Source organism: Taudactylus pleione, unplaced genomic scaffold, assembly GCF_031769625.1.
Source record: "Taudactylus pleione unplaced genomic scaffold, aTauple2 ptg000116l, whole genome shotgun sequence".
NCBI classification, from domain to species: Eukaryota; Metazoa; Chordata; class Amphibia; order Anura; family Myobatrachidae; genus Taudactylus; species Taudactylus pleione.
Window position 1 is genome coordinate 12,813,454 of NW_028284518.1, and position 144,179 is coordinate 12,957,632.

Below are 144,179 nucleotides of genomic sequence, written 5' to 3' on the forward strand. Positions count from 1 at the left end.
GTTTCTTAGGTATAGAGAGAGGAAGCAACAGACCTGAAGGGGCTGTCCAAGGCATTTTATTTTGGGGACAAACCTCACATGCTAGGACAAACTCATGGACATCTTGGTAAGAGAAGGCCACCAAGCTGAGCGAGAGAGTAATTGCAGAGTCTTGATAGTGCTGGGATGACCAAAAGCTTGTCGAGAGTGGAAATCCAACAAAACTGATTTTCTGAATCTCTCTGGAACAAACAAAAGATCAGGAGGTTTGTCCGAAGGTGTTTCTTACTGACAGGCCTGAATGAGTTCAGCCAAATTCTGGGTGAGAGCAAAATGGATGCAAGAAATGGGAACAATAGGTTCCTCAGAAATTGTAGTCTGTTGAACTGGTATAAAGATTCTGGAAAGTACATCAGCCTTAATGTTTTTTGAGCCAGGATGGTAAGAAATTATGTAATTAAAACGGGTAAAAAATAATGCTCAATGTGCATGTCTTGAATTCAGTCTTTTAGCAGACTCAATGTATGATAAATTCTTATGGTCAGTAAGAACAGTAATTTGGTGCTTGGATCCCTCCAACCAGTGCCTTCAGTCCTCAAAAGTCATTCCTTCAGCTACTCATATAAGCTACTCATATAAGTGGTCACACTCTTAATCTTATCTTCCAGATTGGATTAGAAGTTTCTGACCTAAATATAAACCCAGTCACGTGGTCAGACCACCACTCAATTCACTTCTCAGTTACAACCCCTCAAAATAGAACTTTACCCATGGAGCTGACAAGGTATCGTCCAAGGAGGGGCATGACCCCCAAGGCTCTTGCAGCAATCCTTCATCTTTCTGCTGTAATGGGGGCCTGTGAAGATCCTTGTTCTCTAGTTCATTACTATAACAGAGTTGTGACAGCTGGAATGGATATCATTGCCCCTATGCATATACGACCCCGCATGTCACACCGTCAAGCCCCTTGGTTTGACAATGGTGTTAGTGAACTCAAGAAAAGGGGCTGTAGACTTGAATGACGATGGAGGAAGACTAACCTGGTAAAGGATAAGTTAACACTAATCAATCATATAGGAGAATATCAATCAACAATCACCCATAAGAAAACAGAGTTCCTTTCAAATGAGATCAAGGCAGGAAACAATTGGCCAGCTCAGCTTTTCCGTACAGTGGAGATGATTTGCAAACCAGCATGCCTGCAGCTTGATGAAACCCTCTCCCAGTCAAGATGCAATGAGTTTGCAAAATTCTTTGCAGATAAAGTATCCTCCATCTGGGCTGGAATCCCCACAGTGCCATCAAAGGATTGCCAAACTGCCAAACTACCAAGCCTGCCAAGGTAAGCCACCTGTCTCTCTGGAACAGCTTTGACATAATGGATGTAAAAGACATTGCCAAAATTACCAGAATGTTGCGACCCACCACCTGTGATCTGGACCCTGCCTCAACCAAGTGTCTCATAGGGTGTATGGACATGATTGGCCCTGTAATTGCAAAAATAGTTCAATGCTCTTTGCAAACAGGCATTTTTCCAGAACCACTAAAGGAAGCAATTGTTAGACCATTTCTTAAAAAACCTAATTTAGACCCTGACTGCATGACCACCTATAGTATAGACCAGTATCAAACCTTCAGTTTCTAGGAAAGGTCATTGAGAAAGTGGTGGCAATGCAACTGGAAACTGTCTACCCATGATATTTATGATCCATTCCAATCAGGATTCAGGAGAAGACATAGCACTGAAACAGCTCTAGTATCTGTGCTTAATGATTTCTGATCACAAGAGACAGAGGTAATTGTTCAATCTTAATCCTTCTGGATCTCTCAGCAGCATTTGATACTGTGGACCACAGGATTCTAATTGAGCACCTGAAAAATTTCTGTGGACTGGATGGCACAGTCCTTAGCTGGTTCAAATAATTTCTGACTGGCAGAGAGTTTCTTCTGGAGTAAACTCTTCATCACCAGTGCCACATCGGATGAAATAATCAGACATCATGGCCTGGTCTACCACTGCTATGCAGATGATACACAACACAACTGTACCTGTCCTTTGCTCCAGGTACAAAGGACCACATAACAACCCTAAATGGCTGCCTAGCTGAGCTTCAGGAGTGGATAAGTGCCAGTTGGCTGCGACTGAACACTGATAAATCAAAGGTCCTTATGATAGGTCACAAGTCAGGGCTACAGCATAGCCAACCAACAGGACTTACGCTTGGGGGATCAGTATTACAAAACACTGAACATGTACAGAATCTTGGTGTTGTCCTGGATATTGGCTTGACACTTAAACATCAGGTATCAGCCACAATGTTTCATCTGAGGAACATTTCCAGAATCAATTCCCTCAGAAGATCTGCCTAAAGACATACATGCATTTACATCATCACACATAGACTACTGCAATGCCCTCTACCTTGGACTCCCAGCAAAAGAATTGCACCGCTTGTAGATGGTACAAAATGCAGCTGCCAGACTATTAACCAACCAGCCCCGTTCCAGCCACATAACACCCACTCTCTACTCCCTTCACTGGCTGCCTGTCAGATGGCAAATTGTTTTCAAGATTGGCTTACTAACTTACAAAGCCCTACATGACCATGGTGCAAGGTACCTAAAGCAGCTTCTGATTCCTTACTGTCCCACTCTACTGCGATCCGTTGATGAAGGACTATTAATAGTACCTAGAATCTCCCGGAAATCGTCTGGGGGTCGAGCTTTCAGTTTTGGGGCTCCAACCTTATGGAACTCACTTCCCCGCACAGTTCGAGAGGCCTCCACTCTAGAATCCTTAAAAAATAGACTCAAGACTTACCTCTTCACCCAAGCATTTCATAAATGTCCCTTGTAGCTTATTTTGTATTTTGTACTGTAAAGGCAAATGTAAAGCACTTTGAGTCCTTTAGGAGAAAAACGCTATATAAATAAAATTATTATTATTATTTTTACTAATTATTAAAAGCCCATTTGATAGCGAGTAACTTCCGATTACACACATTGTAATTATGTTCCGCAGTGGTGAACTTGCAGGAGAAAAAAGCACAGGGGTGCAATTTATTGTATAGAGCAGGGATGGGGAACCTCCTGCCCGGGGGGCCATATAAGGCCCTCAGAATCATTTGGTCTGGCCCTCGGAGCTTTTTTCTGCTAGCCTCATCTGGCTAGCAGGGTGCCTAGAATGGCACACTGCAGCCAGAATCTATGCATTGCTACCTGGAGTATCTTTAGGGTGCTTAAAATGGTCACACCAATGCCCTTACAGCTCCCAGGAGCATCCTGAGGATTTTGACCCCACCCCCATGTGAAGTCACATGGAGGGGACGTGGCCTGCACCAGACCCGCAAATAATGTTTTATATATCAAAATGGCCCTCGGCAGAAAAAAGGTTCCCCTCCCCTGGTATAAAGGAACCCTCTGGGACAAAACTGCTCTTGCTCCTATCTCAGAGGCATCAACGTCCAGGATGAACGGCAGATCCGGATTAGGATGCCGGAAAACAGGAGCATGTGTAAAAGCGGCCTTGGCTGACCAGTTGAAAGTGTCAGTTCCCTTTTTAGTCACTTCCACTATGGGTGCCACAATAGTAGAGAACTAATTGATGAACTTTCGGTAGTAATTAGCAAAACCGAGGAAGTGCTGAATAGCTTTAAGGGTAGTTGGTTGGACCCACTACAGAAAAGCTTTAAGCTTATTAGGATCTATGGAAAAACCCTGGGAAGATATGGTATAGCCTAAGAAAGAAATCTAAGTGACGTCAAAATCGCACTTCTCCAATTTAGCGAAAAGATGGTTTTCTCGCAGTTTTTGCAGTACCAGACGAACATGTTGATTCAGTGACTGTGGCAAATGAGAATGTCATCAAGGTATACTACCATGAAGACTCCCAGAAATTCATGAAGAACATCATTAGAAAAATCTTGATAAACCGCTAGGGCATTGGCTAGCCCAAATGGCATGATCAAATACTCGTAGTGTCCTGAGTGAGTATTAAATGCCATTTTCCATTTGTCACCACACTTAATCCGGATCAGATTGTATGCTCTCCGAAGGTCGATTTTTGAGAAGAAAGTAGCTAGTCAAAGAGGACTGAAATGAGCGGTAGCGGGTAGGAATTCTTGATGGTTATACTATTGAGACCCCTGAAGTCGATGCAAGGACGGAGGGATCCATCCTTCTTCTCTACAAAGAAGAAACCAGCCCCAAACTGAGAAGAGTGGATGAATCCTTTAGCAAGAGCATCCTCAATGTATTCCTCCATAGCTTTGTTTTCAGGAATTGATCAAGAATATAACCGACCTTTAGGTAACTTAGTGCCAGGGACCAAGTTGATGGCACAGTTATATGGACGATGAGGTGGAAGGGCATCAGCCATTTGTTTAGAGAAGACATTAGAGAAATCATGATACTGGACAGGTATAGCTGGAGGAATTTCAGGAACATAATTTACCTTATAAAAGTATCACTTTTGCACTGATCTCACTGATTTTTCCCTCACTGGGGTTTTGTGAAGGTGGAGACAGATTACAGAGTGTGTGGTGTGTTTGGTTTGTTGCTGGATGGCTACTAGGAAGAGGATAGCGGGTCAGGAGAGCAGTGAGGAGGAGGATAATGTTCATTTTGATCCCCCAGAGTTAATGGAGGAGGTTGAAGAGGAGGAGGAGGTTAAAAGAGAGGTTGGAGTGTGTGCCCCAGGCAAGGCTAAAACTGGGCGCAATGTGCTCTTCTCTTATGAAGAAAACTGTGCACTGGTGCATGCAATTGTGCCAGTGTGTGGCAGACTGCTAGGGGCAGAGGCATATCTTGCATCCCTGGCCCACAAGAAGGCTTTATGGCAGGGGGTCTGTGAGGCACTGAATGCTTGGAGTTCCTGCAAGCGGCGTGTAGACAACTGTAAGAAATGCTTCTCTAATGTCAAAAGGATTTTGAAAGTTAAAATGGCAGAGGAGCTACTTGAAAGCAGGAAGACAGGGGGTGCCCCAGCAGTTTGCTTCCACTTCACTTTGAGGAGAATATGAAGCAAGTCATCCCACCTCAAATCCTCTCAGGGACACATATTGAGTACACGGACAGGCCATCCACCCAAACAGCAGCTGGTGAGTAAGGATAAATAAATAATATTTAAAGCCTACATGCCTACTCTCCCGTTTTTAGTGGGAGTCTCCCACTCTCTAACTCAGACTCCCACTGCCCCGCAAACCTTAGCGCTACTCCCGGTTCTCCACTGACCCCCCTTAAAATATGGACTGCGCATGCGCGAGTCTGGAGATGACGTGGGGATGCGTAATGTGAAGGCCGCCCACTGCGGGGTTATGGACATCGTTGTTTGGACTGTGCCTCTGGCGGCTTCAGTCGCAGCAACAGACATGGTGGACGCGGTAATGGTGGTCTCTTCTCCCCCCAAGCACGCTGGCCCCCAAAGCATCCTCCTCCCAGTGGTCCTCTTCAGGGCCTGGCAATTCTTCTACCTGCAGCTGTCAGGTTCTCCCTCCGGTGTACTTGGTGGGGTCTTTTTCATTACAGGGATCCCTCTGGTCAGCAGCAGTGTGAAATCCTTTGTGATGGTGGCTCTTCCCTCCAGTCCTAACAGCAGGTTCCTTAGTGGAAGTCTTGTGGTCTGCAGGCACTCCTCTGGGCAGCCGGCAGCCGATGGGGTCCATCTGCTCTCCCAGCAGTTCCCGGCTACTGCAGATCAGTCTCAGCAGGGTCCAGTAGACAGGGCTCCTCTTCTGGTCTCCGGCAGGATGGCAGATGAGACACCGTAGAGAAGGTGTCAGTGTACCAGCTGACAGAGGAGGGGAGCTCTGGCGGTGGCACGCAGTGTCTTCTGGTGAGGTCCTTCTCCCCGCGCTCCACAGTGAGGCAGTTTAATGTCGCTTCAGTGTTAAGCTCATCTCTTAAGGTGGCAAGTCCAGCATTCACCCTCTGGCTCCATCCAGCGATTAATTCTCTGCTGGCCCCCCCAGAGTGCAGCTTCTTATACTGCAATTCCCTCTTTAGCACGCATACAGTGTCCGGTCCGGCTCTCCAGGGACAGGGCCGGATTTCCCGCTAGGCATCCGAGGTGCTCGCCTAGGGCCCGGCGGGACCTAAGGGGCCCATGGACGGGCCCCTTTGCCCATAGAAATTACCCGATCATAGTGTCCAGAGGAGCACTGCGCGAGTACCGCATGATGTCATGATGTCACGCGGTCCCCTCTCCTCCTCTCCCAGAGAGTCCAGCTCGGCTGTCTCTCTGTTAAGGAGAGAGAGACAGTACGCGGCCCGGCCGCCTGCCTGCTATATATATAATTATTATTTATTTATTTATTTCTCATCTAGTGACATTGTAAAAACTGCATATATTCAGTAGGTGTCACTAGGTCAAGACTTGACCTGGTGACACCTACTGGATTTATGCACAGTTTTTACAATGTCACTAGATTGTATATTATATATAACTTACTGCGTTACTATCTATTGTGAAGGTCTCCCTCTGTTCTTCCCCCTTTCTTCCCGTCTCACACTATTTTCCTCCTGTCTTCCTCTGTTCATTTGACCCCCATTCTTACCGTCTCACCTATCACACTCTGTATGTATGTATGTATATACACACATACATGCACACACACATACATGCACACTCCTTTCATGTATATATTTGTTACAGGATGGTATATTATATATATATATATATATATATATATAATCTATGTATATATAATGTGATCTAGAAAGACTCTAGTAACTGTTCATATAGTACAGTAGGTGTCACTGGAGCAAGATAAGGAACACCTGGCCCTCCCCGTGTGGAAAAGAATTGGCAGCATTCTTTTGTCTCCAAAAAAAACATGTATTGATCACCGATGGATTAAATACATAGTCACGTTTCAGGGTCCTAAGACCTTTTCATCAGGATTCAAGAGTGCCGCCTATTCCTTTCCACAGATCGGACAGGTTTCCTTTGGAGAAATAAAACTGTATATATATATATATATATATTGATGTGTGTATATAATATGATGTGTGTGTCTTGCTCCAGTGACACCTACTGCAATATATGCACAGGATTGTTTGAAGGAGGGGGACCCTAAACAATGTCTTGCCTAGGACCCCGTGAGATCTAAATCTTTCTCTGTCCAGGGGCATTGGTGACAGACAGCCCCGGGGGATACCACACAGGCTACCAATGGGTGAGGTCAAGGACAAACTCTCCCCTGGGCTGCACATGCTCTGTAGGCACCAGGGAGAGCAGGGGTCAGTCAATGTTTAGCACAGCCTGCCTATAAGGTGCTGTAGGGCTGCCTTTACACTGAAATAAAAAAAACAAGAACTGGGGGTGGAACTGCATAAACCCCCCATTATGTCAATATATCTCTGCCAGATATATATATATATATATATATATTTCCATCCCTAACCTGTGTACTATTTGATGAGGCAAGGGACCCTAATAAGTAACTAAGGAGACACCCAAACTTAGGGGTATCACACTAGCACTCACTCGCACTGTTACAGGGCCTTCCCCAAATCCCGATCCCAATGCGACAGACACGACATTTGAGCGGAGCATGGCACACCCCCTCGATGGCACATACTATCACCAACTATAAGCGCCCTGAAACTAATTTTCAATAGTAGGCAAGTATGATTTATAGTGCTCTTTACTAAATAATTCTGAACGTATTGTATTCTTTTGCTATGAATTTCATAAAATGTTACTGTAACTGTAATAGTACTACGCAATCTTAGAGCAACACCCTGATGAGTGTGACCAAAACATCCATGTGCAAATGTGTTTTTTTATTTAAAAAATACTGCTTTGTGTTTTTTTGTAAAGGCAAAGTAATCAACAATTAAGGTTGCCTGTTTCTTCAAGGAAAGTACAGAAAACCCTAGCCGGGTTAAAGCCTGTGTTTATGTGTGAAAGGGGTATAAGTGTATACAAAGAAACAGCATTTTAACCATTTTTCCCTTTCCTTAGCTGATGCACAAGGTAAAAAGGCACCTTCCAAAAGGCGATGCACCTAAGCTGCTGACGATGATAATACTGGTGAGTGCTAAAAAAAAGTGTATAGAACAAAAAAAATCAGCCCATGATTTAGCATGCATGGCCAATTCTGCAATATTGTCACGTAACAGTTCACACATTAATAGTGTGACATTTTTAAGGGCAAACATTCTGCAATGTAAAGATAGAGTGGAGAGAGAAGGGGGCCAGGGATGGCAGAGAAACTAGCTATACATCGCTGGCAGTATTTCAACTATTAGGCACCGCAGCCGACCGTAAGCCAGCCTGAGCTTGCGGAACGGCATCCAATCAGGAGCGGCCGTGCCATAGTTGAAATGCAGTCATCAATGTATAGCTAGTCTCTCTGCCATTCCTGGCTGCTACTGCCACCTGAGCCCCCATGTCTCCTACCTGTGCCAGCTGAAGAAAGAAAGGTACCCCTTGACCTTGCCATGGGCTCCCCCCTAGTCCAGCCTCTCCTTACCTGCCCCCGTTCCAGCCAGCCTTCTCTGCCCTATGCCAGCCAGCCTGCCAAGTTTCTCCATAGTACAGCCAGCCTTCCCCACAGTACAGCAAGCCCCCCCCAGTCCAGCCAGCCTTCTCTGCCCTGTGCCTTCTCCCCCTAGTACAGCCAGCCTCCACCCCCCCCCAAGTCCAGCCAGTGTTCCCTGTCCCCCCCCAAGTCCAGGCAGCGCTCCTTGACTTGGGGGGACATTCCCTGTCCCCCCCAATCCAGCCTGCCTTTCCTGTCCCCCCAGTCCATCTAGCCTTCCATGCCCTGTCCCCCCTCCCCCCTGGACCAGCCAGCCTTCTCAGCCCTGTGCCTCCCCCCACCCCCCTAGTCCAGCCAGCCAGCCTTTTTCTGCCCTGTGTCCTGCACTTCCCTTCCTTTTGGCTTTTTATGTGGATCCCTCTTTTTCAGTGTATTTTAGGTGAATCCAGCTTTTTCAAAGTTGATTTCCCTATATTTTAGATTTTTTGAGAATTTTTAAACTGGTTTATAAACCAATTGATGTCCCACCCCCGGTGTAGCTCCACCCACCTCTACCCCATCCCTGCTGGGGGGCCCTGCCTATTTTGACAGCACCGGGCCCTACAATTTCTGATGGCAGCCCTGCCTGTGGACTACATGACAGAAAACACTATTGAGCACACAGACCAATGCCAGCAGCCCACACCCACAACCCCACCCATCCCAACTCTGGAAGAGATGTCACAGTCCTTGAATATCTTCCAGAATTTGCAGATAAAATTCATGAAGGTGCAAACCACACAACTAAGCAGCATTTCATCACAATTATGTAAAATTCCACATACTAATAGAGTTGCACAAGGTACTAGAACCAGAATGGCAGCTAATCTAGATTGCTGTATGTCAGACATGACCCAGGCAATTAGGGCTCAAACAGAGGCTCTACTCAGCTGCTCTTACAACATCCACTGCTAGCAACCAAACCAACAACCTCACCAGGCTCTGCTCATAACAGGTCAAGGGATTTAAGATAGACATCGAAACACCGACGCCTATCTTAATCCTGATGCAGAAATGCCGAAGGACGCCTGGTCTGAATGAGGTAAATCCGGGCACCCTTAGCGTTAGCTTCGTAGGAGAGGGTTAGCTTTAGGGAGCGTAGCAGGGTTAGGTTTTCTTGGGGGGGAGGTTTGGTTTAGGCACCCCTAGGGGGGCAGGTTAGGGCTAGGCACCCCTGGGGGAAGGGTAGAGTTAGGCACCCCCCACCTTTGGGAAGGTTAGGTTTAGGGTGCGGTAAGGGGGGGTTAGGATTAGGCACCCCCGAGGGGAGGTTAGGGTAAGGCACTAGGCGGGAGGTTAGGGTTAGGCACCACTAAGGGAGGGTTAGGGGGGGGGGGAGAGGGGTGAGGATAGAGTACTTACCTGCCCTGTCGGAATATTTTTTTCCCTTTGGGCCTGCCGGAGTCGGCTATTCAATCGCCGGCTCTTCATACCCATTCCGCTCCTAACACTCCCCCTAGGGCCAGTGAACATTTTGCTAATCACAATTGTCTGTTTAGTAATTTTTTTTGGCTTAAGTAAATTTTGTCTGTTTTTATTATTAAAATTAACTAACACTGTGTGTATATATTTGACAAAAAAATACTAATTACTAAAACATGGATTGTATTTTATTTATTGTCCACAGGAAAAAAATCATTATGGAAATGCTGTACTCTAATTTTATACAAAAAAAAAACTATACCTATTTTGTCAAGTGTACAATTTACCCAAACTTACCATATGCATTTTTATAACAATTATATGCCAGCACATCACATGGGAAGATGTAAGTACCCTCTGTAATGACCAGGGCTGGCTCCAGGGTTCGGCGCACCCTGTGCCGGCCCTTGAGAAGGTGCCCTAACATTGCGCGCAGCAAAGCCACGAGCGGGCACATTTGGGGGTGTGGCCTACTTACCATGGGCCACGCCCCTGTGTAATGTTATTTTGAGTCATGCCCGCATGGCACGCCTCCAAATAACATCAGGCTGGGGGTAAAGCTCAGCACTCCGTCACTGGCTGGGCTTCCCCCAGCCCTCTCCCATCAGTGAATGGTTGCGGCATGCATTCACACTCTGGGGGTCCTGCACCGCCACACAGCTGCAGCGGTGGGGGTCCCCAACCTCCCGATTTGACCACCCGCGGGCCACTTTGGCCCGCGGGTGGAACAGTGGGACAGTACTGTCCCGCTGAAATCGGGTGGCACCCCTGTGCGACTGCACTGGTCGAACACCCCTAGAGCCGGCCCTAGTAATGACAACAAATACAAAAATATATACTACAACCATACCTGGGTAACATATCACCATTTACAGATTTACAATATCACAAACACACATGTGAAATGCTGGCATATGATCCTTTCATGAACCTCGTTCCCGCTGTGTATTCACAACATCCTGAGATGGTGATGGGTCAGAAGTCTCCTCACTTTATGCCTCTATGTCCCCAAGATCAGTCCTATCTTGTCCAAGGGCATTATTGTGCAGCATACACTAGTCAGTAATGATGTCACCAGCTTTCTGTGGGGCATATAGAAGAATTCCCCCCAACCTATCCAAACAGCAGAACCAGTTGTTCAAAAGTCCAAAGGTGTGCTATATAACGTTGCTTGTAGCAATGTGAGCAACATTGTATTTTTGTTGAGCCAGACAACGTGGATTAGAAAGAGGAGTCATGAGCTAGATTTGACACCCATATCCCGAATCACCTGGGGAATTTAAAGAGGGGGATAACATTACAAAATTAACTGTGTAGCCTTTACATTGAATCAGTGGCGGAACTGCCGGAGACAATGGAGTCAATTGCCGCCAGGCGCCAGCCCTGAAGGGGGCAACTACTCCATTGTCACCCATTCCGTGTCCTGCAGTGCTGTGCCTGTGCTGAAACAGGGAAGCCGCCGAGCTGAGCCCCGATCATCATCAGCTGCACTCCTCCTCTGTGACCTGTCTGGACTGCTCTAGAGGCGAACGTCACATAACATATGACTCCGACCCTCCCTGAGGCTGAGTCTGCCAAACTGAGGAGCCGGGAGGAAAACAGTGCGGCCGGCACGGGCATGTAAGGGCTGCACGGCAGCTGTCACGGTGGGGACACTGGAGAGTGGACGGGAGTCAGTGCAGCCGGCGGCTGTCACTGGGGAGCGGACGGGAGTTTGGAGAGGCTGAGCATTGGCTACTGTAGCTGAAAAACAAAGTAAGTACAAGCCCTATGGTATGGGGAGAGCGGAAGGTGCTGGAGAAAGTTATATATTTAAAGAGCATTTTTTTTTACACTATGTCATGTCATGTTAAACTCATGATAGCTTTAAAGTGCAAGAAGCTGTGTGGGGGAATCTGAGAAGGGAGAGCTGTATGTGTATGTGGGGTCTGTGTGAGATGCGGGATGTGTGCATTTTTACGGCGCTGACACCAGCACTGACGTGGGATTCCAGAGAGGTAAGTATAATTATGGGTCCAGGGTGTGCGGTATGGGCCCCCCTTCGGCCTTTGTGCATCGGACACCCTGTACCCATTATAAATACGCCCTGGGGTGGAGTGCTGTGTGTGTGTGTGAGCTGGGAGCTAAGTGAGGGGGTAGAAGGCTGTATAGGGAGATCTGAGTCAGCTGTGTGTGTATGTGTTGCGGGGGGGGATCTGAGTGAAGGGGGAGAGCTGTGTGAAGGATATATAAACTGAATGTATATATATATATATATATATATAAATTAATATGGGGCCCCAAAGTGGCATATTATATTAATAATAATTTTTTATCGCCACTATTCGCATGCGCGTGTATATATATCGATACATATATATGCACCTTTCTCTCGGGGGGCGCACGACTTTAACTTGCCTCCGGGCGACTGGGATGAACTTACGCCACTGCATTGACTAGATAACGAAATGACTGTATAGGAGTGGAGTGGGTTAAACCTCGTAGGCTGGGGGCGGACCTGTGTGGGGAATCATCATGTGATAATCAGGGTCCTATGGGTTTTTAGAGTTGTAGGTTTTAGCAAGGATATTAGAGTTTGTTGGAGGCGGAGTCAGCCTCTTTTGTTCCTATCTTCCCATCCTCCCTCCCTAAATTTTACTTTATTTGCTCTCTTTGATTTGGGTTTGGTGATTTCTTCATTGGCTATTTTAGGCGGGAAAGAACGGCAGGTTACCTATTAGCGCTGTGAATATTGCTTTACTCTTTGTTTCGCTCACCTCTGTTGACTGTTTATGTCTGCTGGACCACCCTGCCGGGGGCAGCATCATCACCTGGTCGGGTGGGTAGTCAAGGTAGAAGGCTTGAGTGTATGTGTTGTGGTTAGAGTGTTTATAGTGTTAGGCTTGGGCTGTTGTTAGCCGTTCTGTCTTTGCCACCATATTTAAATTAATTTAACTAATTTTAGTAACTAATTTCATTATCTGTTATTTAAATAAAATAGCTAACAAATTCTGCCAAATACAAGTCTGTGTCTTTATTTCAATTGAGTATGTTTTATTGTCACTGATTCACACGCGGGTCAATCCTCAGAGGATGGGAGGTATACATAAAACACCAGCCTAGTTTAAGGTTGCAATTAAACAAACACAAAGTTAATAATAATCTATTTCAAGAAACGTCACAGGAAGAGTATTTAGGTGGACAAACATTAATTCCAACACACATTCAACAAATATAAACATAAAGTATATGTAAGGCAGAATATCTGTTTCACTTTAAATACATACTCATAAAGGGGCCATGCAGTTGCTGCAGATAAAAATTGTATTATGAAAAGCTAGTATTACATACCTACTACCAGCCCTCGGGCATGTCTCCACCTTCAAACTTTTCCCATAGGGCTGACTGGCGAAGGATATAGACATCATGACAAGATCCTGGATAACCTGAAACTACACTGAGAATTTGCAGGTGAACATCACAGACCACCTGCACATTCAAGGAGTGGTAGTGATGCCTATTGACATACACTTTCCCCCTCAAGTGTGGTGCTCTGAGCCCAGTGTGGGTACAATCTATGACTCCAAGGACATTTGGGAATCCTGCGAGGAGAAGTTGATCTTCAAGTCCTGCCACTCTGACTTGGAACTGGGGAATGAGATATGTGTATGCAATTTTCTACAAGGAACATAATAATTGAGTTAAATGTTTGGAAAAAGTGGCCTGTGTAATCCCCAACACCATATAGCTCACACACTGAAAGGAGACTGTTTCAAAAAAGTACAGGGCACACAATAATTTATGAAGGCCAGACACTGCATAGTTACTGCCAGGGGCGTATCTATAATGGGTGCAGGGTGTACGGGGAACACGGGCCCCTGGGTCCAGGGGGGCCCTGCACCGCACACCCTGCACCCATAATTTTACTTACCTCTCCGGAGTCCCACGTCGGCGTGGTGGCCCGGCACTGTAAAACTACTGGAAAATGGCTGCGATGGCCATTTTCCCGTCATTTCCGCATGCGCAGTACAGGGAAAATGGCCGCCACGGCCATTTTCCCGGTGATCTGTGCATACACTATAGACTCTGGGCACACTCTAGTGCCCAGAGTCTATAACTCCGGCGGGCAGAGAGGAGGGGGCCCGTGTCGGAGACTGCACATGGACCCCCTCCTCTCTAGAAACAACCCTGGTTACTGCCAAAGGTTCTAAATCATCTCTCACCTGCTCATATAAGTTTTGGAGGTTAGTGCGGTTCAGCCTGAAAAGCTGCACCACCTTCTTATCTAAGTTGGAGTCCAAGCCCATATAAAATCTAAGGGCGGAATTCAATTGTTTCCAGCCCCCTTTGCACCCGATGGAGCTATTCAATTATTGCTCCTGTCGGGCGCGATCAGCTGCCAGTGCTCCATTTCAACTTGCAGCCCCAGGGGGGTTCGAGCTGAAATGGGCAAAAAGTGACCTGTTTGGGCGTCCAAACGGCACTTTTCGCGATCGCGCCGAGCACTTTGGTTGGGGTTAACCGATCCACGTGGCTAAACCTGACCACTTTGGGCGCGATCAGCGCGAAAAGCAGGAACAATTGAATAGCAGCCCGCGATCTCCCGTCAATTTTGACGGGAGATCCGGACCGCAAAAACAATTGAATACCGCCCTAAAGGTTCACCTGGCATGTGCCCTAATGGGTCGCTGGATCTGGTGATGCTCCTTCGCCCTACTACTGCGTTGCTCCTCAATAGTCAGAAGCCCAAACATGTACAGCTTATAGGAGTTCAGAAAATTTGCCATTACTACATCCACATAGGTGAAATGGAGGTAAGTGTGGTTTATGTAGGGGATTGATTAATGTTAATGGCCATTTTCTCTGTTAACAGGACTCAGATGTTGAGTTACAGTAAAGTCGCACATTAAACTGGATGTCCTGGGATTAGTCTATTATTTCATGAGTTTATTTTTATGAGTTCTGCATGAGTTTATGACTCGCAGTCTATTACATCCAGACAGTTGAATGTTTTACATGGGCGACATCTGGATAGCATGTTTTGCCGGTGTGAGAATGGTTGTTGCAATTTTGATGCACGTTTACATGCTCTCTATGCCTATTGCATGTTTTTTGCTGAATAATGACATGTTTTAAGAAATTACAACCTATTAAATTTACCCCTATCTGTCCAAAAAATACTTGTGTCTAAGCTGTACCCCAAGACCTCTTTGTTTTGTGTCTTTTCCTGTTCTAAAAGAATAATAATTGCAAAACTCTTTGAAAAGCTTCCATTGGAGGGAGCGAAACTGGTCAGAGGACTTCAGAAGACTGTTCTTATTTGATCTGCTACTTGGTGGGACTTTGGGCCTGATTTAGACCCGCTCGCTAGATGCGGTCGCTCGCTCCCAGCTAATGCAAATTCAGCTAAGTGACGTAAAGGCAGGCGATCGTACAGAAAGGCATAATCAAGCCCACTATATCTTGGCGAGCGATCGCTTTGGGTATGCAGATGCCCACCAGCCTGTCTTAAGATGCCCACTTGCGCACGTCATCTCCAGGAAGTGTATGCAACCATCGGTACATTGGGGTCATCGGAACTGACCACAGCACTTGCGGTAGACTGTACCCTACCACAAGCACTGTGAGCACTTCAGTGTATAATTCAACAGGTGACATGTACTATGACGCTGCCTGTTAATTATGCACGCCTCTGAAACGCTCAGGCACGCCTGCGTTCGCAACTCCACTCCCCCGTTTCCAGTGGCCTGCCCCTGTTACCACCCACAAACGGCCTCTCCTGTCACTCATTTCACTGGGCTGTCTTTGCAAGGCGAGTGAGCGCATCCCGATCGCTCGTACTAGTTTGCGCACGTGCACTGCGAAGTATACGCATGCGCACATTAGCAAACATCGCCAGCAATGAGCGATCGCTTGCTAGCAAACGGGTCTGAATCATGTCCTTTGTGCAGTCGGTCCCTGTCTCTTCAGCACTCACCTTAAAGAGGAGAGAAAACGGAGATGTAGTCTGGCCTATTCTGCAAGCCAGGAGAGTGCTTTCTCTGCAGTGTGGTGAAGGGCTGTCACAGGCTGACAAAATTACTGCCCAGGAGAACCGCTTACACACCTTTGCCCGATGAGGCTCCAAATACACCTGAACAGGAGCTTATTAAACAGAGGAGTGGACACTCAAACGACGTTACCTTTACAGTCTAATGTGGTGAGATCTTAAAGTGACATACTTTGCTCCATTAACATTCTATTGAGGAAAAAGAAACAGCTATTGGATGCACCCACCTCTACATATAATTGGGCAGATTTATAGCATGTTATAGTGTATATACACCTGAATATGTATGCTTTTTATGAATTAGATTATTAAATATAAATATATTTAAAACTATTCTGGCGTCTTGATCATATTTGGTTCTGCCTTATTTGGTAATAGTATTGAATAGCACTATTATATAATTTTTATATACATCAAATTAGCGCAAAACCCGTTCATTTTCTAGTGATTGGCTTTGTAGTTTTTTTTTAACTTACACAGGTTCACATGTGTGTTTGCAGCTTCATCAAATTAATTTGTGCACTAAATATATTGGTATACATTATTTTAAGCTTTAGCACCCTGCTAATTAGTGTGTTAGTATGAGTTTTTTTTTGTGAGTTCTGCGTGAGTTTATGACTCACAGTCTATTACATCCGTACAGTTGTATGTTTTACATGGACTACATCTGGATAGCATGTTTTGCTGGTGCGAAAATGGTTGTTGCAAGTTTGATGCACGTTTACATGCTCTCTATGCCTGTTATATATGACGAATGCAAACTTACATGTTTTTTGTTGAAAAATCGCATGTTTTAAGATATTACAAACTATTAAATTTACCCCTATCTGTTAAAAAAATACTGTTGTCTGAGCTGCACCCCAAAGGGGCCTATCTATTACATGACTTTTTGAACGATCCGACCAAAACCATGAGGTTTTGGTAGCATTGTTCACAAAGTCACGTAATGGATAGCCGGCAAGGATCAGCGATGTGCGTGCACGCTGGGTCCTTGCCGACCCAGACTATCTACGGAACATGCTGGTCAACTTGATGATAATCGTCAGGTTCCCCATGTTCCGGATCTTGCACTGAAAGACGTTCAGTGAACGCCGTTCAGTGCAGGCACCTGAAGGACTGAACGCTAGATGTTCAGTTTTTCGGGTTGCCTAATGGATAAACCCCTCAAGACCTCTATGTTTTGTGTCTTTTCCTGTTGTAAAAAAATAAAAGTTGCAAAAGCAATGTTTTTTTTCCAGTTGTCTTAAAAAAATCCTGCAGTCTTTTCTAATTCGATTAAAAAATATTGTATATTTCAAGAAGTGTGTGTTGAGAGTGATTCAGCTTATATAATACTGTTCTGTGTGAGGTGGTAACCCTCCTCCATCATATGCAATTCTCACAAAGGAGACCTGGGGTATATTTACTAAAGTGAGAGTTTTCGGTTGCTATGGGCAACATCTCCACTTCTAAAAACTCTCACCTCTCACTTTAGTAAATATACCCCCTGTTCTGTTCCTGACACATAAAAAAAAATTGCCAGTGTTTTGTAAAGGAATTTTTAAAAATTAGCATTGTGTGTTTTCCAGTGGCAGCTACTGTGTGTGGTGATATCCCCCCATTATCTGCTCCCTAAAACAATTCTCACAAAGGAGACTTATTCTGTGCAAAAAAATTGCCAGTGTTTTGTAAAGGATTTTTTTTTAAATTGCATAGTGTGTTTTCCAGTGAAAGCTACTGTGAGCGGTGGTATCCCCCATCATCTGCACCACAAAACAATTCTCACAAAGGGGATCTGTTCTATTCTTAGCACATAAAAAAATTACTGGTGTTTTGTACTGGAATTTAAAAAAATTGCATTGTGTGTTTTCTAGTGGTAGCTACTGTGTGTGGTGATATCCTCCATCATCTGCACCCCAAAACAATTCTCACAAAGGAGACTGTTCCAGGCGCTTAAAAATGTACAGTGTTTTGTAAAGGATTTTTCTTAAAAAATTGGATATTGTGTTTTCCTGTAGCAGCTACTATGTGCAGTGGTATGCCCCATTATCTGCACCCCAAAAATCATAATTGGAAAGAATTTTTTTCTTGCTGGTGTCAAAAAAAATAAATCTCCAGGTGTTTAATAAAACTTCATGGTAAAGGTAACAGTCTCTCCTTTTCCTATCTCATTGTTGAACATTCACTTGGTGTGCTGACAGTTACGTTGAACACTGGGAGCATTAGTCCTGCCCTGGTGTAAAAAATAAAACCAATCATGGATAAGTCGATAGAAATGCAGGGGCAACTCAGTACTAGTGCTGCAGCTGCTCCCAGTCATAGTACTTCTTGAAAATCTGCTAATGGTGGTCAAGGGGAAAGAAGGTTTAAGTGCACCTTCTTAATAGGCAAATTAGTGCACAAAGAGAACACTAAGGCTGAAGAACAAACTGTGTGTTCACAAACTTCACATATCCCTGAGAAGAGTCTAAGGGAGAGTCTAAGGCTATGTGTAAATTTGACAATTCTGATACTTTAATCCTAGAGAAACCTCCTTCCACCATTTCTGCACCCTCTGCCTCTGCAAATGTGAGAATGAGTAGCAGTAAAAGTAATGATGATAACATAGAAATTGAGGATGCTACTGTGCAAGTGCAACAGAATGAGGGGAATATTTGTGTATCTGATGCCAATGAGGATGTTGATGATGAATGTGTTCGACAAGAAGAAGTTGATAAAATTCAGGAGGAGGATGTTGTTTGTATCAAAGTAACTCAGCCACCAGTGGCATCAGTTCTTGTCAGTGATAAGAAAAAGGGAATTGTCATGCCTGGGTATAAGAACAAAAAAGCCATCTCTTTCACGTGAAATAATTTTTTTCCTAAATCCTGACAACATTTGTCAAGTGACCAGCAGCATCAAAGGGAAGAGATTGGATCACAAGCAGATCCATCTATGTAAAATTGAGAGCAATTATCACTGCATAAATACAGATATAAACTTTCAATGTAACTTCATTATATAATACAGCTGTTTATGCTTCAGAATTATTGATATTTGTACAATACATTTACGGCTTAATGTTGTCAATAATGCAAAAACTGGAAAGCAAAATGTGAAAAACTTTTTCAGTTTAATAAACAGCGGCAATAAAACAAACATGAGTCTCAAAGGTAAAAGGAGACATGATATGCAAGTTAATCTGATTGTGGCAAATTAATCAAAGCCTTATATTGTGGTTATCAAAAAAGAATTTGCAATAAAAAATACATAAAACCTTCACAACTGAATATATGCTATGTAACAAAGCAAGTTTTCCAGTTAGCTTAAAATAAACTTTAAATGAAGCCAAGACTTGTAACTAGAGAAATCTTGATGATTTTGTATTGAACCTGATGATATTATTGTGATTTTTTTTAAAATAGAGAAATGGGAGGGAGGATGGGAATATACCAAATAAAAGACGCTATTAAAATGTAATGTTCAGAATAAGGGGGTTAGTTAGGGTTTTAATATAAAGGTTAAGGGGTTAATGCATTTAATGGAGTTAGTTAGCATTAAAGGTGCGTACACACACACAATGATGTAGGTAATGAACGATTTTCGTTGAACGATTTTCGTTCAGTTTTTCCCTTGAAAAAGTGAACGAAAATCGTTTTACAAAGTAGTTGGTTTTACTTTACATAATAAACGATTTTCTGTGTGTTGAAAGAAAAATGTTGCAACTTTTATTGAAAATCGTTCAATTGGCCAGTCTGACTGAACTACAAACTACAATCGACAAACATGAATGCGCATGAACGATAACCGTTCATCGTTTATCATTTTACACTGAACGACGTCGTTATAGTTAAATCGTTCAAAAAATCGTGGTGTGTCTACCCACCTTAAGGAGCTCTTTCAAAGACAAGAGGATAAGGAATGATTATAACGGGGTTAAATATGTTGAATGTGGTTGTTATAATGCAGCTGAAGAAGTTAATACTTTTTGAGAAGTGGTAATTAATGATTAGGGTAAGATATTGTGTTGTGGCAACAAAAATACTTTCATATATGCAGATATCTAGGATGGTCTCTGAATTTTAGGGCGATTACTAGAATACTCTCTGTATTGTATGGTCGTATTTAGGATGCACTCTCTATTGTATGGAGGCCGGAGGGCAATACAATTCTCCCTGTATTATATGGCTAGTTTTTATTTTAATATATGGAGGTAGCTAGGATGCTCTCTGTATTGTATGGAAGTCAATGGATGCTTTCTGAATTATATAACAGTCACTAGGATGGTCTCTGCATTGAATGGTGGTAATTAGATGCTTTATGTTCTGTATGGCGCTCACTAATATGCTCTGCATTGTATGGTGGATACTAAAATATTCTTTGTATTGTATGGCAGTCACTAGTATGCTCTATGTATTGTATGTAAAAAGCCTGCCAATGTTGTTCTCCATCTAACATTTTGTATTGTATTGTATTGCCCTTATCTACCACCAATGTGACTAGACATAATAATGTACTAACCCTTTTAACTTTTGTGTTGGCCTCACCTAAAGTTGATTTGATCTTGCCTTCATGAGACCACTTTCAGAATTTTTTCCAGGGCCACTTTAAGTATTCAATCTTCCACTGTATGTAGTGTTCTGCCCCTGAGCCCTACCGTCATAAATCCATTCACATTCCTTTTTATATTAAACATATTGAATACTTTGTTGTTTTCTGCGAATTACGCAGTCCTTTAAATACGTGGATGACTATATACAGTGATGTTTGTACATGCCATTTGATAATTATCTTCATTCCTCAGTTCGAATAAAACAATGTAATCTCCCTAAAAAAATGGAAAAAAAAGGAATTAACATCTAACACAATAATATTTTTATAAACATATTACAGTAGCAAATTAAGAAAAATAAACTAATATCCTCCCCCCAAAAAAACTTTACTGAGGAACAATAATACTGTACATCACAAGACTATGCCTCACACACTGCATTTACTAATAGTTTGGACAAAAAAAACGTTAGAATAATATTGAATATCTAAGCTTCTGTGTTTCCAACAATATAAACATTTTGGAGACAAGATTTAAAACTTAAGGAATGCAAAATGTTACAGCATTACTAAAATAAATAAGCGACCACTTAATGATACCAAGATACAGAGGCTGATTCTGAGCTGCACGTTGCTGCGATCGCTTTTGCATCTTTTGTCATAATCGCATCTGTGACTTTATGGTAATGCTAGTAAAAGCCCGTCCACTGGTGTACATTGTGCTTCTAACTGTGCGAGGACTGAGACATCCACATTGAGAGTCTTTTAGATGCTGTAATACCGCTTTGTGCATCTTTAAATGCAACTATCTAGCTCTAGAGTAGGTGCAGATTTTTTATCTGATTTTTAATCTGAGTAAGGCCTCCAGTGTAAGAATCTAAGCATCTGAGTGTGCAACCACTCCCACGCAGAGGAGTAGCGTGGAACCATGGCGCCCAGAGAAAGTGAAATGTCATAGCGCCACCCCTCTTCCCCTTCACTCCCTGTACTAAACTGTGCCAGTGGGGTATGGTCAGCTTGCGGGGGAATATTAAAGGGAAGAGAAAACAGCAAACAATGGCAGTATCACGCTGGCCATTGAGGTGCCATTGGGGGAATAGAATGCCTTGGTGATGCACTATCTAACATTAAGGGGAGGCACCTTTGGTACTGCTTGATTTATGTATAGCACCTAGGATCTGACATTTGCTCCTTTGAATCATTGTTATTAGTCAATAAAGGAGATTGTATTATATATTCTGATCATTTAACTTAAATTGACGGAGTACATGTGCAAGAGCGAGATTCCAGAGGGTGCACAGCTTATTACTGCAATTACTGCCCCAAACAGCTTTCACTGGAGTTGGGACACCTATGAGAAGCTCCTTCTCAGCTATGTTCCTACTTGGCATATATACAAGCACCTACAGTATATTAATGTGAGTACAACTAACCATGTCATGTTCTGTCTACCACCATTAAAATAATGTCAGGAGTCCTAATATTTTTAAAAGAACCATTCAAATAATACTTTGTGGTCATGCATGGGAACACCATCGTTACTTTAAATAGCAAAGCAGTGAATTTTTCAATCTCATACCTTATAATTGAAGTTTTCATATAGTTTAAGACTTTACCTCAGATGTTTCACTTCTAAGTCCATCGAGGCACAATGAATGAATGAGGAGAGAAGGAGGGGGGAGATCAAAGACAAGAGGGGAGAGGAAAGTACCATCAGAGAGGGGAGGTGACAGAAGCCAATAAGAAAGGAGAGGAAAGGGGCAAAGAGCCAATCACAGGGTAGAGAGGAGAGGTAATGAAAGAAGTGAGTGTAATCAATAAAGAGGTGACAGATGTTTTCAGTGGGGAGGTAATCTGGGCAAGTTGAGGGAGCACGAAATGTAGAAACGGATCTTATGTGCGATATAGAGCAAACAAACTGAGATCAAACTAAGAGGTGGCAGACATACTGTGTAGCGCCCCATTAATTTCGGTACCCTGGATAGCACCCTCTGTCCTTCTGGTGCCCGGAGCTCATGCTCCACCAGAACCACCCTCACTACTTTCTTGCTTCCACGTCTGCAACACTCCCATAAAACGGGCCATCTCCATGCGTCTGATTGGCCACCTCCCTTCACCACCCAGTCACCACCCAAGAATTCCCAATACATTTTCAATACAGTTCTGTGTACAAGCATCTAAAGTCATTACTGTGGCTCTCTAAGAACACCATTGGAATGCATGTGTGGTGTGACTTTCACGCATGTGCAGTAAAAAATAAATCCTTTAACTGTGTCCATTCATCATCATGGCGTGCTACTAAGAATCAGGCAGACAGTTTGGAAGTCTTATACATCCAAACAATGATTATGGATTAGCTATAATTTTTTAAAGACAATTCTACCCAACTTTCTTCTTTTAAACACTTTGGGCCTGATTCAGAGGTGCACGCTAACGGCAAGCAATGTTGGAAGTGCTGTGCATGCGATTGAATCACAGTGCATGCAACACCATGGTTACTGCATGGAAACGCAGAATAAATTTGTACACAAGAGCTGTGGATTTCAGCGGGCATTCCTGGGAAGTAACAGGGGGTGGCCAGGCAGAATCGGGCGTGTAGCAGGCATGTCGTTGACTGTGGCTGCCTCAAAAGACGCAATAATACTGGCACAAGATGCACCTGCATAGGGTAGGTTCAAGCTTCGATGGAGCATCGATGGTGAGACTAAAGACGCACAGAGATGTATTAGCAATGCTGCCCTGTGCATCTCAGTCGTAAGAACATCAGTCATGGCATTAGCATAAAGACGAATGAAGACCTTTATCTTTTAAATTCTACTGGACTAAATAAAAGTTGCAAACGTTTGGAGACACAGAACATTTTTTTTTTTATTTGGGTGTAGATGCTTCTATGTTTCAGCAATTCACATACTGTAGGACCAGGTGCTCTAAACTAAGGACCATTAAGTAAGAGCCTTTAGGGAAAGCTTAGATAACTAAGTAAGAGACATTAAAAAATGTAAATGGTAAGAAGCTGTGTAGTATGCAAATTAGCTATCCTAAGTAAATGCTGTTACTTAGCAACTGTACACATACTCAGAACTGATTCATTAAGTAGTATTCTGGCTTTAATTAAGCATTTAGTTCTGCAGCATATGTAGAACTGTTTAAGTAACAGTAGTGTGTAGCTCTGAATGGGAAGAGCTGTGATGAGTCAGGGTGGCAGTGAGATCAGTATATAAGGGTTGTGATGGCAGAAATCTCATGTCTTTTGGGCACCTTAAAAATGCTTCTAAATCACATTCTGATATGAAAAATACAAAAGTGCTCTATATCATTGACCCCACTCAGAGGGGACTGATGTGTGTTCTACTCTCTATTAACTTTTCCTTCTCAGAGGTGATTAATCAGTTCCTCTGAGCAGGATGTCACATACTGAGTGCTGTGAATATGTGGGGGAGGTCTAATGACAAGAGATGTATGGGCTCTCCGAGCGGCCATTCAGGCGATTCGTACTGAAAAGTAGCACAAAACTATGTCTATCAAAGTGCTTCTCAACTTCAGTCCTCAGAGAACCCTATCAGTGCATGTTTTTCACTTCTCTTTACTGGAGTGCAGGTGTACTCATTACTGACTGACTACATTTTAAAAGAATACAAGTGATACTAATTATGTAACTTGTGATTTTCTGATTATTATTTGCCATGTTTGTACATGGCAAATAATAACTGACCATTTTTGTGTCGACCATTTTCATGTTGAACTTTTGACCCTATTGACCTTTTGTACCTGTCGATCTTTTTACATGTCTAACTTTAGTGTGTCTGACTTTTGTCCCTGTCTAACTATTGACTGTCTAACATCTGGTGTCTATTTAGACATTGCTTTGATCCACCCAGATACTTCAGTCACTGCTGCATTCACTGCCATCTTCATGTGCTAGACCATGACCTTAAACATAGAAATTGGGAGCATGGAATTCATGATGATATGTGTGTACTATCTGATGGTGGTAAGCAGGGGAGTAGCGAGAGTGGTTCCAGTGGAGCATGAGCTCCGGGCGCCAAAGTGGACAGAAGGCGCCATCCAGGATTCCGGAATTCGTAGGGCGCTGCACAGTGTGACGGCCGCCTGTTAGTTTTATCTCGGTTTGTTTGCTCTATATCCTAAATAAGTTACGGATCTGAGATCTGTTTCTACATTTCATGCTCATTCAAGCTGCCCAGATTACCTCCCCTCCGGCCCTCCCTCCTCCGTGATCATCTTCTGTCACCTCCCCTTTCCTGTCAGATTGCTTACATTCACTTCTCACCTCTTTAATTCCAACCCTTCTCTATTCTGTGATTGGCTCTTTGCCCCGTCCACTCCTTTCTTATTGGCTTCTGTCACCACCTCTCTTCTTTTCTTATTGGCTTCTGTCACCTAGCCTTTCTGATCGGCACTTTCCTCTCCCCTCTCCTCTTTGATCCCCTCTCTCCTTCTCTCCTCATTCATTCATTGTGCTTCAATTGACTTAAAAGTGACACATCTGAGGTAAAGTCCTAAACTTCAATTATAAGGTATTAGATTAAACAAAGTCACTGCTTTGCTATTTAAAGTAATGGTGGTGTTCCCAGGCATGACCACACAGTGTTATTTGAAAGGTCTTTTAAAACACATTAGGAGACCTGAAATAATAATGGTGGTAGACAGAACAAGATTAGTAGTACTCACATTAATATAGGTGCAATGTATATTTGTGTAATAGGAGTATAGCTAAGTAGGGAGCTTCCCATAGGTGTCCCCACTCCAGTGAAAGCTCCTTGGTGCAGTAATAAGCTGTGCACCCTGTGGAATCTCACTCTAGCACATATATTTTCTCAATTTAAGTAAAATGATCAGAATATATAATACAATCTCCTCTATTGACTAATAACAATGATTTTAATGAGATAAAAGTCAGATCCTAGGTGCTATACATACATAAGCAGTGCCAAAAGGAGCTACCCATTATTGTCAGATCACTGAAGCATTCTATTCCCCTAATGGTACCCCAATGCCAAGTGTCATACTGCCACTGTTTGCTCTTTTTCTCTTCACTTCATTATTCCCCCGAAGGCTGGCCATACCCCACTGGCACAGTCCAGTACAGGGAGGGGGGGGGGGGTGGTATAACGTGCACTTTCTCCGGGCGCCATGGTTCCACGCTACTCCTCTGGTGGTAAGCAAAGTAAATAGTATACACCAACAGAATTTCCAAATGCACTAAATAGTAGAGATGAGCGGGTTCGGTTCCCTGAGAACCAAATCCACCCGAACATCGGGGATCCAAGTCAGATCCGAGGTGGCTTGGGTTTACCTGCCTGGCTTGGATCTGAAAACGAGGCAAACCGTCATCATCCTGCTGTCAGATTCTCGCGGGTTTTGGATTCTATAAAAGGTCCCGTGATCGCCGCCATTTTTCATTCCGGCTGTGGAGCATGCACAGGGAGGGAGATGGGATCTGTTGCTGACACTGACCATAGGGGCTGGCTGGCTACTGTTGTTATTATAGAGGCTGGATGGCTACTGTTGTCCATATAGGGGCTGCCTGGCTACTGTTGTCCATATAGGGGTTGGCTGGCTACTTTTGTCCATATAGGGGCTGGCTACTGTTGTCCATATAGGGGCTGGCTGGCTACTGTTGTCTATATAGGGGCTGGCTGGCTACTGTTGTCAATATAGGGGCTGGCTGGCTACTGTTGTCAATATAGGGGCTGGCTTGCTACTGTTGTCCATATAGGGGCTGGCTGTTGTGCTGTGTTGTCCAGGGGGAGCTATGTCCTTCAGGAGTGCTCATCTTTGCCAACCCCCAGGTGTGAAAAAAATATATATATTTTTTGTGTGCGTGTTAGCCACACCTGTCACTGTCAGCGGTGTAGCTGCACAGGGGTGCTGTGCTGCTGTCTGTCAAGGGCTGCTGCCCCCCCAAAATTAAAAAAGTAAATACCAACAATTTTTTTTTGTGCGTGTTAACCACACTTGTCACTGTCATTGGCGTAACTGTGCAGGGGTGCTGTGCTACTGTCTGTCAAGGGCTGCTGCCCAAAAAAAATAAAAAAGTCAAAACCAACAATTTTTTTGTGTGCGTGTCAGCCACACCTGTCACTGTCATCGGCATAGCTGCGCAGGGGTGCTGTGCTGCTGTCTGTCAAGGGCTGCTGCCCACAAAAAAAAAATTTTTTGTGTGTGGTTGTGTGCGTAGTGAGTAATGAGGTGGAGGACAGTCACATGACCAGAGAGCAAGATCCACATACCAGTCTTGTAGTTGCTGGCAGCAGTCATGAAGACAATGCAAGGCCGTTAATGTCATCTATGAAGGCCGATGTACCAGGGCTTAAGTCAGGCCAAAAAGTCAGGCTAAAAACATCAACTTTTACCCTGTTAAAGCAAAAAAAAATTAAAGCTAAGTCAGCTTTAGAGAAACCAAAAATTGGCAATATGCCATTCACTACACAGAGTGGCAAGGAAAGGATAAGGCCTTGGCCTTTATTATTTATGACTGGTTCTGTTCTAGTGATGATAATTTAAGCCCCTCTGCTTGTAGGAGAGGTACAAAAAAAATAAAAATTGTTAAGACGAGTAAGACACCAGAACCAACTGTGTGCTCTGAAAAATCACAAATCCTAGAGGAGAGTCCAAGTGTGTTCGCTGTTGCCATGTGTGAGCCTGACCTTTCTAGTAATATTGTACTTGAAGAGGATCCTCCTTCCACCATTTGTGAGCCTTCTGACGTAGAAATTGAGGATGCTTCTGTGGAATTGCACGAGGAGGATGAGAAGGATATTTATCTAGTTGGCGATAACAACAAGGACGATGAGGATATTGATGGCGAGGATGTTTGTGTAAAAACTGTAAATCAGGCAACAGTTGTTGCCCATGGTGGGAAAAATCCCATTGTTGCCATGCCTGGATAAAAGAACCAAAAAATCCACATCTCATGTGTGGAATCATTTCCACTCAAATCCGGACAACCTTTTCCAAGCCATTTGTAACCATTGCCAAGTAACAGGGAGTAGAGGTAAGGACCGTAACCATCTTGGAACCTCCTCCCTGTTACGTCACTTGCAGCGTATTCATCAAATTGAAAAAGGTATTTCAAATTCAGAAACTTTGGGGACAAAATAATGAACAATCAGTCCAGTGTTACCTAGCTGCTCCCTTCTATCTGGATCCAAGCGCCTGCAATCTCCACCACCAACACCTGCATCATCATCAACATCCTCAATCATGATCAGAAGTAGTCCTGCATCCAATTTCAAAAGCATGACAGACTCCTCTCCTATCCGCGATTCCTCAGAAGGATCATTGAGTGCTACGGCTGTTGCTGCTGCTGGGGGTGGATCTTCATCCCAGAAGGGGACCAAGAAGTCTACTACTAGTAGTAAGTTAAAAAAACAATTGACTATTAAACAGTCCTTTGATAGAGGAAGTAAGTATAACAGCTGTCACCCAGTTTCACAGCGGATCACTGATGCCATGGCGGCTGTACTAGTATTAGATGGTGAAATAATAGAAAATGAGGATGATAGTGTGAAGGAAGAGCAAAAGGAGGATGAGGGGGAAATTTGTGTCCTATTTGACGCTAATGAGGATGTTGATGATGAGGATGTTTGCGTAACACAGCCACCAGTGGCAGCAGTTCTTGCTCATGATAAAAAGAAAGCCAGATAAGCCACGTCTTGGGTGTGGAATTATTTTAATTTAAACTCTGACAACAGTTGTGAAGGCATCTGTTCCATTTGTAAAACCAAAGTTAGCACAGGAAGGGACGTTAACCATCTAGGCACCTCCTCCCTCTTACGTCATTTGCAGCGAGTTCATGCAATTTGTTTAACAAAATAATAATAATGTGTAAATTAATAACAAGCAGTTCAGTATCAGCTACCAGCAATTTGGACAAGAACATGCAATTTCCACCACCAACACCCTCATCATCAACCTCCTCCTTAATAATTGAAGGTAGTCCTTCCAAAAAATATTTTGTGGGTGCCCAAACAAACCAAAGAGTTCAGCCACGAAAGTGTCAGTCCTAGTGGCTAAAGTGCTTCATTTGTTAAACTGTGCATGTCCTTTTTAATATCCCATATAAGAGTGGGTGGGAGGGACAATTCCATCTTGCATCTTTTTTCTTTACATTTTGCCCAATTTGGGGCATTGCCGACTGACATTATTATAGTTTATTAAACTGCCATCCTGTCTGCCACTGCTGTGTGGCAATGTTTCATAGATGTTCTATAGTTTTATAAACTGCCGTGCATTTGTGCTGCTGCTCTATTGCTTACTTTAGCCAGCTAGCTCGCTGCAGCCTTTGGCCTATATTGGTGAAAAATAGTGAAATCAATATTGTGAGTTGTGAGGTGGTTACAAATGCATGGAAATGCCTGAAAACGATTGTTATTAAGGTTAATAATACTATAGAAACAAAAACAGCCCCAAATTATGTGGTTTTAGCTGTTTATATAATTTGGGGGAAAAAATACAGATCCAAAACCAAAACCAAAAAACAAACCACCAAGGAAAAAAATCTAAAACCAGATTCAGATCCAAAACCAGGGGAGATCCAGATCCAAAACCAAAACACAGGGGTCAGTGCACATCTCTACTAAATAGCTCAGGACTTAACCAGTGTTATGGTTTATTGGGCAGCTGTGTGTCTGTACAGCCATACTCACAGTTACACACACTCTTTATCTGGATGGTGCAAAGCTTGAGTGGAACATAATAGTTACCAGTCGGTGATGTATGTGGGTAGCGTTGCATTACGTATATATATGGTAGTGGTATACTCTAAAAGCAGGTATCTCTGGGGATATTGCATGGTGTCTCAGGAGCTAAGTGTAACAAAGTCTGTGTTCCACTCTTACACAGTGACAAGATGGTGCCGCACATATACAGAAGACCAACTGGTGGCCATCTTGGTAAAGTTCAGGTGCTTCCTTAAAGGAGCATCGTGGAGATAGCGCAGCAGCACAGTCCATATTTCAAAAGTTCACACAATTGAATTTGCTCTGTCGAGCTGCAATTTTGTGAATTACCTTCAAGGTTGTATGTATCTTACTATTAAACCAATATGTAACAACCAAGCACCATGAGTGTGTATGACTCTTGATGTGGGAGGAGTTGTGAGTTCTACAATAGAAGTTTGGGGCTGCATATTGAGGTGAAGTCGGAGAATATTGAACATCACTGCCAAATCCAGAGATTACTTGAGTCAAGAATATGAAATGACCAGGAGTGCTGAGAGAGTCAGTGATACTGCAGGAGTCACAGAAAGGGGCATATTTATCAAAGGATATTAGGATATAAAATAAGGTGATGACTTTTGCAAACACTTTACTTTTACACTGTTATGATCTCCTGATAAATCACACAGTAGGATCAGTCCCATGAGACCAGGAATAGCAACAGTCGTGTTGGCATACAGTTAAGGATCCAGAATAAAATTTACGTGATTCAGAATTCAAGATTAAAGCAATAATGCTGTGGATTATATGAAGCGATGGCATCAACTCAAAAGGAAGTCCTTGTCTATGGCTGGCCTAGTGGCCTAGTTGCAGCCTTGTGGGCTGGTAAGTACTTGGCTGGTTGCAGCCTAGTGGGCTGACATGAACTAGGCTGGTTGCAGCCTTGTGGGGTGATTTGAACTTGGCAAATTGCAGCCTTGTGGGCTGGTAAGAATTTGGCTGGTTGTAGCCTTGTGGGCCGATATGAACTCGACTGGTTGCAGCCTTGTGGGCTGATATGAACTTGGCAAATTGCAGCCTTGTGGGTTGCTATGAACTTGGCAAGTTGCAACCTGGTGGGTTGATATGAGCTTGGCTGGTTGCAACCTTGTGGGCTGAAGTGCAGCAGAGACTGCTCTGATGCTATTAGCAAAAAGTCCACACAGACGCTGAGATGCGGCAAAGACAGATATGGTGTTATAAGCAAGTTGTCCACACAGAAGCTGAGATGCGGCAAAGACCGCTATGGTGTTACAAGTTGTGCACACAGACACCGATGTGCAGCAAAGACTGCTACGGTGTTATAAGCAGGTTGTCCACAGAGACATTGAAATGCAGCAGAGATAGCTGAGATACACACTGGACTCGAAGGGCTGGAACTAGGGATGAGCGGGTTCGGATTTCTGAAATCCGAACCCCCCCCAGACCCCACGATCCGAGTGGTATCCGAGTCAGGCTCGACTTTTCCTGCCTGACTCGGATCTGAAATCGAGGCAAAACGTCATCATCCCGCCTTCCGGATCTCGCGGGTTTTGGATTCTATAAAAGGTGCCCGCATCGGTGCCATTTCTCACTCCAGCTGTGGACAGTGAAGAGGGAGGGTGGGAGCTAGGGCTGGCTGGACTGTGTTGTGCTGCTGTTGTCCATACAAGCTGTGACCACTCAGTCCAAAGGGGCTGACTGGGCTGTGTTGTGCTGCTGTTGTCCATAGGGGCTGGCTGGGCTGTGTTGTGCTGCTGTCATAGGGGCTTGCTGGGCTGTGTTGTGCAGTCAGTTGTCCATAGGGGCTGTGTCCACTCCAAAGTCTATAGGGGCTGGCTGCACTGTGTTATGCAGTGTCTCATAAAGGCTGTAGTCCTAGAGGGGTGCTGTAGTGTTGTCCAGATGGTGATCTGTGCAGCAGAGGTGCTCCCCCAAAGTGCACTCCAAATTTTTTTTTTTCTGTGTTTGTGAATTGTGTGGGCAGTAGCTGCACGTGCATCAACAAAGTAGCGCCAAGCGTGCGCCTGTGTCATAAGTAAAGGGCCAGCTGGCTTGACCGTTAAAGGGTGCTGTAACCCCCAAAGTGCACTCCAAACAAAATAAAAAAATATTTTCTGTGTTTGTGAGTTGTGTGCAGTGTGGCGGCACGTACATCAACAAAGGAGCAGCACCAAGAGTGCGCCTGTGTCATAAGTAAAGGGCCCGGCTGACTTGTCCGTTAAAGGGTGCTGTAACCCCCAAAGTGCACTCCAAAAAAAATTTTTTGTTTGTGTTTGTGAATTGTGTGCGCAGTAGCCGCACGTGCATCAACAAAGTAGCGCCAAGCGTGCGCCTGTGTCATAAGTAAAGGGCCGGCTAGCTCGTCTGTTAAAGGGTGGTGTAACACCCAAAGTGCACTCCAAACAAAATAAAAAAATATTTTCTGTGTTTGTGAATTGTGTGCACTGTGGCTGCACGTGCATCAACAAAGGAGCAGCGCCAAGCGTGCGCCTGTGTCCCATAAGTCTGTTAAAGGGTGGTATAACCTTCAAAGTGCACTCCACAAAAAATAAACAATTCTTTTTTTTCTGTGTTTGTGTGTGAAATGTATGCGCAGTAGCCACACGTGCATCAAAACAGCAGCAGCGCCAAGCATGCGCCTGTGTCATAAGTCAAGGGCCAGTTTGGACATCTGGTCCGGACTGAAGGACGTGCCAACAATTTCTGACATGTCTACTGTCACTGCATATGATACTGTCACCACTGACAGAATGGTGGAGGATTACATTGGTGATAGCATCCAAGTAGGGATGTCAGACAGTCCATACCTGTACTGGCAGGAAAAAGAGGCAATTTGGAGGCCCCTGTACAACTGGCTCTATTTAACCTGAGTTGCCCCCCCTCCAGTGTGTACTCCGAAAGAGTGTTTAGTGCAGCCGGGAACCTTGTCAGCGAAAGGCATAGGAGGTTGCTTCCACAAAATATGGAGAAGATGATGTTCATAAAAATGAATTATCAACTCTTCCAGGGAGACCAGCCTCCAGAACGTACAGAGGGACCTGTGGTGGTGGATTCCAGTGGGGATAAATTAATACTCTGTGAGGATGAGGATGTACACAACACTGAAGAGGGTGAAGAATCAGTGGATGAGGAGGATGAGGACGTCATCTTGCCTCCGTAGAGCCAGTTTGTGCAGGGACAGATTAATTGCCAGCTTGTTTTGTGGGGGCCCAAATGAACCAATCATTTCAGCCACAGTCGTGTGGCAGACCCTGGCGCTGAAATGATTGGCTTGTTAAAGTGTGCATGTCTTGTTTATACAACATAAGGGAGGGTGGGAGGGCCCAAGGACAATTCCATCTTGCACCTCTTTTCTTTGCATTATGTACTGTTTGGGGCCTAGTTTTTCAAACTGCCATCCTGTCTGCCACTGCAATGTCACTCCTAGATGGGCCACGTGTTTGTGCCGCTCACTCGTGTCACTTAGCATAGTCATCCAGCTACCTCGGTGCAACCTTTTGGACATAAAAACACTATTGTGAGGTGTGAGGTGTTCAGAATAGACTGGAAATGAGTGGAAAGTAATGTTACTGAGGTTAATAATAGCATAGGAGCCGAAAAACCCACAAATTATGTAATTTAAAAAAAAAAAAAAATACAGATCCAAAGCACAAAACCCAGAACCCAAAACACGGAAGGGTAGTTTTGGCAAAACCAATCCAGATCCAAAACACGAAGAAAAATCCAGATCCAAAACCAGAACCCAAAAACGAAAAGTGCCCGGTGCACACCCCTAGCTGGAACACACAGGAGCATGAATTCACTCACAGGAAACCAGAAGTTACATCCCCAGCCGGGTCTGCCCGGGTGTCAGACGGCTGCTGTCCTACTGCCCGGCTGGGAGGGAAGGCAGCTTTCTTGGTGCAACCACGGAGGCCCCTTGCCGGTTATTGCTGCAGCCTTGGATGCTCGTAGCCCCCCGCCAGGTCTGCCTGGCTGTCAGACAGCTGCTGTCCTTCTGTCTGGCTGGGAGGGAAGGCAGCTGCTGAGTCGTCATCACCACCCCCTAACATCGTGGGTGTCCAATCCTTCCCCCACCGCCAAATACACCGGCCGCTGCCGCATCCTCTACCCCCGACACACTGTTACTGCAGTGTCTCAGAGCTCTCTGTTCCAGGGCTCTGCAGAGCAGACACAGCAGGGAGGGATCTTAATAGATCCCTCTGTTGTGGCTGGATGGTATTACTTCATAGGCTGCCGTGTAAACAGCAGCCTGTGAAGACTATCGGGGGCTGTACGCCACCTCAGAGTGAAGTTCAGATTCTCAGTCAAGTTCCGAAAAAAAGCTTTTTCGGAACTTGATGAATTTCATAATTATTGAGGCACAATTGTAACCAGGAGATATCTGTGATATCTCCTGCGTTACATGATTGATGAATGGGGCTGACAATTTATACAAAATTAGGTGAAAATTTAATTTTTCACCTGCTTTTGTATAAATTAAGTGCTGATGAATAGGCCCCATTACCTGATATATATCTAAGTACCACATGGGAGCATGGGTGCTTGGGGGCCTATTAATCATCAATTAATTTTTACAAAAGCAGGTAAAAAAGAAAATTTTCACCTGCAATTGTAAAAATTAAATTATTGGGCCATTCATCAATCAGATAAAGCAGGAGATATCACAGATATATCTCCTACTTACCCTCCTTTTGCAGAATGGCCGCTATCCCCATACACTAGTATGGGGATAGAATTAATCAAGCTCCGAAAATACAATATTTTCGGAGCTTGACTGCGGGAGCATTCGCCATCTTCAGATGGTGTATACTCCCACTTGTGGATCACAACCTGCTCCTTCCCTATGGAAAGTAGGTCCCCGATAATTAACATCATGAATAGGCACCTTGGTGATAGAGATACCCACAAGGCTTTTAGATTTCATTTATCCGTACATTAATTGTAGATGGGACCATGTAAGTGATGATCAAAATCCGATGACATGTACGATATGATTATAAAAATTGTAAAATGTTCATTAGGAGAATGCAGTGGCGGATTTTACCTAGGGAAAATACCCAGGAAAATCTGCAGCTAATTATTATTATTACTGCAGGAGATGGTCCCGAACTCTGAATAGGGCGGAGTGCACTACTAGTGGTTTACCAATGGAAGCTGTTAGTGCTAAACAAATGCCGGACTGGCAGTCAGAAACACCTCCCCCCGGGACTGCCAGTCTGGCGTGCGAGTAGCAGAAAGAGCCCACATTGCTAATTCACCATTGCTTCTAGGCGCTGCAGACTATGCGAGTATGATTTGAAATGCAACGGATTGCTAACTGCAGTCCGGGCAACGCCCTCATTGGAAAAAGGTGGGAGCCGTCACCAGGACAAAGGCAAGATTCTGTAAATAAAAGACTGTATATTAATAGATCTTGATTGTTTATTTATCAGACTAAAGAAGCGCACCCACTAGACAATATGCTCCCTGAGCGATATCGTCTAGTGTGTCCCTGGCAGGGGGTGCTCAATGTCGTTCATGACATTGAGCACACCCGCTGAACAATATCATTAACGATATCATTTAGCGCCAGGCTCTCTCCCCCATTCCATAACATGCAGCAACCTGACGACATCGTCAGGTTGGCCTGCATGTTAACCCGATGAACGATAATGACAAACGACCCGAGGTAACGCGCGTCGTAGTTATCGTTCATCGTTTTTGTGTTCAAAATGGACGATAAAGTGGATGATTGAATGATAACGATATCGTTATCATTTAGTCGTCCACTTTAATCGCCCAGTGTGTACGCACCTTAATATGACCCGATGTTCATTGTTTACAACTAAAACACTTGCTTCACTTGCAAACCTTGCATCTCAATCGACACCTGTTTGTTAACTTATACCCCATGATATTAAGGAGGGACATGAGTCTACAACTGGGTGGTTGGCCCCAGGGAACTACAAGATAGAAATTAAGTCTAAAATATCATAACCTAACCAATCATCGAAGGGGCTTCGGTATATCTGACTGGCTCTTTTTTACCTCACATGGAAGTCTTTAATACATTTGGTACTGTTATAGAGCTACACTTAAAACATATATTTATCTTGCAACTGCTTAATATTACATTTGAAGACAGTCTCTACTTAAGTATGTCTAGTACAAAGAGATGCTTTCCGCTCTTATAGATTTTGAGCAAAGTTCTCATTATCTTCAATTCTTTGTCTGCTGTCTGCGTACTTTGGACTTCTATATGTAACCCCCCTTTTTACCACTAAAGGGTCACCAGGTTACTAACACCTCTATTACTCCTAATGTACCCACCCTTAACCTCTCTCTAAGTGGTGTACCATTATTTTATCAGTGCCTCCACCCAAGTATTGGTTGTCGGTATAGGTCTACTTGGGAAAACCCATAGAATATATATAGGACTTGCCTATGTAAGCCCAAGGATACACTCAAGTATTAATATTACTCCCTATAGTGTAGTGTGTAGAAGGGGCATGTTAGTTGAAAACAATATTATAACACAAAGACATCTGTTCCTTATACTTTTTGGATGCTTGCATCACACCTCCAGGTAAGTAAACACAATTACATATAGATATAACATTCTTTATATTGACGAAATTCCAAGTAAATAAGAACATACATTCATCTCATTATATGACATAACAGTGTACTGTGTTGTATATTGACATACATATGTTTATCTGAACAATGCAGTAACATCATGCATAAATAATAACAATATATCAATATAGATTTCCTCCTAAATACTAAGTTCTGAAAGTCCGGTTGCAGTTCCTGTGGATCTCTGCTATCAGAAGCCAAAACTGAATAGTTACTTTACTGTGTGATCAAATGTCAATATACCAGTTTTCAGCTTTGTCTGAATAAGTGCAGTAAACTGTTCTCTCCCCCACCTCTTTAGTCAGTCTGGTATTAATGAGAGAGTATTAGAGATATAGTACATGAGGCTAGTAACTGCAGGTAACACGGCCTGCTATTTGTGTGACTGCACAGCTTTTTCTGCATCCTGTAAGGGCACAAGTTATGGTTACTCACAGCCGATGACTGGTGCTTTCCAGGGAGATAGACAGCTTTATGACCACGTCAGCGTTTAGTGCCTGCCCCGGCAGGACACTAGTCTGCTTCACTGACAGGGGCTGTGTGCACACAGGCTCTCCAGCTGCTTGTGCAGGGATGACTGCTGATAGCCTCACCCCATCAGCTGCAGTGTCTCCCTCTCCCCCGGCTCTGTCATAGCCTGCCACCAAGCAGGCAGCCCTCCTGTCACTGGACAGTAGCCAGAACTTCCGGAGCTGCCTCCCCGCTGATGTGGCGGCTGACGCCGGGACTTCCTGCGTGGCTCCTAGCCACTTCCACTCATGCTGCCTAGTCCACGTCCCACAACGCTGCCTCTCTGGCATCATCAGGTAGGCAGGGTGGGTGCCACTGTTCCACCTTCTTCCCCAGCTCCGGCTGGGCTCCATCTCTGGCTCTGCCCCCCTGCGCCCGGCAGCATATAGCCGCTCACTGGCTGCCCGGGTCACAGGAGGGCAGGCACTGGAGGGAGGAATCAGCAGACTGCCTCTCAACTGCTGCTAACCACTGTTATATCTCCTCCCTCTCACCGGATCCTATTTTCCTGACAGGAACCAATTCACTCCCATCTATATTACTCCACCCCCTTCAGCAACTATCACCAATGTCTGTGAAATGTATATCTGCAGCATGAAGCACCAAAGTCCACTGACATCATAGATATCTTACATGCACAGGGTACATACATTTCCACATATTTACTTATATTTATATCACATCACATCTATCCCTACAGTATATATAACATTTACCTCATAAATGGCATTTTTCTGTAAATAGATGAATGAAAATATATACCTGTTTCAATTGTATATATGAATTATCTCCGTAACCCTAACCAGGGTTACACACTCCCCCTGATAATCTGTGAATGATACATGGTTATCATCCAGATTATCACTCAAACTACCTCTATTGGCCACTGCCATTACTACCGGGGGATTCTTCCTCTCTCTATTTCCTGTCACATATGTGGCATCCTCTACTACCCTCTCATTCTGTTAGTGAGTCTCCTCACATTTCTAATTTTATTCTAGAGAAGCAGAACTCCATTCTGCTCCCCCTACCTTTCCCTTACACCTAAGGGTGGACCTCCTCATCTGGCCCCCCTTCTGTCTCCTCCTCAGGGTCAGCCCCCATGGCTCCCGGCTATAATCTTCTCCCCCGACTCACTGTGAAAGCACGGTTGCATCCATCTTTCACTATATTTATATACCGGTCTTGACTACTTCCCCGTATTCTCCTACTCTCTATGAGAGCATGGCTATTTCCATCTCTCAATATAAATACCGGTCACTCTACTCCTACTCTCCCATACCATGCTATAGCTGGTCCCCATAACTCCTCTATTACATTCCCTATCTCCCTGAGGATTAATCCCTCGTCCTCACCTGTAACCACAGAGGGTGCTCTGCTGGTACAGGATTGGACATCATCTACTCAAATTCTTCACCCTGCATCTTCATCCCTTATCTCTATAGGGTCTGTAAGATCCCCATATAATACTCAACTCCTCTCTGGAGCAACTCCATCCTCCTGCCTTCCCAGGCCCCCTTTCTCACAAATTGAGCCATATTGGCTAATAAGCTAAATCTGCACCTGCCCTGCACCTGAGTTTATTACTCACATCTCAGCAGTGCCTCCAAATGTAACCCCCCTTTTTACCACTAAAGGGTCACCAGGTTACTAACACCTCTATTACTCCTAATGTACCCACCCTTAACCTCTCTCTAAGTGGTGTACCATTATTTTATCAGTGCCTCCACCCAAGTATTGGTTGTCGGTATGGGTCTACTTGGGAAAACCCATAGAATATATATAGGACTTGCCTATGTAAGCCCAAGGATACACTCAAGTATTAATATTACTCCCTATAGTGTAGTGTGTAGAAGGGGCATGTTAGTTGAAAACAATATTATAACACAAAGACATCTGTTCCTTATACTTTTTGTATGCTTGCATCACACCTCCAGGTAAGTAAACACAATTACATATAGATATAACATTCTTTATATTGACGAAATTCCAAGTAAATAAGAACATACATTCATCTCATTATATGACATAACAGTGTACTGTGTTGTATATTGACATACATATGTTTATCTGAACAATGCAGTAACATCATGCATAAATAATAACAATATATCAATATAGATTTCCTCCTAAATACTAAGTTCTAAAAGTCCGGTTGCAGTTCCTGTGGATCTCTGCTATCAGAAGCCAAAACTGAATAATTACTTTACTGTGTGATCAAATGTCAATATACCAGTTTTCAGCTTTGTCTGAATAAGTGCAGTAAACTGTTCTCTCCCCCACCTCTTTAGTCAGTCTGGTATTAATGAGAGAGTATTAGAGATATAGTACATGAGGCTAGTAACTGCAGGTAACACGGCCTGCTATTTGTGTGACTGCACAGCTTTTTCTGCATCCTGTAAGGGCACAAGTTATGGTTACTCACAGCCGATGACTGCTGCTTTCCAGGGAGATAGACAGCTTTATGACCACGTCAGCGTTTAGTGCCTGCCCCGGCAGGACACTAGTCTGCTTCACTGACAGGGGCTGTGTGCACACAGGCTCTCCAGCTGCTTGTGCAGGGATGACTGCTGATAGCCTCACCCCATCAGCTGCAGTGTCTCCCTCTCCCCCGGCTCTGTCATAGCCTGCCACCAAGCAGGCAGCCCTCCTGTCACTGGACAGTAGCCAGAACTTACGGAGCTGCCTCCCCGCTGATGTGGCGGCTGACGCTGGGACTTCCTGCGTGGCTCCTAGCCACTTCCACTCATGCTGCCTAGTCCACGTCCCACAACGCTGCCTCTCTGGCATCATCAGGTAGGCAGGGTGGGTGCCACTGTTCCACCTTCTTCCCCAGCTCCGGCTGGGCTCCATCTCCGGCTCTGCCCCCCTGCGCCCGGCAGCATATAGCCGCTCACTGGCTGCCCGGGTCACAGGAGGGCAGGCACTGGAGGGAGGGATCAGCAGACTGCCTCTCAACTGCTGCTAACCACTGTTATATCTCCTCCCTCTCACCGGATCCTATTTTCCTGACAGGAACCAATTCACTCCCATCTATATTACTCCACCCCCTTCAGCAACTATCACCAATGTCTGTGAAATGTATATCTGCAGCATGAAGCACCAAAGTCCACTGACATCATAGATATCTTACATGCACAGGGTACATACATTTCCCCATATTTACTTATATTTTTATCATATCACATCTATCCCTACAGTATATATAACATTTACCTCATAAATGGCATTTTTCTGTAAATAGATGAATGAAAATATATACCTGTTTCAATTGTATATATGAATTATCTCCGTAACCCTAACCAGGGTTACATATAGATATGTCCACGAGCACGTATGCTCAAAACGCCAACCCCCTTCCTCACTGGCGCATCACAGACTTGTGACTCAGCTGTGCCAAGCATGCCACCAGAGACTTTTTCTCACAACATGCGTTTTAGTCGCATTGCTAATGTGACAAATGCATGGGTACACAGACTACTAGTGCTGGCATGTCATGTACTTTGGTGTTCAAATAAGCCACTAATCTGGGTAAAAAAAGAGGCAAAATACAGAGCTCCGATACAAGCGACCGTGCCATGCCTCGTGTCACATATTATTATGCTTAATCTGTAATTCTATACCAATTCCCTTGCAACAAAAGTACTAATCTACTGTGCCGAAGCTGGATAATTGGCTGAGACAGGATCGGTTTAAAATTAGATCGGGACAACGCCATTTTGTGAATGGCAATGAGACGCCATTTTGCGACTGGCCGCCCAGCGCCATTTTAGTGAAACTCGCCATTATAAGTATATAAGGCAATGCTATTATTTAGCATCGTGTGATTCCCACGCAATAGAAAGAAGTTAAAAGTCCTCACCATGTAAATACAGACAGTCATTAAAACATATAAAATGATTATCCCTGCAAAACACGTACCATGGTGTACTCCACAAAACACATAGTCACACAACGCTAACTAGCGTCTTTTCCCAATTCCCCAATACTTACACACTGCACACTTACATAAAAGGTTCCCTAGCATTAAAGTGTAATATCCAAGATTTATGCTGTAATTATTAATGTTGTGTAATAAAGGATATTTGATATCTAAGGTTTAGTACATGGTAAGCAGACCGTGTTTGGTGTTGTACAGATCCACTGTGTCTCCACAGATTTCCGGTATCATCGGTGAGAAGATCACAACATGCGTCTGCAAACTATGGACTATAGAGAGTTAAAACATTAAAATGTACTCTGTAATGTTAGCAGCTTAGATTAGCATGCAGCGGGAAAAAGGAGACAAACGGTTGTTAGAGGCTGTTTGTGTCCATTCGAATTGACCTATGAACTATCCTGTAACAGAAGCACCTTTAAGAAGAACCCATGGAATCATGTCAAACTTGTCTATTGTATTGCCTATCCCTGTAAGAGTATATATGTGCGCTCTCTGACCCCTGTCTTGAGTCTTCTTGCTTTGCTGTTGACAGAGGTTTCTTGACGGAGGTTTCTGATGCTGATGCCGGTATCTGGGCCCAGAGCGCGTGCGTATATAACAACTGTACCTTGGGTCTGTATGACTTATTTGCGCTAATTGTCTTTAGATCACAGCGTGTAACCATCTGTTTTTATATTGAATAATAACTTTTGGTGCTTTGGAACCACATTCAAAGTCTGAAAGCATTTATTTACTGTGCAACTCATTACGCTAAATAGCGACAATTTTAGAAGTTATATGCAGGATTTTAGAAGGTATAGACAGGATTGCATAGAAGTTTTAATTAGGTATTGATAACTGTGTCTGGTACACTGTGATTGATTTTGCATGTGGCTACAATCCAAACCAGATTTAAAATTTAGGAAAAAGTATAACTCACTAGTTCTGCAGAAGCATCTAAGTTGCTCCGAGCATCTTGCGCCATATGGCGCAAAAGCACTAAGAAAATGGGGACACATCTGTACTCTGGCAATGATTCAGAGCCGGACGCTCTGACAGAGCGCTCGCTCTGAATCAGGGTCGTCCCTGCTCCTTTTTAGAGCGGCCCCCTGGCCGCTCGCATAGCTGTGGGTGACCACCCACAGCTATAGCGAGCGGCCAAAATGATGGTCGCGATGGTCAAGACCATCGCGACCATCGGGCTTGCAATGAGACCCTGCGGTAGGGTCTCGCTGCCGCAAGCCCAGGAGTGCTTTTGGCTCTATCAGAGCCAAAAGCACTCCCACTGACATCACTAGTGATGTTAGTGGGGCCGGACCCAGACGGTAGGCGTTCCCATGGGAACGCCTCCGTCTGGGCAGCCATGCCCCGGCACGCCCACCAAAGGGGGCGTGCTGTCAATCACCATCGACAGCACACCCCCTTTGGTGCGAGACCCTTAACGAAGGCTTGGCCATCGTTATTCGGGTCTCACGCATGCGCACGACGGAGGCGCCTCCGTCGTGCGCATGCGCACTTGGGCACCATCAACCCGCTTGCGAGTGCTCACCGCTCGCGAGCGGGTCAGAATCAGGCCCTCTGGCCATACCCCAATACCAAAGTTCAGGCGTTTATGGAAGTTTTAAAATAACTTCCTTCAAATCTTCTCTTGAATTATAATACTACTAAAGCATATGGTATCCTTTATTTTTATTTAACAATCAACAATAACAAAGTTTAAACAGTATTTTAGTGATACACTGCATTTGTCACCTCTCAATAGCACAGAACTTGAAATTCCCAAAATAAACATATTCACAAGAAAAAGAACTTACTTTGGGTAAAACAGAAAATCCAAGTCTGACAATATGTTCATAAAATATTGATTCTGGAATGGAAATGAAAAGTAATATCAATTTATAATGACAGTAAAGTTGAGCTTCCTTCATACAGCTGTATTCCTTCAGCTCTTACCTTCACAACGACAGCTACGTTTGAATATTTTACATTTTATTGTTTTAACAAACCCAAATTAAAAAAAAAAAAAATCTGTGTGCTCCCACCACACAAATAAAATCAACCAGTTAAGGAATTGTGAAAAAAAAACAAGAAAATGAAAAAAAAAAAAACTTAGATCTGTTTTGGACATACCACCCAGGATGATAGAATTGTTGGTGTTATAGTGTTTTTGCTTGCTGGGGTATATTTAATAAAGTGCGGGTTTTTAAAAGTGGAGATGTTGCCCATAGCAGCCAATCAGATTCTACTTAACCTTTATCTAGTACCTTCTAGAAGATAATAGCTAGAATCTGATTGGTTGCTATGGGCAACATCTCCACTTTTAAAAACCCGCCCTTTAGTAAATTTAACCCTTAATGTTTATCGAGGTCCTTACCTGTATTCTATCGTTTATAATTCATCATTTTATGTTATTCATTTTTTTTAATGAAATCTCACGTGTATCTGTTGGCCTGCTGAGTCTGAATTAATAAAGTGTTTTGAAATCAATAATAAATAATAATGGAAGTTCAAAAATGTTTATAGTATACAATTTTTAAACATACTTTTGAAATAAAATGTGTTTTTGTAGGATATAGCTCATAGATTTATAAACAACATTTTTTTCTGTTACATATGGAAACACGTTCTAGTATTTCCCAATACTCTGTAAGTATAATATAAAGCTGTAATTGGCGTTCTCATATTTTGCACTGTAAAAAGACCAATTAAAAAAATTATTACATTTTTTATGTGGATTTTTTCTTAAAAAGTTAGTATCTAAAATGCATTTTACGTCTAAAAATATTACAATTCCGATGTGTGTAATAGTGTATTTTTTAATCTCCCTTTTTCAAATATTTCAGTTGTACCAGTAAAACATTTTTGGGGAAGGTTCTAAAATACTAAAAGATTTTAGTTAATACAATTGGTTAATCCATTTGTATTCTACTCATCCTTGACAGACCAATATGATGCTATGTTAAAGGCAATATAAAGGTGCAAAGTTTTATATATCAAGGGAGCCACAATTCAATATCAATGCCAATGGAGATATATGTAATATGGCAGAAATTGGAATTAAATATTGAATTGGTCTATGTTCAAGGATATTGCCATTGACTGGTAGAATACTGGATAATTAATAACACAGCATATGATCCAAAGCACATTGTTTTGCTGTTGTTAACTTTGTCCAATACTCCAGTAAATATGATGATTTCCATTACCAGTAGTACAAGTATGTATAAATAATCTTTGTTTTTTAACATTAGTAGGCATTTATAAGAAAATGTGATAACATGATGAATTCAGGGGGCTTCTTGCCTATTTGATTCCATAAATCCTTCATATTTTGTATTTGCTGTGGAGGCCCTGTCATTATATGGCATAAGGTCGCCATACACGGTGCGATCCACCGTGTAGGGCGACTGCCGATCCGTCGGCAGACGGATCGTGCTGTCACCGCCGGCAATCGTGCGGTCCCCACAGACCGCACGATATGCCAGCTTCCCCCTTCTTCATCTGAATGGGATCGTACATCGCATCCCAGATCAGATGGTTTTGCAGGAAGACCTGTGGATGCGATGTACGACCCCGTGGAAGCGCGCAGCACGATATCAGGTACTATATCGTGCCCATACACGGCACGATATAGCACCTATATCGTGCCAATCCGTCGGATCGGCACATATATCGTGCCGTGTATGGGGGTCTTTACTCATAAGGTGTGAAAAAGAAATCGCCTAAAGTGTCTTCTTGGGTGGTTCTATTTAAAGACATGTGAGCATTGCTGTCATACCAAAATCATCTAGTCCCATCTTCGGTCTTAGAGATACAAGTTTTGAAACAACTGGACATGATAATGGTGATCAGATACCACCTCATTCTTCCCTTCTTTATTCTGGTTGTAACCCTACCTGTATTTTATCGTTTATAATTCATAAGTTTATGTTATTAATTTATTTTCCTGAAATCTCACGTGTATCTGTTGGCCTGCTGGGTCTGAATTAATAAAGTGTTTTGAAATCAATAATAAATAATAAGGAGTAATCCACCATCAATGTGACTTTGTTCTTTTAAATGCTAACATTTGTCCTGAATAATTCCACTTAATTTTTCAAATAAACAATTGTTAATTACTTATGAAGTAAGACACAACATAAAACTGATTTGCTCCATGATTGCCCAGAACCTAATAATGCAGTCTCCAGATTAGGAGTTTAGACAAGGAGTCCGGCTTGGGTTGAATCACCTTATTTTGGATTCTCCTGCTGCCAATGCTAATTTGCTTCTTTCATGGATTGCCAGTGCCTTTAAATCTGACCCAATTTTTAGCTTTAGGGCATTACAGTGTTTACTACAATAATGGCTAACAATACTAAATAATACAAAAGGATGTATGGGTTTCTGAATTCAGGTAGGTTGGGGATTCAACAAACTGCTTCTAAACTCCACATCTTGCATTGAATATTAAGCTTTGTGTGTCAGACATTGGGAAATCCTTTTGACTTAAATTAGAGAGGATCATTTTGTATTGTTCTTCTAAATTAATATTTGCTAGTTATAAATATTTTTTAAGGTGATGGTCAGCTTATGTACAGGAAAATGTCAAAATAATTATAGTGTTGATTACCAATTTGATATTTCATCATATACAGACTTATTGTGACTATTATTTGCCTATTGTTTAAGTCAGGGATATTTTTCCTATCATTATTATGTTGTTTTAAATGAACTAGTAGTTACCACGAAACACATGGTAGTTACTGTACTATTAACACTCCTTTTACACTGACACTTCGACTCGGGTCAGAGCTTAGTGTAAAAGGGCCCAAAAAAATAAACCCAGGTCCAGTGACCTGGGAATCCAACCCTGAAAGCTTGCATGTCGGTTAAGGGGGAAGCTTTTTTGACAGAGAGAGCTGGGGGCTCGTTTCTCTCAGCCAATGGGCAAAATTTACTAAGAGGTGAGTTCTAAACCCCGGCGGTTTGGTGGCGGTTTGACGACGGGTTCTATTCTGTTCTAAACCCCGGGGGTTTGGTGGCGGTTTTGCCACGGTTTCTAAATGACAGCCCTGTTCTATTCTAAAATGTGTTTTGACTACGGGTGGGCGGCAGTTTTGCTATCTGCAGATTTACTAAGGCCAAAACCGCTGCAAAACTGCTGCAAAACTGCCATCAAAGTATAGTTTCTTTCATGTACATTTAATTTCCGGTTTAAGAAGAAAATCGGGTGTTCTTCACCCTCTTTGCTTTGGGACAGGACCGCTCCGATGCCTACATCTGATGCATCGGTTTGTACAACAAACTCTCTGTCAAAATCTGGGGTCATCAGAACTGGTTGGGTAGATGATGCTATTTTTAACTCCTGGATAGCCTTCTCTGTTTCAGGACCCCATTCCATCATGACTTTGTTTGCCTTTGGTAAGGTCAGTCAGTGGGACTGCAATGGTGGCAAAATTGGGTATAAACCTCCTATAATACCCAGTGATCCCTAAGAAGGCTCTCCCCTGCTTTTTAATCAGGGGTCATGGCCAGTTTGGATTGCCTCAATCTTATTGAGCTGTGGCTTTATCAAACCTCTGCCAATGGTGTACCCAAGATATTTTACTTCTTCCATCCCCAGACAACACTTTTTTGGGTTGGCTGTCAAACCTGCCTTATAGATGAAGTATAACACTACTTGTACTCTGGGCAAGTGAGACTGCAAATCAGGACTATGAATGACAACATCATCCAGATAAGCAGCAGCATACTGTCTATAGGGCCTTAGAATCCTATCCATCATTCTATGAAAGGTAGCAGGTGCCCCATGTAGCCCAAAGGGCAACATTTTGTATTGAAACAACCCCTCTGGTGCAGAAAAGGCAGTCTTTCCTTTGGCGTTCTCAGTTAATGGCACTTGCCAATACCCTATGGTTAAGTCAAGAGTAGTTAAATATCTGGCTGTCCCCAGCCTTTCAATTAGTTCATCCACCCTAGGCATAGGGTAGGCATCGAACTTTGACACACTGTTCAATTTCTGGAAGTCATTGCAGAATCGCACACTCCTGTCGGGTTTTGGAATGAGCACAATGGGACTTGACCACTCACTATGTGATTCTTCAATTACACCCAACTCTAAAATTTTTTTAAATTCCTTCAACACTGATTCTCTTTGGGCTTCTGGTAACCTATAGGGTTTTAAGTTAACCTTAACCCCTGGGTTAGTGATTATGTCATGTTTGATGACCGCAGTTTTCGCTAGTAGGTCAGAAAACAGCACCCTATTTCTGATCAGAAATTCCTTAACTTTCTGCTGTTGACTGGCTGACAGGGTTTTTGCCACTGTCACTTCGGGTACCATGGGCCCTGGGTTTACTGGAGGGGCTCTGACTGCTGACAGTGCTGCTCTATCCTTCCAGGGTTTTATAAGATTTACATGGTATATCTGTTCTGGCTTTCTTTTCCCTGGCTGGTAAACTTTATAATTGACCTGCCCCACTTTTTATAAGATTTCAAAGGGTCCTTGCCATTTAGCCAAAAGTTTACTTTCTACTGTGGGAACCAACAGCAACACTCTGTCCCCAGGAGCAAAGTTGCATAAGTGAGCATTGTGGTTGTATACCCTCTGCTGTGCCTGTTGGGCCTGTTCCAAGTGCTCTCTTACTATCGGCACCACAGCAGCAATTCTTTCTTGCATTTGAGAAACATGATCAATAACTGTTTTATACAGACTGGACTGCCCCTCCCATGTCTCTTTGGCAATGTCAAGTAATCCCCTTGGATGTCTCCCGTACAACAAATCAAAAGGGGAGAAACCTGTGGAGAATTGGGGAACCTCTCTTATAGCCAACAGCAAATAAGGTAACAAGTAATCCCAATCTCTACTATCTTTGTCCACTACTTTCCTTAGCATGTGTTTTAAAGTTTTATTAAACCTCTCCACTAACCCATTGGTCTGGGGATGGTACACAGATGTTCTTAATTGGTCAATTTTAAACAGGCGGCATAACTCCTTCATGATTTTTGACATAAATGGGGTACCTTGGTCAGTCAGGATTTCCTTAGGTATTCCCAACCTGCTAAAGACATGGACTAATTCTCTAGCAATGGTCTTGGTTGACGTATTGCATAATGATATCGCTTCCGGGTACCTGGTAGCATAATCCATTATCACCAGAATATATTGATGGCCCCGGGCAGATTTCATTAATGGCCCAACCAAATCCATAGCTATTCTTTGAAATGGAACCTCAAAAATGGGTAACGGAACCAGGGGACTTTTGAAACGTGGCCTTGGAGCATGATACTGACATTCAGGGCAGGATGCACAATAGTCAGATACCTCTTTATGGACCCCGGGCCAAAAAAACCTCTGCAAAATTTGCTCAGTAGTTTTCTCTACCCCTAGTTGGCCTGTCGATATATGACCATGGGCCAGATCTAATACTGTTCTTCTGTATGCTTTGGGAACTATTAATTGTTCCACAATATCTTCCCCCTTCCTAGTCACCTGATACAACAAATCCTGACATACTGCCATGTGAGGATATGACAAAGGACTATCGGGGTCTATGGGTTTACCATTAATCACCTTGACATTCTCCCTGGCTTTTACCAGAGTAGGGTAATTCAACTGCTCCACGGCAAAGACCACTCTCCTGACCTAAAGATCAGGCAGGCGGTCCACAGGCTTAATAACACTCCCCACCTCAGTGGGAGGAACACCACTTGGCGAGCCACCATCACACTCTGCATTCTCTAGTTTGCCAATCATACTAGAAAAAGGGAACATCTTTGACTCTGCTACTACGTCAGTAACCCTCTCAAATGAGTCAGGGTGATTTACCTTATTGTGCAAAATCAGCTTTCCCACAACTTCCAGAAGTCTCTCCCCAATATTGCATCATACATTAAGCCCTGTACCAAACCCACAGAGATTATCGCGGAACCACATGGTGTTTCTATGTTCACTTCTGCAGTAACATAATACAGGGTATCCCCATGTATTCAGGTCACACCAACAGTTTTCCCCTTACGCTTCAAGGAGTTCATCAGTTCAGCTTTCATAAGTGTAACTAGGCTACCAGAATCTAACAAAGCCTCTACTTGGTTGCCTACAGTAAGTATACACATGTGCTTATCTGTCACAACCTGCCGGTCAGCAGTACAGGCTGGTTGTGCAAAGAAAGACATCCTGCGGTTGACATGTGCAGTATCACATTGCATAGGTTCAGAGGTAAGTGAACAATTAACCGCAATATGGCCAAAACCACCATATCGGAAACATTGAATTACATTAATATCTAGTCTTTTATGGGATAGGAACCTTCCTGGCTTGGCTGGCCCGACTCCAGGTTCCACACCCCCAGTCTTGAGTACCTTCTACCGCCCAGCACCCTTCTCCCCTGGAACAGTCTTACCAGTGTCAATGGGAGATTGATGATGCGCCATCGGGGCTTGGTGGGGCACACTCATCAGCTCCTCAGCCACCACGTACCTCTCCACCAGTTCCACCAGCTGGTCTGTGGACTTAGGATCTCCATGGCTCACCCACTTGTGCAGAGATGCAGGTAGCGATTGCAGATACTGGTCCATCATGACTCTTTCTACAATCTGTGGTCCTGTCAGCATCTCGGGCTGCAGCCATTTTGTGGTTAGATGGACGAGGTCATGCATCTGTGAGCGTGGAGGTTTTTCCATTTGGAACTCCCAGCGGTGGACTCGTTGGGTCCAAACAAATGAGGTGACTCCCAAGTAGGTTAGAATCTCCCGTTTTAACTTTACATAGTCCTTGGCATCATCCAGGCATAAATCATAGTAGGCCTTTTGTGGTTCTTCAGACAGGAAGGGTGCCACAAGACTTGCCCACTGCTCTTTAAGCCACTTCTCTCTTTTGGCGGTTCTTTCAAAGGCCGTAAGGTACGCCTCCACATCATCACTCAGGGTAATCTTTTGCAGAAAGTGACTGGCTCGTATGGTATGAGTGTTAGTTAGAAGAGCAGGGGAAGTATCTCCAGACCGGACTATAAGCTGTTGTACCACCTCTTTTATGTCCTGGCTGTTTTCCGCTATGGCCTGGAGGGTTTCCTCGATGGTGACTTGTTGTTGCATCTGGGCTGCCTCCAAGGCCAATAGTTGCACCTGAGTGGGTTCCTTCTGAGCCCTGGTAGCTTTCTGCTGAGCCCTGGTAGCTTCTTGCTGAACTTTCTTCATTTTCTGCTGAGCCCTGGTAGCTTTTTGCTGCAGTTTGTTAGTTTCCTGCTGAGCTGCCGTTACTTGGAGCAAGGCTTTAACAATGTCCTCCTTTTTGTCCTGGGGTGTAGGTTGGAAGCAGAATCGGATGCCACCTCTATGGACTTCAGAGGACACAACTTTAGATCCACACTGACGAATTGGTGTCTGTCCCTTTAAATTTTAAACAAAAAACTTCAAAGGACACAACTTCAAAGGACACAACTCAGTTTCCTGCTGAGCTGCCATTACTTGGAGCAAGGCTTTAACAATGTCCTCCATTTTGTCCTGGGGTGTAGGTTGGAAGCATCTGCGGATGCCACCTCTATGGACTTCAAAGGACACAACTTTAGATCCACACTGACGAATTGGTGTATGTCCCGTTAAATTTTAAACAAAAAATTTTCCTTGCTGCAATTTCAGTGTGTGATTGCCCACATTCTCCACCAAATGTAAAACAGTCAGGGAAGGGGTCCCTCTCCTGGTTGGTGCCAGTCTTTAGTGTGCCAAATGAATGTAATCATAAACAAAACATAAACATAAGTCCTAGCCCGGCTGGGCCCTAGCTACAAAGCAGATTCCCTCTATATAATAACGGTAGGGCCTATTGCCCTCACCATCAACAAAACATGTGCACAGTACTTACAAGGAAAGTAACCAAGTGTCTCTGAACAGGCTAGTCTGCCTGCTCTCCCACAAACAAACCCAGCTTATATTAGCCACTTCCAGCTGCAAACCCTAATGAGCCTGTTGCCAGGCTGAAAAGCCCAAAAGCTGGAGTGGCCTGTGGATGGAGCCCTCCCTCTCCTCACATCCACACAAAACAAGTAACAAATGCGTCACTCAGAGAATTCAATGATGTTCAAGACAGTTTTACTTCTGTGGTCAACATTTCAATTACTTAACATTTTCATCAGGACAGGTCCTGATGAAAATGTTAAGTTATTGAAACGTTGACCACAGGAGTAGATCTGACTTGAACATCATTGAATCCTCTGAGTGATGCATTTGTTACTATTTCCATTACAGCGGGTCTGGTCTGGACGCGTATATGCTGGCAACAGGGTGAAATTAACATTGCTGTATAATTGAGTGCCGGATTTTTTGGAATATATATATATATATATATATATATATATATATATATGTACACATACACGCACACACATGCTTTTAGTGCCTGTTGCCTATTACCAAAACACAAAAAAGTCTGCATATAATTATTTCTGTATCAAGTGTTAAGCAAGGCATTGTCATTCTATTTTTAAACAGACATGTTGTCAGTTACATTTATATTTATATATAAGAAGTATATGGTCAATAAAATCATTTTAGGGGAGACTGCTCTTCTTTTTTTCTCCCTTTCAGCAATAGCTATCCTCTATATTTGAATGCATACCTAACCAAAGTTACATTTTAAATACAGCAATCATTACAAAGACTGCCCACATAAAGGGGTTGTTGTTCTTTATTCTTTAATCTCTTCTGAAAAATAGCCTGTTTAGATGGGATGAATAACTCATCTCTCAAGCAGTTATTTGCAATGGCTGGCCAATCTGACTGGTTGGACACAGAGCCTGAATAATTACAGATCGCTATTGCGATCACGGCTGCGATTACGCTGTGAAAATATGCTAATGAATGCAATAGCAAAGCCTTGGCACAGCCAGCAAAGAGATGCCCACTACTGCTATCTCATACCTGTAATACCTTGCAGGCCTGCGTAGACATTGGGAATATCGAGTAACATCACCCCTTCATGCACAATTACAAACAACAGGTCTGACCTTACTCTGAAATTGCTAATCTCATCGCACGCAGTGAGTACACAAGCTGCGAGAATACAAAGAAAAAGGTAGCGCTATGTGAGTATTCTCAGATTCCCTATCTTTGAATGCCTCAGCTGCTGCAGGAAAACCAGGTAGTGTCCTGGTGAATATGGAATGTATAGCACAGAAAATTAAGCAGCGCTTGAGGTATTCAATCAATAGGAAAAAATATACATTTATTCACAAATAAATTAAAATATCGTGTAAATACAGATAAATCCTAAAACACATACATGCAGAGAAAAATTCCCCAAAATTAAGAAAAACAATAAAAATTCAAGGAAAAATCACAGCTTCTGTAGATACTTGTGACACTGAGGGATATATGCTGTTTCGAAAGATGCTTTCATTTGTTCAGTTCTAAGTATAAAGTAGTAATTTGTATCCAGGAAAAGTTCCAAAGTGATTGTATCAATCTCTAATAGTCAAGGGTTATGTTTGGTGTGATTTTGTAGAATGGCTTTACACAGATGTCACAATAGCAATGGGACCAGACGGAATAAATTGCAACCGATATGGTCACCGTGGTCCGTCACACACCAAATCACCAATGCGCAAATGGATATTATCTCACGTCCCGGTAGGGAGTGAACTCCTGAATAAATACCTGAATTATCCCTGGTAGGGTCACCGAGTGGAGCGGGTAGCTGAGAGGCCCCGGGGTGCTGCACGTACAATGGAGACAATCCTTACTGTGGGGGACAGTCTCTGGCAGTAGGAGACTCTGTCTTCCCCTGATCTCCGGGAACTAGCCGCGGCTATTACCTCCGGTGATGCCCAATCAGTGTCTTTCACGGTGCAATGGAGCCAGGTGTAAAATGGTGAACGGCAGCTGCAGTCTGCAGGACACCTGCCCGGATTCAGCTCAGTGAGATGTAGTAGGCCCATTGCACAGGCAGCAGCTTCCCCACTCCAGCTGCTCTGTGTGTCCTGTACACAGTGGCGTGTGCAATGTCCGCTGGTTGCCGACTGTCAAGGTGAACCAGCAGATAGTCCCAAAGTGAGAATGATATCTGGAACTGGTGGACAACTTGCAAGTGTCTCATAAACAACAGCCTATGCAGTGACTCGCCTAACTCGTTTCCCTGTGTAACACAGCTTCGTCAGAGACAACAAAAGTGGATAGACTCCATATGATCCTGGTTTAAATCCTGCTTTCATAATTGCTTAATTGAAAGGTTCTGGAGTTTAACTCTTTCCTAGTAATTATTCAGCTGTGAATGATTTTCACACATGGTCATACAATTAATCATGCTAGACAAATGCAATATTACTCTCAGCTTCATTATTGTATATGAAGAAACAGTCGGAAGAAATATGAAAATAAAAATATTTTACACACAAAAATATGCCTAAAAATCCTGAATAACAAAATCATATCTTTTTGTTTATTATTTCTCATCTTTTATTTTCTATATTTAATCTTCACTACTAGGTGATGCAGTAGTCCTTACTTATTTTCCAAATGAGATTTTATTTAAATATAAATTGATATCCACAACCAATATATTTATATATATATATATATATATATATATATATATATAGTCAAATGGCTGGCACTCCACATAAATGCAAAATAAATTACTTGCCTTGGTGCCTTCCTGGAAGTTCAATTGAACACCCACTTACATATGTAGAAAGGGAAAGGCGGCACTCACAGGTCTGATGAAATGAAAGAATCAAACTTGACAACTGTGTCTGCCTTGTTCAACGTTTCAGTCTCACATGACTTTTATCAAGAACACGTTCTTGATATAAGTCATGTGAGACTGAAATGTTGAACAAGGCAGACACAGTTGTCAAGTTTGATTCTGTCATTTTATCAGACCTGTGAGTGCCGCCTTTCCCTTTCTACACACACATATATATATATATATATATATATATATATATATAAAAACCCCAGGGTATTATTTTTGTATTTGCGTAACACATATCCCTCCTAACAATTTTACAAACACTCCTTAGATTCTAAATTGATGCCTATCTACCTCATAAGTAAAACAATGAATTCAAGTAGTGTATATTACCAAACACATAGAGTGACCAGGTAGGTAATAATTATAGCTATATTATAAAATGGGTAGGTTCTAGGACACAGGTTCTCAAACTCGGTCCTCAGGACCCCAAACAGTGCTTGTTTTCCATGTCTCCACACTGAAACAAGTTAAATAATTAGCTCCACCTGTGGACCTTTTAAAATGTGTCAGCGAGTAATGAATACACCTGTGCAGCTACTAGGGGACCTGCAAAACGTGAACTGTGTGGGGTCCTGAGGACCGAGTTTGAGAACCACTGCTCTAGGATATTTATACATATTTATACAGCACAAAGCCACTAGAAGCTTTAATTTAGAAACAATAGATAATTAATTAAATCCTCCAAACATTTCTTTTTGCTATAAGGATTTGATGATAGCATGGAAGGATATTAATATGGATACATAGACCTTATAAATATAAAGAGGGATAAATGATATATAATAAAGATAAAGTAGGACGAGGAATATATATAATCACATGTTAAAGTGTTCTAGGAATACTGAGGCTGTGTGTATCCCGAGGAGAGCGACGAGGCATGCAATGCAAGATGGTGGGACCGTATAGTCCCTAGAATTCTGCATATATACCCCCGTCCCCTCCCTAAAGGACACAATTCAATTCCACAGCCTCATTTACCCTCTGGAGAAATGGTGTTGAGCTTGAACATCCAGTATAGTTCCTGCTGGCATAACTGTCGGTAGCGATCCCCACCACGATCTGTACTCTTTATATGTTCTAGCCCCACGATTTTTAAGCAATCTTCCTTGTTACTATGGCATTCCATAAAATGTCTAGATACACTATGATTTGCTTTGCAATTTATGACATTACGTCTGTTTTCCAAGAACCTCTTTTTCAGAGGCCTTGTAGTGCGGTCCACATAATAGAGTGGACAAGTACAAAAAATTAAGTATACCACAAAATCCGTGTCACAATTTATAAACTGTTTCATATTAATTTGAATCTCTTTAGATAGGGGCGTAAAGTTGTAATGTACCCTATGGACATGTTTACAGGTAATGCACTGATTTTTCCCACATCTATAGAAGCCTTCTGGTCTGTTTGGTAACCATTGTTCCTTGATGGTATGCTGTTTTTTAGGCGTATTCCTAAAAAAAACTGGGTACTGGCATATTTTTTAGATTTTTATTCTTTTTATAGATTACCGTGGCTCTGTTGGGAATGTTATTTCTAAGGATGGGATCACACTTTAAAATAGAGTAGTTCTGTATGATGATGTTCTTAATCTGAGATGATTTACAGTTAAATTTAGAAACATACAATAATGTTTCCCCCTCTGCCTCATGCACAAGCTGCGCATGCTGTCGCAGTGGCTAATTTATGCATGCCAAAGCAACAGCTTTGACACAGACAGGCACGCCTATGTTTCTCTAACCACCCCCCCACATACTTGCCTACCCTCCCGAGCCTCCCGAAAATCGTGTGCCGCTCCCAACACCCCAGAAAGGCAGGCAAGCCTCCCGGCCTCAGCAAGCAGGCTGTATAAACCCCGGCAGCGAGGGGGGCGGTGAAGCGATTTGCGGTAAATTGCGTCATTGTAGCCCCATCCCCTGCCTCATAATGCCTTTAATCTCGACATTGTGAAGAGGGGGCGCATTGTTCTGAAGGCCACGCCCTCTTTTTTGCAATGACACGTCACCCCCCCCTTGTGTGGCTGCCCGACCGCTCCCTCCCGGAAGGAGGGAACCAAATGTCGGCAAACCTGCTCACCCATTACCACCCCAAAGCGCTGACGTCCCATCCCTCTGTCTGCGATGGCTTTGTATCTGCATAGGTGATCGCAATGCTAATTCACGCACATGCACTTCGAAGCATACTTATGCGCAGTACACACCATCAGCTGACCTGCGTATGCTGTTGTAGTGCAATCCATGATTAATCAGACCCACCGTTTTTATGGAACCGTTGTAAGATTCCTTGTGATGTCCTTCTTCTAATTTAACCTCAGATTCAACTTTGTGGTCATTCTATCTTGCTACACTGGGGTTACTTCTAGCATGTGCAGGATCTCTTACCACTGAAAGAGGTTGCAGGAGCAGCTAAAATGTTTGCTGTCCAAAAAGATTTAAAGACTAGGGTAGACATGACAGACCATTTTTCTCATTGGGTGATAAACTGTGCTTAAAACATTAGTCCATACTCAATTAGTTGGAAGATAACTCCAGTAGCATACTGGCTATGGCTACCCCATTCCTTCCGGACCCACCTGGTATTTAATGTCTCCTTTTTGATAAGACCCATTTCTCCATTGAGTAGTGGTTCCTCATCCAGCAGTTGAGTTAGAGGTCCAGCAAGAAAAGATCACCCTAGATGATCATTGTCCTTCACAGATCTGGGAGAAACATGACATTTCCTTGTACATTGGAAGGGCCACATTCCAAATGCTTTGGAAGAAGTCGGCTAATCTAAATATGCCAGCTCTGCTTGCCAAAGTCTTTAAGCAAAAACAGTTTCATCTGGAAACTGAAAAGGGCCAAGGCACTGTGAGGGTCCACCACAATCAGTTAGGAATGATAGGTGGCAATTCCCCATGAACACTGACAACTGCAGTATCATCATTTTACAAAACAAAAGCATTCTAGATGATACAACACAACATGACTACGGGGTAAATTTACTAAGAATCGAGTTTGGTTGAGATTGCAATGTCGGGTGTGTTTAGGCAGTTTTTATAAACTCGCAAATTTACTAAAGACAAATTCGAGTGGGTTTGGGAAAGATTTCTCTACGTACACTGAAAAACTCGGGTGAGATTGCAAAAACGATTAAATACACGCAGAGTATTTTCACTGAAAAGTATAGAACTCGGGAATTTACCAAGAATCGTGATTACAATCACAGGTGTAACTGTAGCAAACTCTGACATAAATAGAAGTTTTAAATAGACCACGTCCTGAGTGTTTTGCTGAAAAATACACAGATCAGTGTGATCTGTGTATCTTCTGCGTCTACAGATAGTTTGAAGTGTTCATTTTTTTTAAAAATGACGTAGAGTGCGGGTTCATCCCGCAGCGCCAGTTCTGCTTACCAAAAGTGGCCCACTGGGCACTCGCATTCAGCCCCGAGTAGGGTTCCCCCAAATTTTAGGAACAGCACTGGGCTGCTGAGCCAGTCCTGGTTTTAAAAATAGGGGAAAAATATTGCGTAGGGGTCCTCCTATTTTTAAAACCAGAACTGGGCTCAAATCTGGCCTGGCTATAATGCCACAGCCAGTAGACCCTTTCACTGGGTCACCCCGGCCAAAGCATTATCACCCTAAGCTGGTCAGCCCAAGCTGGGGTTCTCAGGGGAGGTAGGGACCCGCCAATAAGCTGTAGCCCGGGGCACTTCCCCACACCCCTGAAGCGGTGGGTGCAGGGGTAATAGTGTTGAAATAATACTGTAAACTATTGTTTATTACAGTGGAACTACAGGTGCCAACGTGCCTGCCCTTTGGCACCTTCTGCCCTTTATCCCCAGCATCTCCTGGCCTCCCCTATCTCTTCCCTGGCCCTTCCTCATGAGGCCATGGTCCTTTTTTCAGGTGCAAATCTTGGGTCCCTATTTAAAAAATGGGGGGGGGAGAGTTGGCACCAATGCTCTCTCTGGCACAGGGCACCAAAAAGTCTAGTTACAGCTCTGTACATGCGCAAAGCCGCTGTTGATGTATTGAGGATGTGGCGGAGGGATCCGCTCGGATCCCTCTTCACATCCCCGGAATTCCATCCCATAGGAAGGAGCGTGGATCAGAGAGCAAGCACCGTCTGAAGATGGCGCAAAAGATTGCTGAATATCAGGGGGTCCTATCGGTCCCTTGATGATGAATATCCCAGTAACCAGTAACTACATGGTTACCTGGCCATTTATCGTATGATGAATAGGCCCCTGCATCTGGCTGTCACGGTCAGTGCTCTACTCTTTGACTGGGAGAGTGTCAGTGTCATTCTGCAGGACCAAGATTTTCAGCTTGTGAGTGTTTAGTTCAACACAGCTCTGAAGGGGGCACCTGGCTCCATTGTCACCTGGCCGTTTTGGGCACTGCTGAGGAGGAGCCGCTGATCGGTGCTCATTCTCTCTGCTCCCCCCACTGGCGGCAGCGGCAGCCGGAGGACGGAGCTCACTCCTGAGCTCTGGCTTCCGGGTCCCGCAGTGACTTATGGGAGTGACATCATGACGTCACTCCCATAGTTCCAAGGAGCGGGCGCCGGACGGAAGTAGGCACTGGAGCGGGGTTTAAGGTAAGTGTTGGGTTTTTGGTGTGTGCACGTGCGTGCGTGCGGGGGCTTACTACTGGGGGCATTACAGGGGCCTTACTACTGGGGGCATCATATGGGGGTACTACAGGGGCCTTACTACTGGGAGCACTATTGGGAGCACTACAACTGGGGACACTACAGGGGCCCTTACTACTTGGAGCACATCAAGGGGCATTACTTCTGGGGCACTGCAGGGAGCAGTACTACTGGGGGAACTACAGGGGCCCTTACTAGTGGGGGCACTTCAGGGGGTATTACTACTGGTGGCACTACTACAGGGGGCATTATTACCAGGGGCATTACTACAGGGGGCATTATTACTACTGGGGGCACTGCATAGGGGGACCACTACTGGGGGCACTGTATAAGGGGAACTACTGGGGGCACTGCATAGGGGGACCACTACTGAGGGCACTGTATGTGGGGCACTGCATAGGGGGACCACTACTGGGGGCACTGTATAAGGGGAACTACTGGGGGCACTGCATAGGGGGACCACTACTGAGGCCACTGTATATGGGGCACTGCATAGGGGACCACTACTGGGGGCACTGTATAAGGGGCACTAATGGAGGCACTGCATAGGGGACCACTACTGGGAGCCCTGTGTAGGGCGACCACTACTGGGGGCACTGCATTTTGGGACCACTACTGGAGGTACTGCTTAGGGGGACCACTACTGGAGGCACTGCATAGGGGGACCATTACTGGGTGGCACTACATAGGCAGGCACTGCATAGGGGGACCTCTACCGAAGGCACTGCATAGGGGGGCACTCTATAAAAAGAACTGCATAGGGGGGCGGTGGCAGCTGGGGCTGGCACAGGTGCTGGGGGGTGGTAAATTTTAATTTGGGGGGTGTGGGGGGGCACCAACATTTATCTTGCCTCCGGCCACTGTCACTCACTATCAATGCTCACTAAGTTGTTGTCCCGCTATTAGGTAAACTGAAGCCCTGGTCAACATATTAAGATATGTTTTAGTGTCAGGTCTTAACTGGAATAAATGAGATTCTTTACATGAGTATAACAACCTATTGTAAAAATCAATAAATCCTGAGTTGTTCAGATGCAGGGAAATGTATTTGTAGTTATTGTGCTGTTGGCTTTGAGTATTCCTGTGCTGTAAATTCTGTTGAGATACAGGGAAATGTATGTTATTATGCAATTGAATGGTGGATTTAAGGTAACTCTTTTGGGTCCATATACTATATGTACTGCCTCACCAGCCACTGACCTCACTGCACACCACTGGACCCCTCTATACCTGCCACTACTTCACAGTCCAATCTATACTCGTGACTACATCACTGTCCTCTCTATACCCATGAATACATCACTGTCCCATCTATACCTGCGACTACAACACTCTCCCCTCTATAACCTATATTACATCACTTTATCGTATGATGAATAGGCCCCTGTATCTGGCTGTCACTGTCAGTGCTGTACTCTGTGACTGGGAGAGTGTCAGTGTCATCACTAAATCACCAACCCTCTATACCCTACACTACATTACTGATCTCTCTACACCGCTGTTACATTAATGACCACTCTATACCCACCACTACACCACTGTCCCCTCTTTACCCTTGACTACATCACTGTTCCCTTTATACCCATGACTACATCACTGACTCCTCTATACCCACCACTACATTAATGACCCCTCTATACCCACCACTACACTACTGATCCCTATATATATTATGCTACATTACTGACCCCTCTATATCCTACACTACATTACTGACCTCTCTATACCCTAGACTACTGACCCCTCTATACCCTACACTACTGACCCCTCTATACCCTGCACTACATCACTGTCCCATCTATACTCTACACTATATTACTGGGTGCTATATACCCTACACTACATTACTGACCCCATATATATCCTTTGCTACATTACTGGCCGCTCTATACCCAACACTACATTACTGACCCCTCTATACCCTACACTGCTGAACCCTCTATACACTACACTACATTACTGTCCCATCTATACTGTACAGTATATTACTGGCTGCTCTATACCCTACACTACATTACGGACCCCCTATATATCCTATGCTACATTACTGACCCCTCTATACCCTACACTACTGACCCCTTTTTACCCTACACTACTGACCCCTCTATACCCTACACTACATCACTGTCCCATCTATACCCTACACTATATTACTGGCCGCTCTATACTCTACACTACATTACTGACACCCTATATATCCTATGCTACATTACTGGCCGCTCTATACCCAACACTACATTACTGACTCCTCTATACCCTACACTACATTACTGATCCCTCTATACCCTACACTACATTACTGATCCCTCTATACCCTACACTACATTACTGACCGCTCTATACCCTACACTACTGACCCCTCTATGTTATGTTCTGGGTTGTTTGTGGACCCGGGGTGGTAGCAGGAGTGATCACAGGAGCAGATTTAAAGGTAAATGTGGAACTTTTAATGATTGGCTTAACAGACATGGGAATGGCAAGAAATAGTCTAGGTATAGCACTAAAGTGCACTTAATAACTGTAGTGGAGTAAATGGGAGAATGTCCAGAAAGTGACAGGCAGGAACAGTCCAGTATGCATGTATGGTGAGCTGTAACAAAATGCAGGCAGAGGTAACGAAGTCCAGCTGGGTGTAAATGGAGGTAAGGTGCAGGGAAACAGCAGGTTCAGGTTCTCAGGCAGGGGAAAAGGTAAATGGAGGGTGCAGGGTAAGTCTAGCCGACACAGGTGCTCAGGCAATAGGAAAGGAAATTGGAGGAGGCAGGGGAATCCAGCAGGGTTGGAGCAGGTCAGGTGAAGCAGGCTTAGGCAATGAAACCAGGTGAAAGCACAGGAACTCACTCTCTCAGCTCTCACTGAGAAACACGTTGCACTGGCAATGCATGGGAGCTCTGAACTCCCTCATATCCCCAGTGCACAGCCGTGACTGGTCAGAGAGGAGCATGTGACACAACAGGATAGGGCAACTAGGTCACCTGACTGGAGACAAGATGGCGGTGCCCATGTCAGAACGGAACAGAAGCACCACCAGGCCTAACCAGACCAGAGTGACAGTATGCCCACACGGAACCACGCACAGCCAATGCTCCCCACCAGGCACCAGTGCCACCGCCAGACGCCCCTGGCCATAGCGTCCTCACAGGTATTACCCGTCGACTACCATGCCGAGAAACCCTGGTCGTGACACTCTATACCCTACACTACTGACCCCTCTATACCCTGCACTACATCACTGTCCCATCTATACTCTACACTATATTACTGGGCGCTCTATACCCTACACTACATTACTGACCCCATATATATCCTTTGCTACATTACTGGCCACTCTATACCCAACACTACATTACTGTGGATCTTTTAAAATGCTTTAGTGAGTAATGAATACACCTGTGCACCTGCTGGGTGACCTGGAAAATGTGTAGTATTTGGGGTCCTGAGGACCGAGTTTGAGAACCACTGCTCTACAGTATATTACTGGCTGCTCTATACCCTACACTACATTATGGACCCCCTATATATCCTATGCTACATTACTGACCCCTCTATACCCTACACTACTGACCCCTTTATACCCTACACTACAATGCTGACCCCTCTATAGCCTACATTACATCACTGACCCCTCTATACCTTACACTACATTACTGACCCTTCTATAGCCTAAACTGCATTACTGACCCCTCTATACCCAACACTACATTACTGACCCCTCTATACCCTACACAACATTACTGACTCCTCTATACCCTACACTACTGACCCCTCTATGCCTGCCACTAAATTACCAACCCATCTATACTCTACACTATATTACTGACTTAAATACATCACTAACTTCTCTATAACCTACTATTTAACTGACCCCTCTATACTAAAGACTACTGAACTATCTATACCCTACACTACATTCCTGACCCCTCTATACCTTACACTTTTGGACCTCTCTAATACCCTGTTACATCACTGACCCCCTCTATTCCTGCTACACTACATTACTGACCCTTTTATAGTCGTTACTACATTACTGACCCTGCTAAACCCTACACTACACTGTAAAATATCACTATACTACTTCCCAGCACTACATTAGAGAAAGAGACAAACACTGGAAAAAATAAGACAAATGGTAAAGTGGGCAACAGAAACTGACGCACTAGACGGAGGAGAGAGAGTCTAAAAAAAGTAAAGCACAGGGTAAAGTGGGCAACAGACACACCATAGAGAGAGGGAGGAAAGAAACATTAGAAAAAGTAAAGCAAAGGGGAAAATCGGCAAACAATACTTACAAAACATACAAACATGAGGAGAGGGGGAGTGAGATATGGACTAGGGAAAAAAATGCAGTTTATTACTGTACTTTTCTTTTGTATCTGTAATTGCCATCCATTACCAGCTTCTCATTCAGATGTATAGGCCCTGTTTCCTGCAGCTTCTCAGAAGACTAGTCTCATCACATCATATAATCGGGATGTAGTTAGCAGACCGGCAGCTGGGATGCCATCTGTCTAAATCCTAATTGGGGAAGCCCGACATGAGACTTAAGATAGGCATTGAAATACTGATGCCACATCGAACGAAGTAAGCCGGGGGGAAGTGTTAGGTTTAGGCAGCGTAGCGGGGTTAGGGTTAGGTTTTGGGGGGGAGGTTGGGGTCAGGCAATACTGGGGGGGTAGCGTTAGACACCAAAGGGGGAGGGTTAGGTTTAGACATGAAGGAGGGAGACTTAGGTTTAAGCACTAACAGGGAGGGTTAGGGTGCGGGGAGGGTTAGGCTGCAATAAGGGAGGTTTAGGGGGAGTAGGGGGGAGGGTTAGTATACTTACCCGACCCATGTCGGGATACAGACCAATTGGATGCCGCTGTCGATATTTTGACAGGAGGCACCCCGACTGTCGGAATTACATACCGATTCCATGTTTAATTATTGAATTTGCCTGGGCTGTTACTTTGCCTTAAATCCTTAGGAAATAATATCATTGAGATTTTGAATGTTTGTTTTTTTTGTTGTGTTTTCCACTTCTACTATTTACTTTTTTTATATTTACATTTTTAACACTAATCAATCAATTAATTTATCAATATCATTTGGATTCTTGTTTTTTAATTGTTTGTTTCATTTATCATTTTTTTTATTTATAGTTATATTCTGTAATCAATCAATCAATCAATCAATCAATCAATCAATCAATCAATCAATCTCATTTGGATTCTTGTTTTTTAATAGTTTGTTTCATGTATCACATATTTATTGCTTTATATATGTGTGTGCTATATAAATAACTGGTAATAATAATAATAATAATAATAATAATAATAATAATAATATTCTGCAATCAATCAATCCTTTACCTGACTCCCACTAATACTACAACCTCGATTTACATGTGGGCCTCTAAACTAGTTTGTGATTAATGAAAACATTCTACAGCATTGTATAATTTATTAAAATGCCATCCTCTCTGCCACTGCAGTACCACTATGTTTCCTAGATGTGCTACATTCTTTTTTAAACTGCCATGTGTTTGTGTCGCTGCTCTGTTGCTTAGTCTGCTCGCTGCAGCCTTTGGCCAATATGGTTAAAAATGAAAACAATATTTTCAGCTGTGAGGTGGTCCAACTTGACAGGAAAGTTCTGGAAATTGATGTTATTGAAGTTAATAATACTGTAGGAACAAAAATAGGTTGAAATTACTTAATTATAGCTGTTTTTTTAAATACATTTTTAAAGAAATCTAGATCCAAAACCGAAATACTTGAGGGTGGTTTTGGCAAAAGCTGGGCACACACTATAAGATATAGTGGGTGAGATGTACGAAGCCCAGAAACGGTATCAGCGCACGTTATGTGCGCTGATACCGCTTCTCCCCGATGTATGATCGGGGGTCTGGGCGGTAAATGACAGGGGCGCTGTGCGCCCCTGTCATTATCGGCGCTGCTATCTATAAGATAGCAGCGCCGACGGCAGGGTCATGTATGAACGGTCATAACGCATGACCGTTTGGCCGGCTGTAGCTGTTGTTATCAACAGCTAAAGCCTGGCGTTAGCCTATCCCCACAGCAGGGACAGCGCTGTCCCTGCTGCGGCGGCTGCCGGCTCCAGGGCTCCACGCGGGGTTCTCGCGATACTTGCAAGATCCCGCGCATGCTCAGTGGAGCCGGCCGGGAGAGAGACACAGCGCACCAGCACTAGGCTGATGCGCTGCTGTCTCTAGCGGGTAGCGCCGGAGGGGGGAGTTAACGCTCCCCCTCTCCGGCCGATGAGATGTTTATACATCTCATCGGTAGTGCTTCCTGCTTTGCCTCGGTAAAGAGGCGAAGCGGGAAGCGTTATAGCGGCACGTTAAGCGGCACATCTACCCCAGTGTACAATATATTGCCCTGACGTAGATAGGAACAATATATTGTGTGAATCGTATAGTGTGTATGCCCGATTGCTCATGCACAATGGTCATTCATCGCATTGTCCCATCTACTGTGCTGCACAACAGATGGGATGATGTGGTGAAGGAAGCTATGCTGCTACACCGGATTGTGTAGTGTGTACAGCACGTATGATATATAGTAACATTCCATTGGGTTGTTCCGTAGGCTGGGTACAAAAAGTATAGTGTGTACCCAGCTTAAAACTAGTCCAGTCAACTGTATTGTGGTAATTAATTATCGTACATTTCAACTCAAGATCTACAGGATACTTATATGACTTTTGTTAGCGCAGTAACAACATTTATCACCAAGGACGTCAATGGTCAAAGTGTAATTATATGCAGAAAGAGGAGCTCCAAACTTTCTGACACTGTCAACAGCAAATGTTACAAAAACATGTTACCTCCTTTTTTTTTCCCGCAGAAGGAAAACCGTGGTGCTTTTTCTTCACATAAAGTTTTGTCCTGTTGCATTAAGAAGGCTCCATTATAGAAAATGTTACATTTCACATAAAGTGATTTGATATCATGCCCTTAGAAAAAAAGTAAAAAGTAGTTAGTTACTTTTACATCAAACCACTTGTAAGAGATGGTAAAAACTGACTTAGGATAGCAGAACCTGTCCACAGTAATGCCCATACAGCTATTTTGCTCCACCACAGTTTTCAGCAATAAACCTGTAACTGAATAGCACAGTGCTGAACCAATTTTTAGTTGTGTCAGACCATGACCTGTCAACATCCCGCCCCAAAGACAACTTCAATAATAATTTTTTCCTGCAAATTGTAGTAACATGTATGTACATACAACTCAGATTGGTATGGTCGCTATACCGCATACTTGACTACTTTTGAAAAAGCATTTCAGGGAGATTGTGAAAGTAACACCTATGAGCGCGGTGGTAATGTGCACGTGTACAACTACATCTGAGAGGTGTGTCATAAAATGTACTTACATCGAAATGTAAATGAGCCGCAAAGCTATTAGTAAGATCTAATTGTTGATGAAAACACAATGATACTTTTCAGAAAACGCATGTCATTGTGCATTATAACCAATGCAGGGAAATTATATTAATAATCTAATTTGAATGTATATCTCTCTTTTTTTTTTTTGTATGACAGCTTCATAATGGGGGTGATAGGTGCAATCAGGGAGATTGCTAGACTCTTCAGGGAGATTGCTGCTATTTCAGGGAGTTTCCCTGACAATCAGGGAGAGTTGGCAAGTATGCTATACAGTATGTACTGATTTATAAAGGTTTAGGGATAAGATCTAAGGCGATACAGACATATACATCAAATAAAACCGAACAATATATTAAAAATGAAAGGTATGTCTGTATCGCTTTAGATCTTATCCTTAAAACTTTATATATCATTATCTTACCTGATTGGGCAGGTTTAAGGGAATAGGATTGGGCTGACACAGTTTATTGCGCCATAACGCAACTTATTTTTTACATTTATACAGTATGTACTGTATAGAGAGAGAGAGTGTACTGTATATGTGCAGAACGCTTTAAAAAAAATGTTATGCTTTATTTATTTGCATCCTAGGTATTGAAGGCTTACATTGTTTTGTTTACATTTTGTATTTAGAATAAAAACATTGATATTCATAAATTGAATTTTCTCTGATACCATTTATAGCACAGCCTAGTACTTTTTCACAGTCCTTGTGAATTAGTCTTATGTTTTATTTTTGCACAACAAATGATGTCTTTTATTCTGTGAATGCATTTTCTCTGCGTTGTAGGTGATGAAATAGTGAGTTTTCTTGCTACCTGGCTAACCAGGTCCAATTCTTCACTCTGTGTAAATTTAGCTGTCCTTTTCCTATGAATGGCACTAATGAGCATGTATTCCTATATTGTCACTTAGATGTGAATAGTGACTGTGTTCTGAAGGTAGTGCAGCAACAGACAAAACATCAATGACAATTTTGCAATACATCTGATTGATGTGAATAGTCTTTCCTGTTATAAATTATCCTAAGTGTGATAATTACTTAATTAAATCAGTTAACGACATCTATGGAAGCACCAACAATCAATATACTTTGTGTCTTGCAAATGTTTTCTTATTTTGCTAGTTACTTGTAGCAAGGCATAAAATTTCATTCTAGGACTATATTGCTCCACAACTTCTTTGTTTCAGTATATTAGACAATATAGCAGAATTATATTAAATTGAATACTTCTAATCTTGGGGTCTATTCATTATGTTAATTATCGTACCCAAATAATTAACATACTAACTCGTGGTGGGCGCCGGAGCAATTCATCATAGCTCCGACGTGGAGACAGCTGATCTGAAAATCAGCTGTCTCCCCGAACGCTTTCACTGCTCCTTTATAGCACTGCCAAATCTGATTCCGAAAGGATCCCTCTTCGCAACCCAGGACTCCTTCCCATAGGGCACAGGTTCTCAAACTCGGTCCTCAGGACCCCAAACGGTGCATGTTTTCCATGTCTCCACACTGAATCAAGTGAAATAATTAGCTTCACCTGTGGACCTTATAAAATGTGTCAGTGAGTAATGAATACACCTGTGCACCTGCTGGGAGACCTGCAAAACATGACCTGTGTGGGGTCCTGAGGACCGAGTTTGAGAACCACTGCCATAGGGGAAGGAGCAGGTTGTGGGAGCAAATACCGTCTGAAGATGTCATACTGTATTTTCGGAGCTTGATGAATTTAGTCCCCATACTAGTGTATGGGGACAGCAGACCACATTGTGAGAGAAAAGTAAGCAAGGAGATATCACAGATATCTTTATACCTTTTTTGATGAATGGTCCCAAAACTAAATTTCTACAAAATGTTCATATCGCCTGCTTTTGTAGAAATTAAGTTATAATGAATAGACCCTCTTATCTTTTAACTTCATTATATCTTCTTTAAATCTTGTCAGAACAGTAGTACAGTTGTTATTGCAACCACACAGCACTGAAGTATTGAACCCTGAAGAGTCAATCATTGTGGTGCAAGCTTAATGTCTGCACCACAATGACTGACTCTTCAGGATTCAATACTGAATCTATCATAAACACCCATCATAAACAGTCGTCTTCATAAACACCTTAAACGTCTGATCACCCAATGTGTGTGCGAGCATCAATCAAGCTTAGCGTAACTTAATTTAACACAAAAAAGACAGGCAACGACTGTGGCATAAAATTTGGTCAAATTTTATTTTTACATAATTAAAATCTTTTAGTTGTAGATATTCAAGTTACTTAAAGAATAATAGGGAGAGTATGGTGTGAAAAAGAAAGAACAGGGAGCATCCACAACATCAAGCTTACAATACATTTGCTGGCATACAACTCTCCTTTCAACTTTATATATTGGACCCATCGAGACACATGGTGTCATCACTTCCAGTAGGGAAGTGTCATGATGTTAACTTAATGAGGAGAGCATGCTCAATAAACAATAAACTTTATAACTTTAGAAATAACAGCAACAACTGCCACTCTTTATCATCAAAGACAGGTACCGCCAGCATAGCTTAGACCTAACGAATCACACTTCTTACTAAACCCTAAGCATACAGAAATAACACCTTTTCCATGAGATGCACCCTATCTGGCTGATACATATGCACTTCACAGAACCGGGGCAAAGCATGAGATACAGCAACACCCCTCCAAGCCAATATAAACTGGGCAATAGCTGCATTAGCCTTCCCCCGAACCACATTCATGACAGCACCATCAGAAACACTTCTGCACACAAACCATAGCACAATGGCAGACCACACAACCCCACATTCCGGCCATGCATCCATAATCATACCCAAATCACACACTGTAATAATGCACACATCAAGTAATTTATGCTTGCCCATGTGATTCCCTCCCAAGTGAACAACAAACACCCTAGGAAGTCCAAACTAGCACATGGCAGACAACATTCACCCTTTCAACGTGCACCAAAACTTGCCCCGTCAACCCAGTCAATGTAACTCAGCAACACCGGTGAAAAGGGACATGTCCTGGACAAAAGGGGGGCCTAATAACCCAGAGCACATAAGAATGTCCCACCACCTAAACAGGGAGGGCATCCACTATACCTGTAAAGAAACAACAAAACAAATCAGACATGGCCAATCATCTAAAAACACACACCAAATGAGAAGGGAAAAAGGAAGGGAGGAGAGCTGAGGAGGAAGCAACTAGGCTTGAGTTAAAAACTAAAAAAACCTATGGAGGTGCCAACCATCTAATGTATTAATCAGGCCCAGTCATAGGAAAAATAAAAAGATCTCGAATTCCCCACTCAGTAGTCAGATGGGAGGCCAAAGTCCCTGCTCAGCATGTGATGGATGCACAAGGCAGCACCTTAACCGGACGAATACAGTGCGTATAAAAGCCTGATTGCCAGTGGCCTAAGCCATGATTATTGCCAATTGAGAATCCAGCTGAAGCAGCAGACGTGTCAGTGCCAATATCGAAGTAGCTCATATTAAAGTTCTTAGATGACAAACCAAGTGAAATAGCAAAACATTGTAAGAGAAACTCAAACTGATATTTTGTCACAGGCAAACCATCTACATGAGGCAACCATGGACCACCCAGAGGATGATGACTCTCCAAATATGCCTGCACAAAGGTTACCAGACAGATTTATATATCCACACAAGCCTTAGAGCGATTCCATTTAAGTATTAAGTCAGCACTCACCAACACCTATAAAACAGCAGTAACCTGACCATGGACTTGGCAGGTGCCACCAGTTCCAGCACCTTAAAATCCCTATGGAATGCCATCACAATGCTATCTTAAAAATCAGTGCTTCAAAGGGGGAGTAGCAGACACCATCCAGGATTCTAACAATTAGGGGAGCAAATGCATGGCAACGCGACCATCTACAACTGCACCTAGCCTTCTTCACTCCATGCCAGGAGGAATCCCCTGAATCTGAGGTAGATGAGTACCCTGAACCAAGCCCCAAAGCAGCTGTGCACACCAAAGACTTACTGGAGCAAGAAGGTTGCTGAACCACAGGAGTGGCTGTAGTAATATTGAGCATGGCTACTAACGTTCTGAAATGTGATGAACCTGGAACAGAATAAAGGACAACTGGAGAAGGAGACAGCATAGAAACAGAAGGACAGCTAGAACCAGGACCAAAGGAAAAAACACAGTAGAGCCCTTTCAACCCCCTCAGCCCAATGCCAAAAAGGAATGAAAGTGTAAGAAGATGGCACACACTTCCCCGCAAGGAGGTTGGAGGTGACCACATAGGATGACCCACTGTTACCAGTTCCTCAACTACTCAAGAGGGATCCCCCACAGCACTGCTATCCTCCCTCAGGGGGCCCTACAAATCCAACTACCCCAGTAGGGACCAGAGCCTTACTGCAAAGGTGTGCAGTCAGAACTACTTTGTTATGCAATCAGCGGCAGGAGGCCCCACCCCATCACCATCATCAGTGGCCCCCACCAGACAGACAGATCAAAGCAACACAAAGTGGGTAGTAGTGCTTTTGATGTTATAAATGAATTTATATACGTCTAATTACATAATCAATTGGTAATATTTATTAAAAACAAATATAGTATAAAAAGCAATTGATAGAAAACACAATAAAAATGAGCTGTAAATCAGCAAGCTAAAATATTAGGACAGTATTCCACCCTGATTGCATGTCCATACAGGCATATGATATCATATATACGCTCCCGGATAAAATATATGTCTCAATGATAGACAATAACACTTGTGAAATTCACTGTCCCGTATAGCTGATATAATAGCAACAAGTGGGCCTGACTAGCCCTACACAGTAGCAGCTTGGAGTTGACAGCCCTTCTCAGCGCCTGTATACTACCTCTTGTTTATTTCTATTAGATCAAAGCAACAGCCTATTTGGCCAAAGCCGCACTAACAGCTCCGGCTGCAGCAACACCCTTACCATTGATGGTCAATGGTTTTTAACCATCGGAAGTATAACATCGACGGTTAGCCATCAATGGTTTGAGCGCTGCGCATGAGCAGACATAATAAAAATGGGCTGCTGCCAATTTTTTCCAACATTGGAGCACTGCCATTGATAGTTCGGCATTTGCGGCCTACCTTCAATGGTAAAACATGTTATTGGCCATCAATGGTTGTGAAACCAATAATGGTCAATGGCCATCTCTACTGTGACAGTTGGGAGCAGGCTGCATCCCAAGGGCTTGTGTAACACAACCACAGAGCTGAGCCTGCTGCGTGCTTCTCAACTGGGAAGAAACAGGGTGGACAGCAGCCCCCCACTCACCCTTATACCATCAGCATCCTAAAAGTGGGTAATGCTTAAGCCTAGGCATGGCCGGTGCAACCACTACCACCAATGAATAAAGACAGTACACGGAATTAGGGATAAAAAAAAAGGGAAGAAGGAACCGGAATCAAGAGAAAAAAAATAGAAATAGCAGAAAAATCTAAGTAAGATAAATAATAGAGGAAGCAAAATGGAGGAAACAGTTAGTGAAAGCTAGAGGAACAAAAATGCAGAAAAAATGCAAACAAAAGCACACCAGTAAAACGTTCAAACAATAGACTATACAATGGCCGTCAGGTACTTCCCTGTCCTTGGAAACTGGAATAAAGAGGCCAAAATCTGCCTTACAGTTTGTTTTAACTTGCCAAACTGCACTCCACACAGGCAATCTCCATCACCATTGGTGGTACTCTAGCTTAATGACTACACAACAATAGTGACAAGCCTCAAAATTTAATACTCCTCTGGCTGAATCTCTTAGTCTCCTGTCTTCATTCCACAATTGTACACATTCTTTAATTCTAATCATAGCAATAACACAGCTCTTGAGCGAGTAAAATATTTATGACACAATTTAATCAATAAAGGAGCATAACAACATGTTTAACTTACTCAAATTGTTCCGATGGATTAAATGTTATACCAATTAAGCTTCCAAAAAGCATAGCTATAACAACGGGATGTAGTCGGCATCCCGGCATGCGGAGGTGGAGGTTAGGCTTAGGCACTAGGGAGGGTTAGGGTTAGACATCGAGGAGGGAGGGTTAGGGTTAGGGCAGGGGTTAGGAAAACACTTACCATTCATTCCTATGGGTGTCGGGATTTTGGCTCTTGGTAAGCCGCTGTCGATATTCTGACCAGCAGCATCCCGACAGCCGGGATTTCATACCCAACCCTTAACAACAATAGGAATTTGAACTGACTTTATATTATCTCTGAAGGAAGATATATTCTGTAACAAAACAACCAGTGGTAGTCATTGACCACTGTATAGCAATGCTGACAGTCCAACAAGTAAACTTTAATATATAGCGCTTTGAGCACTCTGGCTATGGTGTAAGATGAAGTCTCATCTTTATTGTAGGTACAGTAGTTGTTCCAGTGGCAAACACAGAATTTCTAGAGGGGGGGTTTCAAATGCTTGATTTTAGAGTGAGTGTTGCCAGTCCATGGAGAGGGTATAATTAGCACTTAACCAGCTTTAATATACAAAGTGTATTGTGTGTCATAATTCCAACATATACAGGACCAGCGATCACAGTGAGCCATTAAATGCGGCAGTAGGGCCATCCTGCCTGAGCTGAATGTGTTTTTATTTCAGATGTGGCCACCATTCCAGCAAACTGGGAGCCTGAGGAAGAAGCAGAAGAACCAAGCACTATCCTGGACATATATGTACATATAGGTCTCCTTATGCACTGGATAGTGTATAAGAAGCATGCCAATCATGTTGTGGCTTAGGAGGCACTGTGACCACGTTGAAGAGACAGATCTGCACATGCGCAGTACAGATACTCTGCATGCGCATATAGCCAAGCATCGAAGATGTACGTAAATTGGGTATGTGTACAACTCTGAATCAGGCCCAGTGTCCTGTCAGGGAGCTTTAAGGCATAAACATCACAGGTTTCACTACCAAAGCACCTGTTAGCATTCTTAAATTCCTTTAGAACATAAGCTCTTGCAAGCAGGGTCTCCCTCTTAGTGCTTTTCCTGCACTCCTTGATCCATTAACTCAGGGCCTGATTCAGCATTGAGCGCAATTGCTAATATGCACACAATCCGCCGATTGTTGCGTACTGCGCGAACTAGCCACTGCGATCGGGATTGTGTTCACAGTGACTATGCAGACCCATCACAGAGTGATTGACAGGAAGTGCCGTTTGTGGGTGGGGGTATAAGATCGTTTTTTCAGGTACTCCAAACGGGATCTACGGGGACAAGTGGACGTGAACATCTGGCAGTAGGTAGTATGTTTGAGTGAGGTAGGTATTTAACAAAGCTCTACTATATATGGTGTATGTGTTCTGTCTTTTTTAACTATTTATTTTACAGTTGGTGTACGGGTGCTGCCCGCCTGCTGGCATTTGCAAGTGCAAAAGGGCAGGCATGCTGGTATCTGTAGTCCCACTGTAAAATACAATAGTTTTCTACTATTTTACACTTTATTACCCCAGTACCTACAGCCAAAGGGGGCGGGGAAAAGCCCCGGGTTTCAGACCAAGCCTGGGATTTTGGGAGAGGAGGGACCCCATTTTTGGGGGGTCCCGACCTCCCCTGAGATCCCTGTCTTGGCCTGACCAGCTTGGGTGAGAATGCTTTGGCCATGGAGACCCGGCAATAGGGTCTCATGGCTGTGGCATTACACCCTGATCGGTTTGGGTCCGGTGCTGGTTTCAAATATAGGGGGACCCCTACTCATTTTTTCCCCCCCTATATTTAAAACCAGCATTGGCCCTGCAGCCAGGTGCTGGTTCTGAAATTACGGGGGATCCTTGCTCGTCCTGGGCTGGTTATGCTTTTTTTTTTGGGGGGGGCTATGTTTTTTTTCTTCTTAATGTAACCCTTCTTTTACAGGTATAACACACAAGCAGCCTTCACATATCTCACTGATATGTGCAGGCTGCTAGCTTGGGAGAGATTTGCAGAGAGAAAACACTGCAATCTCGGGTAAGTAATCTCATTTTAACTTGCATCTCGGGGGAGATATCTCGATCTGCATCACAATCGCCTAACTCACTTTCAGCTTAACTCACTTCTTGCGAGATGAAAAATGGGAAAATCACCTGAGATTCTGCGATGCAAATCAAGATTAAAATAAAAAAACAAACTCGACCAAAGTCGAATCTTAGTAAATTTACCCCTAATAATAAAAAATAAAATAATAATAGTATTTTGTGGAATTCAGATTATTTAATAAATTCTAATTTGCTTTGGTATTTATGTGTTAATAGGAGGATTCCTTCTTAGTGCTACCTACTTTGCATGTTGGACCTGCTTAGTATTATCTTGCTTGGATACATTATTTCTTACAAGATAAGAATCACAACATTCAGTATATGAAGAATTGTATCAGTGCCATCTCACTGCAGTTGGTGTATGTTGTTAGGTGAGGAACTGTTATTTAGAAACTGAAGGTAAAAACTTGAATCTTTTTTAAAAAATGTAGTAACTTATCTATAGCTCATTTGATGAGAATACTTGGTGGGGGGGGGGGGTGTACTGTATCAAGTTTGGAGAGAGATAAAGTGAAGAACTTGCCGAAAGCAACCAATCAATTAAAATTACAGAAGCTGATTGGTTGCTTTGGGCAACCGCTCCACTTTATCTCTATGTTTTCCTGAGGTATTTTACACAAGCGCTACAGTGTCCCCACCAAATGTCTCGGAAGCTGCTAGGCACAGAGTTGTCCAGACTTAGGAAATATGTGGTATAGATTTAGAGTTTCATGTCCAGCGCTAACCTTATATGCGTATGAGTGTATAATCAAGTGTGTTGTTTTTTAGATGTACATGAGACAAATTATGTTAAAAATGGATGTTTAATATATATACAGTCAGGTCCATAAATATTGGGACATTGACAGAATTTTCATATTTTGGCCTCTATTCACTTCAGTTGCAAATCCTATGTTTCCCTTTTACCACTGAAATGTGACAACCCGAGTTGGTCTGGTAGAGAATGACCGTTCTAAGTATCCACTGGGTGGGAGCGCCGGTAATCTGTTGCTGTTGCTTTGGTTATTGTAGGCGATGCCGGGTGGCTGTGCTGTGTGAGATACCGTAGTGTCACAGCACAGCCACCCGGCATTGCCTACAATCACCCAGGCAACAGCAACAGATTACCGGCGCACCCACCCAGTGGATACTTAGAACGGTCATTCACTACCGGACCAACTCGGGTTGTCACATTTCAGTGGTAAAAGGGAAACATAGGCACTTAGTGAAAGGGACACCCTAAAAGTGCAACCCTATTTTAAGAAAAGACCAACATTCTGGGCCGTCCCCTACACACTATGGATGAGCACCCAATCTGGCCATAGGGAGACGTAGACACACAATTGTGCCCTACAGAAAGAGGCACCCTAAGGAGCCTTCTTACCTTACCCACTAAGAGCCATTATCAACAACAGAACATTATTGTAGCCTTTGGACATTTATTTATCGGCAGTAGCATTGTGACTCCTTCTTCATTCATTTATATATATTAAACATCCATTTATAACATAATTTGTTTCATGTACATCTAAAAAACAACACACTTGATCATACACTCATATGCATATAAGGTTAGCACTGGACACGAAACTCTAAGGGCCTGATTCAGACACGCTCACAAGCGCACAGCGCTCGCAAGCGGGTCGAAGGTCCCCCAATGCGCATGCGCCGCCTCCGGCGTGCACATGAGCGAGACCCGTCCAGCGAGCAGGAAGTCCACTCGGGCTTGCGGGAGTCAAGACCCTACAACAGGATCTCGTCACAAGCCCGATGGTTGCGATAATCGTGATGAACCCCAGGCCGCTCGCACAAACTGTGGGTTGTCACCTACAGCTTTGCCAGTGGGCTGGAGAAAAAAAAAAAAAAACGCCCATCAGACCTGCGAGCTGCCTCCAGCAGCAAGCCGGTCTGAATCAGGCCCTAAATCTATACCACTTTATCTCTATCCAAGGTTTGATACATCTCTTTGGGGAGAAATGTAATGGTGTGCGAATGTTCAGCATGCTGGTTTTCTGAAATCGTTTGGGAGTGTTGCATATCGCCATATGTAAAAAAAAAGGGTAAATCTTAGAAATATCGCCAGAAAAACTTGATATTTTAAATGTAAGCAATACAAGTTGCCACATGGAATAACAAAAATCACCACAAACGCACCAAATACAATATATGACAAAACATAGAGTTGGTTCTGACATACAAGATAGCTGCAATCACAGCTGTTGGACCTTATAATATTAATAATAAATGGAAACAACACATTTTCAAAAATATGTAGTCCCTTGTTTTCCCCTAATGGGCCCATGCTATTCAATTTATAGCGCTGTCTTTTATGGTGGTGCCAGCTAATAGCCAGACAACCGATTTAGAGCTTTGTCTTATCTTCAAGATAAGTAACAGCCAGTGATGACCTCTGAAGCTGCTGATTGGCTGTATCTTATTTTGTAGATACAGTAAAACAAAACACCTGATTGATTGTTTGCCACAATTTTTTTTTTTTTGAAAGGAGGCACTACTTCATTAATAATAATATTTTAAGGACACTAGAGCACATTAGCACAATTATAAAGGACAACATGTTATTTATAATGCTCTAGTACCTAGGGGTAAAAGGTTGGGCCCAATGTTATTCTGCAATTATTTCTAGTCAGGTGAGCTGCACGTTCATACCGCCCACTGAGGACCAGATCTGATTCTGAAAAGCATTTTCTTAGGGAAGGGCTAAACTTTGGTTTCTTTTCCATTCAATTTTTTATTAAACACATCAAGATTGCCCAAACAGCCATCAATGTGTGAGTTTTAAACCTGGCATACATTGCTGGTAGGTTGGCTTTTCACCCTCTAAATTGCTGGGCAATACATATGATGTACTGTAGGAGCGCAAAATCATAATTTATTAGCCTCAAAATTCATAGGATACTACACTCCCCCCTTGGAGTATTTTTGATTCACTTACACTTGTCAATACTGTATAATACATTGATGCCAACTTGTTTTTTTTAGAAATGTAGACTTTCCTGTCATTTACAATATTCAGATATAATATTGATTTTTATTAAAAGGTGATTTTGCTGTTTTGTGATTTCCCGCTGTTGAATGACAATCATATGTTTTATGGCCAGGGGAGTCCGTGTGCAGCGTCCATGCTGGCCCCCTCCAATCCTGCAGCGCAGTAGACTCTGTCTTTGTGCATGCGCAATTCTCCGGGAACATTGGTGTCTACGCTATGTTCCCAGAGACTTCTCTTTTGCGCCTGTGCAAATCTCTGGGAAAATGGCAACCAGGCCATTTTCCCTGTGATTTCTATCTGCAGCACCGGCCGACGAGCGACTCTGGAGGGGTAAGTATAATATAATATGGGTGCAAGGTGTGCGGCATGGGACCCCCTGGACCCAGGGGAATGTAGTCACAATCCTGGCGGTTGGGAAACCGGCGTTCAGAATACTGCTGCAGTTAGAATCCCGGCGCCAAAATCCTGATGGTAAGTATTCGGGATAAGGGGTAATTAGGGGTTAGGCACTATAGGGAGGGTTAGGGATAGGCTGTGAGGGGGAGGGTTAGTCTGCAGGCGGGAGGGTTAGGCAACAGGGGGATGGGATAGGGTTGGGCAACGCCAGTGGTGTAACTACAGCAGGGCCGCCGGGGCTCGTTCTCTGGGCGCTGTGGGACCGGCAGCCACGGTACCTGGCCCGTCCTAGTTAGCCAGTCTAGTTCTGACCGCAGTGAGTGCGGTCAACACTACACATTTACTCAGGACTGGTGCTAGGCTTCCCTGAGCCCAGCGCCATCCTGTGCTGCACAGCCGCTCCCTTTTCCTTCCCCTGAGTGTTGACTCAATAGCGCCAGGCGAAGGGTGGGTGGTGGGCTCAGGCTAGCCAGTGCATTTACACACACATTGCCGCTGATGCAGTGGCGATGTGTGTGTTTCAGCAGCCAGTGACAGTCAGACAGACTCTCATTGGCTGCTGCTGCACCCACTGCAAGAGGCGGGCTGGAGCTCACTCATGAGCTCCGCCTTCCGGCTCCTGTAGTGAGTTATGGGATAGACGTTATGATGTCTTCTCCCATAATGCAGAGCGTGCCAGCCCGGGAAGACCGAGGTGCAGACGGCGACGGGAGCAGGAGCCAGAGCAGAGATTCAGATAAGTGTTTTTTTTTACTTGTGTGTCTGCACTACTGGAGGCACTGCATCGGGGGGGGGGACTACTACTGGAGGCCTTGCATCGGGGGGTACCTCTACTGGGGACTACTACTGGAGGGGGGACTACTACTGGGGGCACTGCATCGGGAGGGGCACTACTGGGGGGGACCTCTACTGGGTGCTCTACTGGGGGGAACTACTGCTGGGGGCACTGCATTGGGGACCACTACTAGGGGCACTGCATAGGGGGGACCACTATTGGGGGCACAATCTAAAGGGCACTGCATAGGGGGTACCATTACTAGGGGTACTGAATGGGGGGACTGCTACTGGGGGCACCATATAAGGGGCAGATCGAAGATGTACGTAAATTGGGTATGTGTACAACTCTGAATCAGGCCCAGTGTCCTGTCAGGGAGCTTTAAGGCATAAACATCACAGGTTTCACTACCAAAGCACCTGTTAGCATTCTTAAATTCCTTTAGAACATAAGCTCTTGCAAGCAGGGTCTCCCTCTTAGTGCTTTTCCTGCACTCCTTGATCCATTAACTCAGGGCCTGATTCAGCATTGAGCGCAATTGCTAATATGCACACAATCCGCCGATTGTTGCGTACTGCGCGAACTAGCCACTGCGATCGGGATTGTGTTCACAGTGACTATGCAGACCCATCACAGAGTGATTGACAGGAAGTGCCGTTTGTGGGTGGGGGTATAAGATCGTTTTTTCAGGTACTCCAAACGGGATCTACGGGGACAAGTGGACGTGAACATCTGGCAGTAGGTAGTATGTTTGAGTGAGGTAGGTATTTAACAAAGCTCTACTATATATGGTGTATGTGTTCTGTCTTTTTTAACTATTTATTTTACAGTTGGTGTACGGGTGCTGCCCGCCTGCTGGCATTTGCAAGTGCAAAAGGGCAGGCATGCTGGTATCTGTAGTCCCACTGTAAAATACAATAGTTTTCTACTATTTTACACTTTATTACCCCAGTACCTACAGCCAAAGGGGGCGGGGAAAAGCCCCGGGTTTCAGACCAAGCCTGGGATTTTGGGAGAGGAGGGACCCCTTTATTGGGGGTCCCGACCTCCCCTGAGATCCCTGTCTTGGCCTGACCAGCTTGGGTGAGAATGCTTTGGCCATGGAGACCCGGCAATAGGGTCTCATGGCTGTGGCATTACACCCTGATCGGTTTGGGTCCGGTGCTGGTTTCAAATATAGGGGGACCCCTACTCATTTTTTCCCCCCCTATATTTAAAACCAGCATTGGCCCTGCAGCCAGGTGCTGGTTCTGAAATTACGGGGGAACCTTGCTCGTCCTGGGCTGGTTATGCTTTTTTTTGGGGGGGGGTTATGTTTTTTTTCTTCTTAATGTAACCCTTCTTTTACAGGTATAACACACAAGCAGCCTTCACATATCTCACTGATATGTGCAGGCTGCTAGCTTGGGAGAGATTTGCAGAGAGAAAACACTGCAATCTCGGGTAAGTAATCTCATTTTAACTTGCATCTCGGGGGAGATATCTCGATCTGCATCACAATCGCCTAACTCACTTTCAGCTTAACTCACTTCTTGCGAGATGAAAAATGGGAAAATCACCTGAGATTCTGCGATGCAAATCAAGATTAAAATAAAAAAACAAACTCGACCAAAGTCGAATCTTAGTAAATTTACCCCTAATAATAAAAAATAAAATAATAATAGTATTTTGTGGAATTCAGATTATTTAATAAATTCTAATTTGCTTTGGTATTTATGTGTTAATAGGAGGATTCCTTCTTAGTGCTACCTACTTTGCATGTTGGACCTGCTTAGTATTATCTTGCTTGGATACATTATTTCTTACAAGATAAGAATCACAACATTCAGTATATGAAGAATTGTATCAGTGCCATCTCACTGCAGTTGGTGTATGTTGTTAGGTGAGGAACTGTTATTTAGAAACTGAAGGTAAAAACTTGAATCTTTATTTAAAAAATTTAGTAACTTATCTATAGCTCATTTGATGAGAATACTTGGTGGGGGGGGGGGTGTACTGTATCAAGTTTGGAGAGAGATAAAGTGAAGAACTTGCCGAAAGCAACCAATCAATTAAAATTACAGAAGCTGATTGGTTGCTTTGGGCAACCGCTCCACTTTATCTCTATGTTTTCCTGAGGTATTTTACACAAGCGCTACAGTGTCCCCACCAAATGTCTCGGAAGCTGCTAGGCACAGAGTTGTCCAGACTTAGGAAATATGTGGTATAGATTTAGAGTTTCATGTCCAGCGCTAACCTTATATGCGTATGAGTGTATAATCAAGTGTGTTGTTTTTTAGATGTACATGAGACAAATTATGTTAAAAATGGATGTTTAATATATATACAGTCAGGTCCATAAATATTGGGACATTGACAGAATTTTCATATTTTGGCCTCTATTCACTTCAGTTGCAAATCCTATGTTTCCCTTTTACCACTGAAATGTGACAACCCGAGTTGGTCCGGTAGAGAATGACCGTTCTAAGTATCCACTGGGTGGGAGCGCCGGTAATCTGTTGCTGTTGCTTTGGTTATTGTAGGCGATGCCGGGTGGCTGTGCTGTGTGAGATACCGTAGTGTCACAGCACAGCCACCCGGCATTGCCTACAATCACCCAGGCAACAGCAACAGATTACCGGCGCACCCACCCAGTGGATACTTAGAACGGTCATTCACTACCGGACCAACTCGGGTTGTCACATTTCAGTGGTAAAAGGGAAACATAGGCACTTAGTGAAAGGGACACCCTAAAAGTGCAACCCTATTTTAAGAAAAGACCAACATTCTGGGCCGTCCCCTACACACTATGGATGAGCACCCAATCTGGCCATAGGGAGACGTAGACACACAATTGTGCCCTACAGAAAGAGGCACCCTAAGGAGCCTTCTTACCTTACCCACTAAGAGCCATTATCAACAACAGAACATTATTGTAGCCTTTGGACATTTATTTATCGGCAGTAGCATTGTGACTCCTTCTTCATTCATTTATATATATTAAACATCCATTTATAACATAATTTGTTTCATGTACATCTAAAAAACAACACACTTGATCATACACTCATATGCATATAAGGTTAGCACTGGACACGAAACTCTAAGGGCCTGATTCAGACACGCTCGCAAGCGCACAGCGCTCGCAAGCGGGTCGAAGGTCCCCCAATGCGCATGCGCCGCCTCCGGCGTGCACATGAGCGAGACCCGTCCAGCGAGCAGGAAGTCCACTCGGGCTTGCGGGAGTCAAGACCCTACAACAGGATCTCATCACAAGCCCGATGGTTGCGATAATCGTGATGAACCCCAGGCCGCTCGCACAAACTGTGGGTTGTCACCTACAGCTTTGCCAGTGGGCTGGAGAAAAAAAAAAAAAAACGCCCATCAGACCTGCGAGCTGCCTCCAGCAGCAAGCCGGTCTGAATCAGGTCCTAAATCTATACCACTTTATCTCTATCCAAGGTTTGATACATCACTTTGGGGAGAAATGTAATGGTGTGCGAATGTTCAGCATGCTGGTTTTCTGAAATCGTTTGGGAGTGTTGCATATCGCCATATGTAAAAAAAAAGGGTAAATCTTAGAAATATCGCCAGAAAAACTTGATATTTTAAATGTAAGCAATACAAGTTGCCACATGGAATAACAAAAATCACCACAAACGCACCAAATACAATATATGACAAAACATAGAGTTGGTTCTGACATACAAGATAGCTGCAATCACAGCTGTTGGACCTTATAATATTAATAATAAATGGAAACAACACATTTTCAAAAATATGTAGTCCCTTGTTTTCCCCTAATGGGCCCATGCTATTCAATTTATAGCGCTGTCTTTTATGGTGGTGCCAGCTAATAGCCAGACAACCGATTTAGAGCTTTGTCTTATCTTCAAGATAAGTAACAGCCAGTGATGACCTCTGAAGCTGCTGATTGGCTGTATCTTATTTTGTAGATACAGTAAAACAAAACACCTGATTGATTGTTTGCCACAATTTTTTTTTTTTTGAAAGGAGGCACTACTTCATTAATAATAATATTTTAAGGACACTAGAGCACATTAGCACATTTATAAAGGACAACATGTTATTTATAATGCTCTAGTACCTAGGGGTAAAAGGTTGGGCCCAATGTTATTCTGCAATTATTTCTAGTCAGGTGAGCTGCACGTTCATACCGCCCACTGAGGACCAGATCTGATTCTGAAAAGCATTTTCTTAGGGAAGGGCTAAACTTTGGTTTCTTTTCCATTCAATTTTTTATTAAACACATCAAGATTGCCCAAACAGCCATCAATGTGTGAGTTTTAAACCTGGCATACATTGCTGGTAGGTTGGCTTTTCACCCTCTAAATTGCTGGGCAATACATATGATGTACTGTAGGAGCGCAAAATCATAATTTATTAGCCTCAAAATTCATAGGATACTACACTCCCCCCTTGGAGTATTTTTGATTCACTTACACTTGTCAATACTGTATAATACATTGATGCCAACTTGTTTTTTTTAGAAATGTAGACTTTCCTGTCATTTACAATATTCAGATATAATATTGATTTTTATTAAAAGGTGATTTTGCTGTTTTGTGATTTCCCGCTGTTGAATGACAATCATATGTTTTATGGCCAGGGGAGTCCGTGTGCAGCGTCCATGCTGGCCCCCTCCAATCCTGCAGCGCAGTAGACTCTGTCTTTGTGCATGCGCAATTCTCCGGGAACATTGGTGTCTACGCTATGTTCCCAGAGACTTCTCTTTTGCGCCTGTGCAAATCTCTGGGAAAATGGCAACCAGGCCATTTTCCCTGTGATTTCTATCTGCAGCACCGGCCGACGAGCGACTCTGGAGGGGTAAGTATAATATAATATGGGTGCAAGGTGTGCGGCATGGGACCCCCTGGACCCAGGGGAATGTAGTCACAATCCTGGCGGTTGGGAAACCGGCGTTCAGAATACTGCTGCAGTTAGAATCCCGGCGCCAAAATCCTGATGGTAAGTATTCGGGATAAGGGGTAATTAGGGGTTAGGCACTATAGGGAGGGTTAGGGATAGGCTGTGAGGGGGAGGGTTAGTCTGCAGGCGGGAGGGTTAGGCAACAGGGGGATGGGATAGGGTTGGGCAACGCCAGTGGTGTAACTACAGCAGGGCCGCCGGGGCTCGTTCTCTGGGCGCTGTGGGACCGGCAGCCACGGTACCTGGCCCGTCCTAGTTAGCCAGTCTAGTTCTGACCGCAGTGAGTGCGGTCAACACTACACATTTACTCAGGACTGGTGCTAGGCTTCCCTGAGCCCAGCGCCATCCTGTGCTGCACAGCCACGCCCTTTTCCTTCCCCTGAGTGTTGACTCAATAGCGCCAGGCGAAGGGTGGGTGGTGGGCTCAGGCTAGCCAGTGCATTTACACACACATTGCCGCTGATGCAGTGGCGATGTGTGTGTTTCAGCAGCCAGTGACAGTCAGACAGACTCTCATTGGCTGCTGCTGCACCCACTGCAAGAGGCGGGCTGGAGCTCACTCATGAGTGAGTTATGGGATAGACGTTATGATGTCTTCTCCCATAATGCAGAGCGTGCCAGCCCGGGAAGACCGAGGTGCGGACGGCGACGGGAGCAGGAGCCAGAGCAGAGATTCAGATAAGTGTTTTTTTTTACTTGTGTGTCTGCACTACTGGAGGCACTGCATCGGGGGGGGGACTACTACTGGAGGCCTTGCATCGGGGGGTACCTCTACTGGGGACTACTACTGGAGGGGGGACTACTACTGGGGGCACTGCATCGGGAGGGGCACTACTGGGGGGGACCTCTACTGGGTGCTCTACTGGGGGGAACTACTGCTGGGGGCACTGCATTGGGGACCACTACTAGGGGCACTGCATAGGGGGGACCACTATTGGGGGCACAATCTAAAGGGCACTGCATAGGGGGTACCATTACTAGGGGTACTGAATGGGGGGACTGCTACTGGGGGCACCATATAAGGGGCACTGCATAGGGGGGACTACTACTAGGGGCACTGAATAGGGAGGACCACTACAGGGGGCACTGTATAAGGCGCACAGGATAGGGGTGATCAGTACTGGGACCTGCATAAGGGGGACCACGACTTGGGGCACTGTATAAGTGGCACTAGTGGGGGCACTGCATAGGGGGAACTACTGCATGGGGCACTGCATAAGGGGGATCATTAATGTGGGCACTGTATAAGGGGAACTAATGGTTGGCTGCATAAGGGGGACCACTACTGATGGCACTGTATAAGGGGCACTACTGGGGGCCCGTATAAGAGGGACCACTACTGAAGCACTGTATAAAGGGAACTAATTGGGGGCTGCATAGGGGGGACCACTACTGGGGGTACTGTATAAGGGGCACTACTGGGGGCCTGCATAAGAGGGACCGATACTGGGGACATTGCATACTGGGGGTACTGAATAAGGGGCACTACTGGGGGCCTGCATAAGAGGAACAACTACTGGGGACATTGCATACTTGGGGTACTGTATAAGGGGCACTACTGGGGGACCACTACGGGGGCACTGCATAGGGGGGACTGTATAAGGGGCACTGCATTAATATGGAATGGAAATGAATGTTCAGAGTGACGAGAAAGAGGTGTGTGTCATGCTGACATGCCCAATTTTTAAGTGGCCACGTCTCTTGTGGCCACACCCATTTTTCACCACGCGCGCCTTCGATGCACGCACGAGGGGGGGTCCATTTTTCAATTTGCCCTGGCCTCCAAATACCCTAGTTACGCCACTGGGCAACGGGGGTTAGGGTTAGAACACTTACCTAGTTGGGTTAGGATTCTGACTGTCAGGATGCCGCTGTCTGTTTTCTGACCGCCAGCATCCTGACCTCTGGGATCCCGTACCCAACCCGACACAGGGGCCCGTGTGCACCACGTACCAATTATAGACAGACTAATGTTTATGGCCCATCTGCTTTATCTTTTTAAGGAGTTTCAGACATACACTTTGTATGTGCAAAATGATGTACATATACTTACTTAACAGCATTCCAATTTTAAGAATCTGATCTTTTGGTAGAATTCTGGAACAAGGACTAAAACTAAATCCTGCGTCTTGAAGAGGGTCTGTAGTGAAAATGCACAATTGCTGGATTAGCAAACATTTTTGAATAGCAGTTCAATGTCTGAAGTTTAAAAGCAGTAATTGTATTTATCATTTTGTATATAGTTTATCAAGGCAAACAGAACTATACATGTTTTCATGTTTTATAATGACTTTAAAAATTGCTGATTAGTAATAGGGAATTTTTCTACAATCTCCATCTTTTTACAAGATTGTAATAATTGTCAGTATAAAACCATTGCAGCTAAGCAGATCTTTTTAGAGAATCGGTATGAAATACCGCCGGCCGCATGGCAGCGTCAGCCCGACGTGGAAGGAAATCCTGATCGTCTGAAAGGTAAGTATGAACTAACCCACGCCGGGATTCTGTAGTCTAGATGCCGGCGGTCGGCATAGTGACCGCTGGCATCTTAAACGTATAGCCTTTTTAGTGTGTGGCTGCTTGCAGTGTGTGGGATGCAATGGTTTAAACTGAAAATCACACCTTACTTCACATAGTTAGAATTGCCAGGCATCATATGCTGTCGCAAACAGCTCCTTGTGTTAGGTGTCTGACTGCTTTATATGAGGCTAAGAGTTCAAGTCCTAGGTATGACATGCTGAAAACTGTATGCTTTTTAATACAGGGGATATAGCTTAATGACAATGTGCACATGCTATTATTGATTGTTCACAAGTTAAATGTATGCAAATCCTGCATTTGCCCCTGCCCTGTGAGTTCAAATGGCGCTCCAACCCTCTGGATTTATTTAGTTTACCCATGTGCGCCGCCTGGATACAGGACGATCTTGTCTAATTTTAAAGGTAGGAGCTATGCAACTACATAACATGACTGCTAGGGGTAAATTTACTACAGTGAGAGTTTTTAGAAGTGGAGATGTTGCCCATAGCAACAAATCAGATTCTAGCTATTACCTTCTAGAAGGTGCTATTTAAATGTTAAGTAGAATCTTATTGGTCGCTATGGGCAACATAAAAACTCTCACTTTAGTACTGTAAATGTAACCCCCCTTTACCCTCTAAAGGGTCACTAGGTTACTAACTCCCTAGTTACTCCTAATGTACCCACCCTTAGCATTCCTCTAAGTGGTGTACATTGCCATTGTCAGTGCCTCCACCCAAGCCCTTATGGTCTATGTGGGTCTACTTGGGAAAACCCAATGGTTAATATAGTGTGTTAACACAATGCACAAATACAGTTTACTTTGAAATTACATTCACCATCTTCTTCCTTTCTCTCCGCAGAAGATTGCTGAACTGGAACTTCCCTAAGCTTCTGTTTCCACGTAGATATTACACAATAATAAACTGTTATAAGTTTCCTTTATAAGCATAAATGGCAACAATAGTCACATGTGGTACATTTGAACAGTACAATAGGTAAGCACAAAGAATACAATATTTGTGTTTCTTCTATAAATAAGGCATCTAATACTCTAAGCTTACTTGCTCTAGCAAGAAAATGACTTAAACCTATGGAATGTCAGCTTAGTTCATGAGTTAAAATTTGTCTCTGTTAAATGTCCAGTAGTCCTTATAAAGCTCTACCGCGGAGCTTCCACTATAAGCATTTAAATAGTCTCTGGGTAAGTCTCCAAACTATTAAAGGATGCTCTGTATTGACATCAAAGTCCAGGTCCTGTGATAACTATGCGGATGCCTTGGATGATAATGAATCTCACAAATTAAATAACCATCTCCTGTAGGGTATTGTAAAACCAGAGCACCAGTATATACAGTAGGTAATGAGTTGTAATATTACATACTATGGGTACAGCGCTACTACTGCTGCCCACCTGCTTGTCACTAGAAGCTCAGCTTGAACTTGCTGACCATTGATCCCCTGACTATGCATAGCAGGGAGCTTGTGATCGTCGTCTCTCTATTCACTTGTGGCTACTTCCCCGGGGACATAACTGTTACCAGGCAGCCCTACTGCTGTATGCACCCCTTCCTGTAAATATTATTCCTTCCAGTAAGAGTCAATTGTTGATAGGCAACCCCTATACATATAGCTCTATCTGCTCCTCCCAGTTGTGTACTCCTGTCCCAATTTATGCAGGGAACTATGTCTATAATAATAAAGATGGCTTTACAATATCCCCTGTATTGGTGCTGCTATCCTCTGTGTGGGTGCCAGGTATAACTACTCACTGTCACCTCCGCGCTGGTGATTAAATCAGCTTACAGTCACCTCAGCGCTACACTGCCTTCTTTCAGCGCTGCTCCTCTTGGCAGCTCTGCTGCTGGGATGTCCCACTGGGAGCTGCTGCCGACTGCTCTGCTTACCGCTATTGCAAGCCCCACCTCCTGGCAAACTGTAGCTGGCTCCTACTCCACGACGCCGGCAGTCTCACTGCGACCATTGGCCTCCAATCTGAGCCAGCTGCCTCCTCTCTCACAGGGAACGCCCCGATCAATGTGTGTCCCTCTGCTCCTCCCCGCCGCCGGGACCATCTCCCGCGACGCCGCCTCTCCGGCATTTCCAGTAAGACGCGGTAAGTACCACCGTCCCTCCTGCTTCCACAGCTCCGGCTGGGCTCCCTCTCTGGCTCTGCCCCCCCTGCACCCGGCAGCTCATCGCTGCTCACTGGCTGCCCAGGTCACAGGAGGGCAGGCACTGGAGGGAGGGAATAGCAGACTGACTCCCACTCTGCTGGCAGCTCCTTTTATATGTCTCTCTGTCCCTGTCCCTCTTTTCCTGACAGGAACCCAACCACTCCCAGCCATATCACTCCGCCCCCTTCTTCTCCTGTGAATGTGCATCCCATACACTGTGCACATCCTCACTACAGGAAAAAAAAAGTACCACATATATTTATATATAAATATATTAAATATATATATATATATATATATATATATATACATATCATGAACTACAATACTCCATTATAAATACATGACACACACATACATTTTACCTCAAGAACTGTGACTGCAGTACATATATATTTACCTCATATATGTTATTTAACCCTTAACCAGGGTTACATAAATATACCACCTTACTCCCTATCTGGAGGAGTGGTGGATATGGGGGTGACAATACTGCTTATCTTCTAATCAACTACTGGGGACTTGGACAATGTTACTTTCAAAGCAGGAGATTCACACTCTCCTTTCCAGCAGCCTCCACTCAATCCAGTACACTCTGCTGCTCAGTGTCAGCCCCCAATGCAGTGAAGTTAAGGCAAGCAGGGCACTTGCCCTGGGCATCTGCACAGGGAGGGAATCTGGCACAGAGGAGGGAATCTGGCACAGAGGAGTAGCTTGGTTTGTTAGTGGATGGATAAAACTGCTGCTGAGGCTCACTGGCCACCAAGGCTGTGCAGCAGGACTGAGGGGACACATCCACAGAAGCCTGCTCATCTCCTGGCAATGTGATTGCTACGGTACATTTTTGCTTCTTGTTAGTGGAGAGGAGGCAAAAGAATAAGAAACACTGGTGGAGTTTTTCCTTGTGTGTGGCAAATCCCTTGGGAGGCGTTCACACTGCCAACCTATATTTTATCATCAGCACCATATACACTGAGGTGATTTGTGCAACACTGCATAATAAAACCTCACAGTGCATCGCTGAGTGACCAGCATTGTAGCATACTGAATAGTCAACAAATTATATATCTGACATTTATACTGTGCATATATTCCAATTGATTTATTCTTAATGCTGTAAGAATGATATAGAGGTCTGATTACATTTTTATGAGAACTTTTATATAAATGTATGTTGAATACAATGGGCCTGATTCTGAGTCGGACCAAAAGTGGACACATCCCACAAACATTTGCAAACTGTGAATGCACCATAAAAAGTAATCACATATAGTGCATGCACTGCACCATGAATATGCTCTAAGACAGAGATTAAGGGTATATTTACTAAAGTTAGTTTTTATAGAATTGAGATGTTGCCCATAGCAACCAATCAGATTCTAGCTATTATCTTTTAAAATGTGCTAGATAAATGATAATTAGAATCTGATTGGTTGCGATGTGCAACATCTCCACTTCTAAAAATCCACACTTTAGTAAATATACCCATAAAAGAGCAGGCGGTTCAACCCATGCATGGATAGATGTTTCTTTTCATGAAGTGAACATATCCATCTCATGGGAATGTCATGGGTGTGTATTGATGAGTTACTATAGGAACTGATTCAGAGATGGATGCTGCTGCCTTCACTCTTGCGTCTATTGCTGGAGTTGCTCCTACAAGTGCTGTTATCAGCCCTTCCCCTGGTGTACAAGTGTTCATCTGTGCAAGATTGAGACACTTGCACCAGCACTATGTAGGTGCGGTTAGTCTATCTGACTCTGGCCTCCTATGGCTGTGCGTCTGTGACCGCAGCCACTTGCATTGACACTCCCATTACACACCAGTGAGACGGACATTGTTTGCGTGCACTTCTTCTGAACACCTTCCAGTCACTACCCAGGAACACCCATCATAGACCCGTCCCATTTCTGATACCGTCTGTGCCGAACGCAATAGCACCTTTGTGCATATGCTCTGTGTAACGCATGCACCGTAGGCCTTTTTAAAAATGTTTGCGCATGCGCAGTTGTAAAAAAATTGCTGAACTACGTGAATATCAGCATTGCATGCGGACTCTGGGCCTGATTCAGACCCGCTCGCGAGCGCTGGCAAGCGGGTCGATGGTGGCCCAGTGCACAAGCGCACAACGGAGTCGGCTCTGGCGTGCGCATGCACGAGACCCGGATAGCGATGGGCAAACCGTCGCTCCGGGTCTCGTACCAAAGGGGGCGTGCTGTCGATGTTGAGTGACAGCATGCCCCCTTTGGTGGGCGGGCCGGGGGAGTGGCTGCCCAAACGGAGGCGTTCCCATGGGAACGCCTACCATCTGGGGCCGGCCCCACTGACATCACAAGTGATGTCAGTGGGAGTGCTTTCAGCTCTGTTTGAGCCGAAAGCACTCTAGGGCTTGCGGCAACGAGACCCTACCACCATCGCAACCATCTTCCTGGCCGCTCGCTATAGCTGTGGGTGGTCACTCACCGCTATGCGAGCGGCCAGGAGGCCGCTCTAAAAAACCAGAAGGCCGGCCCTGATTCAGAGCGAGCGCTCTGTCAGAGCGTCCGGCTCTGAATCAGGCCCACTGTGCGACTCCGAATCAGCTCCATCCATTTCATGTGAGCAGCCTGCATAAATCTGAAGATAGGCAAGAGGACCTTCTAAACTAACAATATAAATAGAATGAGGTCAATTCAATTAGGGGAAAGACAGCTCGTCCCGCATGTAAGTGCACACATATGCAGCATATAAATTGGCCCCTATAAGTATATAAATAAATGTAATATAAAGATATGCGGTATATAAATTGACTCCTATAAATGGTGGCAAACAGGCAAATACTGTCATATTGGAAAAAGTAAACACTGTTATAATAAAACAAAAGTAAAAACAACTTACAATTTATTAGTGGACTTGTGAAGTCATTAAACTCACATAAAAACACACACATACACACACACACACACACACACACACTACAATTAAATTATATTTTAGCAAACATATAGCTGGAGCTAAGGTTTATTAAGAATTTAAATTACCCTGACAAAAAACCTATATCTGAAAAAAATACAGAGGTCACACTCAGAGTAGCATCAGACATCTGAAAATTTAGCCCTGAAATGTCATTACAAATAAACTTTTACGCTTCCAATTATATAAGCATAGCTGAGAAATGGGATATGTTTAAGATGCCGGCGGTCGCAATCCCGACCGCTGGCATCTAGAATCCTTAATCCCGGCTAGGGTTAAATGACAGGTGTCTATAATCCAGACGCCTGTCATTTTCCCAACGCCGGCACACCGGCACCCGGCATCCCGATCGAAGGGATTCTGGGCGCCGCAAGCGGACAGCCGCGGGGGAAGGAGGGTTAGGTTTAGGCCACCCAGGGGGACTTAGGGTTAGGCACCCCCCCGGGAGGGTTAGGGTTAGGCTAGGGGGAGGGAGGGTTAAGGTTAGACACCCCCCCTGGGTCTTAGGGTTAGGCACCCCCCCTGGGATTTAGGTTTAGGCAGCCGGGAAGGGGGGGGTTAGGGTTAGGCACTTAGAGGGGGGAGTTTAGGGTTAGGCACTTGGGGTGGAGGATAGGGTTAGGCACCCCTAAGGAGGGTTAGGGGGTTAGAATAGAATAGTTTATACTTACCTTTAGACGATCGGGATTTCCAGCGCTGTCGGTCTTCCACTGCCGGGATCTGCTGTTTTGTTGGGCTGCCGCAGCCGGGATTCGAACTGCCGGTCATGCGGCAGCCGGCATTCCATACCGAATGCCTGAGAAATGTTCCTCCGGGACAAGGAACGAAGGTCTTTAAATCTCCTTCTTGATATCTCATGTCAACTTTGATACTGAAGGTCTACAAAGTACTTAATGTGTCCAAAGACCAGGTCTTGTAATTCTCCAATAGGTGTTAAAGGAAAAGTATACGGATGTGTCCTTATACACTATTGCCGCAGTCGCTCCAAACTGCCCTTCTCTGTGCGCCAGGTCCCGTGTGACTAGATTTGTCATCTTTTTAGTTTCCTTTTCACTGGAAATGCGTCAGTCACAATGTGATACAACAAAACAGCTTAACAAGACTGCACTGATTTATTTGATATGCAACATGAACATGTATATCTGTCCGCAAATGAGTCTGAGTCTGTGTACAGAGTGCCACAATGCAGCGGTCGTGGCTTTTTTTTCATGCCAAGTTTCGTTGTGCTTCATCTGTGACTTTGTACATATGAAATATTTGTACATGCTGCTGGCATTTGGGGGCGGTGACAGGAAGTGTTACAAAAAATGGATGCTTGTCCCATTTTGTGGATGTGCTGAAGCCAGTGGCTGCATCCTTGGAAGCAGCTCCACTGACCCCGGCTACGTGATCTAACCAGACATCCTGAGTAACCTGAAAGTTATACAGAAGTCCCATATTAATGCAGTTGATCCGATGCTGTGCTTTGTGTGTGTACCAGTAAATTGGGGACACCAAAGGAAAGTAAGTCAGAAGATACAGAAATTAAAGCGGAGCATTACCCCAAAGCTAAAGGCAAATAGAACAGGAAAAATGAAATTATTTGGGTCGTGACTTGAAACTGTCAAAACAACAAGCCGAACTTTTGGTTTCTAGGGTGCAACAGTGGAACCTTCTGGCTCAAGGTATGACAATTTAAAGTTTTAGAGCAAGAAACTTTTCTTTGGCCACATTTTTTGAAAACAAAAATTAAATGTGTGTGTGTACTAAAGTAAACGGTTTACTGATTGAGTTTGGTGTTCAACACAATGCTAGTGAGTGGCAACTGTTTATCGATTTCTGGAAGAGTAGTCTGAAAGCAGTGATACTCCATAATGGGAACAAACTCCCTGCAGTGCCTCTTTCCTATGCAGTGGACATGAAAGAAACTTATGAAAGTTTAGCTGTGTTGTTGGAGAGAATCAAGTACAAAGGATCATAGATAGAATCTTTGTTATGACTAAAGCTGCATACACACACAACGATTTTTGTTACCAACGATTTTCTGAACGATTATCTGTCAGTTTATCTGTCAGATTTGTTAAAGTGCAATGAACGATTTTTTTTAACTACAAACGATTTTTGCATATTCCCTTAATGAAAATCGTTCAGTTGGTCAGTCTGACTGAACTACAAACTTCAAATGTGAACGCGCATGAACGATAATCGTTCATCGTTTTTAACTTAGAAAGTCAATGATTTTTTCAACGATGGAACGATAAATGATATCGTTAATGATAATTGTTCAAAAAATCGTTGTGTGTGTATGCACCTTTACTGTTAGGTTTGAAAGATGGATTCACCAAGTACTGCTGTTTTCTGTGTTTATGGGAGAGCAGAGACACTAAAAATCACTATAACACAAAGACGTGGCCAGAGAGAGAAACCTATGTTGCTGGAGAGAAGAAAAACCAATGGTTGAGCTGCATAAAATAATTTTACCTCTGTTTCACATTAAGGGCCTCATTCACTATAGATTGCTATTCTGCTTATACGCATGCAATGCAGTTGCTAATATCAGCGGTGATATGTAAATGTTTTGCATTGCGATCGCAGACTGACATAATGACGCCCACTTCCCCTTACTCACATCCGTATACTTGGCCAACATAGCAAAACAATCGTTAACATTGAGTAACATCGGACCCATACGCACTGTTAGGACAGGTCAGACCTCACTCAGGAATTGCTTACTTCTGTGCACGCTATAAGGCCTCAGACTGCATATGGTATCACAGTGGATAATTTATGCACGCCCATGCAACGTCGTCTCAACGCACTGGCATGCCTGCATATGCACGATCACCCACCCCCGTCACCACCCCTAAATGGCACTTCCTGTCAATTACTCTGCCATGGGTCTGCACATCCTCTGCAAATGCAGTCCCGATCGCAGTGGCTAGTTCGCGTACGCACATTACGCAGTATGCAACAATCGGCTAATTGCGTGCATATAAGCAACTGTGGGCCTGATTCAGAGCCGGACGCTCTGAAAGAGCGTTCGCTCTGAATCAGGGCATTTTTTTGTGCGGTCTCCTGGCCGCTCGCTTAGCTGTGGGTGACCACCCACAGTTATTGCGAGCGGCCAGGTGATGGACGCAATGGTCTCGACCATCGGGACTTGCGACGAGACCCTTGTGGTAGGGTCTCGTTCCCGCAAGCCCCAGTGAGCTTTCGGCTCTATTAGAGCCGGAAGCTCACCCACTGACATCACTCGTGATGTCAGTGGAGCCACCCCCAAACGGCAGGCGTTCCTTCGGGAACGCCTCCGTTTGGCCAGCCACCCCCTGCCCGCCTCCAAAACGAAGCAAGCTGTCAATCCAAATCGACAGCTGCCCTGCTTTGGTGCTAGCTGTGTCTCGCGCATACGCACATCGGAGCCGGCTCTGGCGTGCGCATGCGCAGTGGCCAAATATCGACCCTCTCATGAGCGCATAATGCTTGCGAGCGGGTGTGAATCAGGCCCTAAGTTGGGCCTAATGAAGAATTTTGTGAAAGCTCCGGATAAAGAAGGTCAAGCTTGTATCTGAAGGAAAAGTTTCCCAAGTTAAGCAAAGCAAAGCTAAAAGAAGGCATATTTGTGGCCCACCAAATAAGGAAACTGCTTATGGACTAAATATTTAACACTAAATTGCCGAAAATTGAGTCTGCTGCTTGGTCCTCCTTAAAGGATGCTGTGTGTGGATTCTTAGGGAACAGAAAAGAGGCCAACTACGTGTCCATTGTGAATGAACTATTGCACAACTACAAGAATATGGGTTGTAGAATGCCACTTTTTACATTCCCATCTAGACTTTTTCCCTGACAACCTGGGTAGTGTAAGTGATGAACAGGGGGAACATCTTCGCCAAGACATTCTGACACTGGAGCATCGCTGCCAAGGATGCTGGGACCCTGCAATGATGGAGGACTACTGCTGGTTCTTTTTTAGAGAGACCAATGAGACAATGTACAAATGAAAAGTGTCAACATGCTATTTCCCTAAAGCAAAGTGACTTTACTTTTTATCTTTTGTAAACAATTACATTACGGCTAATTTGGATGATTAAGCGTTTATGAACTTTAGTTTCTGCAATTTTTAAAGATTTCTTTAGTTTTATTAGTATTTTATAATTAAATCCGTTGAGAATATTTCAATTATATAGAGATGAATTGATATTTTTACTTATCTTACATTTTTCAGATATAGCTATTACTGCTTTTATTTGTGTATCTAATAAATGTGACGTGATAGAGAAAATCAGATTTTTCTACTGAATTCACCATCCCTAAATTAGGCAAAAATACATATTCACATGCAGAATTTTCTTTACATTTTGTTGAGCAGTGTAATTACTGATCAGTCGAAGCGCTACACTGTTAAGTTCATACTTGCCTATCCTCCCGATTCGGCCGGGAGCCTCCTGAAAATCGGGTGCCACTTCCAGCCCCCCAGGAAAGGCAGCAAGCCTCTGGTGCGCGGCGACTCCTCCAACTCCCCGCCGTAACAAGAGTGACGCGATTCACGCTGAATTGCGTAATTTTGGCCCCATCCCTGCTTCATAATGCCGCTAATCTTAGCATTGTGTAGCGTAGTGGTTCACAAACTTTTTTGAAGCAAGGCACCCTAGTGCATCAGAATTGTTTTCACAGCACCCCTAAGCCAAAAGTTTGTTATTGAGAATTTGTTACAAAATGCAGTGAAGTAGTAAAGTGTAGTGAATTGTGCTTACCTGTTATCCTTAGGTTCAGTTATGTGGTGGTGGACAGGTTTGCACTTCTGATTGTCCACATATTTACATTACATTGATGATAAACAATTTGATTTGGTGTTGGACCACCGACCTGAGGCACCCCTGCAAGTGTCCCGAGGCACCCCAGGGTGCCGCGGCACACAGTTTGGGAACCAATGGTTTAGCGAGTCGGGACAAAATGATGCGAATGAGTGGCCATGCCCCCCCCTCCACCCACAAATGCCAGGTAAGCTGTCCGGCTGTGCCCCCTTATGCCGAAAATGTACCCTGCAATACTGATCTGGCTACTCCCTCCCAGAGGGGCAGCCAGGATGTCGGCAACCCTGGTTCAATTATTGGTTCGATCAAAACGATTTTCAGCTGGTCAGACCAATAAATGAACAGAGGGCCTGATTCAGAGCCGGACGCTATTTGCGGATGGTCGTTCCAAAAAAGGGGCTGGCTATTTAAATTGAGCGCTCGCTCTTTGCGTTTTGTTGACGCCTCTATGTCTGAGCGAGTGAACTAAAAATGCGCTCGCTATTTTGTAAAGACGCCCCTTTGCCGTTCGCATCACACGTCATCTCCGGTATTTATTAGATTTATCGGGAACATCGAAAGGCATCAGAACTGCTCGCAGTGCTTGTGGTAGGTTTTTCTTACCGCCATCACTGCGAGCAGTTCAGGCTAAAAGACAACCAAGTGAAGTGGTCGATGACGCTCCTTTATTAATTATGCACTACCATTAAACGCCTTTTTGACCGTTAGGCACGCCTGCCTTCGGATCTCCACTCCCCCATTTTCAAGCACCTTCCCCTGTTACCACCCACAAATGGTACATTCTGTCAATCAAATTAGCAGCCCCTCGCTGTTTTGCGAGCGCACGATTTCCGACCGCAATGACTGGTTTGCGCATGCGCATTACGACCCATACGCATGCGCAGTTGTGCGAACATCGCTCAGAGCGAACGAGCGGCCGCTTACAAGCGGCTCTGAATCAGGCCCAGTGTCTACACTCCTTTCGTACACACCTATACAGTATGGCCATATAGAAGTGATGTCCACGCAGCAAACACTCTTTTTATTTTTTTAACTTGTGACAGTGCCTCCACTTGAATCTGTACAACCCACATTGGTAATGAATTGGTCTTCCATCCACCAGAGATCAATTCAGGAAACCTCTGACCCTTTTCAATGAACAAGTACAAACCACACAAAGGGCCTAATTCAGATATGTACGTAAACCATGCTTGCCTACTTTAAAGCATTTCAGGGAGATGGTGAAAGCAACACCTATGACCACGGTGGTAAAATCGGTGTGTACTGCTACATCTGAGAGGCATGTCATAATACTAGGGCACCGGTGACTTTTTGTATTTTGTGTTTTGGATATGGATTGGTTTTGCCAAAACCACCCTTACGTGTTTTGGGTTCTGGGTTTTGTGTTTTGGATCTGTTTTTTTTGGAAAAAAGCATAAAAACAGCTAAAATCACAGAATTTGTGGGTTTTTGTGTTCCTATGCTATTATTAACCTCAATAACATTAATTTCCACTCATTTCCAGTCTATTCTGAACACCTCATACCTCACAATATTGTTTTTATGTCCAAAAGGTTGCACCGAGGTAGCTTGATGACTATGCTAAGCATCACGAGTGGGCGGCACAAACACGTGGCCCATCTAGGAGTGACATTGCAGTTGCAGACAGGATGGCAGTTTGAAAAACTAGGCCCCAAACAGTACATAATGCAAAGAAATAAAAGAGGTGCAAGATGGAATTGTGCTTGGGCCCTTCCACCCACCCTTATGTTGTATAAACAGGACATGCACACTTTAACAAACCAATCATTTCAGCACCAGGGTCTGCCACATGACTGTGGGTGAAATGATTGGTTCGTTTGGGCCCCCACAAAACAAGCTGGCAATTAATCTGTCCCTGCACAAACTGGCTCTACGGAGGCAAGATGTTGTCCTCATCCTCCTCATCCACCGATTCCTCACCCTCTTCAGTGTTGTGTACATCCTCATCCTCAAAGAGTATTAATTTGTCCACGCTGGAATCCACCACCACAGGTCCTTCTGTACTTTCTGGAGGCTGGTCTCCCTGGAAGAATTGATAATTCATTTTGATAAACATCATCTTCTCCACATTTTGTGAAAGCAACCTCCTACGCCTTTTGCTGACAAGGTTCCCGGCTGCACTAAACACTCTTTCGGACTACACACTGGAGGGGGGGCAACTTAGGTAAATAGAGCCAGTTTGTACAGGGGCCTCCAAATTGCCTCTTTTTCCTGCCAGTACAGGTACGGACTGTCTGACATGCCTACTTGGATGCTGTCACCAATGTAATCCTCCACCATTCTATCAATGGTGACAGTATCATATGCAGTGACAGTAGACATGTCAGAAATTGTTGCAAGGTCCTTCAGTCCGGACAAGATGTCCAAACTTGGTCCTGTCTGCCTTGCATCACCGCCAGCGGGTTGCTTAGAATACATATGTTGTTTCCTGGCAGCCCCAGTTGCAGGAGAAAATGAAGAAGGAGCTGTTGACGTGTCAAGTTCTGCTTCAGCTGACAGTGTTTTCACACACCAGTAGGCACTACTTTGTTGATGCACGTGCGGCTACAGCGCACACAAGTCACAAACACAGAAAAATATATATATATTTTTTCAGGCACTTTGGGGTTACACCACCCTTCAACAGACGAGCCAGCTGGCCCTTGACTCCATAGAGCCAGTTGATACAGGCGCACACTTGGCGCTGCTACTTTGTTGATGCACATGCGGCTACTGCGGATCCGGGGTGCTCGAGGGGGTTCGGATTTCATAAATCCGAACCCACTCATCCCTACATAATGCTAACTTACATCCAAATATAAATGAGTACTAAAGCAATTAAGTAAGTAGTAAGATCTACTTGTTGATGAAAACATACTAGTACTTTTCAGAAAATGCATTTAGCCATAGGGATCATTGCGCCTTATAACCAATGCAGGGAAATTATACTAATTATCCCTTTGGAATGTATATATTAGGGATGTGCGCCGACCCCCGTGTTTTGGTTTTGGATCTGTAACTCCTTGTGTTTGGGATCTGGATTTGGTTTTGCCAAAACCGCCCCTTGCGTGCTTTGGTTTTGGATTTTCTTTAAAAAATTTATAAAATCTGCTAAAATCACATAATTTGTTTTTTTTGGTCCTACAGTATTATCAACCTCAATAACATTAATTTCCACTCATTTCCATTAAATTTTGACCACCTCACAGTTCACAATATTGTTTTCATCTGGTTTAGGCCCACAATTTGCACCAAGCTAGCTGGCTGACTAAGCTAAGCAGCAGCAGTGGGCGGCATAAACACGTGGCAGTTGAACTTCCAACATGGCACATCAGGAAACAAATGTTTTTATTATTCAATAGGCCTGAATAAGTTTCAGTATGTATGTAGTTGAAGGCAGGGAAAGAAAGATTAGTAGTAATTTTAATTACATTTTTTGATTCCGAAGCAAATTTATGAGGGAGGAGGGGAGGAGTGGAGGCATTTACAAAAAATATTGTACTCATTCACATCAATCCTTGCCCCACAAGAATCCTGAGTGCTATGCCTGCTGCTGCTGGCAGTGGATTTTCTTCCCAGAAGGGGATCAGGAAGACTACTAGTAGTGCTTTAAAACTAATTGACTGTTAAACAATCCTTTGCAAAGATTCCACTTCACTAGAAAAACATTTCCCAACCTGTACAGGTACATAAAAAAAACTTAATTAGTGGCCTATAAAAAGTCAGTTGTACCCACTGTCCACTTAACCACAGATATTTGGACAAGCTGAACAAAGCAAATTCAATATTTAAGCTTTAAGTCTTACGTTGTGTCTTTCTTGAGAATCCTTGAGCACTATGCCTGCTGCTGCTGGGAGTAAAGTACTTAAAGAAATAAAGTACTTTTATTATTTTTTTACACTGGGGAAGAGCACCCATAATTTACAGAGCACACCCCCTGGACAACACAACACTCCTTTATGGACTGCAGCCCTAGCCTGATGGACCGGACAGAAACACAGCAGCAGCCAGTTAATTGAGAGGACAAGTAACACAGCAGCTGCAGCACCCACTGAAGGATGCCCCCCTTTATATACTGCAGCCTAAGCCCCTTTATGGACAACACAGCAGCAACCTTCAGGCCAAGACCCCAACTGGACACACACTGAGTGACGAACTGTGACTGACTATGTCTGCTAGCTTCTCTCTCTACAGCCGGAGCGAAAATGGTGCTGATCGCGGAGACCTTTATATAATCCAAAACCTGCGAGAATTCAACAGCTGGGAGGATGACGTTTTGCCTTGTTTTGAGATCCGAATCACGCAGGAAAACCCGAGCCTAGCTCAGTTCTCGCCTCGGATCTGGAAGTTCGGGTGGGTCCAGTTTTCAGAGAACTGGACCCACTCATCTCTAGTATATATATCTGTTTTTTTATATAATAGCTATATAATTGAAGCAGTGCAGTAGATTCTGGCTTGGCGTGCGGGTTCATGGAAAAATGGCACCTTCTTCTCAGGGACTGCGCATGCACAAGTCACCAGGAAAATGGTCGCCACCATTTTCCCTGTTATTTTTACTGCTCTGCAGTGCCGGCCCTGCGCTGCAGAGCAGCACTCCAGAGCCTGCGGAGAGGTAAGTATAACTATATATGGGTGCCTATAAATGGGTGCAGGGTGTGCGATGTGGGCCAGTTTGAGTAAGCTTTGGCTTATGCAGAGTGGCTGAGGGCAGCGATGGTTGTGATGGTGATCCGAAGCTGTGTCTACTGACGCTGCACTCGCATTTTAGATGCATGCAGGAGGTCTCTATTTCCTACAGACACTTCCTGCTACATTTGCATTGTAGTTTGATGGAATTGCACAGCCGCTTCCCAGTGGCAGAGCGATACCTCCACATCGGAATCAGGCCAAAAGTTTGCTGCCAAAGCCACCATGATATACTGTATATTTATTTACTCTTAGTGTGGAAAGGTCGGCAATCTCTTAACTGTCAAAAGTGTAACAAATATTAATATCTGGGCTTTCACTTTGCACCTTTCTATCTTTTGGAGAGCCATTAGACAGGGCACAAAACATAAATGAGTTGTCAACCCAAATTTAAATGTTTAATGTTAGGGGGCCTATTCATCAACACTTACCTTCCTCTGGCAGAATGGTCCTCTGTCTCCATACACTAGTTTGGGGATAGAATTCATCAAGCTCTGAAAACATAATATTTTCGGAGCTGGAGTGCGGGAGCATTCGCCATCTTCAGATGGCATTTGCTCTCGCTCCAGGCTCACAACCCGCTCCTTCCTTATTGGAAGGAGTCTTGGGTTGCAAAGAGGGATCCCTCTGCCCCTGTCAGATCCCTCTGTCCCTGTCTGGCTCCTTCCGCCGGACATCAGGGGCTCTTATGACCAATAGGTCACGCATGCGCACTAGCGTGAAAAGATTGATACACTTCGGGTAGACAGCAGATTTTCGGATCATGATGAATTGCTCTGATGCTCACATTGAATTAGAATGTTAATTATTGGACCCTGATAATTAACATCATGAATAGACCCCTTAGGGTTCAATTAATGTATGCAGCAGTGAAAAACCCTTTATCACGTGTCCCCTGTGATAATAACAGGGCTTTTCACTGCTTCAATCAATTCAGACAGTGGGTTACCGTGGAGAAATCTCAGATCTCCCCAGCAGTATCCCTAATTAGAGCAAATTTTGCACTAGAGAGAAGATTGGAAAGCTTGGCTTTGCGTTTCTCTTCTCAAAATAATTTTGCCATGTCAGGTTGGCTGAGACTAGCATTTAACGTCCACTCTGAATCAGGCCCAGATTCTCTAGCACACAATTTAACAGAAGGTAGGGAGTACGTTTACAAAATAGACAATTTAGGCTTATTATGCACAGTTATCAAAACATTTTCAAAGGTTTATTTATACTTTAAAAAGACAACTAAGTCCTAAAATGTGCATTTTGTTATATAAAGATATTCATTGGTATATTAAGAGAGGGGGGTCCATGTGCAGTCTCTGGGTGGGCCCCCTTTACTCCAGGTGGCGCATATGAGTAGACTCTGGCACTGTGCAGGTCACCAGGAGCATGGCCACCACACCATTTTCCAGGTGATTTGTGCTGTGCAGCCAACATGGGACTCTGGAAAGTGTATTAAATATGTGTGCAGGGTGTGTGGTGTGGGTCTCCCTGGACCCATTAAAAATACGCCACTGGAGACATTATACACTCTTCAGTCTTAATTGCAGGATTTTTAATATATAAGTATAAAGAATCATTTCTATTTTACACCCATTTGTAAATATCATAATAACATATCGGACATCTGTTTAATATGTTATGGAATCCAGTTTCTACTTGGCACCGAATATTTACTTGTTTCAAGTCAATGTATTGTTGTTACACCTATCCTGGACCCTGATAAGAGATGGACTATGCTGTTCTTCACACACTTGAGCAATTTTTTTGCTACTGCACATTTGCAAAACGCCAAGGAGAGTCTCACTGCACAAGTGCGAGCTGCAGTTTTACATTCACAATGTCTCTGTGATCGCAAAGTCCTGAGCAGACCACTGCGATCCATGGACATTCCTGGGTGGAGTCAGGGAGGTGGCCAAAAGTGTTCACAAAAGGAGGCCGATGGGAGTATTATGGGAGTTCCAAGGACATGTCATGCGCCTTCAGCTGCATTCCCAATCACAGAACCACAGTCTCAGAGGCCATTTTAGAGAGAATGTTGATCAGGAATCTGCACAGCCCAAAACTTACTTGAGGAGTTGTAGATGTGTTGTTTATCAGATAAGACTCATGGACTCAGAAGTGCAGCATAACCATTTACTTCAAATAACATCAGTAACTGAACTGAGCACAAACAGGAACTCCCTCCCAGCATGCATAGCCCCATGGGAAGACTCATCCTGCTGGGTCCTAGCAGGATACATATCTACATCCCTCCCTTCATAAAGATGATAGAGAAGAGCTAACACAATAAAAAGAGAATAACAAAAGGAGAGAGAATGGGTGTGGAAGTTTATGTGACATAATCCCGGAATTGGGAATTGGGCCTGCATATGCGTCCTGACCTGGTGGTATACATGTTCAGAATGGGAGCCTGGTCATTGCAAGGGATATCTGTTGGTGCCATTGAGTCAGATGGCGGTTCATTATCAATTGAGGAAGCCACAGGTTCTGACAACTCCGGGCTTGGTGTGATGTGAGAGGGGATTGTGCCGTTCACTGTTACATTGGGCGCAGTAATAGTCTCTTTAGGTACACTCAGGAGGTGGTGATGATTACGGTCATACACTGCTCCATCTGCTTGAACAACATAGCTGTTGGGCCAGTCGGCTTCCTTTAGAACAGTAGCAAGTTTGTCATATCCTCGAGTAGTCGAACAGCTTGTCCTGGGACTAACTGAGGGAGAGCATGTGCTGTACGTTCATAATTCCTTTTATTAGACATATGCTTAGCAGCCAGTGCTGCCTGCACTTGAGGCTGTAATTGTTGTTTGGTAATTGGGATTTGGGTTCTGGTGCGACGTGATAACAACCGTTGGGCAGGGGATGGTAATCCATCTCGGGTGTGGTATAAGAGGTAGACAAAAATTAGTTAGACAATGTCTAGATCTACCCCAGTTGTTAAACAGTCAATAGATCGACAGGTACAAAAGGTCGACAGGTACAAAAGGTCGACACACTAAAGGTTGACATGTAAGAAGGTCGACAGGTACAAATGGTCGACAGGGTCAAAAGGTCGACATGGGAAAGGTCGACGCGAAAATGGTAGACACATTTTTTTTTTATGTTTTTTTGCATAAATACCATTCGGCCCCTTGCGGGCTCGCTTCGCTCGCCACGCTGCGGGCACGGTGGCTTGCTTTGCTTGCCACATGGATTTATTCCCCCTCCATGCCCACTTGGATGGTAGGGAATGACGTTGGATGGTAGGGAATGACGTTGGACACTGGCTAATCTTAAGTGCCTAATCCTAAACCTAAAACAAAAAATGTCGATCATTTTTGTGTCGACCATTTTCATGCCGACCTTTTGACCCTGTCGACCATTTGTACCAGTCGACCGTCTTACATGTCGACCTTTAGTGTGTCGGCCTTTTGTACCTGTCGACCTTTTGTACCTGTCGATCTATTGACTGTCTAACAACTGGGGTCGATCTAGACATTGTCTAACTAATTACTGTCTATCTACAGTCCGGCACCCATCCATCTCGTGGTATGTTACGTAAGTTAAGGAGTGCCAGACAAACGTCGGTCTGGTCTCGTGCGCATTTCTCTAACAGATGCTTGGCGGAATGAACAGCTCTGCAAGTCCATTGGATTGGGGATATAGTGGGTTGCTGGTGATGTGTGTGAAATCCCAAGTACAAACAAACAGTTTGAACTCATTGCTCGTGAACTGTGTGGCATTGTCTGTAATGAGTTTCTGAGGTATTCCATGTGTGGCAAAGTGCTGTTTGAGCTTGGTAATTATGGTGGTGCTGATAACAGTGGTTAAGTGATCGATTTCAAACCATCCTGAGTAAGAGTTTACAAGAACCAGGTACTCCTTACCCCTCCATACTAAAACATCAGCAGCCATGACAGACCAGGGAAGGTCTGGTATGTTATGTGGATGCAGTGACTCTCTAGGTTGGCGTACATGAAGCGCCGCACAAGGGCCACAAACAGAGACCTCCTTCTCTAGATCATGATAAATGGTAGACCAATAGAGCTGTTCCCTGGCCCTGTGCTTCGTGGCCTCCAGACCACGGTGGCCTTGGTGCAGTTGCTTGGTGTAGTACTTTTGCAATGTGTAGGGCATAACAAATCTCTGACCTCACAAAACAATCCCATCTGATAGTGATAACTCATCTCGCATGGCAAAGAATGGGCGTAAGACTTGGGGTAGCTCCCTGGAAGACTGTGGCCAGCCTCGCAGGATAACCTGAGAGAGGCATTGACATAACTCATCCACCAAAGATTCTGTACGCAGCTCCTCCATTCGGGCAGAGGACAGGAATTGCACAGGCATCACATCATAGTCATCATCAACCTGCAGCGGAGCAGGATGGGGTAGGAACGCTCTGGAGAGGGCATTAGCCATGAACATTTCTTTGCCATGCTTGTAGACGAGCATCGTCCTTTGAATACGGGCAGATGCATTGTGCAGGGGTAATGAGCGGTTGGTGGTCAGTTTCGATGGGGACCGGCCGCCCGTAGATGAAATCATGGAATTTGTGGCAAGCAAAGACCAACGCCAACAGCTCTTTTTCAATCTGCGTGTAACACGATTCTGTGTCCGTCAGAGCCCTGGAATGAAAAGCAATTGGTCCATTGTTCTGGAGGCAAACTGCACCCAGCCCGTGCTGTGAGGCGTCAGCTGAGATCACCACCGGTAAGTGTACATTGAAGTATTGCAGAATAGGAGGGCTGGTGAGTATACATTTAAGTTTTGACACTGCGGCCTGGTGCTGTTCCAACCAACACCACTCCGTATCTTGGTGCAGAAGATGCCACAGGGGTGCAGTGATCTCACTGTAAGTGGGGATGAATTTTGACAGGTAGTTAGTCATTCCTAAGAAGCGTTGGAGGCTAAGTTTGTCCACAGGCAAAGGCATGTGCTGGATGGCTGCCGTTTTGTCAGGGTTGGGTTTAACACCATGGTTAGTGAAGAGGTGACCCACGTATGGGACTTCAGCCACTCTGAATCTGCACTTATCTGGGTTGAGTTTTAAGTTGATAGCACGTATTCTGTCCAATACCTGGCGTAGACACTAGTCATGCTCTTGCATAGTACGGCCCCACACAAGGATGTCGTCAACTATAATCTCACAGGGGTATCCAGCAAACAGTTGTTCCATACACCGTTGAAACACTTCACTGCCAATAGTCAATCCATATGGCAGGTGTAGAATGACATATCTCCCAGCTGGTGTCATAAAAGCAGTGAGGAGTGATGATTCTTTGTCTAATGGGATTTGCCAAAACCCACATTTGGCGTCTAATGTGCTGAAGATCTTGGCTTCTGGCATGTCAGCAATGACTTGTTCTACTGTTTTCAATGGGTGGCGGGGTTTTAGTAGCGCTTTATTGAGGTGTACAGGGTCTATGCAAATCCTGACAGCCCATATTTTTTTAATAGCAGCAACCATTGCAGATATCCACTGGGTCGCTTCTTCAATAGGGGCTATGACACCAAGCACAGTCATGTGCTCTAACTCAGCTAGGACCTTATCCTTCATGTAGGGATGACAGATTCATCTAAACGCATGTGGTATATGACTGGTAGTTTGCCGATGGTGTCACATGTGAATAAATCCTTGAAGTTGTGGAACTCTGGGGTGTCTTGTTGTATCATGTGTACTTCAGGCCCCAGATGTATCAACCCAAAGTGCACGCTGTCAGGCAGTCCAAGCAATGGCCTAATGTCACTATATCTACTATGTGGAATAGCAACGGTGCACACGTATATTCGATGGTGGTGGTGCCTACAGTCTTGATAATATGACCCCCATATGCAACTAAGTTTACAGTGTCTGTGTGATCTATTGTTGCTTGCCGGCTGGTTTTGTGTAGCAGAGTTTTGGACAACATGTTGCATTTGGCACCAGTGTCAATTTTAATCTTCAATGTATTGCTGCTCTTAGTTAGTTAGTTAGTTAGTTAGTTAGTTAGTTAGTTAGTGAAAATCTCTCCTTGGTTTGCAATTAGATCGACACTTTGACAATATAATGTCTCATCGGTATGTGCTGTTGACTCCGTGCCCACGTGGTTGACTTTATGCATCTGTCTGTCTACCTGTGTTACTTGTGGTTCACTGTGTGTCATGGTTTGTCTGGATCTGCAACACTTTGCAAAGTGGTTAAGCTTATTGCAACGGTTGCAGCGTTTGTTTAAGGCAGGACACATCTCCCGCGCAAATGCATGGTGTCCCCCACAGTTGTAGCATGGCCTGTATTGCGTTTGTGTGCAATGTACACTGCATATTTCAGCCTCCCTCCGTAACTCTTTTGTGCCCTGTTCTGATTGCTCATGCAGCATGCAGATGTGAATGGCGGAGTTTAAGGTTAGATCCTTTTCTCGAAGTAAGTGTCCATTATGAAATTTACAGGCATACAAATCTCATCAAACTTTGCAATTAATACCTCTGGGTCTTCTTGGTTTCCCCCTTCTGCATATGTGAATGTGTCTGCTTTAGTGACTGCCTCTGCCCCAGCCAGATTAAGCAATGTGTATGCTTGTACCTGCCTTGATTTTTCGGACAGTCCAGCCATGCAGTACACAGCCCATTCTCTCCTGAACTGCACCCATCTGTCAGCGATAGTTTTATCAAACATGAGGGGGTCGATGTGGCGGAGTCCTTGAGCCATGGTATCCCGCTTCTGTCACCATGTAGATGTGTTGTATATCAGATATGACTCATGAACTCAGGAGTGCAGCATAACACATTTACTTCAAATAACATCAGTAACTGAACTGAGCACAAACAGGAACTCCCTCCCAGCATGCATAGCCCCATGGAAAGTCTCATAGTGGTGGGTCCTAGAAGGATACATATCTACAGGAGTCGATGTGCATCCGATGTTGTGTCAATGCAATAGCATACAACTCTAAATAAGACCCTTGGTGCAGTACATTTTTCACATAACTCCAGGGAAGTGGAGAGGGGGTGGGGTGGTTACAAAGAACCTGAACCTGCTAGGGATGACCCCAGGATGACCCCAGGATGGCATGTGCACCGATTGGCAGCACACAGCTTCTGCAAAGGGCCTGGTTTTCACAATGAGGCACGGCCATACTACTCACTCACTTGGCAATGCTCCCTAGCATTGGGCCCACTACAGTAGAGCTCTTGGTGGTAGAACTTAGTTCATCTATTGTGCTTCTTAATCCTGTGCATTATGGGGGTCAGTATGAATTTAGAGGTTATGCATTGTTGATTCATTTTTATGAATTTTAGCATTTCCTCCTATTTGAAGGTTATTGGTCATGCTTTTTGCGACTGCCATTCAGACAATACACTTGACGATTGACAAGAAAGTGAAACAAACTTCCAAACGATAATTCTGGCCACTGGTGATGCTTCTGCTAATATTCTAGTACTTGTTATGTTAGTGAGGATAGAGCTGCATGTTACAGGAGCTGCCTCATTATGGGCTATATTTACTACAATCTGCATTTTGAATGCAGATTGCAATGTGATATTACCGGCTGAAATTGCACTGCGAATTCAGGCAATATCACAGGGATTTACTAAAAATCCCTTGCAGGGACAGAGCTTGCGATAAAGCTCTGTCCCTGCGAATCCCTTCCGCACACTTATCACTGTATTTTCGCAAAAAATACAGTGACAAGTGCCGATGCATGTGCCGACCGACCGTCGCTAAGCCCCGCCCCATCACTAAGCCTTGCCCCCGCGATTGTGGACCCCCCGACCCCTCCCCATGACCCCCCCTCCCTTAATTACACTTACCTGCTATGATCGGGGCTCCGGTGATGTTCTCCATGGCTCTGGTCAGGGAGACATCACCGGAGCCCCGATCACTGGTCCCTGGACTCAGGTAAGTTTTTTAATTATTTTTTATTTTTTTTACAGTGATCAGCTTGCGGTCTGTTTAGACCACACAGCTGATCACTGGGGCCTGCTCCGGGCTCTGCTCTGCCCGTTAGAGCAGAGCAGGAGTCCAATTAAGCGGGGAAGACCCTGGATAACGCCACCTCCAGGTGGTGTTATTATCACAGAGCTTTCCCTGGTATTTTTTCACAATTTATTTTCGGTAACTTTGGCCAGATCACATTTCCCATTACAATTATGGGAAATGAGTCATGATATGATTATGTTAATGAGGATAGAGCTGCATATTACAGGAACTGTGTCATGATATGATTATGTTAGTGAGGATAGAGCTGCATGTGACAGGAGCTGCGTCATGATATAATTATGTTAGTGAGGATACAGCTGCATGTGACAGGAGCTGCGTCATGATATAATTATGTTAGTGAGGATACAGCTGCATGTGACAGGAGGTCCGTCATGATAAAATTGTTAGTGAGGATACAGCTGCTTGTGACAGGAGCTGCGTCATGATATGATTATGTTAGTGAGGATAGAGCTGCATATTACAGGAACTGTGTCATGATATGATTATGTTAGTGAGGATAGAGCTGCATGTGACAGGAGCTGCGTCATGATATAATTATGTTAGTGAGGATACAGCTGCATGTGACAGGAGCTGCGTCATGATATAATTATGTTAGTGAAGATACAGCTGCATGTGACAGGAGGTCCGTCATGATAAAATTGTTAGTGAGGATACAGCTGCATGTGACAGGAGGTCCGTCATGATAAAATTGTTAGTGAGGATACAGCTGCATGTGATAGGAACTGTGTCATGAATTGGTTATGTTAGTGAGGAAAAAGCTGCATAATTATGTTAGTGGGGACCTGACATGAGCAGTTCATGATGTAAGGAGGTGAATATTTGGTTAGTTACGTAATAACGATTAGTTAAAGTTTATGAAAAAGTAGTGGACGTGTAATGTATAATGTGAGCTGCATATACTGGCTAAACTGCATTTATTTAAATGCTGACTAAAATGTAAACTTTCCATATGAAACTATCTTCTGTTATATGAAAGCTTAATAGGTACAACATAGCTAGTTTACTGTCTATGTAAGTAAAGAATATGTTACTGTCTACAGTATGTAAGTAAATAATGTGTTTGTGTCATATTGAATTAATATAGTTCTACACTGTGAGTGTTTCAGAACATACAAAGGTTGTAGTTTTAATGAAAAATATTTTGCTCATGCTGAGTTAGCAGGGAGCGCTCTGTCATTGCATGCCCTTGGTAAAAGCCGGTACTGCTTGTGTTATAACTTATCCCCAGCGTGACATGAAAGTTATTAAAGACAATAGTCAGGACTATGCAGTGATCTTTAGCAAGCAGGAAAAACAATTTTCAGTGAACTACTCACCACAACTTTTGTAATATGCTTCAAAGTCTTTCGTCTTACAGATTGTGTGGACCGGCCATTCTCTCATTTCTCCTGGCCACAGAAAGCACAAAGCAAACAGAATGAAGATGAAATTCTGCATTGTACAGAGTCATTGCCCTTTTTTTCCAGCAGCTTTTCAGTTTCTATACTTTCTCCATGCAACACCTGTTAGAGAGCTAAACTATTCTGCTGCACTGTTCAGTGGGGTTTTGATGAAGTTGCTACTGAAATTGAATTAATTTAAAAATCATGTATGTAACAGTATAGCTGTTAAACAAGATAATGTTATGGTGTGAACTGCACAAGATATATATATATATATATATATATATATATATATATATATATACATATACATATATATATGTTTTGTTCCTCAAGCTAGTCTTGTTTCACTTCCCATTTTATTATTCTCATATTCTCACTTCCATATTTCTGTAAGTTCCTAAAGAACACATTGAAACAGAAAGCTAATTTTCTTGATATATATGCTTATTTAAAACATTTCAGTTGTAGCTGATTGAAAGTTGTTTTAATATCGCAATTTATCTATAATATAACCAGCCTATATCCCCCCCCCTCCTTAGCAGTTGTGAAATTAGCTACTAGGGAAATGCTGAAAGCAGGCCCTGCCATGTATTGAAGGACAGAGCATTGGGAGCTGAAGGTAGTCGTGCAAACTGGAGGTATGTACTTATGAGACATGCGCCCGCGATGCCACCGGTCTCAATCCCGACGCTGAAAACCGGATAATCCACAGTGTTTGAGGAGAAGGTCCCCAACTGATCTCAATCTAGGAGCTGTTGTGTTAATTAATTGTCAAGCGGGGGAAATGGGCGGATAAGTAGCCAGTGGGAGAATGGCAGCCCAGTCCCGGCCCACACAGGAGAGTGCAGCATTATCAGAAGGCCTGGTCATTGTGTGAGGAGCCTCAGATGGATCCCTAGGAGGACGAAGAAGGCAGTGTGATAGGGAGGAGGAGGATGTGGATAGTGACACATTGGAGGCTGGAGCAGCAGGAGATACCATGCTGGCCCTGTCCAATTGGGGAGAAGAGCTACAAAAATGTGTGTGTGGCCTGGAGGCAGGGACTGAAGTTTGATTGGATGAAGCACTTGAGGTGTTGAGGAAGGTGAATAAGCAAGGCAAGTGTGGTGGTGAAAAATAAAAAAATATAAAAAAAATTAAAAGATCTTACTATGCCAGCAAAAAAACACAATCATGCTGTACACAAAAATAAAACTGTAAAAGCAACACAGAGACAAACTAATACCAATAAAATAAAATAATATATTAAATACAAAAATACACAATAAAACATATTTAGGTGAACAAAGAGATGAGAGGGAGACAGGAAAAAAGAGGTAACTAAACATAGAGATAGAGGGAGGGAAACAGAAATGGGGAGCTGGAGAGAAAAAGATAAAGGATAAGAAAGGGGAGAGAGAAAGACAGGGGAAAGAGGGGCAAAGACATGGGACGGTGGGGAAAAACATACACACAGCAAATTCATGCTATATACACCATTGAAACGGATGTAATAGCCACTCACTTGCAGATATGTCTCAATAACCAGGTCACACCACAAACTCTGTTTCCTTATTGTCTATAGGGTTGCCTCCACTTGTTATTGTTACCAATAAGGAAAGCTTTGGAAAACCAAAAAACACACATATATTTGAAATGACAGTTGCAATTTCAGTCATAGTAAAGGACAAAAAATAAATAAAATAATTTATCGAGCTTTCTGCACAATCCTCACAACGATGTCATATAAATTTATAAAGATTTATTACACAAACAAAAATTTACCGCACCATGTATAAATAGTACAAATGGCTTATTTTTATAATATAGCAATAAACATAAAACAATTAGCTTCAAGCATGAAGCAACAAATAAAAAGGGCATGTAAAGGTCTGTAAAGGTGAGCGTTACATCAGGTAAAACAGCAGGGGTTTCTTTCACATATCCTTGCTGGACACTTCATGGTAGGCTGCACACAGATTAGCCATTATTATTAGAGATGTGCGCCATCCCCTGTGTTTTGGTTTTGGATCTGGATCTCACCTGGTTTTGGATCTGGATTGGTTTTGCCAAAACCTCACCTCCGTGTTTTTTATTTCGGCTTTGGTTTTGGATCTGGATTTTTTCTTAAAGAATCATAAAAACAGCTAGAATCACATAAAATGGGCCTGTTTTTATTCCTACAGTATTATTAACCTCAATAACATTTATTTCCACTCATTTCCAGTCAATTTTGACTACCTCACAGATCACTATATTGTTTTCATCCAATTTAGGCCCCAAATTTGCACCAAGCTAGCTGGCTGACTAAGTTAAGCGGCAGCAGTGGGAAGCACACATGGCAGTTCAACTTCCAACATGGCACATCAGGAAACAAATGTTTTTATTATTCAAGAGATGCCTGAGGGAGTTGGAGTATGTATGTATTTGAAGGTAGGGCAGGGACAGGAATGGTTGATTGGTAGTAAATTTAATTTAATTTTTTGATTCCCAAAAAAATGTATGAGGGAGAAGGCAAGGGGGGGAGGCATTTACAAAAAATATTTGACACATTCACATCAGTCCTAGCCCCAGAAGAATCCTCGAGAGCTACCAACAGTGAATGTTTTCCAGGTCTCCTCACAGAATCACAAGTGTAATAAATAATTAAATGTGTTGGTGAGTAATGAATTCACCTGTGTACCAGCTAGGTGGTCTGCAAAATGTGAACTGTTAGCTCTCGAGGACCAAGCTTGGCTACCCCTGATGTAAGGCTTTTCATTGTGTCTTTCTTGAGAATCCTGTGTCTGCTTCTGCGGCTAGGAGTGGATTTTCATCCCAGAAGGGGACCAGGAAGAGTGCTTTCCAAAAAAAATTGACTTAAATAATCCTTTGCAAACCTTCTGTAAAGGCATTTCCCAACCTATACAGGGACATTAAAAAATCATAGTTAGTTAGTGGCCTTCAAACTGCCATTGTTCCCACTATCCACTTAACCATATCAGATATGTGAACAAGCGGAACAGAGCATTAAATGCAACATTTCAGATTTAAGGTTTAAGTCTTATGTTGTGTCTTTCTTGGGAATCCTTGAGCGCCATGCCTGCTTGCTGGGAGTGGATTTTTATCCCAGAAGGGATGAAGACATTGTTTTTTCTTCCCAATGGACACAGATCTGAAGAGAAAGAGATACATGCAAATAACTACTGGCAGGAAAAAGAGGCAATTTGGGAGTAACTTTAGTTTTACTAAAGTTTCTAAAAATGAAAAGTGTTCATGTTGCCCATAGCAACCAATCAGAAGTTATCATTTCTCTATTGCATTCTAGAAAATGATAGACAGGATCTGAATGGTTGCTATGGGTAACATGAACACTTTTCATATTTAGAAACTTTAGCAAATAAATATACCCCTTGGAAGCCCTTACACAAAAAAACTGCCTTTGCTTTACTTGAGCTGCCCACCTTTCAGTGTGTACTCAGAAAGAGTTCTCAGCACAGCTGGGAACCTTGTCAGTGATTGGCCTGAGACTACTTCCCCAAAATGTGAAAAAGATGAAAGTCCATCAAAATGAACTACAAATTCTATGAGAAAGACCTTTACCGTCAATTACGTGCAAAAATTACAGAGGCACCTGTAATGGTGGATTCCAGCGGGGACAAATGAATATTGTGTGAAGAAGATAATGTATACATCACCCCAGATTATACCATCACCCAAACCTATATCGTCATCCCATCCTCTGTTGTGTATAAATTACAGCTGCGCTCCCTGTTAGATTGGGGATTCATTGTCCACTTTAGTGGATGTGAGCATTTTAGTCCATATCATCACCACACCCCCTACATATCTTCTGACCTGGGCTACAGGAGGAGCAACTGCACTCTGGAATACGGTTGTATGGAGTTGCCCCTCTGACTCACTGAAAGTCAGGTAGAGGGACCATGGGTAGGGAGTAGGGACATTATAATCAGAGAACACAGTTTTAGCTGCTTTAATCCATTTTTTAAACCATATCCTCTAGTTTCAACTTTGAAAATGTTTATGCAAATCTCAGCAGAGGCATTTGTGATGCTATGGCTAACATGCACACACATACAGAAAAAAAAACACATTGATTGATTGATTAATTCATTTTTGGGGGCACTTGGGAGGGAGAGCACCCGAACGAGGCAGCAGCTTCTTCGTAAATGACACAGACAGCACCCCTGACACACACTAAAAAAAACAGATTGATTGATTGAATTCATTTTGTTTTTGCACTTGGGAGGGAGAGCACCTGAACAAGGCACCAGCCTCTTGATAAATGGCAAAGGCAGCACCCCTGACACACACAAAAATTCGTATTTATTTTCTCACTGGTGGTGTGGCAAATACGAATGAACGCACACACAAAAAATTGTTTTTATTTTCTCACTTGTGGTGTGGCTAACATGCAATTACGCAATTACGCACACACTGGTGGTGTACACACAACAAAATTGTTTTTATTTTCACACTGGTAGTGTATGGCAGGCTAACACGCACACAAAAAAAAATGTTTTTATTTTAACACTGGTAGTGTGGCAAGCTAACACACACACACACACAAAAAAATTGATTTTATTTTTTTTCACACTGGGGGTGAATAGCACCCCTGAACGAGGCAGCAGCCCCTTGATAAATGAGACACAGGCAGCACAGCACCCCTGCGCACCTACGTTGCTCATACAGTAAGTGTGGCTAACAGGTGCACACACACAGAAATAAAAATAAAATACTTTATTTTTTTCACACTGGGGGTTAATAGCACCCCTGATGGACAGAGCACCACCTGGACAACACATCAGCACAGCCAGCCCCTATAGACAACTGCCAGCCAACCTCTATGGAGTGGACAGGGCAACAGCCAGCCAGCCCCAGTATATATGGATATTATGGACAACAGCCAGTCCCTATGGAGTGGACATTACAAGAGCAAGCCAGCCCCAGTATATGGACAACAGCCAGCCCCGACCCCTATGGACGTAAGCAGCCAGCCCCTGACACAAAAGTAGCCTAGCCAGCCCCAATGCACATATGGACATAAGCAGCCAGCCTCTGACACAACAGTAGCCAGCCCCTATGCACAGCAGAACAGAACAGCACAGCTCCCAGCTCCCTCAGCACAGCTCCCAGCTCCCTCCCTTTTCAATATCCACAGCCGGAATGAAAAATGGCGGTGATCGCGGAACCTTTATAGAATCCAAAATCCGTGAGAATCTGACAGCGGGATGACGTTCGGCCTCGATCTGATATCCGACCCTGGCGGAAAACCCAGAGCCAGGATGGCTGCTCGGATTGAGAAGTTTGGAGCAGTCTGGGTTCAATGTAATCCGGACCGCTCATCTCTATTTATCTTTTGATAGATAAATATCAGAGTTTATACAGTATATACTATTTGTGTACAGTAGTGTCTCGACTCCTTATTACCAAACCAAGGTTATACAAATTTTCTTTATTTATAAGCGCAGTTCCACACTTCTCTTTATTGTTTGTACATTTTTGGTAGATTGTTCACTAATTTCCTATTGGAACACACTGCTATTTTTTTTATTCTTCTTTTTAACTTATTAAGTGTTTTAAATATCTATAAACGTTTTTCTTTTTTATTAATGCTGAGGTACTTTTTTTTTACTTTTATTTTCTTTTACTTTTTCAATAATTTGTTGTTGCACTTTAGGTTCTCCATAGTAATAGTCCTACCTAGAGCTCCGAAATTATATATTATTTAATCCACTCATTTCAGAGGCAATTTAGTCTCCTTTTCTATATAAACTCATGCTCTGAACAACTTGTACTCACTGTTACATGCACACTGGTGATGGAGCATAGCGGGGTTTCATACAGCTCACCAGCCGTTAAGTGTATGCTGCTTGTGGGTAGCGGTGCAGGATGCTGGAGAAGCTTTGTAGCTGGTAATTAACTCTCATAAGAGCTAAATAGGAGACTGCTGTCTCCAACCATGTCACTCTACACAGGTGAAAGATAAGATGGCCTCTGCACATGCTCATTAGTGATCTCTGTGGACATCTTGGAACAGGGCATGAAGCATCCCTGGAGGGACAGGAGGATTTCAACACATCTGTACTCACATCTGTACAATGGATTTGCTTCTGTGATTTATGCAGCTTACTTGAACGATAATGCAGGATTTATTGCAGAATAATACTGCACTTGTGAGTAATAAGACTAATAATATAACCACATGAACTATACCGGACCTCTGTTTTGGCTATATCTATAAGATACAGAAATACACTACCACAATTCCATTTAATTTAGTTTATACATAATTAACATATGCATTATTGTTTATTCAACACACTCAGTTAAACATTATTCCACTAAATACAATGTACACAATTTCAAATTACATTTATTGTTGCAGTACAAGAACAACGGATACTATGTTTACTTTCAAAATGGATACAAACACCCACTGGAGATTGACATCATGTTTGATCAATAAGGATACAAGGATCCTCATAAAAGACAAATCGGCAGACAGCCAATCAAATTGCGAAGACCACCCCCCTTTGTGGAGATCGAAACACGTTGGGTTTCACACTCCAAGAGTGTCACACACAATTTCCTCAGGAGACCCATTCGGCTTTTGAGCTCAGCCGAGTTACGGGGATGCCGAAGAAAAAATCTGCAGAAGCCGTGATTCGGAGGAAATGAACAGAGCGGATCACGTCATCCACAGCTGCCATTCATGCTGAAGCCCATCCACTTACACGCCGGAGACACCAGGAACCACAGGTGGCTGCCGGTACAGGACTCAGGTAAGAGCCAGAGTGTAAGTATATCTTATTGATACAATGCAGGGTCATACCGCAGGCCAAGTCCACTGGAACAGTATTAACCACAAACATACCTTTTCAATGACAAAATACTTTTTTGCACCTCTAAGAGTGTATTAATAAGCCTACTACCTTGGACCACAAGGGAGGAAGAAACCCCCCCCCCCTTTTTTTTCAATAAAACAACCACGTACTTGTTTTTAATTTAATTGTTATATATTAATATTTCTATTTCTAAATGTCATGTAGACATGTAAATTTAAATGTGTTTACCCTTTTAAACAGTACTTAATTCTTACTGGTCCAAATGTGTTTATTATCATAAACCAATACATTATACATTTTATCAGAGTAAACTACATATTTTATATATACCTCACATTCTTCTCTTACGTCATTTTGTCTACACAATATTATTCATTTGACACTTATCCACCTACATTATTATTAGGCAATTATTTTTATATTTGCGCCAGCAGAATCTTTATCTTTTTCACAACAATCCCTGTGTCTTTGGAAAGAGACACAACATTTTTCCGGCAGCATTATAAATTAATTTATCCCTAGACAGAAACTGAGGAAGAGCACAGGAAAAAGCCCCACTCTCATTAGTAATAATATAACCAGGCTATATCTTGTTGTACAGGTCCTTGACTATGGAGAGTTTAAGCTGATTGTTATACAGTATACTATGCTGAGCCAGTAACTCTGTAGAAAATTAGCAGATTGTAATATACTTTGTTGAGCCAGTTACTATGAACAATCATAATTTTTCTGGCTGCTGGCCCTGCTGGCTGTGGGGCATGTCGCGGTAGTGTGCGGTACTGAATTTAAAGGCTGTGATAGTGCATTGACTCCCAGCCTCTGAGGGATCTTTTATGTTAAATAAGAGTCGAGACCTCTTGACCAACACCCTCAACTATTTTCCACAAACTGACCTGCATCCAAGTGCAGTGTCCCATCATCTGGGTGTAGTAGGCCATGCGGCCGGCGGTTCAAATCCCGACAGCAGCAGCCTGACAAGGGTGAAGATCCCAATCGTCCCTAAGGTAAGTATCAACCTAATTCTACCCCCTAACCCTACCCCCAAGTGCCTAACCCTACTCACCCCTCTAAGTGCCTAAACCTAAATCCCCTTCCCTACTGCCTAAACCTAACCCTCCCAGGGAGGGGGTTGCCTAACCCTAAGTCCCCCCGGGAGCCCTAAACCTAACCCTCCCCCCCGCGGCTGTCTGCGCCTTGCACCCGACTTACCTTTGTTCAGTATACCGGGCATCGGTCTTCCGGCGTATGGTTAATGACAGCCATCGAGTTTTCGACACCTGTCATTAGTACCACGCCGGGATTAGAGAGTCTGGAAGCCAGCGGTCGGCATTTAGACCATCGGCTTCCAGACTACATCCTCACCATCTGGCCCCACTCCTCTCAGGTCACAATGTCTGAGGTAAGATAAAGCTGACTGGCTCCCCTGATTGTCAGTAGCACCTGTGACCAATCTTTGCTCCTTAACACCCTGTTTGTCACTCTCTCCAGGGCAGGAGTATTCTCCATCTCTCTTGGCCACCACTGTGTGAGCGTTTGGGCGTGGGGCCCCAGAGTTATTCTGGCTGGGCCTTTTTCAGGGCATCACCACTTAATTCACATAAATACTTTTTCATCACTTTTCTATTTGTTTGTTTATTATCTATGTAATTTTAATTCTTTCTTATTATATTAACACTTTTTGATTTATCTTTTACACATGTATACTTTACACTTCACTATCACCTTTCTTCCATTTTCGTGTGATGCCCTGGGATTGGTCCTTGGCCGGATTCTTTTGGGGTGCCTTGCGCCTCGGACGTGAACCCCTTAATGTTAGGGATGCCGGTATAGAGGAGCCATGACGTTGGCCCGGCGCTTAATCATATATTTGCAAATGTATGCAACTAATACCTCTGAATTCTGTTATCATGTAGGATTCAAGTATTTTTGCCAATATTGCTGCAGTGTGCTGGAGGGAATATCCCTTTTTTTTCTCTGGTTCAGTGTAAACCCCACCCTTTACAAGCACCTGGGCAATATCATTAAGCTGATCTGAGCGACCACCATACTTTCTATTTTCACTACTGATCATATTAATCATAGGTGCTGCAATGCAAGGTTAGGTCTTTCTTATATTGAAGTTTCCACAAGAACATCAGTATTGGGAAACATCATTCTCCATTGATGGCCAGTAAAACCAGTCAGAGACTAGACCTAATGTTTACTAAATCTCAAGTGTTCATGATTATCATGGAGGGCTTTCAATAGCATGAGTTTGTATTTTTCTGGAAGGATTAACTAAGTTCTACTTTACCCGCATGAAGACTGTATGCTTCAATAGAGTAGTCCATTTAGCACTAGCAGCCATTTTGATTGTTTAAAATAGCTTGGCTTTGTGATATCTTAAGTGTCGAAAGGACAAAAGTTAACCCTGCAGCACAGCCAAATGGATGTCTCAAATGTGAGGATCAGCCATTTGGTCAGATATAATTTGATAATGGCTGAACTTTTGCAGGTCCCCTGTTTCCAATTTGGATAGCCAGCAAGAAGTCAATGGGAGAGCCCACCTAGTTGCCCCTAATGTTACAATGTCACCTCTATTGGAAGTTCCTAATATGGGACAGACTTCGAATTTCTGAAGCCAGAATTTCTAGCCAGTCCTTTTCTTGTTCATGGTACAACAAGTTTGACCTACTAGTCAAAGAATTGGCCTCTACGTTACATTTCCAAGGCTGATACTTGATACAAAATTTGTAAATGGCTAAAGCAGCCACCTTACTGTGTTCTGTCATGTCCAGTTTGGCAGTGGTTTGAACATAAGTCAAGAGGTTAGGCATTACAGAATCAACACTTCCCACCACTTTTTTCCCCCTTGCCTCTTCTGGGTAAACCCAGCCACTGACATCTCCCAGGTTCTGTTCATACTTCCAGCCTCAAAACTCAGGTCCAGGTTTGAAGTAGCAAAAGCCTGAACTGCCCCAACAGTAAACAGCTTTTTGTTTTTTTAATGACAACTAAATAATTTAAGTGTAACTGAACACATTGCCCATGATACCCCCCTCTTCAATATGCAATAAGTAAGTTTAAAAACAAACATGAGGGCACCAGTATGTTTTTTAACTGAACTGCTGCTGCTCGTGTGCCTGTTTTAAATTGAAAGCCTGGTTCTGGCTTGCACATGCCCTGGCCAAAGTCCCCACACTGAAAAGGGCAGCTGTTATTAAATGCACAAGCATACGCACTAGCGCACGCGGGGGGGGGGGGGGGTTCTGAGTATCCAGAAACAACAAAGCAACAAAATGTTTTTTTTCAGAGATAGAGACAGCCTGTTCAGCTGTCAGTGATTCTACGTCAGGTGCTTTCATATCACCTGACGCAGAAGCGCTGACAGCTGAACCAGCAGTGGCTGGGCAGTGCACCGTGATCACAGAGGGTGCTAGAAAGAGGGGGGATCATCACAACTACCCAGCAGAGGCAACTCGGCAACTAGGTTGTGTGTAAGTATACTACTGTATGTGTATGAATGCTCTGTGTTTGTAAGTATGTCGTGTGTGTATGTTATGCATGTATGCTGTTTGTGTATGTATGCTGTATGTATGTATATGTGCTGCGTGTGTCTCACACGCACATATATATATATATATAAAACCAAGTACTATACACAGCACTACACCCAAAGTTTTCTGAATGTCCACAAATTTCTATCAGTCTTGTTCCTCTTCCCCACATAAAGGTGGCGACTAGATGTTCCCCAAGGTGGACCGTTGTTGTGATATCCAAATGATTTATGAAAAACAAAGATGAGAACAAGAGCGCCTTATAGTGTAGTAGTATTGAACTACAGGATTTTTTCAAAAAGCTACATATATATGCGTACCCTTAGAATTATATGCAAAGGGATATAGAAGGTTTCTTTCTATCTCCTCATCAATCTCGATGGGCCCTCTTATTTATTACCCTTCAGGTTTCTCGTATTAATTGATTTAAAGTCAGATCAATATAATGGGGAAAGGAGAAATTTTCATGGTGTAGTACTATTAAAAAAAATTTTATTCCACACACCACACACAGTAAACATATAGAAAACACAATTACAATTTAAAAGTTGTTAAGAGCTTATCTCAAATGGCTGTACTTAGCCAGGTCAGGTATTTGCATCACCACGTCCCTTCCTCTCTACGCGTTTCACCTCTTACGCTTTTCCGGCTGGGCTTCCTCAGGAGAGTATCCCTAGGTGTTTCTGGTTGATATTTATACTTTACTGTTCCTAATTGAATGCCCATTTTTGGCACTTCAGGAATCGCCATTATTAAGTCTAGTGCGCATGGCAACTTTCTAATACCGCGATGATAAGCGGTGATCATATAACAACCATTTTTGTTGTTGGCGCGCATGCACATAAGGCTAATGTCCTCTGTTACATTAGCGACGGAGCTTACTAGTATCAGGATATGGAACAGCGATCCTACAGCCACCATCTTTGACATTGGCACGCATGCGCTCAGAGATTGCTATCCTTTGTCACATTGATGAGACAGAGCTCGTGGCATACTGCCTACCCGTCATTACGTTCAACCTTAAAAACATTTACATACTATGATTTATTAGCCTCTTCTGGCGGCCATTTTTTTTATATATTAATAATCCCGTTATGCCGCCATTTTGGAGAGGACTTTTTATGTGGAACATAGAAAACTCTCATGTTCTTATCAGCCATTATAATTTTCCTAATGCTTAATAGTTTTAATATATTTGACACTTTAAATACTAATCTATATCAACTAGAATTAGATTACCAGACATTAGTCACCATTTCAGATGTAATTACCTACATTTAACTATAATCCATACCTTAACATAAAAATAATAAATAAACATATATACACACACCACCATAATAGACCATATGTTAAACTTACTTAAATTGATTAATAACAATAATGTAATATCTGAACAGTTCTCCCAATTCATTATATAAATATCTTAAAAAATTGCTTTTAAAAAACACAATTCTTAAAAAACCTCTGTTGCATATAAATAAAAATATAAACTCCATTATTAATATTTAAATAAAACAACAGAGTTCATTAAAAAGTCATTAATTCAGAGGAAAGGTATAATCTCATATGATTCGTTTAGCCCATTCGGGGTCAAGGTATTGAGAGTGTAAATCCAATACATTTCTCTCTGTGAGAGTTTTCTCTCATGATCCCCTCCTCTTTCCCCTAGTTGTACCAATTCTATTGCTTTATATGTTAAACTCGAAGGATCAGAATTATGGTACTTCACAAAATGTCTGGGAACTGAGTGATTATCGAGCTTATTTTTTATGCTTCGAACATGCTCTTGTATCCTAATCTTTAAATTCCTTCGAGTTTTACCAATGTATTTCAAATGGCATGAGCACTCAAGTTGATATATTACCCATGATGTTAAACAATTCATTAGATCTTTAATTTTAGAAAAATTGTGTATCATTATAAAAAACATTGGTTTTACTACTCGTATATTTGCATATATTACATGAATTACATTTGTAAAAGCCTTTTGTATTCTGTATCCATGATTTCTAATTTTCGCCCATAGGTTGTAAAAGACTAGGAGCTAAATAATCTTTAAGATTTTTAGCTTTCCTAAATGTTATAAATGGTCTATCTGGTAGTATCTGATTCAAGACATTATCTGACTTTAGGACTACCCAATGCTTATTAAACACCCTTCTTATTTATTTATCCTTACTACTATAATTTGTTACAAATATGATTTGATCTTTCTTATTTTCCTTCATTCTATATTGTAACAATTCATCTCTATTTTTCTTTTGTGTTCTTTCTTCTGTCTTTTTGATAACCTCTTCAGGGTATTTTCTGTCTCTAAACCTCTCTGCATATATCCCAATCTGTTGTTTGCAGACATCCTCAGAGGTACAGTTTCTTTTATATGACAAAACTGGGAATAGGGTATATTAGTCTTCCAACCCATTGTGTGCCCACTATCAAAGTGAACGTAGCTATTCGTATCTACATTTTTTATATAGTTGCTACTCACTACTTTACCATTTTCTCCTTTTATCACTAAATCCAGATATTCTATATTTTCTCCACTAATTTTATGTGTAAACGATAAATTATACTCATTAGTTTGGAGATATTTCATAAATTCATGAAAATCTTCTTCCAAACCATCCCATATCATTAAGATGTCATCAATATATCTCACAAATAATGTAATATTTCCTCTATATGGGTGTTCACCGTAAATATACTTCCGCTCCCAGCTCCCCATGTGAAGATTGGCGAAGCTGGGAACAAATATGGTGCCCATTGCTGTTCCCTCTATCTGTACATAATATTGGTCCAGAAACTTAAAGTAGTTATCACTCAATATATATTGTATTAGTGTGCAGATGAAATTTCTATGTTTTTCTTCCATTAGGTCATCCTCATGTAAAAACTCCCGACAGCTCTGTATCCCCTTCTTATGAGGAATAGAAGTATACAAAGACTGTATGTCTATTGTAACCCACTTGTATTAATTTTTCCATTCCAGATTGTTCAGTATTTGTAATATTGCTGTTGTATCTTTCACATGTGATTGTAATTTTTTCACATGTTTAGTTAAAAATGTATCTACATACTCAGAACATCTGGAAGAAAGGGAATCTATTCCAGCCACAATCGGTCTACCCGGGGGATTGATAAACTGTATTTTGGGCAGACAGTAAAAGATTGGAATAACCGGATTATTCATAATTAAAAATTGGTATTCATCCTTTGTAATAATCTCTCTATGTAAAGCTTCAACCAATATCATCCTAAATTCTTCCACAAAATTTGTGGTAGGATTACCACTTAATTTTTTGTAAGAAACTTCATCCCCCAATAATCTATACACTTCCTTCTCATAATCCACCCGATTCATAACTACTAAACCCCCTCCTTTATCCGCCTGTTTGAAGGAGAGGTGGAAACAAGAAACCAAAAGAGAAGAAACCTAAAGTAAATGTAGATAACTCTACACTTTAAAAACAGGGTATATTTAATTTGTCAGACCACAAATTTACCACAACAGAGGCCTCATTACTCAGTAAAGGGTTCTCCTTTGCCCCTACAACTTAAGCTGATAATTTCCAGACATTTATTGACCTCAATAAATTTATGAGGAATCTAACATTGAAACAACATTTTTTGAAAAAAGAAACAGGTATTATTAAAAAATTTGAAAAAAAATCAAAAGCAGGTTTAAAACCTGTTTCTAAATATTATCCCATTGAGTCGAAAAGTACACAAATTGAGATGTTCTATGAACTTGTTAAAAAAGATTTATGTATAGTAGAACAGAAAAATCCAAAAAGACCCAATTTGACTAATTTTGAGAGGGAATCCCTTAAAAAACTCAACCAAAATTAATCCTTGGTCCTCAAACAGGCGGATAAAGGAGGGGGTTTAGTAGTTATGAATCGGGTGGATTATGAGAAGGAAGTGTATAGATTATTGGGGGATGAAGCTTCTTACAAAAATTAAGTGGTAATCCTACCACAAATTTTGTGGAAGAATTTAGGATGATATTGGTTAAAGCTTTACATAGAGAGATTATTACAAAGGATGAATACCAATTTTTAATTATGAATAATCCGGTTATTCCAATCTTTTACTGTCTGCCCAAAATACACAAACAGCTTATCAATTCCCTGGGTAGACCGATTGTGGCTAGAATAGATTCCCTTTCTTCCAGATGTTCTGAGTATGTAGATACATTTTTAACTAAACATGTGAAAAAATTACAATCACATGTGAAAGATACAACAGCAATATTACAAATACTGAACAGTCTGGAATGGAAAAATGAATACAAGTGGGTTACAATAGACGTACAGTCTCTGTATACCTCTATTCCTCATAAGAAGGGGATACAGAGCTGTCGGGAGTTTTTACATGAGGATGACCTAATGGAAGAACAACATAGAAATTTCATCTGCACACTAATACAATATATATTGAGTCATAACTACTTTAAGTTTCTGGACCAATATTGTATACAGATAGAGGGAACAGCAATGGGCACCGTATTTGCTCCCAGCTTCGCCAATCTTCACATGGGGAGTTGGGAGTGGAAGTATATTTACGGTGAACACCCATATAGAGGAAATATTAAATTATTTGGGCGATATAGTGATGACATCTTAATGATATGGGATGGTTTGGAAGAAGATTTTCATGAATTTATGAAATATCTCCAAACTAATGAGTATAATTTGTCATTTACACATAAAATTAGTGGAGAAAATATAGAATATCTGGATTTAGTGATAAAAGGAGAAAATGGTAAAGTAGTGAGTAGCAACTATATAAAAAATGTAGATACTAATTGCTACGTTCACTTTGATAATGGGCACGCAATGGGTTGGAAGACTAATATACCCTATTCCCAGTTTTGTCATATAAAAGAAACTGTACCTCTGAGGATGTCTGCAAACAACAGATTGGGATATATGCAGAGAGGTTTAGAGACAGAAAATACCCTGAAGAGGTTATCAAAAAGACAGAAGAAAGAACACAAAAGAAAAATAGAGATGAATTGTTACAATATTCAATATAGAATGAAGGAAAATAAGAAAGCTCAAATCATATTTGTAACAAATTATAGTAGTAAGGATAAAGAAATAAGAAGGGTGTTTAATGAGCATTGGGGGGTCCTAAAGTCAGATAATGTCTTGAATCAGATACTACCAGATAGACCATTTATAACATTTAGGAAAGCTAAAAATCTTAAAGATTATTTAGCTCCTAGTCTTTTACGACCTATGGGCTAAAATAAGAAATCATGGATACAGAATACAAAAGGCTTTTACAAATGTAATTCATGTAATATATGCAAATATACGAGTAGTAAAACCAATGTTTTTTATAATTATAATGATACACAATTTTTTAAAATTAGAGATCTAATGAATTGTTTAACATCATGGGTAATATATCAACTTGAGTGCGCATGCCATTTGAAATACATTGGTAAAACTCAAAGGAATTTAAAGATTAGGATACAAGAGCATGTTCGAAGCATAAAAAATAAGCTCGATAATCACTCAGTACCTAGACATTTTGTGAAGTACCATAATTCTGATCCTTCGAGTTTAACATATAAAGCAATAGAATTGGTACAATTAGGGGAAAGAGGAGGGGATCATGAGAGAAAACTCTCACAGAGAGAAATGTATTGGATTTACACTCTCAATACCTTGACCCCGAATGGGCTAAACGAATCATATGAGATTACACCTTTCCTCTGAATTAATGACTTTTTACAACTCTGTTGTTTTATTTAAATATTAATAATGGAGTTTATATTTTTATTTATATGCAACAGAGGTTTTTTAAGAATTGTGTTTTTTAAAAGCAATTTTTTAAGATATTTATATAATGAATTGGGAGAACTGTTCAGATATTACATTATTGTTATTAATCAATTTAAGTAAGTTTAACATATGGTCTATTATGGTGGTGTGTGTATATATGTTTATTTATTATTTTTATGTTAAGGTATGGATTATGGTTAAATGTAGGTAATTACATCTGAAATGGTGACTAAAGTCTGGTAATCTAATTCTGGTTGATATAGATTAGTATTTAAAGTGTGAAATATATTAAAACTATTAGGCATTAGGAAAATTATAATGGCTGATAAGAACATGAGAGTTTTCTATGTTCCACATAAAAAGTCCTCTCCAAAATGGCGGCGTAACGGGATTATTAATATATAAAAAAAGGGCCGCCGGAAGAGATAGAGAGAGGCTAATAAATCATAATATGTAAATGTTTTTAAGGTTGAACGTAATGACGGGTAGGCAGTATGCCGCGAGCTCTGTCATCAATGTGACAAAGGATAGCAATCTCTGAGCATATGCATGCCAATGTCAAAGATGGTGGCTGTAGGATGTCTGTTCCATATCGCAATACTTGAAAGTTGCGCATGCGCAGTAGTTTGAATAATGTCCTTCAGTCTGAGTGTTATGACGTCTAAGCGTCACGTAGTAAGCTCCGTCACTAATGTAACAGAGGACATTAGCTTTATGTGCATGTGCGCCAACAACAAAAATGGTTGTTATATGATCACCGCTTATCATCGCGGTATTAGAAAGTTGCCATGCGCACTAGACTTAATAATGGCAATTCCAGATGTGCCAAAAATGGGCATTCAATTAGGAACAGTAAAGTATAAATATCAACCAGAAACACCTAGGGATACTCTCCTGAGGAAGCCCAGCTGGAAAAGCGTAAGAGGTGAAACGCGTAGAGAGGAAGGGACGTGGTGACGCAGATACCTGACCTGGCTAAGTACAGCCATTTGAGATAAGCTCTTAACAACTTTTAAATTGTAATTGTGTTTTCTATATGTTTACTGTGTGTGGTGTGTGGAATAAATTTTTTTTTAATAGTACTACACCATGAAAATTTCTCCTTTCCCCATTATATTGATCTGACTTTAAATCAATTAATATGAGAAACCTGAAGGGTAATAAATAAGAGGGACCGCATCGAGACTGATGAGGAGATCCAATAAACCTTCTATATGCCTTTGCATATAATTCTAAGGGTACGCATATATATGTAGCTTTTTTACAAAATCCTGTAGTTCAATACTACTACACTATAAGACGCTCTTGTTCTCATTTTTGTTTTTCATATATATATATATATATATATATATATATATTATGAACCCCCCCTAAAATCCTGCATCTGCCCCTGATACGGTCAGGTGTTAGTAAACACTTGTATGCATGAGATCATTGGTGGGATGCATCACATCCAAAATGCGATGCTTGATGTACTGTATCCCTCCCTCAATGTGAGCTGCAAGGAACTCCATGCAGCTCTAGCTATGCGCGTGTTCTTCTGCACTAACAAATCCTTTTCCACCCCCTCCACAAAATTTTTGGGTAAGTGATTTTATTGATGTGAGTACTAATTATTTAATGTCTAGACTGTTTGGGGGATAGTTATACTTATTAAATGCAAATGTTATAAATATAATGTTGAACTATTTGAGGGGAAGGAGAATACTGTAGATCTGATTGTTAAATATTAATACTAATGATTTATTATACAAGAAAAGAAAATTAGGTGGCTACTTTTAATTACAATCTATGATATCAAAGTATTTGTTCAGATATCTTCTTGTAAAATCCAATTCTATTCAAAGGATTTTATTTACAAAAAAAACCCTTTTTTATATTGAAAAGACAAAAGCAGGCCTTGGAAAGACAACAACCCTAAAACTACATCATTATTTTTCTTCACTAGGACTCCTGATCCGGCTAATGCAATTTGCTCCTGTGTATTGGGAGCAGCGCACTTGTGTAGGATAATACACCTGTCAATTAGGTGATAGCTTGCAAGCAAATGGTGATCCTGATAGTCCTGTATTTTTCTTCACCTGGGCTCCTGATCCACTAACGCATTTCGCTACTGTGTATCGGCAGTGAGATATAAGGGCTATCTGTGGTCACAGCCACATAGCCATAGATTACAGCTACCTATCCAGAGACTATATTATGGTGGACATCCAGGATTACTTTAACCATGCATTGCACAGGACTTTGACGGTCATCATATCCTGAGAGCGGTGAATAATGACTTGTTTCAATTCACTTACTGCATTATACCAGAAGTGATAAGCTGGACTAAGACTTTTATATTTAGTATCATTTTTCAGTCTCATCAGACACAATACCATGGGGCTGTTATTATAATTCAAGTTGTATATTTACATTAGTTGTTCATTTTTATGTAGTCAAGGTGCTAAGTATTTTATGATATACTCATGTATTTGGGTTAGACATATTAAGATACAGCTTGTTGTATTTTAGATGGATATTTTCTTGTGTATGCATTGTATATTAGATCATTAAATTACATTTTATATTCATTTATACAACCTCCTGAGTATATATATGTATATATTTTTGATACACATTTTTTATTCATTTGATTAGCACAAATTGATTTAATATTTTTTTTCTTTAATGCATGCAATGTGCCAGATGCAGTTCTTGACTTCTGAGATGGGGCTGTTTCTAACTTTTGATTTGGTGGCTGATATTATATAAGAGACAAATTATATGGAGTGTTTTGAGGTGGCTAGCAAGGGAAAACAGGTCTACCAAGTATAAAGAAAGGTGCTCCTGTGGCCACAAGTTCTCCAATAGGTAGGATTTGCTGAAGAGAACAGAATACTGTTCCTTGTATAAAGTTTCCTTAATGAGTGTGGATATTGTCCAACTCAGAATCAGACTCAAAATGTCTATTTTGAAATTATTCAAATAATTTGGGCCATAATAGGGGCCACTTTTGCTGAATAATCTCCAATTGAGCTATACGTGAGCTATGGGTGAGCTATGGGAGAGGTGAGTGAAGCAGCTGACCAGCAGACAGTGTAACCTGGCATACATCCTGAGGGAAACAAGGGATTGTCGCATATGGGTGTAACAGGAGAAAAAGTAGTAGAGAGGTTAAAATTAGTAATACAAGTATCCCACACATTCAGTGTAAACCTGAGAGTAGGCAGGGAAGTGAGGTCAACATATGCACAAGGTTTTCGAAGGCCCCATAAGGAGTAGCGGGAAGTCAGAGACAAACATAATATATCCACCCAAGCAATTATGCAATGAGCAGCAAAGGTTGCCACAACCTATGTAAGGGAGGAGGTCCAATAATAAAGATTAACATCCGGAAAAACTCAACCTCCTGTCAGGATGGACGTTTTGAGTATCATATGCTTAATTTGCGAGGGCTTCCCATTCCAAGAACACCTGGAGAACTCTGCTGTGTCTCTTTGAACACTGATTTTGGAACTGCAAATGGCAGTGTAGGAAAGTTGTAAAGGAGCTTAGGGAGGACATTCATTTTAATAGCGGTAATCCTACCCAGTCAGGATATTATTAAGGGTTTCCACAAAGCCTTGTCCCTTGCTATCTTATTGAAGAGTGGGGGAAAATCATCCTGGTATAGGGCCTAATTCAGAGTTGTACTATATTGCAGACATAACTGGAAACACACCCCAAAAATGTCTCAAACAGGCCTCTGTTTTAGCTGCCACTCCCAGTTACCTCCCACAAAACATTTGCTTCTGTCAATCACTTTTGAATGAATTCTCACTGCAGCCGTAACTGCAATTTAATCGCCACGCATGCACATTACGGGTGTGACGCATGCACGGACCACTGATAATCGCACAATTGCTTGAATGGAATAGCATACATCTCTGAATCAGGCCCAGAGAGTTTTATAGGAAGTAGTGATATAAATCCCAAGATGTTTTTTACTGGTTGGAAAGAAGAGATAAGCTGAGCTTTGTCATGTGGGGTTACATGAAGCAGCAGGAAAGAAAAATATCAAGGCAGCCCCCATAGTGCATTATATTACATGAACTTTGTAGTATATCAGTATCTGTCTAACTGGGTATCTTTGCAGCCCGCCCAATTGAGACACATATACTTCTTTATCCAAGGTATTTCCAGTGGATAGTAAACCACCGGACCTCACTCAGCACTGCGGTAGCCAGGCACTGACACAGTCCTGCTTGCAAGAGACATGTTGGCGAGAAATATGTTTATTGATTCTCAATGCTATTAATTTAATGTCATGGCAAGTTGTGGGGAAATAGGTCTATATAATAAATATGAATGCTATTAATAAAATTTTAGGTGCAGGTAGGAAGGCTTAATTATTAAACATCAGTGCTATGGATTTAACTTTAGGTCTGCGCAATTAATGGGAGGCCTGCACATTCACTAATTGCTAGACTATCCCTATTTTAAGTACCCATCTTTTTTTCCAAACACGGCCCCAACATTACAGGAGCAAGACTAGCAGTAACCCGAGCAGCAACATTTTCAAAAGCTGAAAGAACAAGTAGGAGAGAGCAGGACAGTTGGTCAACTCTCCTGAAATTGCTGGAGTAGCCACAATTTTGATTGGCTTTCTGCAAGGACTGTTGGGAGATGTCCCACTTCAAGCAGTGTTTTTTGGAACTATATCCGAAATTACCAATCTTTGCCTTCTAACTTTCTAAGGTCACGTTGTAAGAGTTTTTTTGGAACTACAACAAAAAAATAATTTTATCTGTACCTTCTAAGGTTTTATATAAGTGTTGCAAAGACATCTGCACACACCCTGGGTAGCGCCGGGGAACACATCTCTCTCACCAAAATACTGAATTTATCTCAGGTTTTTAGGGTGTATCCTAGCAGCTCTCCCATAGTTGCAACGCTACTTGTCATTTCCCTACCCCCTGTTTTTCAAAATGGAGAAGAAACCAATCAGCTCCTAACTGTCATTTCATAGACTGTGCTAGATAAATGACAGATAGAAGCTGATTGGTTGCTTTGAATAACTTCTCCATTTTATCTCTCTGAAAGGTGTGATACATCTCCCCCACTGTGTTTATAAAGTATAGCAGCCTGTTATAACAGATCAGCATTAACAAATCACTTTCTTGAGTGGCTGATCATATAAACCAAACAAATGGAGTTCTGTCTAAATTTGGAAAATGTCAACATGGACAAAATGTCAACATATGACATGCCAACATAGTGAAAATGTTGACATTCAGGTTAAGGTTAGATGTTGAGTTTGTTAAACGTGTCGACACATGTCGACATACTGGCAGTGTCAACATGTTAGTCAAAACAAAGGAGTGGCTACATCTGCATACATGATTAAATATAAACTTCAATGGGAACCCGTATTATTGGAATTCACAGTTATGTTTAGTTCGAGGGTGCTGCCCACTGACGTAAATAGTAGTTACTAAATGGCCAAAGAAAAGATTTTGTCTTTTTGTGGTGCACAAATATAAATGTATAATTAATTCATAAAATGTAATTTTTATTTAGTCTTTGTTAAAATATAAAATTATTGGCGACAGAGATCTGGGAAAAATATTGGTTAAAATACTATGGAAAGGAAAATTCCTCAAAAGCGTGTAATAGTGTAAAAGTGTAAATAAAATCTAAATGTTTTCCCGCTGTGTATCCTCATTTTATACAGAAATTGCTATTTATAAATCTAATCTTGTGTTTTGTATATCTATAAATATTCCTTTCTACCGCCTTGGAAGGTCAAGGCAAAAGGAGAAAATAGAGAAATATTTTACTCTCAGGTATATACATCTCATTATATAGAGAACAAGGTGGCTGGGATAACTCTGTTCTATTATTGTATTCTACAGTTATTCAATAGTTATATATGGAATAAATATTTCCAAATACTTTCCTACTGAGGTTCTATTGTCTATGTTTAGCCTTCATACATATAGGCAAGTTAAATGATCTGACAGACATCTTGTTAAGCTGCAACACTATGGCGGTCTTATTGTCATAATTAGCTTTCATATTTTTAGGCAAATTATATTTCCAGACAGACCACCCACCAGTGTCAACATGTTGCAAGTCGATATTGTGCATGTCAACATTTACACTCTGTCAACACACAGTGCATGTCAACGCCATGTAGTCAACATACTGTATGTCATAATTTACACTGCCGACATAACTTATGTATACCAAAATAACACTAGTATATGTTATTCAATCTTTGGGGAAACTTATAGTGATGAAGAACAGGAAACTTATTAAAGGGGGGAAGATTATCTGGTTACCATAAATAGACCATGGTGTGTAAGTTCAGACTCCCACCAATAACTATTAAGTCATATCCTCAACAATGTCCCGACAACCAAGGTAACAATGATTACATGGTACATAATGTAGCAAGTAGAAAAGCCCCACAATATGCCCCCCACCCCAACTGCATCCAACCTGTGACATCCTCCCCTCCCCCTTCTGCCCTCAAATAACTGACATACAAACTGAGAAACTATGGGGGAGATTCATCAAGCAGTAAAAAGAGTGGAGAAGTAGGCCAGCAGAGAGGTTGCACATAACAACCAATCAGCTTCTACCTATTTTATTGAATATACTTGATAAAGCTGATTGGTTGCTATGAGCAATTTTCACACCTCCATTATGTCAGATTCTGAGCTTTGTTTAGACTCGAAACTGGGACCACTGAGCTACACTGGTTCAGTTAGAGTAATGAAGTAGTCACATGAGTATCCTCAACAATCGTTTCTACCTTCAGGATAGATGACCAGGAAGGATAACAGACAAAACATGTAGGGTTTCCCCGTATTTTATGAACCAGTACTGGGCTCTGTGATCCAGTCTTGGTTTTAAAAGTATGGGGAAAATATGTGTAGGGGTCCTCGTATTTTTAAAACCAGCACCAGACTCAAACTAATTGGGGTGTAATGCAACAGCCAGGGGACCTTCTCACCGAGTCACCCTGTCTAAAGCATTAACACTCCAAGCTAGTCATCCCAGGCTGGGTATCTCAGGGGAGGTGGGGACACCCCCCCTCTGCTGATCACCCCAAGCCTAGGCTGAAGTCAGGGGCTCCTCCTTGCACCCCTGTCTGGTGGGTGCAGGGGTAATAGTGGGAATAATAGATGTGTACTATTGTTTTTGACAGTGGGACTACAGAGGTGCCAGCATGCATGTCCTTTGGAACTTGTGGAACTACATTGTAAAAAAAAAAAGTAAACACAGTACACACACACCATAGATAGTAAAATGTTATTACACACTCACACAAACACACTCTCCAGTAGTAATCCAAGGGTTTCCCTAAAAAAAATAAAAATTAAATACTCACCTACCTCCTGGAGCAGGTTGGTCCTTTTCTTCATTAGAGTCCTGGCCTTGACAAAATAACAACCCGACTGAGTCCAGACCATTAGGGGTTTGATCGTGCAATCGCCACCATAGGAGGGGGTCTGTGCGAGAGTAGGAGAACCAGAGATGCAATGGCAGCAGCATCAGCAATATTCCCCAGTCCTGACTGCAGCCAGCTGGGGAGATTTATGCCCATCTCACAGCCAAACAGACAGAGGAAACAGGAAGAAAAAAGGGGGGGAAAAAAGCAGCGACTGGTTGCCTGGGCTAAAGTGGGACATTGAAGCTGGGATGTCCATGGGCGGCATGGTATAGCAGTACTATTCTCTCCTCACCCTGCACTCCAGTTCAAAGCCGTACATGTGCTGTGAGTGAGGGTCCCAGTGGGAGCAAAGGATTGGTGTGCACCTGTGTGAAGAGGGGAATATTAGCACCTAATGTCATCTCTGTTAGGCTAATACGCCCCTTTCCCTGCTGTGTGAGATAGGTTACTATATTATGTATATATATATACATATATATGTAAAACATATTCCCTGACAGACCAGCACACAGTAACGTATTGATGTTCAGAAGCTATTTGCCTTGACAAAGGTCCGTGTTGGACCGAAATGTTGGCTGGCAAATTATATTGGTCTAACCATTAAAGCTGATTACTTTTGCTGAAAACCTGGAGAGTGCTGTTGTTCTTTTCATTAAGATATCATATTGTTATGGGAACCTCCCTAAAAGCACGCCAGTACTTTGAACTTGAACGGACTGTTTCTGTATATATATATATATACAGTCAGGTCCATAAATATTGGGACATTGACAGAATTTTCATATTTTGTCCTCTATTCACCACCACAATAGCTTTGAAATGAAACAAACAAGATGTGATTTAACTGCAGACTTTCAGATTTAATTTGAGGGTAATTACATCCAAATCAGGTGAACGGTGTAGGAATTACAATGGTTTCTATATGTGCCTCCCACTTTTTAAGGGGCCAAAAGTAATGGGACAAACTAAACAATCCTAAATCTAACTTTCACTTTTTAATACTTTGTTGCAAATCCTTTGCAGGCAATTTCAGCCTGAAGTCTGGAACGCATATACATCACCAGATGCTGGGTTTCATCCCTGGTGATGCTCTACCAGGCCTCTACTGCAAATGTCTTCAGTTCCTGCTTGTTCTTGGGGCATTTTCCCTTTAGTTTTGTCTTCATCAAGTGAAATGCATGCTCAATCGGATTCAGTTCAGGGGATTGACTTGGCCATTGCATAACATTCCACTTTTTAGCCTTAAAAAACTCTTTGGTTGCTTTTGCAGTATGCTTCGGCTCATTGTCCATCTGCACTGTGAAGCGCTGTCCAATGAGTTCTGAAGCATTTGACTGAATATGAGTATATAATATTGCCCGAAACACTTCAGAATTCATTCTGCTGCTTTTGTCAGCAGTCACATCATCAATAAATACAAGGGAACCAGTTCCATTGGCAGTCATACATGCCCACGCCATGACACTACCACCACCATGCTTCACTGATGAGGTGGTATGTTTTGGATCATGAGCAGTTCCTTTCCTTCTCTTCTCTTCGCATCACTCTGGTACAAGTTGATCTTTGTCTCATCTGTCAATAGGATGTTGTTCCAGAACTGTAATGGCTTTTTATATGTTGTTTGGCAAACTCTAATCTGGTCTTCCTGTTTTTGGGGCTCACCAATGGTTTTCATCTTGTGGTGAACCCTCTATATTCACTCTTGTGAAGTCTTCTCTTGATTGTTGACTTTGACACATATACATCTACCTCCTGGAGAGTGTTCTTGATTTGGCCAACTGTTGAGAAGGGGTTTTTCTTCACCAGGGAAATAATTATTTTGTCATCAACCACAGTTGTTTTCCGTGGACTTCCGGGTCTTTTGGTGTTGCTGAGCTCTCCAGTGCATTCTTTCTTTTTAAGAATGTTCCAAACAGTTGATTTGGCCACACCTAATGTTGCTGCAATCTCTCTGATGGGTTTGTTTTCATTTTTCAGCCTAATGATGGCTTGCTTCACTGATAGTGACAGCTCTTTCGATCTCATATTGAGAGTTGACAGCAACTGATTCCAAATGCAAATGTCACACCTAGAATCAACTCCAGACCTTTTACTTGCTTAATTGATAATGAAATAACGAGGGACTAGCCCACACCTGTCCATGAAATAGCTTTTGAGTTGATAGTTCCATTACTTTTGGCCCCTTAAAAAGTGGGAGGCACATATTGAAACTGTTGTAATTCCTACACCATTCACCCGATTTGGATGTAATTACCCTCAAATTAAATCTGAAAGTCTGCAGTTAAAGCACATCTTGTTTGTTTCATTTTAAAACCACTGTGGTGGTGAATAGAGCCCAAAATCTGAAAATTCTGTCAATGTCCCAATATTTATGGACCTGACTGTATATACATATATATATATCTATATATATATATATATAGATATATATATGTGTGTAAAACAAAAGGTGAGAGCACAGCACCTCATAGTGTAATAAAATACAAAAATCTGCGCTGTCACCATACATGTCAAAATGAATTCAATAATAAACGTAGTAGTATATTATGAATCATAAATAATTTAATCAAACAAATTAAAATGATAAACACACATTAATAAATAAGATAAACATAATAATACAAACAGGATAGTGTTCCTCTACAAATAAAAGTGACAGTTGTCACTATAAGAGCAGTATTGATACACAAGTAGCATAAAAATATATATACCTACAGATACAATAACAATGGAGTGTACAATCTGTGACTACTCCTTATTAAACTGTAGTAACCCTCCTATGTTGTAGCTAAATGTTCCTTCCTATTAGAAATGATCAGTGACCTCTAAGTACTATCGATCTAAGACTGTCTGCCACATATAAAAGGACATAGAATGCTCAAAGTATAGTCCTGTACTGATGATCGTTGACACTGAGAATAGTACTTGGAAGTAACTCCCATATGTAGCTCAGAGTGGATTAGATAAAAATTAATATGCACAGCCTCTGTAAATGTGATTTTAAAATCAAGTCACTGCAGAGTAATGCGCGGCATCAAAGCACTACGCGGCTTCAGGATCGTGGTGTAGGGTAGTACTCACTGTCCGTAGAACCGGCAGACTTGGGGGCCCCCCCTGGACTGGTATATATTCTTACCACCAGGTCCTGATTAGAGAAATGGATCTGTACATATCCAGAATTTCACTTGTCGATAGACCGTGAAGCCGCTTGTTTCCAGACCATCTGATGCAGCTATAAAATCCTTTTGTAAGCGCCATAGTAAGTGTGTCTGCTGACACTGGCAAATGCTGCGGCAATAGTGCTCGGATGTGCAGCCAAAACGAATGCCGCCAACAAAGGTGCAGCCACTTGCCGCTTGGTCCACAACACAGGGAAGGAACTGATGGATCCTTAATGAGGGTCTCCGCGATACATGTGTCCACTGACACCAGCAACAGTGTATCAGTCTGCTAAGTCCCGACTAACGCGTTTCGTCACGTGATCTGTGACTTTTTCAAAGGTATCAGAATGGGACTGCCTTGCTCCTATATATACCCGTTCCCACAGGTGATAATTAATGAGCTAATTAGGAATCTTAAAGAAACATTGTGGTTTTGTTTGTGTCTACTCAGCATTAGTTGAAAACGGTTATTCACAATAATCATTATATCATATAATCAAAACAATAAATACATACTACTTCAAAACTTAAAATGATAATAAAAATAAAAATAAATATAAAAATAAAATTACATTTGAAACTATATATCCGTTGCTCAGTACTGAAAAATAATATTATTTTATTTTATTTTTGTTTTTGTATGCTCCTTGAAAAAAAAAATATATATATATACAAGTCTAAATTCTCAAATGATTATAAATATAGTAATATGATGAACCCCACATTTGCTAATCCAAATAAATAGCCTTGTTACAAAAGCGGGGCAATACATAACAAACATAGAAATTATTCAATTATATACTTATATCTAAATAGATAAACCCTAATGATCAGTAATAATATTTATAATGGTAATTCTAATCAAGTGTTATACCTATACAGAACATATCACACAAATCTATTAAAAGAGACATTATAGATCCACAGAGTAGTATGATTCGTTCCATACGAATAATTAGAGCATATGACACATACATACCATCATTTATGGGCTTTTCTGTATTTCCATATTTTTGTTATGGCTATATTAGCTTGGGATTGATAGTTAGATTATTAGTAGTGTATATTTATTGTTGGTATTCGTATGGAACGAATCATACTACTCTGTGGATCTATAATGTCTCGTTTAATAGATTTGTGTGATATGTATATATGAATTATTTATGATTCATAATATACTACTACGTTTATTATTGAATTCATTTTGACATGTATGGTGACAGCGCAGATTTTTGTATTTTATGATTCTTTTGATCTCAAATGTACACAGAGTTTGATATCTGCTGCAGTCTTATACATTGTCTTTTTTATATATGTATTTGATTTAATAGTGTCTAGCGCCAGAATTTACTTTATTGTCATAGTGTAATAATTCTGTATTAATGTGGAATATCAAATATAATAATAGTATGCCCGTACCAAATGGGTTATATGTCAGCGCATATAACCAATATCTCCTGGGTCTCCACACCGGGATTAATCCCCACTCAGATGGTATTACAGTATGGATACTCCAATGTATTGCCCATCAGGGTTAGCAATTCATCATATGTTCAGAGTCCAGGGGGAACATAAACAGAAAGAGATACTCTCATGGTGTAGTATTAACACATTTACTACATACACCCCTCAAAATCACCAGGATAAAATCACTATTACATAAAAATTATTTCAAAATCGCTTATCTTATGGGTCTCAACTCAGCTGGATAAAGTGCTTGCATCACACGTCACCCTGTCCTCAACGCGTTTTGTCTCTTACACTTTACAGGCTGGACTTCATCAGGAAGATGTCCCTAGGTTATTCTGTCTCCTATTTATACCCCCAAGTGTTAATTGCAGTGACCAAAAACGGTGTTTCTGGCGCCACCATTACTGCATCTACTGCACATGCGCGAGGTCTAAGTCCCGGATATTAAGCTGAGATCTGGGTACCACCGTTTTGGATACTGGCGTGCACAGGTCTCTGCCCTAATACTTATTTAGCTTGCCAGAGATTACATAGCTTACTCTCGGTGCTATTATGTATTTCTCTGCCCTCCGCTTAGCTCTAACAGGGCTTGACCACACTCCAATTATAATCGGTCTTATAGAGGAATTCTTCTACTATTCACTTTCTATCAGAGTGTAAACAAAGTCATATGATTGTTTGCGGTGGCCATTTTTTAGTGGATCATTGTATTCCACCATTTTGGTATGGATTTTTTACACTATTTGTAGTATACACAGTTTCAAACTTCTATTTAGGAATACTTTACAAAGATTGACATTAAACCTCGGGTTTACATTGTTATGCAGACAAGTTAGATTACCAGTCTGGCATGCTTCAAAAAGCGCTATATGCAAATAAATAACATATTTAAAAATTACCATATTTAAAAAATTATATCTTTAAAATGTAAGTATTATAAAAATGTACTTTGCACATACAAATATTTAAAATTTCCAATAAATTGCAGTTAATACATATAAGTAGGGAGAATTAATACATAATTTATAAAAAGGGTGTAATAGTCCATACAGAACCATAGTATTTAATGTATATATCCAATTCATCTCCCTTTGTGAGAGTTATCTCTCTCTATCCCATCCCCTTTCTCCTAACTGTACCAATTCAATTGCTTTAAAAGTTAAACTAGTAGGGTCTGAATTGTGGTACTTTGTAAAATGTTTTGGTACTGAATGATTATCCAACTTGTTTTTAATGCTACAAACGTGTTCCTGTATTCTTATTTTACGATTTCTCTGAGTTTTACCTATATATTTTAAGTGCCAGGAGCACTCAAGTTGGTATATAACCCATTATGTTAGGCAATTCATAATTGTTTTATTTAAAAGAATTTAGAATCATTAAAATTATAAAACCTATTTGTTATTTTACTTGAAAATGTGCATATATTACAGGTATTGCACTTTAAAGAACCTTTAGTACTTTGTAGCCATGGTTCCTTATTGTTACTCAATGGTCTTAAAAGACTTGGAGCTAGTTGGTCCTTTAGATTTTTAGCTTTTCTAAATGTTATGTATGGTTTTTCTGGTAGAATGGAATTTAAAACTTTATCTGATTTGAGAAAATCAAAATGTTTATTGAAGGTTCTTCTGATCTCCTTATCTGTACTGCTATAGCTAGTCACAAATACAACCTTATTGCTCACTTCATCCTTTGATTTGTATTGTACAAGTTCATCTCTTCTTCTTTCGTTTGCTCTACTTGCCGCTTTTCTTATCAAATCCTCCATGTTTTTCCTCTCCCTGAATCTCTCTGCATATATGTCTATTTGTTCTTTACATACATGGTCAGAGCTACAGTTTCTTCTTATGCGACAAAACTGGGAGTACGGTATATTTGTTTTCCAGCTAGTTGCATGCCCACTCTCAAAATGAACATAACTATTGCATTTTTAACATAATTCTGAGAAGTTATCTTTCCATTTTCACTTTGCATCACCAGGTCCAAATATTCAATTTCCTTACTGCTTATTTTGTACATGAAAGATAAGTTATATTCACTCGTTTGGATATGTTCCACAAAACTAGCAAACTTTTCATCTGACCCATCCCATATCATCAGTATATCGTCGATATACCTTGCATATAGTATTATATTGTTTGCTATGGTCACCGTAAATATATTTATGCTCCCAGCTTCCCATATGAAGATTGACGAAGCTGGGAGCAAAAACGGTGCCCAGTGCCATTCCTTCAATTTGTATGAAATACTGGTCCAAAAATGTAAAATAATTATGGCTCAAGATGAATCTCATCAATACACATATAAACTCTTTGTGCTGTTCGTCCATTGACTGATCTTCATTGAGGAATTCTCGACAGCTCTGTATCCCTTTGGCATGTGGAATAGATGTATATAATGACTGAACATCTATTGTTACCCACCTATATTCATTCCTCCATTCAATATTGTGCAGTGTCTGTAGGATGGAAGTTGTACCTTTCACAAAAGAATTCAGTTCTTTCACATATTTGCTCAGGAATTTGTCTACATATTTAGAGCAATTAGAGGTTAGGGAATCTATCCCCACCACAATGGGTCTTCCAGGTGGATTGATGAGTTTTTCATGTATTTTAGGCAAGCAGTAAAACGTTGGCATTACCGGACAGTTTTTTATAAAAAATTTATATTCGTCTTTTGTTATAGTATCCTTATGTAGAGCTTCAATTAGCAGTCTCCTCAGTTCCTCCACAAATTGCTCAGTAGGGTTATAACTTATTTTCTTATAAGATATTTGGTCCTCCAGTAATCTATGGGCCTCCTTCTCGTAATCGCCCCAATTCATTATGACCAATCCTCCTCCCTCATCAGCTTGTTTCAGAACCAATGACTCATCCTGTTTTATTTTCTTAAGAGCCTCCCTCTAAAAATTTGTCCGATTCACTTACTTAGGTTCTTTTTCATCATCCATACATAAATCCTTTTTCACGAGTTCATGAAACATCTCGATCTGTGCATGCTTAGATTCGAATGGATAGTATTTTTACACCGGTTTTAGACCTGATCTGGTTTTTTCCTCATAGTTTTTTCTGATACCAGTATCCTTTTTTTTAGATCATTTAAGCGTTAGGTTCCTCATTAATTTTTTAGGTCAATAAAGGTCTGAAAATTGTTAGCTTTTGCCGTGGGTGCAAAAGAAAAATCTTTGCTGAGGAGTGATGCTTCCATTTTATAAAATTTACTGTCAGATAAGTAAAAAATTCTAATTTTCTTCAGCTCCAGATCTGTTACTATTGTTTCAGGCTTCTTCTCTTTAGGTTTCTTCCTTCCTTCCTTCTTCTGCTTCCTCTTCTTCCTCGTATCTTCTTTTCAGAGAGGATGCTCTTTTTACATCTTCCTTGAACAGGTATTTGTTGCATCTATCCCGAGGGTGTGGAATGTACCCCTGTGACAGATATTCTGTCTCACTTTCTGAGTTTAATCTATTTAGAGCTGTATACCTATTTTTATGTGAAAATGATACTTGTTTAGGGGTATCCATTGGATAGTATCCTCTAGATCTGGATTTGAATGGAGTGTTATTCCACTCTGTTTTCCTTTCCCTATATGTTTTTTTAGGTTTATTTGGGAGAAAGGGGAGGGGATAGAGAGAGAAAACTTTCGCAAAGGGAGATGTATTGGATATATACATTAAATACTATGGTTCCGTATGGACTAAATTAATCCTTTGAAATTACACCCTTTTTATAAATTATGTATTAATTCTCCCTACTTATATGTATTAACTGCAATTTATTGGAAATTTTAAATATTTGTATGTGCAAAGTGCATTTTTATAATACTTACATTTTAGAGGTATATTTTTTAAAATATGGTAATTTTTAAATGTTATTTATTTGCATATAGCACTTTTTGAAGCATGCCAGACTGGTAATCTAACTTGTCTGCATAACAATGTAAACCCTAGGTTTAATGTCGATCTTTGTAAAGTATTTCTAAATGGAAGTTTGAAACTGTGTATACTACAAATAGTGTAAAAAATCCATGCCAAAATGGTGGAATACAATGACACAATGATCCACTAAAAAATGGCCACAGCAACCAATCATATGACTTTGTTTACACTCTGATAGAAAGTGAATAGTAGAAGAGTTCCTCTATAAGACCGATTATAATTGGAGTGTGGTCAAGCCCTGTTAGAGCTAAGCGGAGGGCAGAGAAATACAAATTTAGCGCCGGGAATAAGCTATGTAATATCCGGAAAGCTAAATAAGTATTAGGGCAGAGACCTACACACGCCAATATCCAAAATGGCGGTGCCCAGATCTCAGCTTTATATCCGGAACTTAGACCCCGTGCATGTGCAGTAGATGCAGTAATGGCAGCTCCGGAAAAGGCATTTTAAGTCAGCGCAATTAACACTTAAGGGGTATAAATAGGAGACAGAATAACATAGGGACATCCTCCTGATGAAGTCCAGCCTGTAAAGCGTAAGAGACAAAATGCATTGAGGATGGGATGATGTGTGACGCAAACACTTTATCCAGTTGGGTTGAGACCCATAAGATAAGCGATTTTGAAAGAAATTTTTTATGTAATAGTGATTTTATCCTGGTGATTTTGAGGGGTGTATGTAATAAATGTGTTAATACTACAACATGAGAGTATCTCTTTCTTTTTATGTTCCCCCTGGATTATGAACATATGATAAATTGGTAACCCTGACGGGCAATACATTGGAGAATCCATACTGTAACACCATCTGAGTGGGGATTAATCCTGGTGTGGAGACCCAGGAGATATTGGTTATATGCGCTGACATATCATCCATTTTTTACGGGCATACTATTATTATATTATCCACATTAATACAGAATTATTACACTATGAGGCGCTGTGCTCTCACTTTTTGTTTTACATAAAATACGTTTGGGACAGTACAATGACGGTCTCCTTGGAGAACACTTAGCAGCCGCCAATCCTTGGAAAGTGTATCGGTGGAAGAATCCTATATAGTGTCATTTGGACAATCAGAACATCGTGGGTGTAGTGCTGTGTGTAGTACCCATATATATATAGTAGTTCATGAACAATCGCACATATGATATAACTGAATGGGTGCAGGGTCAAAAAATTATCATCCAGAGTCAACACTATAACTGCATCCAAAGAGACAGTCAGAGTAAACCTGCACACCAGCTTTGTAGCAAAAATTTAGAACATTTATTTCAATAGAAAAAAGGAATCTAGCTGCATTCCATAATATTCAATAGCAATAGCATCCTGATACTTATCATGCTAGTTCAATTTCAGGCATATTGATAGCTCCCAGCCCGACAGCTGTTTTGGTGTTGCCACCTTCATCAAGGGTTAGCTATACTAACTCTGTCAGCAGAGACCATTAAATATCTAACACCCTAATGGTGAATACACTCACCTGTGTGCACACCTGGCACGCGTCACCTCATAGCTGACCAGAAGTTAACCCCCAGGCAGCAGATCCCATGCGGCTTCCCTAACATGTATATGGTCAGCTACAGAGTTCCATCCGACCTGTAGTGACGTACCGGACATGACAGAACTACTGCGGCTTCCCCACCAACACCACACAGTGCCACAGAGTTCAGTCTAGCCGGAAGTGACCTATTGGCCCAAGCTAGATGTAAACCAAAGACATGTGGCTGCCAGTGCTTGCACCCGATTGCCATAGTAATAGGGAGCCATCCAATTGGATAGCTACACTGTGACCCAGCCCCTCGGATGCAGCAGTGATGTCCAATATGTAAACAACAATTCACACAACATGACAATATTACTAACCACAATAAGACAACATATAGAAAAACGACATATAGCAAAAGTAGAAAAATAGAGACACAAGAAATGTCCCCTATATAGATAATAGGTTAAATACAAATATCGTATATTAAGAAACCATCTATTAGATATTTAATTATAGGAATCTCGAATTTTATCCTAAATATGGGCAAAAGTTGTACTCCAATTTGTTAGAGCATATCTTACTGATATAATTAGATACGTTCCTCATTGTAAGTGTGTAATAAAAATCATCAATTAATGTAACTATAATAATAATCAATATATATGCACACTTTGCAAGAATGGATCAATTTAAAAAGGACATTAAGTGTGAAGACAATTCCTATATAGATAATCAGTTTCCGTTAATGCCTGCAGTACCACTCAATTCAACACAGAAATGGTGAGAAAGTGAATTCCTCATTAAGTCCCAAAGGCGACATGGAATCTAATCTGTATATCCACTCGCATTCTCATTGTAAGAGCAGTCTATCCCTATCACCACCCCTTCTTAGTGGTGGTATATGATCAATCAGCATAAAAATGAATTCCTTCATATTGTGGCCATGATGAATATAATGCCTAGCTACAGGTGGTGTGCTGGTATTAATCACAGTGGCAGCTTTCTTGATAGAGGATCTATGGAGTGCAATGCGTTCCTTGACCATCCGTATGGTCTTACCCACGTATATTTTCTTGCAAGGACATATAATTAAATATATCACATATTTAGACTCACAGGTCATGCGGTGTTGGAGCTGGTTGTCACGGCTAGGGTATTTCAGCATGGCGCTAGGCAGGTGTTACCTGTGAGGTCGTTTTAGCGCGGGCTGTCTGGTGTCGGAACTGGTGTCTGGCGGGGGGCTTTGGCTGCGCGCATTGTTGTGCGGGCCTGTTGTCACTCTGCGCTGGTATGGCCTGGAGGCATCTACGTTCCGTTTGGCATGGGCGCCGCCATTTTGCCTTCTGGCCATGTGATGCGGCTGGCCAATTCTGGTGAGTCACATGTTCCCTCCGACCAGTAACAGCACGGCATGGGGTATTTAGGAAGGTTCAGTGCCTTCCTTCTTTGCCAGTGCAATGTGTATCTCAGCCTAGCTGAGAGGGAGTTCTCTGTGCTTATCCTGTTCCTGTGAAATTCGCTGTCTGCCAGTCTGCCTGTTAGGTCCTAGCTTCCGCTGGACTACCCCGCTTCCTCCACCACCCTTGCCCATACCTGAGTGCCTGAGCCTGCTGACATCCTGCTCATTTGCCTTAGTTCACTACCTTCATACCTGGCTTATTATTTTCCTGCATCACTACCTGCATACCTGGTTGATTATTCCAGTCTCACTACCTGCACACCTGGATAGTTCTAATTGTTTCTACTTGGACATTAACCCATTACTCCCACCACAGAACTCTAGTGCATGTTTATATATACCTGGACTTTTATTTACTGCCATATTTTATGTCTACTCAAGCACCTATTAAAAAACCTAGGCCCTCATTCAGAGCCGTACGCTCTGAGCAGAGCGCAAGCTCTGAATGAGGGCCGCCCTCCATAAAAATGGAGCATCCTCCTGGATGCTCGTATAGCTGTGGGTCACCACATACAGCCTAT

General features: G+C 42.5%; 1 protein-coding gene across 1 annotated transcript; it reads right to left on the minus strand.

The window, feature by feature from the left end:
- Window positions 1-20,647: 20,647 nt before the first annotated feature.
- Window positions 20,648-108,614, minus strand: LY86 (lymphocyte antigen 86). Its single transcript, XM_088471782.1, has 5 exons — window positions 108,494-108,614; window positions 84,155-84,241; window positions 64,408-64,536; window positions 42,033-42,085; window positions 20,648-20,740 (listed from the first exon to the last, which is right to left on the minus strand). The coding sequence occupies exons 1-5, from the start codon at window positions 108,612-108,614 to the stop codon at window positions 20,648-20,650; spliced, it is 483 nt and encodes a 160-aa protein (XP_088327908.1).
- Between the last annotated feature and the right edge of the window lie 35,565 nt (window positions 108,615-144,179).

Bases quoted from the DNA above. Each gene is read 5' to 3' on its own strand.
- LY86 (XM_088471782.1), bottom strand. From the start codon at position 108,614: ATGCAGAATTTCATCTTCATTCTGTTTGCTTTGTGCTTTCTGTGGCCA. The intron at 64,537-84,154 runs GTAAGTATATGT...TTTTTTTCTAAG, and splicing joins TAAAATTGGAATGCTGTTAA to GGCATGATATCAAATCACTT. The intron at 20,741-42,032 runs GTAAGTTCTTTT...CCATTTTTTTAG, and splicing joins GATTTTCTGTTTTACCCAAA to GGAGATTACATTGTTTTATT.